The sequence below is a fragment of the Mercenaria mercenaria genome, chromosome 4 (assembly GCF_021730395.1).
Source record: "Mercenaria mercenaria strain notata chromosome 4, MADL_Memer_1, whole genome shotgun sequence".
Lineage (NCBI taxonomy): Eukaryota > Metazoa > Mollusca > Bivalvia > Venerida > Veneridae > Mercenaria > Mercenaria mercenaria.
The window spans coordinates 29014030-29149461 of record NC_069364.1 but is presented as its reverse complement, the minus strand read 5'-3'; the positions used below and the strand labels follow the sequence as shown (position 1 = coordinate 29149461).

Below are 135432 nucleotides of genomic sequence, written 5' to 3'. Positions count from 1 at the left end.
AAGCCACATCACAAAGCCAGGGTTTTACCCTATCACATGGAAAGGTCATGGGAGAGTTATCTAGAGAACCAGATCCAAAATCAGTATTTATAAACATGATTATCGATTTGTTACACAATGAAAAAAATATAGGATGATGTCAAACTGAATGCCACAACATATCCAGTCACTTACACTTTAACCTAATTTCCCTGGCCTCAGTGAGTTAATACCTCAAGCAGGTCTCAAGCAGGCTTCGTAATCTAACCTCATTAGATTTCTATAGAATTTTTCTGGGACTCACAACTTTCATAATCATGGTCCAAATCTCATTGGAGCTGGCCCATCAGCAAATGGTGTTGTGTCATCGGCTGTGAAGAGTTCCTTCTATCCTGAAAATAAGTACAAATTCTGTGGCGTCCATCTATGAAATGTGTAATTTGAAAATATAGCTTTTCAAACGCAACCTTACGGTTAAATATGTTCTGTAAATATTAAGTTGTTGTAAATCCAAAGTCATGCCCTCATCTGTGAAAGCTGAAAGAAATGAACAGCCAGTCCAATATATTTTTTCAAATGCGTTCCCGCGCCCTAACAAGTGAATCCGAATCGGTCGTGTGACCCTAAAAAGGTAGATCAAACCTATTTCCCAGATAATCGTCAATGTAGAGAGGGGCAACACAAAGTACAGCAGCCGGACATTAAAACAGGCTGGTAATGAATTTCTATATTGCTGCGTCGAGTCGTATACGGATGCGTTTGTGGAAAGGTGATAAAGATTTAACAAGCGTTAAATAGCTTTCAACGCAACATACGGTTACATATGCTCTGGAGATATTATTGAATCCAAAGTCATGCCATCATCTGTGAAAGGCTGAAAGAAATGGAACAGCCAGTATCATATATATGTTTTCAAAGCAGCGGATATCTAAAATTAGCTTGTAAATCTTGAATTTCTCCAAATGATACCGGCCCCCTTGCCATAAACAGGTGTGAACCGAATTGGCAGTGTGACCCCTCCAAATGTAGATCACACCATACATTTCACAGAATAAGTCTTCAATGGTTAGAGAGGGGCAAACACGACGCACAGCAGCCGGACATTAAACAGGCTTGTTAATCGATTATTATATAGCTGCGTCGAGTCGTATGACGGAAGATGCGTCTGTGGAAAAGAGTGATAAAAGAATTAACAAGCGTAATTAGCTTTCAACACGCACCTACGGTTACATATGCTCTGTAGATAGTAAGTTTGTAAACTCCCAAAGTCAGCCCTCATCTGTGGAAGCAGTGAAAGAAAATGGAAACGCCAGTATATATAATTTTTCAAATGCAGCGCGTATAGTAACATTAGCTCTGTAAATTGAATTTCCAAATTGTACCGTCCCCCTGCCCGAACCAGTGAAACGAATCGGCAGTGTGACCCCAAAATGTAGTACGACACACCACATTACCATTTCAAGATTATCTCAATGGTAGAGAGGGGCAAACACAAAAAAGTCACAGCAGCGGACATTAAAAACAGGCTTGTAATGCGATTTCTATATTAGCTGCGTCGAGTCGCTATACGGAGTGCGGGTCTTGTGGAAGGTGATAAAAGATTAAACAAGCGTAATTATAGCTTTCAAACGCAACCTACGAGTTACATATGCTTGTAGATATTAATTTGTAACTCCAAAAGTCATTGCCCTCATCTGTGAAAAAAAAGAGGGTTTTGAAAGAAATGGAACGGCCAGTATCATATAATATTTTTTCAAATGCAGGCGTATAGTAACATTAGCTCGTAAATCTTGAATTTTCTCCAAATTGATACCGTCACCCTGCCCTAACCAAGTGAACCGAATCGGCAGTGTGACCCCTCAAAATGTAGATCACACCATACATTTCAAGATATATCTTCAATGGTTAGAGAGGGGCAAACACCAAAAGTCACAGCAGGACGGACATTGAAAAAACAGGCTTGTATGCGATTTCTATATTAGCTGCGTCGAGGTCGTAACGGATGCGTCTTGTGAAAGGGGATAAAAGATTAACAGCGTAATATAGCTTTCAAACGCAACCTACGGTTACAGCGCTCTGTAGCAGATAGTATTTGTAACTCCAAAGGTCATGCCCTATCTGTGAAGCTGAAAGAATGAAGACGGCCAGTATCATATATATTTTTCAAATGCAGCGTATAGTAACATTTAGATCTGTAAATCTTGAATTCTCCAAATTGAGACCGCTCCCTGCCCTAACCAGTGAACCGAATCGGCAGTGGACCCCTCAAAATGTAGATAACACCATACATTTCAAAAGATATATCTTCAATGGTAGAGAGGGCAAAACAAAAAGGCACAGCAGCCGGACATTAAAAACAGGCGTGTAATGCGATTTCTATATTGGTGCGTCGAGGTCGTATACGGATGCGTCTTGGAAAGGTGAAAAAGATTACAAGCCGAATATAGCTTTCAAACGCAACCTACGGTTACATATGCTCTGCGATATTAATTTGTAATCCAAAAGTCAGCCCTCATCTGTGAAAGCTGAGAGAAATTGGAACGGCCAGTATCTATATTTTTTTCAATGCAGCGTATAGTCACATTAGCTCTGTAAATCTGGAATTTTATCCAAATTGATACGTCCCCCTGCCTACCAGTGAACCGAAATCGGCAGGAGTTGACCCCTCAAAATTGTAGATCAACACCATACATTTCAAAGATAGACTTCAATGGTAGAGAGGGGCAAACACAAAAGTACAGCAGCGGGGACATTAAAATAGGCTTGTATAGATTTCTATATAGATCGTTCGAGTCGTATACGGATGGTTATGTGGAAAGGTGATAAAAGATAAACAAGAGTAATATAGCTTTCAAACGCAAAACCTACGGTAATAGCTCTGTAGATATTAATTTGTAACTCAAAAGTAATAGCCCTCATCTGTGAAAGCTGAAAGAAATGGAACGGCCCCGTATCATATATATTTTTTCAAATGCAGCGTATAGTAACAGTAGCTCTGTAATCTTGAATTTTCTCCAAATTGATACGTCCCCCTTGCCCTAACCGTTGAACCGATCGCAGTGTGACCTCAGCCTCAAATGAAGATCACACATACATTTCAAAGATATATTTCAATGGTAGAGCGGGGCAAACACAAAAGTCACAGCAGCCGGATATTTAAAACAGGCTTTAATTGCGATTTTCTATATAGCTGCGTTCGAGTCGTATACGATGCGTCTTGTGGAAAGGTTTGATTAAAGATTAACAAGCCGTAAATAGCTTTCAAAGCAACTACGGTGAAACATATGCTCTGTAGATATATTTAACTCCAAAGGCACGCCCTCTCGGTGAAAGCTGAAAGAAATGGAACGGCCAGTTCATATATATTTTTATCAACTGCAGGTATAGTAACATAGCTCGTAAATCTTGAATTTTCTACAATTGATACCGTCCCCCATGCCATAACCAGTGAAACCGAATCGGCAGTTGTGACCCTCAAAATGTAGATCCACACATACATGTCAAAGATATATTAATGGTTAGAGGGGGCAAACACAAAAGTCACAGCAGCCGGACAGTAAAACAGGCTTGTAATGCGATTTTCGAGATTGAGCTGCGGCGAGTCGTATCCGGATGCGTCTTGTGGGAAAGGGGAATAAAAGATTACAAGCGTAATATAGCTTTCAAAACGCAACCTACGTTAAAGCTCGGTAGATATTATTAATTTGTAACTCCAAAGTCAGCCTCATCTGTGAAAGCTGAAGAAATGGAACGGCCAGTTATCATATATATTTTTTTCAAATGCAGGTATCGTAACTTAGCTCTCGTAAATCTTGAATTTTCTCCAAAGATACCGTCCCCATGCCCTAACCAGTGAAACCGAATCGCAGTGGACCCCTCAAAATTTGATCACACCATACATTCAAGATATATCTTCATGGTAGAGAGTGCAAACACAAAAGTCCAAGCAGCCGGACATTAAAAACAGGCTTTAATGCGATTTCTTATAGCGGAGATGCGTCGAGTAGTATACGGATGGCGTTTGTGGAAAGGTGAAAAAGATTAACAAGCGTAATATAACTTTCAAACGCAACGACGGTTACATCTGCTTGTGGATATAATTTGTTAACTCCAAAGGTCATTGCCCTCATCTGTGACGCTGAAAGAAAATGAACGGCCAGTATCATATATATTTTTCAAAGTGCAAGCGTATAGTAACATTAGCTCTGTATCTTGAAATTTTTCAAATTGATACGTCCCCTGCCCTACAGTTGAACCGAATCGGCAAGTGAACCCTCAAAATGTAGAGACACCTATACATTTCAAAGATATATCTTCAATGGTAGTAGAGAGGGGCAAACACAAAAGTCACGCAAGCCGCGAATTAAAAACAGGATTGTAATTGCGATTCTAATTAGCTGCGTCGATAGTCGTATACGGATGCGTCTGTGAAAGGTGATAAAAGATAACACGCGTTAAATATAGCTTTCAAACGCAACCTACGGTTACCTTGCTCTGTAGATATTAATTTGTAACTCCAAAGTCTGCCCTCTCTGTGAAAGCTGAAAGAAATGGACGGCCAGTCAGTTTCCTATTATTTTTTAAATGCAGCGGTATAGTAAATTAGCTCTGTAAATATTGAATTTTCCTCCAAATGATACCGTCCCCCTGCCCTAACCAGTGAACCGAATCGGCAGTGTGACCCTCAAAATGTAGAGATACACCATCATTTCAAAGATAATCTTCAATGGTTAGAGAGGGGAAACACAAAATCACAGCAGCCGGACATTAAAAAAGGATTGTAATGCGATTTTCTATATTAGCTGCGTCGAGTCGTATACGGATGCGTCTTGTGGAAAGGGATATAAGATTAAAAAAGATAAATAGCTTTCAAACGCAACCTACGGACATATGCTCTGTAGATATTAATTTGTTAACTCCAAAGTCATGCCTCACTGTGAAAGCGAAAGAATGGAAACGGCCCAGTATAATATATATTTTTCAAATGCAAGCGTAGAGTAACATTAGCCTCTGTAAATCTTGAATTTCTCAAATGATACCGTCCCCTGCCCTAACCAGTGAAACCGGAATCGGCAGTGTGGACCCCGAAAAATGTAGATCACACCATACATTTCAAGATATATCTTCAATGGTAGAGAGGGGCAAAACACAAAATAACATCAGCCGGACATTAAAACAGGCTTTGTATGCGATTTTATATTAGCTGAGGTCGAGTCGTAACGGAGCGTCTTGTGGAAAGGTGATAAAAGATTAACAAGCGTAATATAGCTTCAAACGCAAACTACGGTTAATCGGATATGTAGATATAAAGTTGTAACCCAAAGTCATGCCCTCATTGTGAAAGCTTAAAGAAAAGAAATGGAACGGCCAGTATCATATATATTTTTCAAATGCAGGTATAGTAACATTAGCTCTGAATCTTGAATTTTCGCCAAAATTGTACCGTCCCCTGCCCTAACCAGTGAACCGAAATCGGCAGTTGTGACCTCAAAATGTAGATCGCACCATATTTCAAGATATACCTTCAATGGTAGAGATGGGCAAACAACACAAAAAGCACAGCAGCCGGAATAAAACAGGTGTATGCGATTTATATATTGCTGCGTTCGAGTCGTAACGGAGCGTCTTGTGGAAGGTGATTAAAGATAACAAGGTAAGATAGCTTCAAAACGCAAACCTACGGTGCATAATAGCTCTGTAGATATTCATTGTTCACTCCAAAGTCATGCCCTCATCTGTGAAAGCTGAATGAAAGAAATGGGACGGCCAGTATCCATATATATTTTTCAAATGCAGCGTATGTAACATTAGCTCTGTTTAAATCTGAATTTTCTCCAAATGATACCGTCCCCTGCCCAACCAGTGGGACCGAATCGGCGTGTGACCCCTCAAAATGTAGATCACACCATCATTGCAAAGACTAATCTTCAATGTAGAGAGGGGCAAACACAAAAGTCACAGCAGCCGGACATTAAGTAAAACAGGCTGTAAATGCGATTTCTATAGTAGCTGCGTCGAGTCTATATGGGATGCGTCTTGTGGAAAGGTGATTAAACGATTAACAAGCGTATATAGCTTTCAAACGCAACACTACGGTTACATATGCCTGTAGAGATTAATTTGTAACTCCAAAGTCTGCCCTTCATATGTGACAGTGAAAGAAATGGAACGGCCAGTATCATATATAATTTTCAAATGCAGCTTATAGTAACAGAGCTCTGTATAATCTTGAATTTATTTTTCCAAATGATACCGTCCCCCTGCCCTAACCAGTGAACCGATCGGCCAGGGACCCCTCAAAATGTAGATCACACCAACATTTCAAGATATATCTTCAATGGTTTTAGAGAGGGCAAACACAAAAGTCACAGCAGCCGCGACAGTAAAAAAGCTTGTAATGCTATTCTATATTAAGAGCGTCGAGGTCGTATACGGATGGTCTTGTGGAAAGGTTATAAGATTCACAAGCGTAATATAGCTTTCAACGCAACCTACGGTTACATTGCTCTGTAGATATAATTGGTAACCCAAAGTCATGCCCTACTGTGAAGCCTGAAAAGAAATGGAAGCCAGTATCATATATATTTTTCAAATGCAGCGTATAGTAACATTAGCTCTGTAAATCTGGAATTCTCCAATTGTACCCGTCCCCCTGCCCTAAAACATGTGAACCGATCGGCAGTGTGACCCTCAAAATGTAGTAAACCATAAATTCAAAGAATATCTTGATGGTTGAGAGGGCAAACCACAAAAAGTCACAGCCAGCCGGACATTAAAACAGGCTTGTAATGAGATTCTATTATTAGCTGCGTCGAGTCCGTTACGAGCGTCTTGTGTGAAAGGTGATATAAAGATCTAAACCCAGCGTAATATAGCTGTCAAACGCAACTACGGTTACTATGCTCTGTGGGGATATTATTTGTAACTCCAAAGTCATGCCCTCTCTGTGAAAGCATGAAAGAAATGAAAGGCCAGTAGATCTATATATTTTTTCCAATGCAGCCGTATCGTAACATTAGCTCTGTAATCTTGAATTTTCTCCAAATTGATACCGTCCCCGCCCTTAACCAGTTTTGAACGAATCGGCAAGTTGTGACCCCTAAAAATGTAGATAACAACCATACATTTCAAAGATATATATTCAATGGTAAGGAGAGGGCAAAACACAAAATACAGCAGCGACATAAACAGGTTGTAATGCGATTTCTATATTAGTGCGTCGAGATTTTACGGATGCGTCTGGTGGAAAGGTGATAAAAGATTAACAAGGTAATTAGCTTTCAAACGCAACCTACGGAGTTACAGATGCTGTAGATATTAATTTGTAACTCCAAAGTCAGCCCTCATCTGTGCAAGCTGAAAGACATGGAACGGCCAGTATTCATATATTTTTAAATGCAGCGTATAGTAACATTAGCTACTGATAATCTTGTGACTTTTCTCAAATTGATACCGGTCCACATGCCCTAACCAGGGAACGATCGGCAGGTGACCCCTTCAAAATGTAGATCACACCAAATTTCCCCAAAAGATATATCTTCAATGGTAGAGAGGGGGGCAAAACACAAAGTTCACAGCAGCGGACATTAAAACAGGCTGTATGCGATTTCGATATTAGCTGCGTCGAGTCGTCTATACGGATGCGTCTGTGGAAGGTGATAAAAGAGTAACAAGCGAATAATGCTTTCAACGCAACAACGGTGGTACATTATGCTCTGTAGTAGTAGATATTAATTTGTACTCCAGTCATGCCCTCATCTGTGGAAAGCTGAAAGAAATGGACACGGGCCAGTCAGTTCATATATATTTTTTCAAATGCAGCGTATTATAGTAACATTAGCTATGTAAATCTGAATTTCTCCACATGATACCCGTCCCCTGCCCTAACCAGTGAACGAACGCAGTGTGACCCCTTCACAAAGTAGATCACACCATTACATTTCAAGATATATCTTTCAATGCGTAGAGAGGGCAAACACAAAAGTCCAACAGCAGCCGCGACATAAAACAGCTTGTAATGCGATTTCTCTATTACTGCGTCGAGTCGTATACGGATGGTATGTGGAAAAGGTGAGATAAAAGATTACAAGCGTAATATCGCTTTCAAACGCAACTACGGTTACATATGCTCTAGATTATATTAATTTGAACTCCAAAAGGTCATGCCCTCATCTGTGAAAGCTGAAAGAAATGGAGAACAGGCCGTATCATATATATTTGTTCACATGCAGCGGTATAGTAACATTAGCTCTGTAAATCTTGAATTTTTCCAAATTGATACCGTCCCCCTGCCCAACCAGTGAACCGAATCGGGCAGTTGTGGACCCCTCAAAATGTAGATCCACACCATACATTTCAAAGATATATCTTCATGGTAGAGAGGGGGCAACACAAAAAAGTCACAGCAGCCCGGAACATTAAAACAGGCTTGTAATGCGCATTTCTATATTAGCTGCGTCGAGTTCGTATACGGTGCGTCTTGTGGAAAGGTGATATAACGATTAACAAGCGTTAATTTAATAGCTTTCAAAACGCAAACCTACGGTTACATATGCCTGTAGATATTAATTTGTAACTCCAAAGTCATGCCTCTCATCGGTGAAGCGAAAGAAATGGAACGGCCAGTATAATATATATTTTTTCAAATGCAGCGTATCAGTCTAACATTGAGACTCGTTAAATCTTGACTTTTTTTTCTCAAAACTTCGATACCGTCCACCCCCTGCCCTACCCAGTGAATCGAATCGGCAGGTGCCCCCTCAAAATGGGAGAGCAACACAATACTTCATAAGATAATCTTCAATGGTAGAGAGGGGCAAACACAAAAAGTCACGGCAGCCGGCAGGATGGACATTAAACAGCTGTAATGCGTTTATATATGAGCTTGCGTCGAGTCGTATACGATGCGTCGTTGTGGAAGCGTGTGGTATAAAAGATTAACAAGAGTTCAATATAGTGTCTGTGCAACCGCAAAAACTACGGTTACACTATGCCTCTAGATATTAATTGAAAATCAAAAGTCAGCCCTCATCTGTGAAAGCGAAAGAATGGAACGGGCCAGTTCATATATTATTTTTCAAATGCAGCGTATAGTACATTAGCTCTGTAACTCTTGGAAATTTTCTCCAAATTGATAACAGTCCCCCTCCCATGCCCTCCTAAACAGTGAACCCCCGACATCGGCAGTGTGCCCCCTCAAATGTAGATCACACCATAATTTCAAAGATATATCTTCACTGGTAGAGAGGGGCCTCTAAACACAAAAGTCAAAGCAGCCGCGACATAAAACAGGCTTGTAATGCCGATTTTTATATTAGCGCGTCGAGTAGTATACGGATGCGTCTTTGGAAAGGTGATAAAAGATTAACAAGAGTAAATAGCTTCAAACGCAAACTACGGTTTACAATGCTCGGAGATATTATTTGTTGTAACTCCAAAGTCATGCCCTCATCTGTGATGAAAGCTGAAAGAAATGGAACGGACAGTATATAAATTTTCAAATGGCAGCGTATAGTAACTTAGCTCTGTTAAATCTGGATTTTCTCCAAATTGATTACCGTCCCCTGCCCTAGACAGTGAACCGAATAGGCAGTGTGACCCTCAAATGTAGATACACCCTCAATTCAAAGATATATCTTCAATGGTAGGAGAGGGCAATACACAAAAGTCACAGCACGAAGGACATTAAAACAGGCTTGGATGCGATTTCTAATATTAGCTGCGTCGAGTCGCTTAACGGATGCTCTTGTGGAACGGTGATTAAAGATTAACAAGCGTTTAATATGCTTGCCAAACGAAAACTCCCCCCACCACCCCATACGGTTACATCTGGCTCTGTAGATACTAATTTGTAACTCCAAAGTAGTGCCCTAATCTGTGAAAGCTTGAAAGAAATGGAACGGCCAGTATCATATATATTTTTTCAATACTTGCAGCGTTATAGTTCTAGTAACATTAGCTCTTAAATCTTGAATTTTTCTCCAATTGATTACCGTAACCTGCCCTAACCAGTGAACCGATCGGCAGTGTGGACCCCTCAAAAAAGGTAGATAACACCTACATTTCAAAGATATATCTTCAATGGTTAGATGAGGGGCAAACACAAAAAGTCCACAGCAGCCGGAATTAAAAACAGGCTTGTTGTATATTGCTCGATTATTATATTAGCTGCGGTGACGTAGTATACGGATGCGTATTGTGGAAAGGTGAAAAAGATAACAAGGTACTATAGCTTTCAAACGCAAACTACGGGTACATATGCTCTTGATATTAATTTGTAACTCCAAAGTCATGCCCTCATCTGTGAAAGCTGAAAGAAATGGAACGGCCAGTATCATATATAGTTTTCAAATGAAAGAGTAAGTAACATTGCTCTGTAAATCTTGAATTTTCTCCAAAATTGTACCGTCCCCCTGCCCTAACCAGTGAACCGAAATCGGCAGTGTGGACCCTCAAAAGGTAGATCACACCTCCATTTCAAAGATATATCTTCAATGGAGGAGAGGGGGCCAACACAAAAGTCACAGGCAGCCGGACATTAAAAAAGGATTGTAATGCGATTTCATATAGCTGCGTCGAGTCGTATACGGATGAGGACTTGTGGATGGAAGGTGATAAAAGATTAAACAAGCGTAATATAAGCTTTCACGCAACCTACGGTTACATTAGGCCTCTGTAATTTAATTTGTAAACTCCAAAGTCATGCCCTCACTCTGTGGAAGCTGAAAGAAATGGAAACGGCCAGTAGTCATATAGAGTTTTTCAAATGCAGCGTATTAGTAACATTAGCTTCGTAAATCTTGAATTTTCTCCAAATTGATACCGTCACCCTGCCCTAACCACGTGAAACGAATCGGCGTGTGACCCCGCAAAATGTAGATCAACACCATACATTTCAAAGATATATCTTCAATGGTAGGAGAGGGGCAAAAACACAAAAGTCACAGCAGCAGAGACATTAAACAGGTTTGTAATGCGATTCGATATTACTGCGTTGAGTCGTTATTACGGATTGCGTGTTGTGAAGGGGATAAAAGATGAAACAAGCGTTCTATAGCTTAACGCAACCGACGGTTACCTATGCTCTGTAGATTTCATTTGTAAACTCAAAGCATGCCCTCATCTGTGAAAGCTGAAAGAAATGGAACGGCCATATCATATATATTTTTCAATGCAGCGTATAGTAACATTAGCTCTGTAAATCTGAATTTCTCAATTCCGATACCGTCCCCTGCCCCCTAAACAGTGAACCGAATAGCAGGTGACCCCTCAAAAATGTAGATCACACCATACATTTTCAAAGATATATCTTCAATGGTAGTTTGTAGTAGAGAGGGGCAAACACAAAAGTAACAGCAGCCGGACATTTTTAAAAACAGGTGGTAATGCGTTTCTCTATTAGCTGCGTCGAGTCTCTATACGGATGCGTCTGGTGGAAAGGTGAAAGGTGATAAAAGATTAACAAGCGTAATATAGCTTTCAAACACGCAATACGGTTACATATGCTCTGTAGATATTAATTTGTAACTCCAAGTCATGCTCATCTGTGAAAGCTGAAAAGAATGAAGAAATGGAACGGCAGTATCATATATATTTTTTCAAATTGCGCGTATAGTAAACATTAGCTCTGTAAATCTTGAATGTTCTCCAAAATTGTTTAACGTCCCTGCTCTAACCGTGAACCCGAATCGGCAGTGGCCCCTCAAAATGTAGACACACCATACATTTCAACGATATATCTTCAATGGTAGAGAGGGGCAAACACAAAAGTCACAGCAGCCGACATTTAAAACAGGGCTGTAATGCGATGTTATATTAGCTGCGTTTCGCGGTCGTATACGATGCGTCTTGTGGAAGGTGAGATAAAAGATTAACAGCGTAATAATAGCTTTCAAAAGCGCAACCTACGGTTACATATGCTCTGTAGATATTAATTTGTAAACTCCAAAGTATTGCCCTCATCTGTGAAAGCTTGAAAGAAAGGCGAACTTCTTCTTTCCCTTTTGCCAGTATCATATATATTTTTCAAATGCAGCGGTATAGTAACCATTAGCCTTGTAAATCTTGAATTTTATCCAAATGATACCGTCACCCTGCTAACCAGTGAACCGAATCGGCAGTGTGACCCTCAAATGTAGATCCCACACCATACATTTTCAAAGAATATCTTCAATGGTAGAGAGGGGCAAAACACAAAAGTCACAGCAGCCGCGAATTTGAAACACAGGCTTTTGTAATGCGATATTCTAGATTAGCTGCGTCGAGTGTATACGGATGCCGTCTTGTGGAAACGGTTGGATAAAAGATTAACAAGGTTATATTAGCTTTCAAACGCACCTAGGTTAATAGCTCTGTTCTTAGATATTAATTTGTAACTCCAAAGTCATGACTCATCTGTGGAAAGCTGAAAGAGAAATGGAACGGCCAGATCATATAGATTTTTTCAAATGCAGAGTATAGTAACATTAGCTCTTAATTTGAATTTTCTCCAAATGGATACCCGTCCCCTGCCCTAACCAGTGAACCGACGGCAGTGTGACACCCTCAAATGTAGATCACACATACATTTCAAAGATATATCTTCAATGGTAGAGAGGGGCAAAACACAAAGTAACAGCAGCCGGGACATTAAAACAGGCTTGTAATGCGATTTTCATTGCAGTGCGGTCGAGTAGTCTACGGATGCGTCTCTGTGGAAAGGTGATAAAAGATACACAAGCGTAATATAAGCTTCAACGCAACTACCGGTACATAATGCTCTGTAGATATTATTTGTAACTCCAAAGTCATGCCCATCTGTGAAAGCTGAAAAGAAAGGAACGGCCAGTATCATATATATTTTTTCAAATGGAAGAGTATAGTAACATAGCTCTGAAATCTGAATTTTCCCAAATGATACCGTCCCCTGCCTAACCAGTGAACCGAATCGGCAGGCTTTTGTGACCCTCAAAATGTAGATCACACCATACATTTCAAAGGGGATATATATTAATGGTGCGAGGGCAAACACCAAAGTCACAGCAGCGGACATAACAGGTTGTAATGCGATTTCTATTATTAGAGCGTCGAGTGTATTACGGATTGCGTCTTGTGGAAAGGTGATAAAAAGATTAACAAGCGTAATATGCCTTCAAACGCAACCTACGGTTACATATGCTCTGTAGTATTAATTTGTAACTCCAAATCATGCCCTCAATCTGTGAAAGCTGAAAAGAAATGGAACGGCAGTTCATATATATTTTCAATGCAGCGTATAGTAACATTAGTCTGTAAATCTGAATTTTCTCCAAATTGATACCGTCCCCCTGACCTACAAGTGAACCGAATCGGCCGTGTGAACCCTCAAAATTAGAATCATACTTTTCAAAGATATATCTTCAATGGTAGAGGAGGGGCAAACACAAAAGTCACAGCAGCCGGACATTAAAACAGGCTTGTAATGCGATTTCTATATTAGCTGCGTCGAGTCGTATACGGATGCGTCTTGTGGAAAGGTGATAAAAGATTAACAAGCGTAATATAGCTTTCAAACGCAACCTACGGTTACATATGCTCTGTAGATATTAATTTGTAACTCCAAAGTCATGCCCTCATCTGTGAAAGCTGAAAGAAATGGAACGGCCAGTATCATATATATTTTTTCAAATGCAGCGTATAGTAACATTAGCTCTGTAAATCTTGAATTTTCTCCAAATTGATACCGTCCCCCTGCCCTAACCAGTGAACCGAATCGGCAGTGTGACCCCTCAAAATGTAGATCACACCATACATTTCAAAGATATATCTTCAATGGTAGAGAGGGGCAAACACAAAAGTCACAGCAGCCGGACATTAAAACAGGCTTGTAATGCGATTTCTATATTAGCTGCGTCGAGTCGTATACGGATGCGTCTTGTGGAAAGGTGATAAAAGATTAACAAGCGTAATATAGCTTTCAAACGCAACCTACGGTTACATATGCTCTGTAGATATTAATTTGTAACTCCAAAGTCATGCCCTCATCTGTGAAAGCTGAAAGAAATGGAACGGCCAGTATCATATATATTTTTTCAAATGCAGCGTATAGTAACATTAGCTCTGTAAATCTTGAATTTTCTCCAAATTGATACCGTCCCCTGCCCTAACCAGTAAACCGAATTTTCAAGTATTTTCTGTAGAGAGGGCAAACACAAAGTCACAGCAGCCGGACTTAAACAGTGTAATGGATTTCTTTTAGCTGGTCGAGTGTATAGGATGCGTCTTGGGAAGTGATAAAAGATTAACAGCTAATTAGTTTCAACGCAACCTACGTTACATTGCTCTGTAATATTATTTGTAACTCCAATATGCCCATCTGTGAAGCTGAAGAAATGGACGCCGTATCTATATATTTTTCAAATGCAGGTATAGTACTTGCTCTGTAACTGATTTTCTAAATTGTACGTCCCCTGCCTAACAGTGACGATGGCGTGTGACCTCAAAATGTGATCAACCATACTTTCAAGATATATCTTCATGGTAGAGAGGGGCAAACACAAAGTCACAGCAGGCATTAAACAGCTTTAATGCGATTTCTATATTAGCTGGTCGGTCGTATACGATGGTCTTGTGAAGGTGATAAAGATAACAAGCGTAATATGCTTTCAAACGCAACTACGGTTACATTGTCTGAATTTATTTGTAACTCCAAAGTCATGCCTCATCGTGAAGCTGAAGAAATGGAACGCCGTATCATATATATTTTCAAATGCAGGTTAAACATTGCTCTGTACAATTTCAAATTGATACGTCCCCCTGCCCTAACGTGAACGATCGCGTGTGACCTCAAATGTGACAACCTACATTTCAAGATATTTTCATGGTGAGAGGGCAAACAAAAGCACAGCAGCGGACATTAAAACAGCTTGTAATGCGATTTTATATAGTCGTCGGTGTATACGGAGGGGGGGGGGGGGGGGGGGGGGGGGGGGGGGGAACCAAAGTCACACCATTAAAGTTATCTTCAATTTGTGGGGAACAGTCGGAAGGGTTAAAAGTTAAAGGTAATTTGCTTTAACGAAAGGACATTGTTGTAAATTAAGTAATCATTCCCATTGTAAAGCTGGTGAATATTTTTTTTCAATCGCGTAAAAACCCCTTTTAATTTTCCCAAATCCCCCCTTTACCAATGAAAATCGGGCCCTAAAAAGTACCCTTTGTACTCAAGTGGGGGCAACCAATCAAGCCCCCTTTAAACGGGGAACACAAACGCCCCGGATCGCTGGGGAAGTTTTTAAAGATTACAACGTTTTTTCGCCACCGTAATGCCAAAATTAACTCAAACCCTTGTAAAAGAAAGGGACCGACTAATATTTTTCAATGATTTAAGTACTCCTTAAAAATTTAACCTCCTTTTTTTAAAAAAGATCTGCCAATAAATGCTACGAATAGTGAAATTCTGGAAAGTAAACAAAAAAACCCTAAGTGTAAAAAGCTACCTTATTAATAAAACATCAATCTTATTATATCACCCGTATAAAAAAGTTCATAAATCGTTAGAGGCAAGATTTAGTAATTTGTTCATTACTAATAATTGTCTAACAGTATGAGCGCACTGGAATGTTCTTTCTATATAAAATATCAATTACAATGTACTCAAAAAAAGTCTGTTTAACTGGGCTCCTTAACAGAGTAATACAAACAAGCCCCTACACTTACTACAAACAAACAAGTTTATGATCATGTCATTGTAAATTAAAGTAGACATTCACCAGTATATTACATTTGCATTGAATACAGATAATATAGTAAAACCAACAAAATTGATAAAAAAACGAATCAAATTCAGTTAACAAATGTGCAATAATCTTCTTCATATTGAAATCTGAAATATCTAAGCAAGTAACTTGCAAATAACATGTCTACCTGAATATAATCCATTTTGCGTTTTCAAGTAGATTTAAGCGAAATTTTTATGCATTTTATCTTACAAAAGAATAGTAGATTTAGATTACAATAAGTAATGTAAATATCACATAGGATTGAATTAGAGTATATTTATCCTTTAATTTAATAATATAATAACCCTTTTGTATAGCAACACTATGGTTTTTATAAGTGCAATATATGTGATTTGTGTTATATGATATAATCTCTGATAATAAATTATATCCTGATATATAGTCTCAATACTCAATTATGCAGCATTAAATATTTTTAAGATATTATATTAATACAAATATGTACTGTGATTTTATTTGATGTATGCTGATGAGACTTGAATAAATAAAAAATAACTGAACATTTGTACTCAACATAAACTCCCACATTTCCAGTTGCACAATGTTTTACATTACATTCACATTCATAGCATATCCTTCCCAATTAGCCTAACGAAAAACATAATCCTTCTTTATTAAAAGACCAAATATACTTGTTTGAAACATGAAATTCGTAAAGTGTATTAATATCGTTGAAAATCCGTTTCCATACCGTAACGTACTAAAACTTTATCCTCTTGGTCGCCTTTCACCTTCCAATAGCATCAACCTTTTTCACACAAATTCATTTTGAAAAATATTCGAAATCCTAGGTCTGCAGCCTCAAATACGAAAATACTCACAATCCAGCATAAACTTGTAGATAAATTCAATCACGTGTCAAGCGATTATTGCATATACTTTACACTCTTCATTATGTGACATTTTCCAGCCTGCCGATTCTTTTCTTTCTGTGAAGAAAACAGTAAGAAACGCCGGTTTCAGGACACTAAATTTTAGGCAAATGGCAATATGCGCGACTTATACGTATTATCGCAAATAACCGACCTAAAACACATTAAAAGCATCGTGACCAGAACGAAAATAATGTGAGAAATTAAAGTTCTTATAACCTAAACTTTTCCGCAAAGAACTGAATCTGTGATTGATGACCTTTGCATTTTTCTGACTTCCATTAACTCAGGTAAGATTTTAGAGCCGACCGTCTACACGGAGACTAGGAAAAATCGATTCAGTAACATATTTATTTTAACACAATATTACTCGTACGCAGAAATCCCTTAAGTTCTATAAACATCTAAATAACCATTTGAAATATATATGTCTGCCTGTAAAGTACATCTACTTCTTATTAAAACGTACCCGGGCAAATGCGTAACTGCCCCGCCACTGTACACTCAACTACTAAAAGATTACCCTAACCATTCTTTTGGATTGACCAATTGAATCTAAATATTTAGAAATTCTGAGTTAGCGGATACATACGCATTGTAATAGATCAAATGCTTTGAATGTTTAGTTTCCCATATAAAAATACGCGGAAATAATGATATATCCTTATCAATGAAGATAATTACTGTTAATGTGTTATTTCATAATTTTCAGTTGCATTGCTATAGTTTGTGATTTTTGGTGAAAATTGTTTTATTCCTTAAAAATTAAACTTTCAAATATTCAATTAACTTCGCAGTTTTAATTTGTAATATCTGTCCATTTGAAATTATAATGAAATAGAATTTTTTTTGTTTCAGTGAATAAGAAGAACTAGAGCTATATCTCACTATTTAGAAAATTTCAATATATTTTCATACGCTACCGTTGAAAAGTAAAATTTTCTCAACTTTGATAATATTCTATAATCACGAAAAAACAAACAAAATTTTCTTTTATTTATCATAATTACTGAGATATCATTTTCAACAAATTTTTATCCAGAGCGGAAACAAAAGACGCACGTAAACGGACATACTCAGACTTGTTTTTGACGTAGAAAGACGCCACAATCACGCATAAAGTTCCATTGTAGGGAGGGGGGATCATAACTTATAAAATTCTCATTAAGTGAAATAATATTTTAAATCAGAATTATACTATAAAGAACAAGTGCGACTACAATTTTCATCCTTTTAAACAAATAATTTAAAAAATTTACACATGTACAAGTAATCATTTGTCAGTGATGATATGCATGCTACATGATTATATCTCACTGATAAAATCAACGTATTTCATAAATGACATAAATAAATAAGGATATGTATTGTTTTAGTGTATAGCGATATATAATTTCACCGAGTGACATATAATGCAATATTTTCACGATGCATACACGAGTAAAAATGTAAATCATGTGTCACCGTAAATATATTTCGATCTTACACTGAAACAAACAATTTCTATTATTTTATTTTTTAAATGGTTTTAGACAAACATTATCCATTGTCCCCAACGTCACTCATCGCATCAAAAACGACATGATCGTCTCAAAATATCATTGAAGAAAAATTGTAAATAGTTCTATTACGTTTCCTGATTTCTTTTATATTTTATTATGATAGAATGTATATATTTATGATCTTGTTAGTATTTCTATACATCTATATCTTTACTGAAGTATATTTTGCAAGGAATTACCTAATATCTATATAATTCATATTCGTTCGCATTCAAGTGTAGTTTCGTACCAGTGAAAAATAAAAATGATATTTTCACTGTTTGAAACAGTGAAAATATCAATTTTATTTCACTGATAAATTTCAGTATTATTAAGGAAGACTTTTCGGAAATTATTTTTTTGTCAAAAAATGATTACAAATAAGGGGGTTATGCCTTTAGAGCATCAGTAAGTTGATTTCTAACATCACTGGCCATGTTTAAAGCATAAAAAGTGCAGTTTTGCATTTTTTGTTAAAAAGTTGAAAAAAATATTCTCCAAGGCCATAAAAACATTTAGGGTCGGGCCAAAAATTTAGGGTAGGTCGGGATACCGGAAACAAACAATTTTTTTTTTTTACGCCTTACTTAGAATGGAATCCAAATGCTTTTTTGAAGGCATGAATAAAATGAACATATGTGTATGTTTGACTAGCTTTAGTTATTGCATTTTACTTTTTCTTTATTTTACAGTGTCCGGAAAACTTGCTGTTATATCAGATGATGCGTTTATAAGGATTTTCGCAATAGTAACCGAAAATGTGTGCGAGTAGATTTGTTTTTTATGTTGAAATCATTTTTCTTTTACTTTGTAAAAAAATAACGTTCTTCCTTTCCCTTCTGTCATGCAGTTGTCTTCGTAATTTAACATGTACAAGGCGGAGATGGTCTTCCATAAAAAAGACAGACGCACAGTCAACAATAACATTTTACTTTTGTATAGGTTGTCCGGCAGTTATAACAATGTCGGCATACTTTCCCGACCAAACGACAGATGATATCCCTTTTACTGAAGCATTAAAGCGACTAGAGGATCAGGTGCCGCTGTGGTTGGTCTGAATTGCTCACGTGGTCCAGAAACCATGCTGCCTTTACTTAAAGAAGTTAGAAAAGTTTACAAAGTAAGGCGTTTTTTAATTCACTTTAATACCAGTGTTAAAAGCACTACTTTATATAGCCTTGACCGGATACCTACAGTCTGATGCACCTTTTCTGTATCATGTTTTGTTTTTCATTGAATCTTTTTAAGATTATATTAGTTTTTTTTAATTATTTAACTTACGAATAAGATTATATTAGTTTTTTTTTAATTACTTAACTTATGAATAAGTCTTTATAAAACAATGATATCGAAGTACTTAAATTTTGCTTTGGCTTTATTTTTTGCCGGATTGTTAAAAAACTTTTAGGATATCTAAATTAGGATACAAGCAACATTTCTCTGTAAAACATCCGCAAAGTTTCGAGAAATAATATCAAGCACGGCCATTTTACACAGGAAATTTACATTCTTTGTTGTTAAACTGACATTGAAGTGTTTGTATAATTCATTAAAATCATACTTCCGTCCCTGGAGACCATTAGAATGATTTATAACATATCTGGATCCAAAATTGACTAAAAGCTGTTACAGTGGTTCAAACCGCAGACAACTTTTTTAAACAAAAATGTTCAAACATTGAAACTTTCTTCAAAAGCATCTTTGTACCAGGCCAGCGAAAACTAAAATGTCTAAAAATAGCAGTAGAATCTGTGTTAACTAATACTTTAACGTACGTCCTTTCAGTGGCTGTGTATTTTCTGTTGAACAAACAAGCAGCTCAACATAGGTTGTTTTCTTAATAAGTATATAACTTTAAAGCTACAATAATGCTCAATATCAAATTACCATTCACTGCATAATGAATCATTCGTCATTTTTCTTGACAGCTAGGGAAACAATGCTACAAGTCCTAAAGCATGTTCAAATGATTTTGTTACACTCGTAATAGTATTTTGAAACTTTTTATTCAGGGGCCGCTTGCTGCCCTTCCAGTGCCCTAAAGGACAACGGAAAAGGAGAGAACGTTCTATTCTCTAACAGACCCTAAAACAGGTACTCCAAAGATAATGCTCCTAAAACGTAGTTCAATCGAGTTGTCCATTTACGCGGTAGGACAAAAGCATAATGTTTCGTTTTGCTTTGATCACCTTGAGACGAAGTCGCAACATAACAGATAAATGATTGAAATGGTATTTGCGTTGTCCGCAATAAAGTTTGAACAGGACTTCAGAAAAGTTATTGCTGTCATGACTGTGAATACTTGTATATTCAATTCGATAACCCTTATCCTGCTAAATTTCTATAACGAACTTGTCCATTTTTCCATTAGGACAGTACCATCAACTGTTAAAAGGGGTGCTTACATAGATACTGACTGAATGGCGAACAGTGCAGATCGTGATCAGACTGCACGGATGTGCAGGCTGATCATGATCTACACTGGATGCAAAGGCAGAATAAATTGTATCCAGCATGCTAAGGATTAAATATGATGGCTCGAGCTTGTTTGTGCTGTACTGTTGTGTTGGCACTCCCAGAAGACCGACTAAAAGGCCGCACGATATATCATTATTGTCGTGTTCTCTTGTTAGTGCACCCGGCAGCACGACAGACCGACAACAAAATGCTTTTTTGCAGTCATGTCCTTGAGCCCTTGCCAGCTAGGAAAAGATAAAAATCGGGCACCAGTGCGAGAGAAAAAATTGTTTCGCCTTTCTTATTGGGTCTCGATCTGTCCTACTTTTGCCGTGTCCTCGTGTAGTCTTGCTACATAACAAAAAAGAGATTTACTGTGCTGTCATATTGTCGTTCTGTCAGGAGAGCCTTGTCAGCTAAACACGTCCAAGCATGTTTTACTATATGGTTTGTTAACGTTTGGAATACTTCATTCTTTTAGAATCGCGTACACGAGTAACAATTTATAACACATATAATAAGATTTGAATTTGATCATATGTATGTACATGTTATTTCAGGACAGGATGTCTATACGTGGAACCTTGACATCGTAAGGAGTTCACGTGACGAGATACGTCAGTTTGCTGAAGATGCTAAGGCTCTTGGGGTTCAGTATATTGGACTCTGTGGCGGTGGCGGAAGTGTATGGAAAGAACCTACCCGCATCGAAATACGCAATGGACCTTACCAAAGGACCATATACTCTAGTAGGTGAAAACTCTGAAGCCGAAATGTTGAAGATGAGAAAATATAAAACGGGAAGATGAAATCTCGTCTGCTTACACATGCCATAGTACTTAAACTCTCTTGTATTCGCGTTGGCTGGAAGTGACGTTATTTAAGAAATAATATATCTCATCCAGTAATTTGTCGTTGAATAAGTCATTGTTTGGAGTTCAGATGCGAAGGAATTACATCACGAGGGCGCAGCCCGAGATATATAATAATACGCATCTGAACGACAAACAATGATTTATTCAAGAGCAAATCACTAAATGAGATATATTATTTCGATTCTAACACGTTACCAAGGATTTTTAAGTACATCCTTGACGACATTAATCAAATATTTGCCTGTTTTCAATCGGTTTCTTTTCCAGCGCGCCGCTATGCCGTTTGACGCCATGACGTAATAATTGTGACGTCAGAACAGTGATTTGTTGTATAATAATTCACTGTTTTCTGCCTTCTTTGTTTAATAGGAAAATGAATCGGATCGTGTTAGAATGAAGCTTTTACCGTGAGTATGATAATGTCGTTTGTCAAGAAAATGTCAGTGATGTAACAGTCACCGTCACCGTGATCATTTCACGTAAACAGTTTTTTCTGCATTCTGTACTTGTGCAGTACTTGTTGTACTCATAACCCGCCCTGATTCAAACGGAATGGATGCGTTCAAAACATTGCCTTCTGTCAATTCGCCATCGAACTTGCCATAATAATTTTTCATAATGTATGGCTGCATTTTGTCTGAGGTGGTAGATCTAGGAAACATATTGCGATGAAATATATCTTTGAACGGCATTGACTTAAGTTTTCACTTAAATCGTTGGTGTTAGCTTCTGAAAATTCATTGCTCTGGAAAACTTAGGTAAATGGTTCGGACCATGTGCAATGTAGTTCTACAAGGATGAACTAAACTGACTATGTAAATTCCCTATCTAAGTAAATGGGTCAGTTATGTACTTGTGAAAATTACAGCTGCGTTGACTTATTAATACACTCTTGTAATATTAAAGAATCTAAAAATTCTATTTGTTACGTTCATGCTGGTATGGTATAAACCACAGTGGGACTTGAAAATTCATGATTTGTGAGAAGTCCCAATAGTCTAAATGCGCAAAAATATGACTGAATGCTAATTTCCTAAAATTTAATGTCAAAGATTGATTGAAAAAACAGAAATTGACATTGTAAATGCTAGAAGTACTGTGCTTAAAGTGAAACAATAAATACAGAATGTTTTAGTTAGTGCTTACAAAGAGCTGAATATATTTGAGGATGAACACATATATAATATTGAATAGAAATTAATAGCCGATGACCCTTGTCATATGGTTAAAACCCTTTCAAAAACTTCTTCTAAATATTTTAGAAGAAATGGTTTCACCGTTTCAGTCCCATGCTCACATGATAGTAACTGGAGTTTAGACGTTAAGTGAAAAAATATGTGAACATAGCAATGTTTGTAATATCGCAAGAGAGCCATCTTTTAGGCGTTCTTAATTATTTTAGTAGAAAAAAAAAACAATGATATACACAGCATGTAACTATTTTTAAGAAGTAAATTCAAACTATCCACTTAATACTTGCTGATAATGTGACAATGCTTAAACCGATTTTATTCATAATAATTCACATATCTGACCAATCAGGAACAAGTAGAGTGGGCTGTCGACGGAGGAGCGGACTACGTCATTGGAGAGACGTTTGACGCCTATGGCGAGGCTGAGATAGCACTTAAAACTATCCTTGATCATGGGAAAGGTATGTATGGCTCTACCTTCTACTTTGTTACCGTATTTGTTTTTGAAAAAAGTTTATCTAACTTAGTTTAGTTACTTTAATTTGATTTTCCATAATGTAGACATTTATTACACGTGTATTGTATACACTTATTGTATGGCTCGACAATAGTCAAAACTATTGTCCGAAGTATTTCCTGATGACCAAGGGCCAATGGTTTTAAAAACTGATCAGCAAGCTATTATGTCTCTTAAAACATAACATCAGAATTTAATCTTAAGTTTTATAATTATTATTTTTTTTTTACTTATTAGCTCAGGAGACATGTGTTGTTAATAGACTGGTTATGCACAAACTATGGGGACCGGTGATTTATATGAAGAGTCATATAATAAAATACTTTTTTGGTTTCTAAGCCGAGATAATCATTTAGATCAACTCAGCGACAACATTATTCCGGAAGATACGAGGTTTGTCTATAGTTCAGGTATAACAGCGGTTATAGCTCTGGCAGCCCACTTTCCTGATAGAACAACAGACGAGGTGCCGATTCCAGAAGCATGCAAGCGTCTAGAGGATCAAGGAGCGGCTGTGGTCGGTCTAAATTGCTCACGTGGTCCTGATATCATGATGCCTCTGATACGAGAGGTGAAAAATGCTTGCAAAATGAGTAACAGTTTTAATGTTTTAATCGGGACGTACCAGTCTACATTGTCATATGATCGGGACGTACCGGTCTACATTATCATATGACCTAACAATATATGCCCAAAAAAGGTCAATCTTGACAGCAGACATCTTCAAAAGTTGCTGGAGTCAGGGAGGCTACATCTGATCTCAAAGTTAGGGGAGCTGCCCCCACCCCTGCTCCTAAGCCTATGTGTTATAGACAATGTTAACAGAATAATACACTGTCGTCAACAACGGTGTACTCTTATCGGATGGCTTGTCAGTTTGGTCCTAAGACTATAGTTTTGACAAGCCATACAATAGGTGTTTTGTTATATAACACCAATAATAAATTTCAAGGTTATTTTTCTGAACGTATGTCTTTAGTCGAGAAAACCTGTGTTGAACTATTAACCGGTCAATATCTAAAACTCTGGGCTTGACGTGTATATAAAGAGTCATGTAGTAATCACAACAGTCTCCCCTCGTCCATTGAATGACCGAGACCAATAAGGTTTTTTTTTTACATTTTTAATCAAACGACAACATGCATGTTTATTTTAGAATTATCATATTAAATCTATATTTGTTTTAAATGTTCCCATATCAATGCTATTTGAATCATATGGTGATGATCTCTTCATGTTAAGCCCACTTTTATTTTTTTCTTGTCTTAGAATCTAGGATCCAATAGCCGCATTGCCAGTACCTTACAGAACAACTAAAAAGCAGAAAACTTTTTTCTCTGTAAAGGATCCAAAATCAGGTTTGTGTCAAACGCACCCACTTAAATCAGGCAGATGTCTTTTAATCTGTTTTTGTTTAAATGTAGCTCAAACTTGATTATGCAAAAAAGGCGATGATTGTGTAGTTTTAAAATATCATGGCGGTACTCTTTTTTCAAACAGTTCGCTGCGATTCGGACGGACGGTCAAAATCATGTTCTTTTAGAACAATTTTTAAAATTTGTTTTACATCGAATGTGAAACCAGTTCTAGGAACTTAAATCAATCACGCTCAACAGCTACTTTCTGAATTTCTTACCAGTACTGGAGCCAATTTAGGAAAAGAGAAGCAGTGGTAGGAAGTTCGCTTCTGGTAGATCGAAATCATAACCACTGGGTCCATATAACTGTGCTTTCACCCTAGACATTATCACCTCTAAAAAATACATGTATTAAATGATATAATAATCTTTAATCTCATTTAAATTTTACAGTGTGTTACTTCAAAAACACAAAACTTTATCAAAGGACTAACTTAAAAAACTCGTTTGATAGGGACAATAGCGGATAATGCATTGCCAGTTAGCAGGAGTTAAACGTTATTATTAGTTATTTGTGATACAACCTTGTTTGATATATATAAATTATGCACATGTACACCTTTTCATGTCGTTTCAGCATGTTCAGTACACAGCTTTAAGAAAGTAGGTTTACAATATGATTGGGCCATGCACTTCCCCACAGACACCAAAAAGGGACGTTCATAACACTGAAGATTCTTACTTTGAGGATAACGCCTCATGCAATTGAAGGTATGCATGTATTTTTTATCTATTTATTTTGATGACATTAGCATCATCGTTAAAAGCATATTGTTTTAATGCACAATTATGTATATTGTCAGCGATACATACCGCCACGTGTGTGCAATACCAACTTACATTAATTTCATCCATATGATAAATGCTATCATTATGGAAGAAAGAGTACCCTGATGATAAATAGTGAATATATTTAGGACTTGAAGAAAATATACAGGGCGAGGCTATGCCGAGCGTTATGTTGTTGTTTTTTTTTCAAAGACGAGCCCAACAGATCTACACGTAGTCGTCATTTAACATGTAACAGCATGTCAATATGTTTTCAGTGATCATGAACTTGACGACCCAAGGCGGATGCCAAGATGTAATCTGACAGAAACGCTACAGCATGCGATGTGCTAAATCTTAGATGAGTGCACGGCGGGAGAAACAAAAGCAAAATGTTGCCGACAAACAGGATTGGCAGTGACATAACGGAACTCGATTGAATTACGGTGGCCATTTATATTGGCAATGCAGAAACTCCTCAACGGTTGTTCAGAGATTCTGTCAAAATGTCCCCATAACATTCGACATGCATGTCTTTGGTACCTGACACTTTCGACATTCAGAAGTTAGAAAATATAATAATTCATAATTTCCCAGGAAGCTACGAGATCTTTATGTCATAAACACTTTCGATATAGAATTATCAACTACACTTGCTAGTTCTATTATTCAACAAGCTACTAACCAATACTACAAAAATGTGGAAACATTTGTTCACAAAAGTTTAGCCAACAGACCGATTAGCTGTCTTGTATACACCCCCACCATCGAACAAAAAAAAACACTTTGAGAAGCTATAGTCAAGTGGTCTGTCCAGGTCCAATAGCGTTTGGACTTATGATCATTTTGTAGCAAGTTTTACACATGTTCGAACTTCGATGCAGTTCTTATTTTGGTAGAAATAGAACCTTAAAATATATTTAAATTGACATCATCCAATCAGAACTTTTTGTGAAGGTCTCAGCTTTCCTGTCCAATAAATAGAATATCGAGAACAGCCCACTATTCTGGACCAATACATGGAATATCGAACCAGCAGATGCCCATAATTCGGTGTAAACCTGCAAATAAAACATGGAAGTATTTTACTCTAAGTACACAAATTCAATTGTATCAAAAGACAGTAATTACTGTGAGAGTTTTTCGATCAACAGAAATAATTTTAAGTTGAGTATACGCATTTATCTACTTGATCAAACGTCAGCTTATCCTGTGAAAGCTGCAAGTATTTCTGCCGTCAACAGGGATCACCATCCTATATTATATTTTAAGTCAGTACTGTATATGCCCGAAAGCTAAGATCGAGTACTTTAATTACAAGATAAAGGCATACAAAGTCATTCTATGTATTATAACATGAAGCGACAAAACGAAGGACACCAATTCTTTATATTACAGTAACTCTTACATGATTATAATAAAATATATACTACACGGCATACAGTTTACATTATCGTTTTAATCAGGCCAATATAAATAACTTCTCCATTACATAATACTGTCATAAAAACAAATGATTTGTTTGGATTCATCTTCATTTTAACATTCAATTTACTCAAGACATATACACAAATACGATGAATTAGGCACACATTAAACGCTAGTAGCTACTACTGGTGTGAACATGCTGTAAACACTTCATACATGTCCAATAAGAACGTCTAGAACACTGAATATCAAAAACTGGTTAACACAATTATAATAATGAAAAAGTTAAAAAGATGTAAATGAAATGAGCCGTGCCATGAGAAAATCAACATAGTGGGTTTGCGACCAGCATGGATCCAGACCAGCCTGCGCATCCGCGCAGTCTGGTCAGGATCCATGCTGTTCGCTAACAGTTTCTCCAATTCCAAAAGGCTTTAAAAGCGAACAGCATGGAGCCTGACCAGACTGCGCGGATGCGCAGGCTGGTCTGGATCCATGCTGGTCGCACACCTACTATGTTGGTTTTCTCATGGCACGGCTCAAATATATATCTCGTGATTTAACAGAAGTTTGGAGTATCAGATGATGTATTTAAAGTTGTCGTGTAACTTTTTGTTTACCGTAATAAGATTGATGATAGGAGTGGAGTAAAATGGTAGTATAATGATATAATTATGTAATATTCGTGATTTTTAACCATGTTTTATATATTTACCAAATAACTCAAGTACACTTTTCAAATGATTCTGGTTTGGTAAATAATTCTACTAAATCAATCCTAAATTCCGAATTCCTTACCGTATTGGCTTCCATAACAAGCTAAATAGTTTAAGGTGAAAACATGAAAATGATATATAATATAATATCAGAATGGAATGTTGATACATTGACATATTGTATAGCTTCTAATATGGAATGATATTCAGGTAAATATTACACAATGCTTGCTGACTGTTACAATTTACTCACCGACACTCCAATTGTGCTTACTGGTATAGTAATCATGCATGCTGGCACTTTTAACACGCTTGTTGACAATGATACCACGCTTGTTGACAATGATACCATGCTTGCTGGAAATGATACCATGCGTGCTGAAAGTTACAACTTCTTTGCTGCTTAGACCCTGATGTCTATATCATAATTTCATTTGGCAAAATGACAGTGCCGTGTAGCGTATTGGAATATTTCAACATGCCGGGACTGTATATAAGCACCATTGCACAGTTACAATGCTCACAGAAGAAAATACACGATGTGACCACACAATATGAAAGATGCAATCAGCCACCAAGCAAGTTGAAAGTAAGCATAATTCAAAGTGCAACACTGCACGTCACATTTTGATACCAGGGGGCGAATAATAATTGAATAATTGAAACAAAGGGACATAACTGATAGCAAATGGTTTAGCCAAGAGCTAATTAAAATCTGTTATAGGCCGGATATTCCCGTTACCTTTCGTGAAAACTACGAACTTGCACCCCCTGGTATCAAAATGTGACGTGCAATGTTGCACTTTGCATTATGCTTACTTTCAACTTGCTTGGTGGCTGATTGCATCTTTCATATTGTGTGGTCACATCGTGTATTTTCTTCTGTGAGCATTGTAACTGTGCAATGTTGCTTATATACAGTCCCGGCATGTTGAAATATTCCAATACGCTAAACGGCACTGTCATTTTGCCAAATGAAATTATGATATAGACATCAAGGTCTAAGCAGCAAAGAAGTTGTAACTTTCAGCACGCATGGTATCATTGTCAGCAAGCATGGTATCATTGTCCACAAGCGTGGTATCATTGTCAACAAGCGTGTTAAAGGTGCCAGCATGCATGATTACTATACCAGTAAGCACAATGGGAGTGTCGGTGAGTAAATTGTAACAGTCGGCAGGCATTGTGTAATATTTACCTAAATATCATTCCATATTCTAATGGTGGAAAGAGGAAAAGCGATAACAGAAGAAAAGCGATATCTGATAGTCTGTAATAAGCTGGCTACACTATTAAATTTAGTGAATTAATTGACATGCAACAATTTATTTTGCTCATAGTTACCTTTGTACTTTCCAGGAATATTAATTTGACCTTTCTGTAAACTATTTCATAATAATAATAATAATAATAACAATAAACAAACATATGGTCCTTAAACTTTAAAAGCAAATATTTTAAAATCCACGCTTCAATACCTATATGTAATTATAGTAAAATTAAAACAAACGTTATGCCAACCAATCCAAAATGAGATGAAAATAAAGTTTTAAGATCACGTTGAATTTACATAAAAAACTTATGGTCTGGCATTATCGGAAGTAAAACGTGACAAAAATAAAAATTAAAAATGTAAATAATTCACACGATAAAATCATAATAACTATTACTATTACACAATCAGATATTTTCCTGATTATCTATCAATAATGTATTTAAATGTATATGTATTTGTAGTATTCATTTTTAGTGAATACTGACACGTTTTTATATGAGCACATGCATTTTGAAGAGTTTTCTATGATGATTCAGTCATAAAATTCCAGATGGCTTTACTTTGTTTCTACAGCTGCAAATTCTATAAGTAGTTTACTAAAGTATAGGGATATATCTTACACTCATATTTTTAGTGTCTCATTCAAAAACTTAGCAAAACGTATGTTTTCTTGTCGTATACTTTTATCCCGCGAAACAAAATTAAGATATCCGTGCTGCTCTGTAGACATAAACCTTTTGGTAACTTTCACCCCGACTCGTTCAAGTCGTTCGGCAACAATTAGACCATCATCTCTTAGAACGTCGAATTCTACGTTAAATATGTAGGTGGGAGGAAGCAGGCGAAGATCTTCATCGGAAGCCATTAAAGGGGCAAACAGTGGATCTGTAATTTTCTCTATTATTTCCTTTGGTACTTTAATCTCATTGCTGTTTTTATCATTTGTCTTTTCCGATGTTTTATCCTGATTTTCGTTTCTTATACTGGTTGGCAAAAGGTCTTTGCTGACGTAAGCTGCGTATATTGAGTCTTTTAGTTCAGTGTTTACATGTTTATTGTTGTAAAGCATATCGTAATACTCCAGGTGACCAAACCCATAGAGAAGCCAGTAGAAAATCATTACTTGCTTTGTTAGCACGCCGGGTCCAGTTTCGTACTTCTTGTAACAGGGCAGGTCGAAGTCAAATGCTTGAAGGGCTGGATAATCTACGGACATGAATTTAAGACTTGGTAAGTCCTTTTCTTTCGAAAGTTTGAGGGCAACAGCCATAGCAAAATTTCCACCAGCACTGTCGCCTGAAATGAAACGAAAACTTGGTTACGTATAAAATAACTGGAATAAAATTCTACAATAATTATGCAAATATCAACAAGTTTTTGCAACTTACAGACTCGTCAAACACAGAAAAACATATTTCTTCATATATCCTTTCTGAACATATACAAAATATTAGTCTAAGTACCATTAAATGAACTATTGGTTTCTTCAGTTAGTGTAACTACATAGTAAAATGTTTATATCGAGAATTCAAATTATCTTGTTTGACCTTTCATTGTTTTGAATAACGTGATCCGAATGTACCTTTAATGCCGATCAGATTTTCATCTACTCCGTAGTCTCTTGCATGTCTAAGAAAGTATCTGGTCGCAGTCAAGCAGTCTTCCAAAGGAATAGGGTAAAGATGTTCCGGGGCAAGCCTGTAACTGCAAGATATAATAATATTTTCTCAAATTCTATTCTACTTTAATTTTATTCATGTACAATATGAAAATAGTTATAAAAATACAATGAATGACTAAAAGTCATATGAACATAATAAACATTACAATTAAACCCTTTTGCAAATAAAATATGAAGGATAAGTAAAAGGACCTTAATTGCACTGCTGGCGGCAAGTAATTTTGTCTTTGCGACCAGTGCAAACCAAGATCAGCCAGCACATCATGGTCTGCCCTGCCCGCTATTCAGTCAGTTAATTTTCAGTGAACATCCCTTCGAATAATAAATGGTACTGCCCAAACTGAATTATGGACCAGTTCGTTTTAAAAACTTGACAAGGTAAAGGTTAATTAAATGTTGGTGAATACTGCACACTTCCTTAATGTATGTACAACAGAATAATTATCCCATTATGGCCTTGAATACATGAGGTTGCCTAAGTATTAGTACCAAGTTCATCTCCGTTAGAATCCGAACACATTACAACTTATTTTTCTCAGGCTTATACTGCTACCTTGGTGCGGCTAGGAAACTAATGTGTTTATAAAAGCTAGTATCTTATAAGAATTTCAATATTTGAAATGTTTGTTCGTTTCTTTTATCGTTAGTTATCAAAAGTTTTGTCCAGGTCTCGGTAAAGAAATTCCAGAAAACTCGATGGAAAGCTCTATAAAATTCACATGTTTTGATTTCCCCCTGAGGGGTTAACATTTACGAAGTTCTCACGTTTTTCTGTCCGACTCGAGTGGTTAACATGTTTTCTCTTAAACCTGAGTGTCTTACAATCATGAAATTCTCACGTTTTCTGTTCCACTTTAATGTCTTACAATCATGAAATTCTCACTCGAGTGGTTTACATTTATAAAATTCTCGCTTTTTCTCCTCGGTTTGAAAAACTAAGTGGCATTTTTAAAATCTCATACTACGAAGAAGACAATATCGTTCATTAAATCTATATGAGCCGTACCATGAGAAAACCAACATAGTGGCTTTGCGACCAGCATGGATCCAGACCAGCATGGATCCAGACCAGCCTGCGCATCCGCGCAGTCTGATCAGGATCCATGCTGTTCGCTAACGGTTTCTCTAATGGCAATAGGCTCTGAAAGAGACCAGAATGCATCCTGACCAGACTACGCGGATGCGCAGGCTGTTCTGGATCCATGCTGGTCGCAAAGCCACTATGTTGGTTTTCTCATGGCGCGGCTCAATTATGGGCATGAACTAATGACACTTTATTAGAAATTACTGGGAAAAAATATAGAAATCTTTTGAAAGTGTTTTACTTTAATTCTGTCCATACTTACTTTACGGAGACAAGAACGCTTCCAGATTCTTCAACGACCTGCTCGGAGAAAGCGGCATACATATCTGAAATTGTGTACACGTACATATTGTAGATTGATATTTTACTTAGACTATATACATAGAGATGCCTACGAAAAGTAATATGCTAACAAATTACATTAGTGTTGACAAACTGCTTTAAACGTTCTTTTAAAATGGGGGTGGGGGAGGGTACAGGGGCCAGGTAGAGGGACGGTGTTGGTGGTAGGAGGAGGGTTGGGTGAATGGGCGAGGGCTATTTGCTACTGATCGTTCTAAGACGATGCCATACTGTTTTCCTAAGTTTGATTTGTTCTCTTTATATTCATGGGTACTTTGCAGCTAGCACACATTGACGCATTTTTATTTTAAGGCGGTTATTACTTTCGAACCGTGCCGTTGTGTTTCAGTGTGCTTATTGCAAGATATATTATGAATATTTGTAACCTGTGCAAAGACTGGAGTCATGAAATGCAATTTTATTTAGCTTTATTTAAACTATAAACCTGGCGACATAAGGACCCATCCACCACCATGGTAATGAACTATTCCGGGACGGAGGTCATCCGTATGTCCAGCTGGCTTGAATACAATCACCTCTACTCCATCCATTGTCGTTGTATATCTCTACCGATAAAAAAGCAATTGTATGGTCTTATATTCCTCATTCTGTAACTATAGTAATGTAACATTCAAAAATACATCAGTCTTGATTGGGAATCGAACACAGGATCGGGAATCGAACACAGGATCGGGAATCGAACCCAGGACCTCTCACACTTAAAGGGACACTGTACCACGTTGCTACAAAAGCTAGCTCATATAGCAAGGCAGTATCAGTGCACCATTAGACCTAAAAAAATTCTTTGTTTCCGGTAACATGCTAAAAAAATTAGGGTAGGTAGGTCGGAAAAATTTTTTTTTTGGAAATTTTTTTTATGAAGGGAGACTTTTCTGAAATTATTTTTGTGTCAAAAAATTAATACAAATAAGGGGATTATGCCTTTAGAGCATCAGGAAGTTGATTTTTAACATCACTGACCATGTTTAAAGCATAAAAAGTGCAGTTTGGCAACTTTTTGTCAAAAAGTTGAAAAAATTATTCTCCAAGGCCATAAAAACATTTAGGGTCGGGCCAAAAAATTTAGGGTAGGTCGGGATACCGGAAACAAACATATTTTTTTTACGCCTTATACTCTACTATACTACATACATCTCCTACATTATAGAATTCTTAGAATTTGAACCTCTATTGGACGCCCAAAAGTGCCAGTTCATATGTACTCGTCATTTATTTTACGTTGGGCGCCAACATAACTTATTGGAGAGACTTCAGCCCTGACTGCAGGAATCGAACCCGGGACCACTCATACTTCAAGCGGATACAATCTAGCTCATATAGCAAGTCAATATAGTGCACCCTTATACCCTACCCAATCGCAGAAGTATTAACTTTAAATGGGGTTTAAAGTTAACATAATCATTAAATCAAGGTTTGAACGTGTTTAAGCGTTTTAATAGTTTCAATATATAGGACCATGTATTATATCATATTTGCCTACATTTTGTAGCTTGCTTCTCTACAAAGCAAGAGCAAATGGAAATTTGAGCCGCGCCATGAGAAAACCAACACAGTGGCTTTGCGACCAGCATGGGTCCAGACCAGTCTGGTCAGGATCCATACTGTTCGATAACAGTTTCTCTAATTCCAACAGGCTTTGAAAGCGAACAGCATGGATCCTGACCAGACTGCGCGGATACGCAGACTGGCCTGGATCCATGATGGTCACAAAGCCAATATATTGGTTTTCTCATGGCACGGCTCAAATTTGCATTGTGATTTCCTAAACAACGAGATGATAGAAAGTAAACAAAACGAAAAGGACTAGTGTTGTATTGCATCGGAAAAAAAACATATTATGACATTTAGTTTAAATATTTTCATACTGCGTGTTGCGGTTTTAAATATGTAAAATAAAATATGCTGTTTTGAAGTTCCGTGTATATTTACCTCGACGTTGGGCGATTTCTTGTCCATAAAAGTTAAGATGTTCAACATTGATCTCGTGCTGTTAAGAGGCGAAAGTCCAAAATATCCACCAATATGACTCTGAAAGAAGACCAAATATTTTTTTCAAGGTCACCTTAACTCAGGAAACTTCAAAAATATTTTTAATACATTTGAAATAAATTACAGGATAGCAAGTATGCATTTGATGTCTTGTACGTCTTCTTTGCACGAACGTTTTTTTAAGTCATACGTCACTCATTTGGCTATGTGTAAAAATATCCCAAACTATGAAAAAATTTATTACAGTTCACTTTTCAAGTCATTCAATGATTATTATTATACCTGATTTATATAGCGCCCTTTTCGTGATAAACACGTTCAAAGGCACTTTATTGCAACTGCAGCCACACAGGGCGCGAAATCAACCTCTACTAGTACAGACACGGAGCGATCTGACCAGAGGGACATAGTGAGATAAAGCCCCCAGAACAGACAGAGAGAACTTTTCAGATACAGGATGTATCCGGCTAACTTAGCCTAGCTCTTTTCGATAGACAGTCTGGTTCTTTAACGTGCCCGCTGTATAGCACAGATACACGCGATGCCATCTTTCCTGGGAAGAACAAGAACAGCCTCTAGTTAGATGGGAAACACTCAAGAGCATCTCAGAAATTTCAAGTGCCTGGACCGGGATTCGAACCCCGGACCTTTGGATTGACAGTCAAGCGTGTTACCACTAAACCACCGGCCCACCTAAATAAGACATTAGCATGCTAAAATTCCATCTCAGATTCGATCTCAAGGTCGGAGAGTTTCACTTGTTAAACATGTAGCATACTTATTACTATCTTATACATATTTGCGACTCAATCAGAGATCGAGATAAATAAAGATTTTTAATCTACGGGGTATATTATTAAGTCCAGTTTTAGTATGTATCAATTTCATCAGAAAACGGCCTTCAACATCAGTATTAAGACCACAGGGCTAGTTCACAACACATTATAGTGACAATTTACAATATGTTTGAGTAAAATATTTACCAAAACACCGATGAATTTGAAGGCAAGTCCACTGAAAGTCTTCAACCCTCGGTTGCTGGCAGTTTCAGGATAGACTGGTCGTGCATAGAAAGCTGCAAGTGCTACTATGACCCCTATACCAAACAGTGCTTTGTAGATGAATAGCGCCATCTCTGTACTGGGAAATCTAAAAGGCATAAAACCAGTCTTATGTTAGAAAGTGATGCTTATTCTCTGTTTATAAAAAAGCTCGCACTTTGCATTATTTAATTTGCTGTTATGTTATAGTCATAACATTGCAATGGTACAATTTTTGAGCGATAAATAACAATAACAGTCAGTTGTACAAGTTACTTTTTTGATTCTAAATAATGTCCAAAACGTTTCTACTTATTACTCGAAGGAGTACATTAAGACAGCAGAAACATGTACATTTGTCAGGTGCATTCTTTCATTTTACACGTTTACTCTCGTAGGGAACAAAAATGCACCATAGGGCAGTTTCAACCTGTCTATTTCAATAAGTTCTCTATATATGCAGTTATTGCAAAAGTCTTTACCTGCCTAATGCAGGAACATATCCAGGATGGTAAACCCACGTGACTCTTCGGTATCTTACACATGGGGAAATCGCTCAATTCAGGTAACATTCTTTTGCTTAAAATTTCCTTTTTACTTGAAAGACTTTTATAACATAACGGGAGCTGTCGGAGGACAGCAACGCTCGACTATTCAACATCCTTGTCAACTGAATGAATACAAAAGTCGAAAAAGGGGCAAAATTTTGTAAAAATGGGAACAGGGTTATGGAACCTGCATAGTGTTTAATAGCTCATGACAGTGGACAAGTGTGTGAATTTTCAATCCATTCCCATTAGTGGATACTGAGATACCAGCTTACAAACAAAAACTTAACCAAAAAACTGCTAATTCGAAACAGGGGCATAATATTGAAAGAAAAATGCAAAGTAGACTTATGGGACCTGCACAGTGCATGTCAGATCATGACAGTGAACGAGTGTGTGAAGTTTCCATTCCCATTAGTGGATACTGAGATACCAGCTTACATACACAAACTTAACCAAAAACTTCTAAGTGAAAAGGGGGCATAATTTTGAAAAATGCCAATTAGACTTATGGGACCTGAACGATGCATGTCAGATCATGACAGTGAACAAGTGTATGAAGTTTCAATCCATTCCCATTAGCGGATACTGAGATACCAGCTTACATACAAAAACTTAACCAAAAACTTCTAAGTGAAAAGGGGGCACAATTTTGAAAAATGCAAAGTAGACTTATGGGACCTGAACAGTGCATGTCAGATCATGACAGTGAACAAGTGTATGAAGTTTCAATCCATTCCCATTAGCGGATACTGAGATACCAGCTTACACACAAAAACTTAACCAAAAATTTCTAAGTGAAAAGGGGGTATAATTTTAAAAAATCCAAGTAGACTTATGGGACCTGAACAGTGCATGTCAGATCATGACAGTGAACAAGTGTATGAAGTTTCAATCCATTCCCATTAGCGGATACTGAGATACCAGCTTACATACAACATTTTGTCAGTGAAAAACAATTTGAGGAAGTGTTTGATAAGGAGTGTCAAGGATGTCTGAAAGACGCTTTGTGGCAAGAAAAGCCCCCATTTTCCTGTCTCCGACGCTTTTTAGGTCGACTATTCAAAGAATAGTAGAGCTATTGGACTCGCCCATGCGTCGGCATCCACGTCGGCGTCCCGATTTCACATTAGAAGATATTACATGAGTGTCTTGTCATACTAGTTGAATAAGATAACATTATGCGAGGCTCTGCCGAGCATTTTATCAGTTTTAATCAGAACACAAATCATGCCTGGTAAACTACAGAGCTACCTCTTTAAGATGTATACGGTAAACTACTCTGTCGCGACTTCCGAGGTAGTGCATGTGTGACTTTATCAATGTACGAGCACGTTCAAATGCACCTATGAATCTAAAATCTGAAAGTTTTAAACAGTCATGCTGATTTACAAGCTAGATAAACTTTATAGGACAAATTTACGTGGAGGCTAATCATAATGCATTTAGTGTTTTAACAATGTACGCATTTTATTAGCAACCTCAGTTAAACATACAATACTGTGAAATCATTAATATTCGTGGGGGATTAATTTTCGTGGATTTCGTGGTTGGGTTAATCCACGAAATTTAATCCCAACGAATAAGTGGAATTCCCATTCATTTTATGTTCAAAAGTTATAATCCACGAATTAATATCCCCACGAATTTGCCATTCTGACCTAAACCACGAAATTTCATGCCCACGAAATTAAATGATTTTACAGTAACTGACATAATTACTGCAGTGATCGAATTCTAAATTTAAGAACTTTCTTTATATCTGAAATTCTAATATCCTCAGCTATTTTCATTTCTATCAATTTATCATTTATCTGAACCAGTCAAACGCGTTTGTCGAAAGGGTCGTGACTGCAGATTTTGCGTAAAATTATCTTTCTTTAGAATTTGAATTTTGTCATATTATGACGTAAGAGCATTAGCCTCTTTAAATATCTGTGTGAGGTTAGCAGAATAGCAGAATAACTCCAACAGAATAGCAGAACAACAGAATAACTCCAGCAGAATAGCAGAATGACAGAATAACTCCAGCAGACTAGCAGAATGGCAGAATAACTCCAGCAGAATAGCAGAACAGCAGAATAACTCAAGCAGAATAGCAGAATGGCAGAATAACTCCAGCAGAATAGCAGAACAGCAGAATAACTCAAGCAGAATGGCAGAATAACTCCAGCAGAATGACAGAACAGCAGAATAACTCCAGCAGAATAGCAGAACAGCAGAATACCTCCAGCAGAATAGCAGAATAACTCCAGCAGAATAGCAGTATGGCAGAATAACTCCAACAGAATACCAGAATTGCAGAACAGCAGAATAACTCTAGCAGAATAGCAGAATGGCAGAATAACTCCACCAGAATAGCAGAACATCAGAATAAATCCAGCAAAATAACAGAATAGCAGAATGGCAGAATAACTCCAGCAGAATAGCAGAATGACAGAATAACTCCAGCAGAATAGCAGAACAGCACAATAACTCCAGCAGAATAGCAGAATGGCAGAATAACTCCAGCAGAATAGCAGAATGACAGAATAACTCCAGCAGAATAGCAGAACAGCAGAATAACTCCAGCAAAATAGCAGAATGACAGAATAACTCCAGCAGAATAGCAGAATTGCAGAACAGCAGAATAACTCCAGCAGAATAACAGAATAGAAGAATGGCAGAATAACTCCAGCAGAATAGCAGAATGGCAGAACAGCAGAATATCTCCAGCAGAATAACAGAATAGCAGAATAACTCCAGCAAAATAGCAGAATGGTAGAATAACTCCAACAGAGTAGCAGAATGGCAGAACAGCAGAATAACAGAATAGCAGAATATCTCCAGCAGAATAGCAGAATGGCAGAATAACTCCATCAGAATAGCAGAATAACTCCAGCAGAATAACAGAATAGCAGAATAGCTCCAGCAAAATAGCAGAATGGAAGAATAACTCCAACAGAGTAGCAGAATGGCAGAACAGCAGAATAACAGAATAGCAGAATAACTCCAGCAGAATAGCAGAATGGCAGAATAACTCCAGCAGAGTAGCAGAACAGCAGAATAACTCCAGCAGAATAACAGAATAGCATAATGCCTCCAGCAGAATAGCAGAATGGCAGAGCAGCAGAATAACAGAATAGCAGAAGAGCTCCAGCATAATAGCAGAATGGCAGAATAACTCTAGCAGAATAACAGAAAAGCAGAATAGCAGAAAAACTCCAGCAGAATAGCAGAACAGCAGAATAACTCCAGCAGAATAACAGAATAGCAGAATAACTCCAGCAGAATGGCAGAATAACTCCAGCAGAATAGCAGAACAGCGGAATAACTCCAGCAGAATAACAGAATAGCAGAATAACTCCAGCAGAATAGCAGAACAGCAGAATAACTCCAGCAGAATAGCAGAATAACTCCAGCAGAATAGCAGAATAACTCCAGCAGAATAGCAGAATAAATCCAACAGAATAGCAGAATAATTATAGCAGAACAGCAGAATACCTCCAGCAGAATAGCAGAATAACTCAAGCAGAATAGCAGAAAAGCAGAATACTTCCAGCAGAATAGCAGAACAGCTCGAGCAGAATAGCAGAATATCTCCACCAGAATAGCAGAAGAACTTGTTTTCATTTTACCTCGCATCTGTATGACAATTAGAATTAGCCTAAGACTATTTTTGCGGTAAACATGTAACCATAATGTGTTAAAAAACCATTTTTGTCAGTTAAAAGAATATCTTTAAGACTGACTTAAAAACATTATACGTCTCGCATATCACCTCGCACAATTAACATTAGCCTAAGGTAGAAGAATAGCAGAATAGCAGAATAACTCCAACAGAATAGCAGAATAACTCCAGCAGAATAACTTTTTTCATTTTACCTCCGGCAGAATAGGAAAATAACTCTAGCAGAATAGCAGAATAACTCTAGCAGAACAGCAGAATAACTCCAGTAGAATATCAAAACAAAACTCCAGCAGAATAATTTTTTTTTCATTTTACCTCGCATCTGTATGACAATTAAAATTAGCCTAAGACTATTTTTGCAGTAAACATGTTACCATTATAATTCTAAAGTTATTCTGCTGGAGTTGTTCTGCTATCTGTCTGCTGTTCTGCTGAAGTTGTTCTTTCAACAGACTAAAATGATTTACTTACAGTCATTAAAGCAGTAATGGTAACATGTATGTCGCAAAAAGAGTCTTATGCTAATGTTAATTGTGCGAGGTAATATGCGAGACGTATTATGTTTAAAAGTTTTATTATTATTATTATACCAGATTTATATAGCGCCCTTTTCATGATAAACACGTTAAAAAGCGCTTTAGATGTACTGCAGCCACACAGGGCGCGAAATAATCCTCTACTAGTACAGACACAGAGCGATCAGACCAGAGGGACAGAGTGAGATAAAGCCCCCAGAACAGACAGAGAGAACTTTTCAGATACAGACGTGTCCGGCTAACTTAGCCTAGCTCTTTTCGAATAGACAGTCTGGTTCTTTAGCGTACCCGGTGTATAGCACTAATACACGCGAAGCCGTCTTTCCTGGGAAGAACCAGTACAGAACTCTAGTTAGGTGGGAGACACTCAAGAGCATCTCATAAATTTCCAGTGCTTTGACCGGGATTCGAACCCCGGACCTTTGGATTGACAGTCAAGCTAGACCACCGGCCCACTGACAAAAATGTATTTCTGACAAAATATAATAGTAACATGCTTACTGCAAAAATAGTCTTAGGCCAATTTCAATTGTCATACAGATGCGAGCTAAAATGAAAAAAAAAGTTATTCTGCTATTCTGCTGGAGTTAAAAACTAGATGTGTGTCCATAGGACACAGGTGCACCCTTTCCTGCCACTGTAACATGGTTTAATAACTCAGGTTAAACAATTTTAAGATGTTTGCAACACAAACTTTTAAGAACCTTATGTGTATTTTTCACTTAGTTGGCCATAACTCTGACCTAGCTGAGTTAAATCCTAAAGAGAACACTTCATAGGCTATAAAACAATCCTCTAATGTTTTATGATTCTAGGTCAAGAACATCTTAACATACATGTTTCACAAACATTTTGTTTTTGAGTAAGTCTGGACAAGAAGTCTGATTTTGTGTAGTGAAATAATGACTGTAGGTAAAATATTTTCGGAGCTACGCGCGACACAACATTAAAATGACAATGTTTTCCTAGGTCAGGAGGCCATAACTCCTACAATACTGAATGAATCCGGACGCGAAACCCCAGGTGCACAACTGCATATGCTGACCAACATTCCTGTAAACTTTGGTGACTCTAGGTCAAATACTTTTGGAGCTACGCGCGACACAACATTAAAAAATGACCAATGTTTATCTAAGTCAGGGGCCATAACTCCTACAAGACTGAATGAATCCGGACGCAAAACCCCAGGTGCACAACTGCACATGCTGACCAACATTCCTGTAAACTTTGGTGACTCTAGGTCAAATACTTTTGGAGCTACGCGCGACACAACATTAAAATGACCAATTTTTTACTAAGTCAGGGGCCATAACTCCTACACGACTAAATGAATTCGAACGCGAAACCCCAGGTATACAACTGCACATGCTGACCAACATTCCTGTAAAGTTTTGTGCCCGAGCCGGTAATCGCATTTCCTTATTTATGTACTGTGAAATCATTTAAATTCGCTAGCATGAAATTGCGCGCAAAAGGCAAAAAAGGCAGTTTCGCGCGGGCACTAATTCGGATCGCGCATTTTCAATTTAATTTTTTTATCCTAAATAGTCCACATCGCATTTGTCCGGTATAATATACAGTTCCAATTGCAAACACATTTATTCTTTTATTTTTACTAGTGGCCTAGTTTTTTATCCAAGATAATCCATATTAAAAGTTGACCTAGATTTCATCAAGGCAATCATTCTGACAAAATTTCATGAAAATCAGTTGAAAAACATTAGCCTCTATCCCATATTCAAAGCTTTCCTTTGATTTAACCAGGTGACCTAGTTTTTTTTTTATTCCAGTTAACCCATATTCAAATTCATCCTTGATTTTATCCAGACAAACATTCTCATTAAAATTTCATAGAGTGTAAAATGCAGTTCCTACAGCATAGATAAGGTGGTATTTCTTCAACTTAACCTAGTGACCTAGTTTTTGACCCAGAATAATACATTTTCTTACCTGACCTAGATTTAAACAAGACTAAATTTCACGAAGACCGATTGAAACAATACTGCCTCTATTGCATACACAAGCTAAATGTTGACAGAGAGAAAGACAGACAACTGGCGACGGACATCGAGTGATCACAGTAACTCACCTGAGCAAAAAGAAAAAAAAGTAACAGAATGTACAACTATTCAAAATTTATAATTATAACCTCATGAAAAACCTTAATCAAAACAATACTTGGAAAATCCATACATATGTATATCAAATGGAACAGTAACTTTATATTATTTCAAATTAGGACAACCCAAAGTAAATATTAAAACGTTTAAATTATGAACACAGAGCTCTGTTCATGCAACACAGAGCTATCTCCTTAGCGACATGACTATCTCCTTCACAACAGTGCTATCTCTCACAATAAAAAGTGAATAATTTTACTCCCGAACCATTTTCGGCACATATTTTATTTCCAAATGCATTGTATATTTTACAGCTATCTCACGCCTACTAGGTTTGCTTCTTAATATTGGTCAAAATGTAAATATTTGACAATTAAACTGCTTTCATGACGAAATGGCCAAATTTACTGCAAAATCAGCTTGTTGGTAAACATCGCCACGACCACATATTAAAAATGAATTAGCAAACTTAAAGTTCTCTGTAAAGTTTAATCATATCTACATCGCCTACCATTCCCCGATTTTTGATATTCGATACACTGCTTGTAAAAATGCAAAAAATATGATGACACTCACCTTTGTTGATGTTCTTTTATCTCGACGTGCACTACCTCGGAAGTTGCGACAGAGCAGTTTATCGTATACCTCTTAAAGAGGTAGCTCTGTAGTTTACCAGGCGTGCAAATGTAATATCTTTATCACATGTAAGCGTTTCCTGCTAAAACAACCAAATTTCTTCTTTCTTTACCTGAAAGAACAATCCACTCGTCATCAAACTATATAACGAGCTGTTATTACCACGTACATATACATCGGTATTACGAACATTTTCACCGAGTGGGATTTTACGGGGCAGTGGCTAGAGAATCGGAATCGGTTCCCTAGACAGCGAACTTATCCGTCCGGAACCGGTTCTCTAACCATAATACCGTGCATAGGCTAGGGAACCGGAATTTTATAACACTGCCGAAATCCACTCTGTTTCTATAAGTAAGTATCATGCATATTATTGTCTTAATTAATTTTACCATTCCCTTCCATTTATCTGCGTTTACTGTCTCCAAAAGTCTACTCGCCGCATTCCGTGTCTGTCATATTAATTGGAATGATGTAAACTAGTAGGAAATGAATGCGTGAAAACTACTTTGTCTTTTTTAAATGTTATTTTAAAACATGTACAATGTTTAAATTGTTTTTTTTAAAAAGTATTAATTTGTATTTTCGTCATTACATGTTTATAGATGTACAAACAAATTTAATTGCCATTAAAACTTCTTGCAGATTATTTGATCCCTATAAATTATGTACTGGTTTGTAATACCTCGGCATTACACGTTCAAAGATATGTGATCAATACAAATTAACAGAAATTACTTAGTTTGTTTTAATTGTTTCTTTTATTGTATTGTACCTTTTAAGTTTAAATTTCAAGTTTATTTCGGCTTGCTCCAATGCCGACGATTTCCGCATTCATTCGTATAAGTTTATCTTCCAATATGGCGGACAGTATGCGGCGAGTACACTTTTGGAGACATAGTAAACACAGATAAATGAAAGGGCAGTGCTAGCTTGCTGAAATGGTGAAAATAATTAAGATAATAACATGCATGACACTTTCCAAAAGAAACAAAGTGAATTTCGACAGCTTTATGCATAGAAATAAAATTCCGGTTCCCTAGCCTATGCACGGTAATTTGTCTAGAGAACTGGTTCCGGGCGAATAAGTTCGCTGTCTAGGGAACCGATTCCGGTTCTCTAGCCACTGCCTTTTACGGCGAATCGACACAAAGAGGCCATTTATCGCAGAGAAAGAGCTAAATTTGAAAATCCTCACTATTAGCATTGTAAAAACATAAATCAATTGTAAACATAGTAATGCAAAGTATTTCATTGAAGGAACTATACCTAAAATAGGCGTAGAACGTACGAAAGTGCATGTAGTTACGCGGTGAAAATGACCTTGATCCCGCCAGCCTCCGCCGATTTTTGGTTCTGGTTACTGGCCGTCAATATGAGATTTTGCAACTTAGGGCTCACTAAAAGCACTATATATTGTTCATGTAAATGTGTATAATCACGCACGCATTCAAGTACTTGAAAATCGGTTAACAGCTTATACAAACTCATTTGAAAAGAATGTATCTGATTTAAAATCATACCTTTTATTCCATAAAACAGCCAATGTTGCAAAGTATATAATTATCGCATGAATTTCATAAAATGGGACGCCGATATGAACAAATAGATGTGTGTACAAGTCAGTTCGGTACACACTTAACTGTTTAAGCTCGCCAGTTTATCAGTTTTATCATGTATTACAATTTCACAAGATAAAGTAAATATGTTAATGCAACGGGTACGGTTTTGTGTCCAGCATAGTTAGAAGAAATAGTTTCAAATAAGAAACAAGGAGTTTTGTTTTCAAAACGCAAAATCATGACAAAAAAGTTAGGTTTTTTAGGTTTTAAGTTTATTTTAGCATAAAACCGCTGTTCCTGACATTTTCCCCTATCTACTCCACTGTGCATCTTGCATCTTTCTCGATTATTGCTTTCACAGCATCAATGCCTTTGTCAGACACAACAGTCAGAAGGCGCACAGGACAGGCCTCATCTTTGGTGTTGGTTTAGAGATAACCATCGGGCAACAGAACGGTATGGCAGCGCATTGTACCCGTACCCTTTGACCAAGTCGGCTTTAATTTCTGATCCTCCGATGCCAAACAGTCCGCGTATCTTACAATACGCCATCTGCTCTTCGCTTAAATTGCAGCTACATTCAGCCATTTTTAGTCAGGACGGTATACGACATGTACATCAACTGCTAATTAAATGTGCTTTTGCACGTGATTTTAGTGCCATTTCCAGTCAGTTGGACAGAAAAATCAATACTCTTTCCATTTCTGTGTCGATCCAGTTTTGATGTTTACCGCCAGGAAAATTAATTTTAACAATAATTTACTGTTCTTTTTGAAATAATGGTGTCCATTTTGTCTCTTTTTCCGTTTTTTTTCTTTACTTTTTGTAAATGATGTCCAATTGCGCGTGCAATCTAGCGAAAATGGCCATCCTTGATACCATTTATAAGCTTTTTTCTTTCCATACAAATTATGTAGTGAATACTGTGAATATTGTCAAGTACAGTAAGACTTGAATGAAAGTATTCCAGTCAGTTGTTAAAATGTTAGGCAATAGGCGAAGACCGAGTAAAAAACAAGATATAAAAATATGGAAAACCAGACTAATACTAAATCTTTACCACAGTCTGATTGAACTGGTCAAGGTTAGGTAACACTGCGATATTAATAGGAAGTTGGTTCCAAAAGGTGATATTCAGTGCTTTTGATAATATGTTGCAATTTGTAGCTGTCTGATAATGGATGCATATGCTTGGTTAGTCTGAGAGGTATTTGTATGTAAGATAGGAGGCAACTTGCTAACAACATTGTGGCATATTTTGTAGAACATGATGACTCTGATGTATCACCCCCTGTGTTGTGGAGACCGCCGGCCCAGATTTTTTCGCATAATCACGTCTCACCTAGCGTGCGGCACGCATTTGGCCATTTCAGCTTTGTTAATATATGTCTTTGTGTAGGAGCTCCAGACGGTAGAAGCATACTCCAACTGGGGTCCTCTGTGCCAGTTCTTATACTTTTTCATAATTGGTAGTCATGATTTGCTTGATGAGTTGTATTGGCATTTGTTGTAATTCTTGAGATGTGAGTGTTAACTTTAGGTCCGAATAAAGATGTAGTAGAAGATGTTTTGAGTGAGGGACTGACTAACATTTGGTCATGAAGATATTGTTTATTTTCAATGCCCTATTTATTTTTAGTGATGTGTTTAATTTTAAGGGCTGAAATCCATGTCCCACTTTTTCTTTCAGATTTGCATCTTGTCAAGGTCTTGCTGCAAGGATTGGGAATCTGAGTGTGAGTTATTAGTGAGGTAGACGGCAAAAGGTCGAACTTGAGATCCAGAGATCTAGAGACAGCACACGGAAGCTGATAGATAAAAATGAGAAAGAAGAGGGACCCAAGAACAGTGCCTTTGGGACCTAAAAAGTGAAAGGAAATTCTATAGAATGATCACAACCTAAGATGACAGTCTTGCTTCTACCGACCGGGAAGAAGCGTGTCCAGTTTAATGTTTGAGGAGAGGCGCCATCTTCTTGGAGAGTTTGAAGTAATTTGAGATTACTAACCTTGTCAAAAGCCTTACTAACGCAAAAAAGAATATGGTCAGTTTGGTTGCCAGAAGCGCTGATGTTACCAAGGTAGTCTGTGTGTTAAATCAGCTGAGTTTCGGAGGCACGCTTCTGTCTAAAACCAAGTTGAAGATCATACAGACTATTGTGAGAGTTGAAGTGTGGGGATAGATGGAAACAACGATATGATTATGGATTTTACCGAGTATAAAGGTGGGAGAGATTGACATATAGTTTGCTGTGTCATTGGTGTCACCTTTCTTACATACGGTGCATACGTTGACCTTGGTCAAGTTATGCGGGAAGTCACCAGGATAACAGGAATTTCTGAAAAGAACCGTTATGATATCTATAGTTTCAAGCCTCAGTTCCTTTGGCACGCTAGGTCTGATCGGATCCGGTATTGCAGCTTTGTTGGTTTTAAGATTACAAGGAAGTAATATAACACCAGATTTGCTGATGGAATTGTCAGGCATCTTGGGATACTCGCAATGTTGTAGAGGATTTAAGTATCTTAATTAGCGTTTGAATGCATATTTGGTTCAAGGATAGTGGAGATTTGATAGAGAAAATTGACTGAAACTGTTTATTCAGTATGTTGGCCTTGTAGACAGATGTGTTTAGATTTAAGACAGCCTGGTGTTTGGTCTTTGACCAGGAGACACCTTGTGAGGCCTGTTTAGAAGTTTTAGTAAGTGTGTATGATCTTTAGAGGAAAAAGAAGCTCGTGTGTTAATTTCATCAGAATCAGCAATGTCAAGAAATGCGCTGTAAGAGTCTTTTATTTTAGTTTTAATGATATTTTTACTTTTCTTGAGTTTGCACCACTGGTCATGGTTAGATTTGCTTCGCTTCATTTTTTTTTTGTACAGGTGGTCTCTCTTATTGGTTAATTCTATTTCCTTATAGTTACTTGGGGAAATGGTTTTAGAGCCAATTTCCTTGAGTGGTACATGTTTATCTTAGATATTCTGGCTTTAAGTCTGTTTTTGAACCGGGACGACATATCTTCAACTGATCGAGAAAGAGCCAGAATCATTTAATATTTCTTCATGTAGTCCTTATACTCGGGTTAATTTGCTTTATTATTGAGTGATAGTTTCTGGGGTTTTGTTTATAGTTGGTACTGCATTTACAAAAATGCAAAGATAACATCATAAGATATACCTGAACCAATATCAACTTTGTTAACTAGGATGTGGTTTGATGTGAGAGAAAGATCGAAAATAGTTTGGTTTCTGGTATATTAAGTAACCATCTCTGTCAGGCAGTGATCGTCCAAACCATATTTGAGACTCTGAATTCTGAATATTGTTTCATGAGCTACGAATTTATCTATTAGAGTGAATGTGTAAGGCTAGACAATATGTTCTATTACTGAACAGGAAAATCATCCGAAACCGTATGTTCGTGTAACCAAATGTATGGTCAGATACTGTTACTGAAACGTGGCTTTGGATTTGTTGAAAAAAAGTGTATTATAGTAACCCGTAAGAATCTACCTTCCTACCTACCTACGTACCAATCTCCATTACTGTCTAACCCTTTACAGGGACGCATATAGACGCTTTCGTCAATTAGACATAATTTTAAGCTGATTGAATATAAAGATTATAGTTACAATCACAAAATTTGTGTCAAAATCAAGCAATACAATGTTTTCTGTTAAATTTGGAATATTTTACAAGTGTCTGACTTTAACCGTCACTTTAGATTTGTGGGTGTCAGCACTTAGGCATTTGGCCTGTATATGCCCTCTCCAGTCGATGTCCATAGAGCCGTTGGAAAGTACATCGTCGAAGTCGAAGTATAGTCAGTTTAAAAGCTTTTCAGAGCTTATGTTGTAATGTTGCTTTCTGGCCGACTTTAAATAAAACTTAAAAAAAAATGCAATTCAACAAAAGTGGGTGGTTGTGTTTGAGGAGAAATTAAGCCTATACAAATCTGTATCTGTATCTGTTCAGTTATGTAGGAGGACCAATTCTGGTATAACCCTGCGGGGAAAGAGCCTAGTAGCACTGAGGGAAAGTTACCCTGAAGCTCTCGACTGTCTGTGCTAGCACTGCGCTGTCTTCCAGATGGTTCCAATCTACCATGAACTTCACAAAGAATGAGTTTTTATATTGATCTGAATGAGCAAAAGGGACCTTGAATGGTCTAGAGTTCAATATTGCCCTTCTTTCTAATATATTGTTTGTTACGTAGTTTTCATAAGCTTTTGTTCTCATAGCTCTTCCTTTCCGTTTTACTGTCAGGTATTCCTCGGGATCCACTGCCGGCACCATACCCCCTGCTATTTTGTAGAGCATCTCCAGCCTGTTGTAGGTACGGCGGTCTTGCAGTGTATTCAATTTTAGAGTCTTTAGCATGTTTGTAAGTTGTAACCGACCCTTCCTCTCTGCTTCGATAGTCGTTTAGAGTGAATCTTGCTCCTTTTTTCTGAAAACTTTCGATCTTATCAATGTCTTTCTTTAAGGGTGGGTCCCAAACTACTGATCCATATTCACGTTGTGATCGAACCAAGGCAATCAAGCTGTTTTTCGACATTGTGTTTGGCAGTGTTTAAGATTTCTGCGCAGGAAGCCAAGTGATGAGTTCGCCTTTTTGCAAATGTTTGAGATGTGACTAGACCAGTTCAGATCTTGTGAAATTAAAATTCCAAGGTAAGGGTTTGCTCGAGTCCACTTGTTTTAGAATTGTTTTGTCTAGTTCATAAAAGTGTGTCGATTTACTTTTAATACTCAGAATGTAGCACTTTTAGCATTAAATTTCATGCCCCACGTTTTTGCCCATTTTTCAAGTTCTCCCATATATCTTTTTGGAGTGCATTTGATGATCATTGTTGTTTCTTTATCACTCTATAAAGCAAACAATCATCGGCGAAGAGGCGAACAAAAGACTTCACACTCAGTGGTAGATCATTTATATGGCAGAGGAACATCGGAGGCCCCAGGATTGTACCTTGGGGAACACCGGACTCTACTCTGACACTTTTAGAGTTTTCACCTTCGACAATTACATTCATAGACCATGTTTCCAAGAATGAAGACATCCATTTATGAAGATTTCCTCTGATACCATAGTTCGATATTTTGTGGAGTAGGCGATCGTGCGTCACTGTATCGAACACCTTGCTAAAATCCAATATGGCTACGTCAACTTGTTCTTTTTTGTCAAATTTTGATAGGAGATCATGCATTGTTACAAGCAGTTGTGTTTCTGTTGAGTAACCTGATCTAAATCCGTGGTTTAATGTTGTCAATATTTTATGCTGATCGAAGTGTTTCATAAGGTGTGTGCATATAATATGTTCCAGAATTTTCGATGTGTCACTTGTAAGACTGACAGGTCTGTAGTTTTCAGCCAGATGTTTGTCACCTTTCTTAAAAACCGGTGTCACGTTCGCCTTTCTCCAGTCTTCAGGAAGTTCGCCAGTATCTATTGAGAATTGGAATATTTCACTCAAGCCGGCTGAAAAGAACTATAGTTTGCTGTTTGATATGTTACCTTTTTGGAAGAATCACATTTTTATTGTCATATGTGACAGTTATTAGTCTACGGAAAAATCAATAGCAGTGCCTAACCGTATCTCAGTTTAGACGACCTTGACCTCTGTCAAAATGGCGAGTGCGACCGGGGAAAATTTTTTCGAAGGAACCGAGAAATTATTGGAAGTGTGGTTCACTTCGTCGAAAGAAGAAAACAAACCGGATTTGAGAACTATCGATAGGTAATATTTAAGTCGTCATGTCGCGTCATTTTTCAGTTAACGGCAACAGGTTGTATTGTCACATTATTTCGCGAAGGTTCAGTTGACATGTCTTATCTTTCCGTCATTGCACGTATTTATGTATAAATATCGGAGGTACTGTCTCTTCAGACATAAACACAAATTTGATAATTAATATTTACCAAATAAAATGATATGATAAGTTATAATAACCATTATCCTTTCCCAATTTTTTCTCCTTAAAAGTCTTCATGAAATTCAAAACAAAAATTATGGAGGTACAGTAGTTCCCAGGTTTGTGTAACATGTGTATGATGTCATCAATTTTAGCTGATTGCAGATAGAGTACACAGTGTAAAATATATTTACTAAATTATTCAATACAGTGCTTTAGGGTATAGCGGATAGCTAACTAATTTTTCCTGCATTCCAATTCAAAGAAATGAAAATAGTATTTTTTTCAGTATCGTACAGTTACCTGAATCAGTGGGGCACCAGAATCAGTGTATTTTGTTTAAGCATGCTCCTTGTTTGAACAGGGAGTCATATGACATAATAAGGTTTTGCAGTGATTGTGTAAACTTATTAACTACATCACAGCTGTCAAACTTTGCAAAATGTGATTTTAAATAAAAAGTAATGATGATTTGAAATATCCATGTGTAAATTTTCATGAATTTCTTATTACTTTTTTCCACTGTTACAAAATCTCCTCCACTTCCCACACTTTTTAACCATTTGAAACAATATTTTGTATGATGTAGTTTCAAGATCTGTCAAAATTATCAATATATGGTAAAATAATATGCATTATCCAAAATTAGCATACAGGGTATTCCCAAAATTCCATCTTCTTATATATTTTTGTTGTAAAAAGTACTGTTTTACCTCCATTTGTTTCACATGTGAATGTAAATAAATCTTGTTTTTTTTTCTGTCAGAAATGGAAAGATTGCAGTTAAAAAGTTGCATCTCATTTGTATTCACTCAATTTGGAGAATGTAACCATAAAGGATGTCACCATCATCCACCTCTTATACTGCTGCTTGGAAATGGAGGCTAGACTGCATGGTGGTTTTCAGTGCCATTGCTATGGTTAACCTTACTTGATACAAATATTACAAATCCCAGTAGAAATATTCATTTTCATGATAAGAAAGTATTGCTTTTATGATAACTTTAATGTTTTGGACATAATTTTCCATTTTGATATCACTTAATCATATGACTTACGAGTACACTGATTCAGGTGTCAGCATTTTGACATACCGCTTATAGGGGTCATGTTATTAAAATGGCTCTGATTTTAAATTGAAAGCTAGTTTTAAAAAATCTGGATCTCTTTAGGATGCACAAGTAAATAATGTATCAAAATAAGTTCATTTTGTTATATTAATTTAACCCAAGTTTAGACAAATGCATAGGAGATGAATCCTTATCCCCACCAATACTGGTAACTCCAGGCTATATCAGACAGAAAACATCAATTCTTCTTAAAACATTCAGCTTTTAATAGAAATTCATATGTTTTTTCTCTCCAAGTCATAGTTTACATATGCGCTGATTTAGGGTGTACAGGATAGCTTTGGTCATTTTTTCGATTATTAGTTTAAAATCCACATCTTGACAAACTTTCCAAGATTTCTTTACTATAAATCAGAATAATAATGTATTCTCTTTTCAAAAACATTCAGCTTTTTAAATTTCTATTAAATACTTTTCATTCACTGATGTTTTTTACATATACACTGATTTAGTCTATAGGGGATAGCTTTATTTTACATTTGATGGCATATGAAAAATAACACAACAAGCAAATATTTAAAATGCATGTCAGAATGTCTGTTTGCATACCAGTAAAAAAATGATATGAAAATTTATACAATAATTCAAGTCTAAAGATAAAATTTATCAATCTATCCTCTATACCCTAAAATCCGCTATACCCTAAAACACTGTATTGACAATGTGCCTATGGAAACCCTTAGTCAAAATAATTCGACGGTCAGATTGTTTTATATTTGTGTCCGGCAGTCTTGCTGTCAAAACTTGGAAGGACAAAATTAATGCAGTGCTCCAGCTAGCAGTTTTTAGCAGGGCGCATCGCCGGTTCCGAAATTCGTTCCGCCCTGTTGCCCCGCCAGGCACCCTGCCGGTTTTACAACCATTCATTTCCTTTTTAGCCAACCTTCTCTTTTTTGTCTCAGTGGTTATAATAAACTGCTGTATTGCACCTTTTTATCGGTGATACATGCAGGGGGTGGGGAGGGGGGCATTGACACAATTACCTGCTGTAATTGGCCCAATTTAGTCTGCTACACCAGCATTAAAATCACTGAAGCTTAGTGTTAAAACAAGGAACTCAAAAACAATATCTAACCAGTCTGAAAATTATCTTCATTTTTGCGCCGCCTGTCAAACTGTACTTTCGTTTTCGGTCACAGACGTAAATGTCTGTTTATATATATATACACAATTAAAACTTAAGTCCAGACAACAGACATTTTAATCTAATTGATAAAAATCAACCACAATCAAATTTAAATAGGAATTTTTTTTACCTTGATCATTTTAAAAGTTTTTGAAATCAAAAGTACGTAGATTGTCGTCTGCTGTATAAAATTGCCGAGTTTTTCGTGAATATTTCTTTGAAATTACAAAAACTGGGAAATAATAAAAGTGAGGAACAACACGTCAAACACCGAGAAATTAGTTTAATAAGATCTAACGACACTGTAAACTTTAATGTCAGATACTGTAAAATGCTGTTAAACTGTCTTTGCATCATTATAAATTTTTCAAAATATTGTTTAAAAATGAGTTTTAGAAAAGTGTAACCATACCCGGATATAAAATATTGGATATCTATCTATTTATACTGCAACACTCCTCTCTGCGAGTATTATGTGCAGCTGTGCGCCTGTACAAGAAGTTAAACAAGATACAAGAATCTTTATTTTACGTCGGATAAAGTATAACAAAAAACATTAGCTCATGAGCTATTTCCCGACAAACAAAGAAAACAGAAAGTAACAAAAAATAAAATGGCTAAAAAGAAAGATAAGCGAAAGTTAGGCATATTAAAACATAAATTAAATGACAGCGGTTAAGAATGGCATGGTTATATAATTAAAAGAAACTTACATACATAGCACATATAAGCACAAACCTGTAAAAAAAAGTACATAAATAAAAGGGGAATGACATACATATAGTACACTACATAGTGAGTGTATTGCATAGAAGGCGCTAATCTTGGCAGCAGCTATATATAAAGACTATTAAAAGGCAAAAGAAATTTAAAAGCTTTTTAAGATTTGGTGAAAGCTAGTAGCAAATTTACTAAGGTTGATGTAGCCCTTAGCACCTTCCTCTAGATAGTATAAAAGAAAGCACATAAAAGACTAGGTTTAAATTAAAGCACTTAAAAGACTAAGTTAAAGACATATGAACAAACCAGGTTTAGAACATCAACAAAACAAAAGTAGATTGGATAGGAGGATAAAAGTAATACACGGTGTGTATTGCAAGTATGAATACATTTGATAGTGTTAAAAACAAGAAGGATTTACAGATAAAAGCAGTTTAAAAACAGGTCTATCATGTTAAGCATTGTGTACAAGTTTGGTCACACCCTGCTTAAACTGATTCAGGGTGGGGGCTTGCACAAGTTGTACTGGAAGGGAATTCCAAAGCACTATGGTGGCTGGAAAGAAAGAGTACTTATAGTAATTACAGGGAGTGAGGATCTGAGAATAGGAGTGGGGATGCATATGTCTTGTTAGACGGGATGGGGGGCTGACATAGGGGGGAGTGGCACAGCAACCAAACCATTCACTATCTTGTAGAACATAAGAAGGCGTGAATCAGATCTCCTATCTTCAAGGGTACGCCATCTCAGCTGACATAGCATGTTTGTGACACTGCTGTAAGGGGAGTAGTCATGATTAACCCATCTCGCTGCCCTCCGCTGAATCATTTCGATCTGGTGGATGTTTTGTTGGGTGTAAGGGTTCCAAACACAGCTAGCATATTCTAGCTGTGGCCTGACTAGGGCTTTATAAGCTACTTCTCAAACTTTTGGGTTCTTGCATGAGATATTTCGCTTGATGAAGTTTAGTGTTCGGGTAGCTTTGGACGTGACTAAATTGATGTGTTTATTTCAGTTAAGATCTGAGGATATAGTGACCCCAAAGTACTTTGCATCAGGAACTGTTTCCAAGACTTGGACTTGGAGTGTGTACTTTGATTTAAAAGGGTTTTTTGACCTTGTTATGTTCATAAACCTGGAAACTTGGATACCTGGAATACGTTCTATTAGAAGTGCTAAACTTGCATTTAGTCTGTTGTAAGTTAAAAACTTTGCCATAATTCATTTATTTAAGTATATGTTACACATATTTATAAATATCAAGTACATGGAGAAGATGTGTTCTGAAATTTTAACAAGTAAAATGGGCCTAAACAAAAGTTATTAAAATGTTATACTAGCTACAGAAATGATTTCAAGCCTTTATTTCTTTAACACACAAATATTGTTATTAAATAAACAATTACAAAGAACAGGCCCGGATTCAGGGCAGGACCAAGGGTGCCTGTGTCCCCCAGTTGGCTGAGAATTGACCTAAACTCATCTAGTATTTTGACAAAAGAATATTTTTTTCTCAAAATTTAGACCCAGAAATGCACCAGAGGCCACCATTTCATACCTGTATTTCAAAATTTTCCAAGGGGAGAGCCCCCTGACCACCCAATTAAGAGGAGAGTAACATACCCCTGCAATTGATACCTAAAAAATTAGATCTAAAAATGCACCGAGGCCACCATTTCATGCCTGTATTTCAAAAATTTCTGGAAGTGCCAGGTAAAATACGAGCAGCAGCATTCTTAGTATAGTAGAGATGACAAACCTAGCCCATCAAAGCACAAAGTATACCTTTTACCATGCCTAAAGTGTGCCTAATTAAAGAATTATTATAGCTCTTTGGCCTAATATAATGCCAAAAGTATGCAAAATTTCTTGCCTAAAGTATAATGTTAAAATGCACCTAATGCATGCGCCAGTTAGAATTGAGTTAGAATGCCCCCCCCCCCCCCCCCCCCAGAAGTGCCCTTTTAGCTGGAGCACTGTAATGGAGGATAAATCACAGTACACAGTCATGTAAAGTTAAAGCTATTTAGATATGACACAAGGTCCATAACTCTTGCACAAATTTTTCATTAATTATGTACCTTTTTATCCCTCGCCATTGGTGGGGCAATATTAGTTTTGGCGTTGTCTTTCTGTTCATCTGCCCTTCCATCCGTCTGGTGCCATATGAAGGAAGCAGTTTGGAATATATAAATAAAACTTCATATACATGTTCACAAATATAGGGAAATGCGGCCCGTCAAGTTTCAGTCAGACTATGTAGGGTACTATGAATATGGCAATTTCTGCTTCATAACTTGTGACATATATGACCTATAACTATGAAACTTAAATTGAATTCAGATCACCATAATGCACAATTTTGTCAGGATCTATTTAGTAACTTCAGAGTTATTGCCCTTTAATTGTTACAAATCCAGATATTTGTACATAGCAAACTAACCAGTTGGTAGAATTTCATTAGACTTCTTTCTTTTTTTTCCATGAACATTTATTATCAACATGTGAAGTTGTGTACCCACACCCAGTCACCCCCGCCACCCTGGTCACACACCCTCCCCCCTCCCTCACACCCCACAATTTTTTTAGCTCGACTTTTCGAAGAAAAAGTAGAGCTATTGTACTCGCCCCAGCGTCGGCGTTGCCGTTGGTTAAAGTTTTTGATAAAGTCAAATATCTCTGTTACTATCAAAGTTGTTGACTTGAAACTTAAGATAGTTATTTACTATCAAAGTCTACACCAGGAGAAACATTCCCCATAACTCTGATTTGAATTTTGACAGAATTATGCCCCTTTTTAACTTAGAATTTTTGGTTAAAGTTTTTAGCTCATCTGATTTTTTGAAAAAAAATGATGAGTTATTGTCATCACTTGAGCGGTTGTCGGCGTCTGCGTCGGCGTTGCCTGGTTAAGTTTTATGTTTAGGTCAGCTTTTCTCCTAAACTATCAAAGCTATTGCTTTGAAACTTGGAATACTTGTTCACCATCATAAGCTGACCCTGTATAGCAAGAAACATAACTCCATCTTGCTTTTTGCAAGATTTATGGCCCCTTTTGTACTTAGAAAATATCAGATTTCTTGGTTAAGTTTTATGTTTAGGTCAACTTTTCTCCTAAACTATCAAAGCTATTGCTTTGAAACTTGGAATACTTGTTCACCATCATAAGCTGACCCTGTACATCAAGAAACATAACTCCATCTTGCTTTTTGCAGGATTTATTGCCCCTTTTGGACTTAGAAAATCAGTTTTCTTGGTTAAGTTTTATGTTTAGGTCAGCTTTTAACCTAAACTATCAAAGCTATTGCTTTAAAACTTGCAACACTTGTTCACCATCATAAGTTGACCTGTACAGCAAGAAACATAACTCCGTCTGCTTTTTGCAAGATTTATGCCCCTTTGGACTTAGAAAATATCAGATTTCTTGGTTAATTTTAGTTAGGTCAACTTTTTCTCTTAAACTATCAAAGTATTGCTTTGAACTTGCAACACTGTTCACCACATAAGTGACCCTGTACAGCAAGCAACATAACTCCATCCTGCTTTTTGCAATAATTATTGCCCCTTTTGGACTTAGAAAATCATTTCTTGGTTGAGTATTATGTTTAAGTCAACTTTTCCATAAACTATCAAAGCTATTGCTTTAAAACTGCAACGTTTTTCACCTCATAAGTGACAAGTACATCAAGAAACATAACTCTATCGCTTTTTGCAAGAATGATGGCCCTTTTTAGCTCATCTGATTTTTTGAAAAAAATGATGAGTTATTGTCATCACTTGAGCGGTTGTGGCTCGGCGTCTGCGTCGGCGTTGCCTGGTTAAGTTTTATGTTTAGGTCAGCTTTTCTCCTAAACTATCAAAGCTATGCTTTGAAACTTGGAATACTTGTTCACCATCATAAGCTGACCCTGTATAGCAAGAAAATAACTCCATCTTGCTTTTTGCAAGATTTATGGCCCCTTTTGTACTTAGAAAATATCAGATTTCTTGGTTAAGTTTTATGTTTAGGTCAACTTTTCTCCTAAACTATCAAAGCTATTGCTTTGAAACTTGGAATACTTGTTCACCATCATAAGCGACCCTGTACATCAAGAAACATAACTCCATCTTGCTTTTTGCAGATTATTGCCCCTTTTGGACTTAGAAAATCAGTTTTCTTGGTTAAGTTTTATGTTTAGGTCAGCTTTTCCTAAACTTCAAAGCTATTGCTTTAAAACTTGCAACACTTGTTCACCATCATAAGTTGACCCTGTACAGCAAGAAACATAACTCCTCCTGCTTTTTGCAAGATTTATGGCCCTTTTGGACTTAGAAAATATCAGATTTCTTGGTTAAGTTTTATGTTTAGGTCAACTTTTTCTCTTAAACTATCAAAGCTATTGCTTTGAAACTTGCAACACTTGTTCACCATCATAAGCTGACCCTGTACAGCAAGCAACATAACTCCATCCTGCTTTTTGCAATAATTATTGCCCCTTTTGGACTTAGAAAATCATTTTCTTGGTTGAGTATTATGTTTAAGTCAACTTTTCTCATAAACTATCAAAGCTATTGCTTTAAAACTTGCAACAGTTTTTCACCATCATAAGTGGACACTGACATCAAGAAACATAACTCATCCTGCTTTTTGCAAGAATGATGGCCCTTTTTAGACTAGAAAACATGTGGACATATTTTTTAACAAAAAAAATGATGAGTTATTGTCATCACTTGAGCGGTTGTCGGTCGTCGGCGTCTGCGTCGGCGTTGCCTGGTTAAGTTTTATGTTTAGGTCAGCTTTTCTCCTAAACTATCAAAGCTATTGCTTTGAAACTTGGAATACTTGTTCACCATCATAAGCTGACCCTGTATAGCAAGAAAATAACTCCATCTTGATTTTTGCAAGATTTATGGCCCCTTTTGTACTTAGAAAATATCAGATTTCTTGGTTAAGTTTTATGTTTAGGTCAACTTTTCTCCTAAACTATCAAAGCTATTGCTTTGAAACTTGGAATACTTGTTCACCATCATAAGCAGACCCTGTACATCAAGAAACATAACTCCATCTTGCTTTTTGCAAGAATTATTGCCCTTTTGGACTTAGAAAATCAGTTTTCTTGGTTAAGTTTTATGTTTAGGTCAGCTTTTCTCCTAAACTGTCAAAGCTATTGCTTTAAAACTTGCAACACTTGTTCACCATCATAAGTTGACCCTGTACAGCAAGAAACATAACTCCATCCTGCTTTTTGCAAGATTTATGGCCCCTTTTGGACTTAGAAAATATCAGATTTCTTGGTTAAGTTTTATGTTTAGGTCAACTTTTTCTCTTAAACTATCAAAGCTATTGCTTTGAAACTTGCAACACTTGTTCACCATCATAAGCTGACCCTGTACAGCAAGCAACATAACTCCATCTGCTTTTTGCAATAATTATTGCCCTTTTGGACTTAGAAAATCATTTTCTTGGTTGAGTATTATGTTTAAGTCAACTTTTCTCATAAACTATCAAAGCTATTGCTTTAAAACTTGCAACAGTTTTTCACCATCATAAGTGGACACTGAACATCAAGAAACATAACTCCATCCTGCTTTTTGCAAGAATGATGGCCCTTTTTAGACTTAGAAAATCATGGGTAGGACAATATTTCTATTACACAAAAAAAAATCAGATGAGTTATTGTCATCACTTGAGCGGTTGTCGGCGTCGGCGTCGGCGTCTGCGTCGGCGTTGCCTGGTTAAGTTTTATGTTTAGGTCAGCTTTTCTCCTAAACTATCAAAGCTATTGCTTTGAAACTTGGAATACTTGTTCACCATCATAAGCTGACCCTGTATAGCAAGAAACATAACTCCATCTTGATTTTTGCAAGATTTATGGCCCCTTTTGTACTTAGAAAATATCAGATTTCTTGGTTAAGTTTTATGTTTAGGTCAACTTTTCTCCTAAACTATCAAAGCTATTGCTTTGAAACTTGGAATACTTGTTCACCATCATAAGCAGACCCTGTACATCAAGAAACATAACTCCATCTTGCTTTTTGCAAGAATTATTGCCCCTTTTGGACTTAGAAAATCAGTTTTCTTGGTTAAGTTTTATGTTTAGGTCAGCTTTTCTCCTAAACTGTCAAAGCTATTGCTTTAAAACTTGCAACACTTGTTCACCATCATAAGTTGACCCTGTACAGCAAGAAACATAACTCCATCCTGCTTTTTGCAAGATTTATGGCCCTTTTGGACTTAGAAAATATCAGATTTCTTGGTTAAGTTTTATGTTTAGGTCAACTTTTTCTCTTAAACTATCAAAGCTATTGCTTTGAAACTTGCAACACTTGTTCACCATCATAAGCTGACCCTGTACAGCAAGCAACATAACTCCATCCTGCTTTTTGCAATAATTATTGCCCCTTTTGGACTTAGAAAATCATTTTCTTGGTTGAGTATTATGTTTAAGTCAACTTTTCTCATAAACTATCAAAGCTATTGCTTTAAAACTTGCAACAGTTTTTCACCATCATAAGTGGACACTGAACATCAAGAAACATAACTCCATCCTGCTTTTTGCAAGAATGATGGCCCTTTTTAGACTTAGAAAATCATGGGTAGGACAATATTTCTATTACACAAAAAAAAATCAGATGAGCGTCAGCACCCGCAAGGCGGTGCTCTTGTTAGACTTAGAAAATCATCGGTAGGACAATATTTCTATTACACAAAAAAAAATCAGATGAGCGTCAGCACCCGCAAGGCGGTGCTCTTGTTTATAAAGTCAGATATCTCTGTTACTATCAAAGCTATTGACTTGAAACTTAAAATAGTTTTTTACTATCAAAGTCTACACCAGGAGAAATAATCCCCATAACTCTGATTTTTTTTACTGGCAAAGCTCTAATTCAGAGTCAGACACCGAGAAAAGTCGAGCGCGTTGTCTAACGGACAGCTTTTGTTTATATTTTTAGCTCACCTGTCACAAAGTGACAAGGTGAGCTTTTGTGATCGCACAGCGTCCGTGCATAAACTTTTGCTTGTGACCACTCTAGAGGTCACATTTTTCATGGGATCATTATGAAAATTGGTCAGAATGTTCACCTTGATGATATCTAGGCAAATTCGAAACTGGGTCACGTTTGGTCCAAAACTAGGTCAGTAGGTCTTAAAATAGAAAAACCTTGTGACCTCTCTAGAGGCCAAACTTTTCGATGGATCTTCATGAAAGTTAGTCAGAATGTTCAACTTGATGATATCTAGGTCCAGTTCGAAACTGGGTCATGTGCCATCAAAAACTAGGTCTGTAGGTCAAATAAAAAAAAAACCTTGTGACCTCTCTAGAGGCCATATTTTTCATGGGATCTGTATGAAAGTTGGTCTGAATGTTCATATTGATGATATCTAGGTCAGGTTCGAAACTGGGTCACGTGCGGTCCAAAACTAATTCAGTAGGTTTAAAAATAGAAAAACCTTGTGACCTCTCTAGAGAGCATACTTTTCAATGGATCTTCATGAAAGTTAGTCAGAATGTTCACCTTGATGATATCTAAGCTATGTTTGAAACTGGGTCACGTGCCTTCAAAAACTAGGTCAGTAGGTCAAATAATAAAAAAACTTTGTGACCTCTCTAGAGGCCATATTTTTCATGGTATCTGTATGAAAGTTGGTCTGAATGTCCACCTTGATGATATCTAGGGCAAGTTTGAAAATGGGTCAACTGCGATCAAAAACTAGGTCAGGAGGTCTAAAAATAGAAAAACCTTGTGACCTCTCTAGAGGCAATACTTTTCAATGGATCTTCATGAAAATTGGTCAGAATGTTCAACTTGATGATATCTAGGTCAGTTTCAAAACTGGGTCATGTGCCATCAAAAACTAGGTCAGTAGGTCAAATAATAGAAAAAGCTTGTGACCTCTCTAGAGGCCATATTTTACGTGGGATCTGTATGAAAGTTGGTCTGAATGTTCATATTGATGCTATCTAGGTCAGGTTCAAAACTGGGTCAACTGCATTCAAAAACTTGGTCAGTAGATCTAAAAATAGAGGCCATATTTTTCAAGTGATCTTTATGAAAATTGGTCTGAATGATCACCTTGATGATATCTAGGTAAAGTTCAAAACTGGGTCACATGCGCCAAAAACTAGGTCATTAGGTCAAATAGTAGAAAAACGTTGTGACCTCTCTAGAGGCCATATTTTTCATGAGATCTTCATGAAAATTGGTGAGAATGTTCATTATGATGATATCTAGGTCAGGTTCAAAACTGGGTCACGTGCTTCCAAAAACAAGGTCATTAGGTCAAATAATAGAAAAAACCTTGTGACCTCTCTAGAGGCCATATTTTTCAATGGATCTTCATGAAAATTGGTCAGAATTTTTATCTTGATGATATCTAGATAAAGTTCAAAACTGGGTGACATGAGCTCAAAAACTAGGTCATTATGTCAAATAATAGAAAAAACAACGTCATACTCGGTTCAAAACTGGGTCACGCGGGGACAGGTGAGCGATTCAGGACCATCATGGTCCTCTTGTTTTAGGTTACCTGAGCATGAGGTGCTCAAGGTGAGGTATTGTGACCGGTCATTGTGCGTCGTCCGTCAACATTTCCCTTGTGAACACTCAGGCCACAGTTGTGACCCAATCTTTATGAAACTTAGTCCGATTGTTTGTCTTGATGATTTCTAGGTCAAGTTTGAAACTGGGTCATGTGGGGTCAAAAACTAGGTCACTAGGCCAGATCAAAGGAAAGTCTTGCTTACACTAGAGACCACAGTTTAAGTTTGAAACTCATGAGAATTGGTCAGAATGATTGCCTTGATGACCTCAGTAACTCTGCCATTGATGAAGGGATCTTGAAATTACTTAGCATAAATGTTCCCCATAATGAGACGACATGTTTTGCACAAGATCCAGACCTCTAGCTCTGAGGTCAAGGTCACACTTAGAGGTTAAAGGTTTACATGGTCTGTTTCTTGTCCGGTCCATAACTCTGCCAAAAGAATGATGAAGGGATTTTAAAATTATGTAATAGGAGCGGTAAAATGTGCAGCCTGATACAGGACTTGAACCTGCGACCTTCTGCTTGCAAGTGACGTTAGTCAGATGCTCTTCCAACTGAGCTAATTGAAACCGTCGATATCATAGTCCAATTATCATGATTATATACATTATGATAATTATACACATTGCTACACTCCTATCTCCTTTTTTTCAAAGACAAATTCAGATTCTTTTTGACTAACCCAGCCATTGCTTCACCCTAGCTCTAGGATCCCAAGGCTAGTCACCACACTCGTGGCACCAATGTAATAGGAGCGAAAAAAAATGTGCAGCCCCAGGGTTCTAGCCAGGATTTTCTGAAGGCATGTTGCAGAAGGATATTTTCTGACGAGCAAAGGGGTGGGTGCGGGAGGGGTGTCCCCTCCTGCATGGGGGGTATGGGGGTTACCCCAGAAAAATTTGTGTTACTACAACTCATTTTGGTGCATTCTGGTGCATTTCAGAGTGAAAAACATAGTGGTATTTTCAGTGATTAATAAGCATCATTTACATGTACAACAAGAAAAGATATTAGGTCATAAAAATCCTATGGAGTTATTTGCTGAATGACAATTAAAAGTTCATCAATTTTAAGTTGCTAAAAATGTTCATTTACTATTTATTGTACATAAAACAACACAATTTTAGCACTGCACACAGATCTATTTGTATTTTAAAGTTTATGTCTTCTATTTCTGCGGAGTTTATTTGCTGAAAACTTATCCATTTTAAGTTTTTGAAAATGTCAACTGTTTGTTGTACATACATGTAAAACAACACAATCTGAGACTGTCATCCAGGGAAACGCTGGTTTCCATTTTGGATCAATGGCCATTTGGCGTGGCTGGGAGGGATTCTGAAATTGTGACCGGGGCCTCCGTGGCCGAGTGGTTAAGGTCGCTGGCTTCAAATCACTTGCCCCTCATCGATGTGGGTTCGAGCCTCACTCGGGGCGTTGAATTCTTCATGTGAGGAAGCCATCCAGCTGGCTTACGGAAGGTCGGTGGTTCTACCAAAGTGTCCGTTCGTGTTGAAATAATGCACGGAGGGTATTTCAAACTTTTCTCTACAAGTTCTATTTTGAAAGTGACGACAGAAAACATTAATTCTTGCATTGTCTTTTCGATATTCCGCCCGAGAAAACACATTTCATACATGTGAAAAACATTAATATTACGGCGATAATTGTTCAAAAGCATTTTACCGTGTTGCACAATTTTTGACTTAATTCCTTACATTGTCTTTCCTTGATTGCGAAAAACATTCGGACGATAATTGTTGAATCATCTGTCATTATATCTAATGACATGTATAATCTTAAAACTTGCGAAAACAGTTACTTTCATGTACACATCACAAGATGCCGCCTGTCAAAGGATTTAAAGGCGGAGCTACGATGAAATTTACGTCACACGTTCCACATATAGGAAGCTGTCATTGGTTTATCGGTTACCTAAACTATCGGGTAGCACGTGGAAGCTTTTCAAATACACTAGCGAATTAATCGGGGTGTTTATTGGGATGATTTTATGACATGTCGCTTCGGCAATTAAGGGATGACGGGGGAAATAAGGGATGTCGAATATACAACTCAAAGTCGGAAGGCATGTCGCACGCGACAGGCGATAATAGCCTGGCGAGAACCCTGAGCCCGATACAGGACTTGAACCTGCAACATTCTGCTTGCAAGTCAGATGCTCTACCAAATGAGCTAATCGGACAATCAATATCATTGTCCAATTATATGCATTATAATATACACACTGCTACAGTTACTTGGCATAAATGTTCCCTATATTGAGATGACATGTCATGCACAAGACCCAGAGCCCTAGCTCCAAGGTCAAGGTCACACTTAGAAGTCAATGGTGTTTCTTGTCTGGTTCATATCTCTGCCATTTATCAAAGGATTTGAAAACATATTGAGAAGGTATGTCATGCTTATGACCTGGGTCTCTCAGGGCAAGGTCAAGGTCACGAAATGCTGTGATTTTTTTTTTGCGCAGACAACTGTAGCATTCTTGGGCACGCTTCGGGGGCGTTTTTCACCAATAGTGACAGCTCTTGTTTGTAATTGTTTTTTTCATGTGAATGTTTCAGGTCAGAATGGGAGAAGTTGTTGAAGTTAGTTCAGTGTGAGATTATCAGCTGTACACAAAACGAAGACATGGATTCATACGTTCTCAGGTATGCCTATCGCAGTATGGTGGATGTTAAAACATAATGTTAGGCCGAAAAAAATGTCTAGGGTAACCCCAACAAGTTTCTTTTTCCAGTTTTGTATATTAATTTGGAAATCTGCCTCCTTTTATCACTTTAAGAATCAACTTTGTAATAAATTCAATATGAAATTATCATGAATATATTATACGGATGTGCAGGCTATCTTTGTCCATATGGTGGCAAAGCCCTTACATTTGTTTTTGCACACTATGGTACTCAAATAAAGATACTTAGATAGATATGCAAAAATAACCATGATTTTACCAAAAATACTATACATGTATGTGATGTATGTACATGAGTTACCATATTGCTTAACTTTTGCTTATGACAGAGAAGTTTAAAATGCTTACACCAAATGTTCCCATCATTCTATATTATAGCGAGAGTAGCATGTTTGTCACAGAGCGGAGATTTATTCTGAAAACTTGTGGAACCACGACACTGCTGCTTGCTATTGAACCACTGCTGGAACTTGTCAAAGAGAAATGTGGATTTGACAATGTCGCAGTAAGTTAAGTTTAAAACTTGTCTGAATTTCCTGTAACGTATTTACTCTTGACCCATGGCAGCTTTTTGTGAATCTTACCAGCTCCTTCAGAATGATATTTAGTAGGAAGGTGAACAAAGTACAAGGCTCTCCATTTATTTTCAGGGAATTTTGACCATGACCCTCTTAGGTGGGGTACCAGTACAAACCTGTTCTCCGCATGTAACTGCCAACTTCCCCACATGAATCAGAGGTGGAGGACAAATAATGTCAGACACAATATCTCTAATCAAATTGTCACAGAGAAGATATGCCCTGCCCGGGGATCGAACCTATGACCCTGCAGTATATAGATCTGTGCTCTCCCTATTGAGCAGAGCAGGCCGGTTGAAATAAAGTTTATTCCAATATATGTGTGGTATGTTACAGTATTTCTATAGAATACTGCAATTTGGTGAAAAAAAGACATTAACTCAAATGTTGGCTTTTCTTTATCTCTAAGGATTGAATATTCAGTGAAATTGTGCGGGGGTGAATTAATGAAATTTATTCCAGGACAGGGGCTGTGGGTTTGGTTCCAAAAACTGTCAATCATGACCCTGAGGCAAGACAGATAATTTCCAAAACTGAAACAGCTACATTAAGGATCAGAATTAATACAGAATCTAGATCACTTCTTGTTTCAGGATATTTTCTACTCCCGTAAGAACTTTATGCAGCCAGACAAACAACATGGGATACATCGTACCTTCGAAAATGAAGTGGAACATCTGGATACCCTTTTCAAAAGTAAGTCACTAACTTTATACATGTTTTTCTTGTATTAACAATAAGAATTCAAATTGCTTGTTTAATCAAATATAACCAGGTGTTTTTCCGTCAGTAAGTCCTGGCTTTACTGTTGCCACTTGGAAGGGAAGTCACTCAGTTTTTTTTCCTTCATAATAGAGGCTGTTAATAGGCCCCTTCCCCGTCAGAAAATTTCTTTTAAATCACGCAGTTTTCCCCAAATATTGACTTTACATCAGGTGTTTTATTCCCTTTTGCCCAAATACTGAGATATTTTTTCCCCAAATTACAGGCCTGTGCCCCTTCACCTCCTGGTAAAAAAAACAAACCCTGTCACTTTTAGCAGTTAGATTTGCTGAAAGTATTTTACCAGGTATATTGAGAACAGCAAAAAATAAATTTTGACCATAAAACTGATTTCCGTAAAATTCATTAAGTTGCAAGTACTGGTACTATCTAATGAAGCCTGATGTATAACTTAATAGATCTTGTGTGATAAAGCAAAATTCCAGGAAACCCAATTACAGACTATGAATAAACAGTGCTGTTTATACTGACAGACATGATGTACATGTAGATTTGACACTTCTAGGTCAGTCAGCCAGTGCTTTGTTAGGCTGATAAACTGTACAAACTGCATAAAAATGTCCTTTGTCTTTGTGATTTGAACCTTTCTTTTCCATTTTCTGTTGGCCGGGGCTACTGTGTACTACTGTGTACTATTAATTCTTGTGCATTGAATTTATGAAACATTCCAATATAAAATTGATTCAGTAAAATAAAAAAGAATTTTGAGGAAAAGTTCAGACAAACCCTTTGGTAAATGTTAAAGAGAAGTACAAACACGTGTCACACTTTCTTATATGGCTATAGGTTATTTCTGGACTTTGATTACTTTTAATTCAGATTTGAAATCTTTGTGCCTTGAAAAAGATTGCAAAATTAATACTAGACTGGGCCCAAGGCTAGTTTTATTATTGGCAGATTGATACTAAAACCTTAGCAGACTGTAAACCAGACAAATTATTTTGAAAATACATTAAGAGGGGAAAGTCTGAAAACTGGAACACAAGCTGTACTTACAAAAAAGACTTTTAAACATCTGTCAGTTATAGAGATTTATTTTAGCATAATTATAACTGAAGAAAAACAAGATCTAAGTTTATGAATCTGCTCTTTGGAGACCAGTTTCGAAAACTCAAGTGTCTGATTAGTTGTTTCCAAGTTAAGCCTTGAAATTAATCAAAGATTCATTGTTAGACTGGTCTTGGAACTGAGTTTTACAACGTACCCAGTACCAGTCTTAACAACGTACCCTGTACCAGTCTGAACAATATACCCAGTACCAGTCTGAACAACGTACCCAGTACCAGTCTGAACAACGTACCCAGTACCAGTCTGAACAGTGTACCCAGTACCAGTCTGAAGAGGAAGCAATATTAATTTGTGACTCTGGATGTTAAGCTCTTAACAAACTGTTCATGGGTTTTGTAGCTGTTAAAATATGAAAAAGGAAGTACAGATTGATCAAGGATAATTATGTCTCCCCCAGGAGACATATTGTTTTTGCCCTGTCCGTCCGTACGTCACACTTCATTTCCGAGCAATAACTGGAGAATCATTTGACCTAAAACCTTCAAACTTCATAGGGTTGTAGGGCTGCTGGAGTAGACGACCCCTATTGTTTTTGGGATCACTCCGCCAAAGGTCAAGGTCACAGGGGCCTGAACATTGAAAACCATTTCCGATCAATAACTAGAGAACCACTTGACCCAGAATGTTGAAACTTCATAGGATGATTGGCCATGAAGAGTAGATTACCCCTATTGATTTTGGGTCACTCTGTCAAAGGTCAAGGTCACGGGCCTGAACATTGAAAACCATTTCCGATCAATAACTAGAGAACCTCTTGACCCAGAATGTTGAAACTTCATAGGATGATTGATCATGAAGAGTAGATGACCCCTATTGATTTTGGGGTCACTCCGTCAAAGGTCAAGGTCAAAGGGGCCTGAACATGGAAAACCATTTCCGATCAATAACTAGAGAACCACCTGACCCAGAATGTTGAAACTTCATAGGATGATTGTACATGCAAAGTAGATGACCCCTATTGATTTTGGGGTCACTCCATTAAAGGTCAAGGTCACAGGGGCCTGAACATTGAAAACCATTTCCGGTCAGTAACTTGAGAACCACTTGACCCAGAATGTTGAAACTTAATAGGATGATTGGTCATGCAGACTAGATGACCCCTAACGATTTTGGGGTCACTCTGTGAAAGGTCAAGGTCACAGGGGCCTGAACATTGAAAACCATTTCCGGTCAGTAACTTGAGAACCACTTGACCCAGAATGTTGAAACTTCATAGGATGATTGGTCATGCAGAGTAGATGACCCCTAACGATTTTAGGGTCACTCTGTTAAAGGTCAAGGCCACAGGGGCCTGAACATGGAAAACCATTTCCAATCAATAACTTGAGAACCTCTCGACCCAGAATGTTGAAACTTCATAGGATGATTGTTCATGCAGAGTAAATGACCCCTAATGTTTTTGGGGTCACTCTGTTAAAGGTCAAGGTCACAGGGGCCTGAACATTGATAACCAGTTCTGATCAATAACTTGAGAACCACTTGACCCAGAGTGTTGAAACTTTATAGGATGATTGAACATGCAGAGTAGATGACCCCTATTGATTTTGGGGTCAGTCTATTAAAGGTCAGGGTCACAGTGGCCTGTTCATGTAAAATCATTTTTTGGAAATAACTTGAGAACCACTTGATCTACAATGTTGAAACTTAATATGGTGATTGGACATGCAGAGCAGATGGCCCCTATTTATTTTTTGAGGTCATTTGATCAAAGGTCAAGGTCACAGTAGCCTGAACAGTGACTTGAGAACCACTAGGCCAAGAGTGTTGAAATTTAGCGGGATGACTGGACATGCCAAGTAGATGATCCCTATTGCAGCCAACCATCAGTGTCTCTTTGACTTTCGCTCCTGACCCCTATTGACTTCTTGCCTATAGGACTTTGCATTGGGGGAGACATGCGCTTTTTTACAAAAGCATTATCTAGTTTGACATGGTCTTATAAAAATGAGTGATGTCTGCAGCTAATAGTAATTTGGGAGTTTTCGGTGTTATTAAAGTGCTATGAAACTGTGTTACATGGCGGTAGCAAGTATTTGTATAGTCCGAATAAAAGGAGGTTTCGGGACAGCTGGTAACTTTTGACTGTCGCTGTCTCCGTCACGTCCAAACTTATTCTGCATATTTCTGTTAGGAAATTCCCAATGAAATCCATTGGGAACGTTTTCTGGTACATGTACAAAGTATTTTATCATCTCTGATAATAAATTTATGTTGACATTAAAGCATAAACTTGCCTCGCTGACATTTTATGAATGTATATTTTGTGTTTTGTTTCTGCAATTTAGTGTTATCGGCAGTCTGCAGTTTATTGAAACCGGTGTCAGGGTAGATATCTCCTTGCACCTGTCACATAATATTTCGGAAAAATTAAGTCTCTTATTTAAAATTATAAATTAAATTCGACCCATTTGAAGTTTCTACATGAATATTAATGTATAATTTATTAATGCAAGTAAGTCTGACCAGTATATTATGATTTTTCTGGATTTATTAATGTCTTCGTTTAACTAACAGTAAAATGCAGATACGGATAAGGCTTAGAGGGATGACAACTATAAAATATCAGATCATAAAATACGTCATCTCGATAAGTCAAATGAGTAAGGCTTAGGACCTGCAGAAAGATATAGCCTCCTTGTACCAATTATCGAATGCTACCATCTCTCGACTGATTTCAATATATCATTGAATTACCGCTCTTTACAAAGGTACTTTACTAATCTATTGGCATTTTCATTGTTTTCTTTTTTGCCAGTTTTGAGCAAAGTATTGGTAAGTGTTTTATAGAATATTTTATTCATATCCTTTTCTAACTGACAAAGTACACTGACCTCATAAAATTTACAAGAAAATCTAATTATTTATGTTTTGATATGTTTCCCGTCTGTCAGATCTAACACATACATGTGTTCAAATTTTCTCATTTTGATGAGACTACATATAAACTTATCGACTATTTAAATAAATCCATTAAATTTTATTGCTGAAATATTTGTCTGATTTGGGTCATGACACCGTAAAGGCAGTACTGATGAAAGGTCGAGAATTGGTTCTTTGTAGAATGTGATTATGGATCAAACTTACCTACATGTACATACCTGTATTACGTCATGTAGTAGAAGCGAACATCCCAGAATAGAATACACAGCTTTGAAAAGGGTCAGTCTACCCATCAATGTCAATATCTTATATTTGATTTTTTTTAACCTATATAATTACCACAAAATAGTGTAAAACTGGGTCGAGAGATGGTACATGGAGGCTACATTTACTGTAATTGCTACAGGAGTGTTGTTTTTACAGTTTACACATATTTCCTATTCATAAAATGCTTAAAATGTTGTTTGTGTTTACAGCTGTTGCCATTCACTCTAACAACACTGGTATTTTAGACAATATATTTCATTGATCTTAAAGCTTTATTCATTGAATCGATGCACAGATTGCATTCATTAATTATATACATGTACCAGCTTGTGAATTGAAAACTGTATTACTAGAAAATCTTCGTACCACTTCCAAAGATTTGAAGTGGTTTTAACATTTTATATTGGCAATTATAATCAATTTGGTAAGATGTTCACTTGTAGTGTCTGAGTGAATGAAAATTTTAATACTTCTGTTTGAACTTTCGTATTGTTCAAGCTCCAAACAGTTATAAACTTTTGACATTTTCTTTTTATAGACAGACTTATTTAAAAGAAATACCATTAGGACATACTGTAACATTATTTTTGGTGACAGTTTACAGTTTTGTTACGACACTAGTTATAGGCACAGATCATAGAGAATATACAGCTTATGTAAAGTAATGTTTCGTTCTTTTAGATGGAGCCGCATATACCCTGGGTCGTATCAACGGAGATTGCTGGTATCTGTATACATTAGATGAGGTGGGCGTGTCCCAGCCAGACCAGACTGTTGAAATATCCTTTCCATAAAACAGATAAGATTACTTTGTGTTTTAAACCTTAAATATTTTTCTCAGATAAATGCTAAGTTAAAGTACACTGTTTGCTGTGTACTTATCTGTAAAAAGCATGTGGCTGCCTTGAACTACCCACAAAACAAGGGGTCTCTGACCCACTAAGTAGAACTTTGGCATATTATCTAAGATGAACAGCTGTTGTGCTGTTTACTGCTACATCATTCTGCCATTTTTCCCTATTTAGGGCACCATGTTACTTTGAGTTTCATGTTAGAATTTATGCTTCTTAAGTTAAAGTTTACAATAAGACCACAAGTTGTTAGAATTAACCCAGTAATTAACCCTTACCCTGCTAAATTTCTATAATGTACTAGTCCATCTTTCAATTTGGACAGTACTATTAACCGTTAAAAGGGGTGCTTACCAAAAATTACTGACTGAATGGCGAACAGTGCAGACCATGATCAGACTGCACGAAAGTGCAGGCTGATCTTGGTCTGCACTGGTCGCAAAGGCAGAATCACTTGCCGCCAGCAGGCTAAGGGTTAATATAAAATAAGTAAGTTTTGTTTTACATTTTTCAGTGACATACTCTTGCAAAGTAAGTCAGATTCTGGCATAGTGTCATGGTTATACAACAAATTAATGAATCATTATTGAAAAAAGGATAAAAGATATTTATGTAAACAAAACAATAAATTTTTATATTTGTTCGGTGTTTGAATTTTAATTTCCTGAATTGACACAGCCACGGAATCCACTTAATTTGTCCCCCACAAATGTTCATGATATCTCTTTATTTGCTGACCATAAAATCTTGACACTAAATGAGTAGAATGCAGTTACTTTAACAAATCTGCAAGATGCTTGACAAGTGTTACAACAGATATTATGCCAGGAAAGAATACATGTAAGATTGTTTTCCTTAACGTTTATCTATTTGCTTATGTGGGATCTCTGTCCAGAGAAGATGGCAGTTTTCACAAAGGAAACCTGCACTGATGGGAAAGATGCAAGGGAGGTAAGAGAACACTTTATCATTACAACATACATGATTGAAGTTCAGTCTGCAAAGATAATTTGTTAGAAATATATTAAATAAAAAAAAAAGTATTAAAGAAACTAATATTTTACCATTTAAAACTACTTTTGATGCCAGACTTGCGTTGTTTTGTCAGGCTTTTGGTTGGTCTGTTAGTTGGTAGACAGTTTGGTTTCTAATCAGTTACTAGTGAATGCTTGGTTTCACAATGGTCAAACCTCTCAGCATGACTGCCTGTGGTCTACAGGTGACCCTTTCTCTTTTGGGGTCAGTAGGTCAAAGTTCAAGGTTACAGTGATGGTGAAACTGAAAACACTTTCTGCTCAGTAACTAAAGAATGCTTTTACTTACAGTCCTCAAACTTCTTATGATGATTGCCTATAGTAAAATGCCATGCCATGAGAAAACCAACATAGTGGCTTTGCGACCAGCATGGATCTAGACCAGCCTGCGCATCCGCGCAGTCTGGTCAGGATCCATGCTGTTCGCTAAGAGTTTCTATAATTACTATAGGCTTTGAAAGCGAACAGCATGGATCCTGACCAGATTGAGTGGATGCGCAGGCTGGTCTGGATCCATGCTGGTCGCATACCCACTATGTTGGTTTTCTCATGGCACGGCTCAAATGGTTTTGGAGGGAAGTAGGCCAAAGGACATGTTCACAATGACTTTTAGACTGATAACAGTTTGTGCTCAATAATTAAAAGAGTGCTTTGGCTGTCAATCATCGTAGGATCTGTAGATGACCACTATTGTTTTTGAGGCAGTTTTGTCAAAGGTCAAGGTCAGACTGCTGAGAGCATACAACATTACACACCTTGATTCGGACAGGTCGTCATTTAGGGCATATCATATGTGTTTTACAAACAACTTTTGTTTTATTTTAGAAATTTACACACTTGAAAATTAATTAGTAATTTACAATATTGCTTTTTGAAAAAGACAGAATTTTAATTTATTTATTTATTTGGGTTTTACGGCGCACCGACATATATGGCGCCAAACATATAACCTATACTGTGTTGGTACGCCGTAAAACCCAAATAAATAAATAAATTAATTAAAATTCTGTCTTTTTTAAAAAGCAAAATTGTAAATTACAAATTAATTTTCAAGTGTGTAAATTTCTAACATAAAACAAAAGTCGTTTGTAAAACAGAATTTTAAAGTTTGATACAATACACTATCCATACTCCTCAAAAGTGTTGTATATCTTTGTTGATTTTTGTTAATAATAAGAACTTACATGTGTTTAGAAATCAGGCATTGACAAGATCATACCAGGGGCCAAGATTGATGACTTCCTGTTTGAACCGTGTGGTTACTCCATGAATGGTCTGCTGCCAGATGTATGTATACTTGATCCATTTCTTTAATATTGATTTAATGCCATTTTTCAGCATTTCTTACATCATGTAATGATGGCATTTTCAGTAAGTGACCAGTGTTCTTGGATCCTTTTCCAGCACTTACTTGAATACTTGTTGTCCACAGTAATTGGAAATTTCATTTTGTGAAAAAGATGTTAAGGACAAAACAGACTATAGTTGAAGAGTCCTGTTCAACTTGAAACTAGGGGTGTGAATATTTGGTTATTTTAGTAACATTAACTTTTTAATCTTCCAAACTGCTAACTAGTTAAGCAAGTAAAACATGCTTTATAGATTTCTTTGTACATTTAATGACTGTTTTACATCAACACTGGTTAAACTGTTATTGTGTTGAATATTACTATTTGCATGTACATTGGGCAAAGATCAATACAGAGCAGTTGTGCACATGCAGCATCATCAGGATCACCAGTAAATTTAGAGTTACTGCCCTTTGTTTGACAATCCATAAATTCCCACATATCAAAGTAGTCCATTGATCCATGTTCATGAAATTGACATAAAGGTAGATCACTGTAGGGCAATGGTACTTGCTCATCTTTCGTCAGGATCTTTTCAGTGGCTTTTGAGTTATTGCCCTTGAATTGTTAAAAAAATCATTAATTTCCACAAAACAAAGAACCCGTTAATGGATCTTCATTAGGATCACTTCAGTTGCTGCAGAGTTATTGCCCTTTAATTGTTATATTTCAAAATGTAGTCGTCTCATTCACAAAACAATTTTCCTAACAATTTTTGTTTAGACTACATATGCCCTATTGGTAGAATTTTAAATGAAACTTCAAAGGAATGATCGTTATGAAGCCTAGTTGCTCAGTCATATTTTATGGGTTTTTTGGTAGGACCTTCTTCCATTGAGGCTTTTTAACTGAAACTACCTGCTTGAAGAGATATGTACATGTACTTTTTTTCAAAAACAAGATTCTGGTTTTTTTGTTATGGATTTCTTTCTTTCAGGGCCAATACATTACTATCCATGTGACTCCAGAACCTAACTGCTCCTATGTCAGCTTTGAGAGCAATGCTCCACAGGTGTGTGTATTGTGATTTTCTCGTTTCTTTTACTTTGTTAACCTTTAAGTACAGCTTTTTGAATGATGAGTCTTTTTTAAAATTGAATAAACTTACTCTTTAAGGATAACAGTGTTGTATTTCAAAATTGAAGGTCAATATCAGTGGATTGTAACTTGCAAATTTATTTTCACAAGCAGTACATTTGCCTGCAGTTTATAAGGTTTGCTTGCCATTGAGTGTTAGTTTTGTCTAGTCCTTAATTTTATATCTTTGACATGTCTTTGTCCTCTGAAGTGAATTATTAAGAAAAATGGTTAAGATCTGAATACCAGTATATGTAATAAATCCAACTGTACAAAATTAAATGCTTGCAGAAGTATTTAATGTAGTTGCTTGCTACATTTAAATGTACATGGTTTTGTACTGAAAAAAGAAGATTTTTCAAGTGAGCTGCGCCATGAGAAAACCAACATAGTGCGTTTGCGACCAGCATGGATCCAGAACAGCCTGTGCATCCACGCAGTCTGGTCAGGATCCGTGCTGTTTGCTTTCAAATCAAAGACTGTTGCAATTAGAGTAACCATTAGCGAACAGCATGGATCCTGATCAGACTGCAGGTATGCGCAGGCTGATCTGGATCCATGTTGGTCGCAAATGCACTATGTCGGTTTTCTCATGGTACGACTCAAGTGTTTTGTTTTATGAATGTGTAGGTCTAAAATTTACCTAAAATTGCAATGTTCAGGATTTTAATGCCACTTTGAAAAAATGGTCCAAGTCACATAATGTATTTCTGTCTTTAACACATGAAATTTCAACTGCTGTCTTAACATACACGTGTTTCTCTACACGTGTAAAGTCTCATCAACATACGTTGCGTAAATGTAAAATTCTACAAAATTAATGTGTAGTGTCAACCACTTTCATAACATAACTGTGTATCACTACACATGTGAGATCTTAACCATTCTCATAACATACATAATATTATGTGTATTTCTTCTCAAGCAAGGTCTCAACAAATTTCATATGTATATATATCTCTACACATGCGAGGCCTCAATGAACATGTATATTCCTACATATGCAATCTTTTGACCACTGTGGTAACATAGGATAGTATGTAACTACACATGGGAGATCTCAACCAGTCTCTTGAGATATGAATGTGTATCCATACACAAGCAAGGTCTAAACCAGTCTCATATGTCATGTATGCATGTGTTCCTTACACCAACCAATCTTCTGACATATGTATGTGTGCCTTTACATATGCAAAGTCTCAGCCACTCTCGTACTTTGATAACTACTTACTTAATGTTATGAAACAACACTGTAATCAGTAATCATGTCATATAATGGTGTCTTCCATACTTAAGTCTATCTGATCTCAGTCTTTGCTGAAGTTCTGATATAGAGAAAACTCGGCCTCAAAGATCGTTTCTGTATAACCCATGTTAACTTTACATTATTTTAACTAAAAAACAAAATTTAAAATTCTGTTGAACCATTTTTCAGGAGTCATACACAGGGCTAATTAACAAGGTATTGGACACATTTAAGCCAGGCAAGGTTCTCATGACCATATTTGCCAACAAGGTTAGTAAATATCAAAATTAGTACTTTAACTAGTCCAAGCATTTTATGACAGTTTTTGGGGGCCTCCATGGCCGAGTGGTTAGAGTCGTTGACTTCAAACCATTTGCCCCTCATCGATGTAGGTTCGAAACCTCATTTGGGGCGTAGAATTCTTCACGTGAGGAAGCCATCCAGCTGGCTTACGGAAGGTCGGTGGTTCTACCCAGGTGCCCGCTCGTGATGAAATAGTGCACGGAGGGGCACCTGGGGTCTTCCTCCACCATTAAAGCTGGAAAGTCGCCATATGACCTAAAATTGTGTCGGTGCGACGTTAAACCCAACAAAATAAAATAAATAAATTATGACAGTTTTGCATCTGTTTTGTTGGATTACTTGACACCAGATCAGCGAGTCTACGACTGTAAGGTTTGACATTCAGGTTTAGGCATCTCTCTTTGGATTTTTTTTCTTGTTGCTTGGAGAAAATTATGAATATGTCATGAAAATTTGGATTTATGTTTGAGTGGAGTAACGTTTTTTTGATAGATTTCAAGATAAAGTCTTCCTACTAAGTTTGATGTCCTGTTACGTTGATTGAAAATTTGGACTGCTCATTATCTTTGAATTGCATAGCAGTAGTCAGTCTCATTTTGAGGGAAGAGAAACTGGTAATTGAGACCTAACTGGACAAAATTAGCAATATTATGGAAGGATTTACTTGTATGTTACCATAACCTTGATTTTTCAAGATTTTGTACAGTGCACCATTTTGTCTGCAGTTATTTTCATGTACATATACATATTTGAGTCTATTATTTGAGCCGTGCCATGGGAAAACCAACATAGTGGGTGTGCGACCAGCATGGATCCAGACCAGCCTGCGCGGATGCGCAGGCTGGTCTGGATCCATGCTGGTCGCTAACAGTTTCTCCAATTCCAATAGGCTTTAAAAGGGAACAGCATGGAGCCTGACCAGACTGTGCGGATGCACAGGCTGGTCTGGATCCATGCTGGTCGCACACCCGCTATGTTGGATTTCCCATGGCACGGCTCATTTGTCTGTAATTCAGGAGTCTACAGCCAAGGACTGCCACAAGGACATTGACACGTTCCTGGACCAGACCCATTACAATCGTATCGACCATCAGTTCTGTACCTTCAAGAACTACAACCTCACCTACACCTACTTCACCAGCCGTCCCGTTATCTAGGGGTGTTTTAGCAGAGGTGTTCCTATCAGTTGTCATAGCAACAGGTCAAATGTCAAGGTCATCTTTTCAGATGATGGTATTTCTACTAAATCTGAAACAGTGAACTCTTATTCAAAAGAAGCAGATTGTTTTCATGACCTTCAGACTTTCCCAAGGTCATTAAGCAGAAGAATGACCTTGACCCTTGACCTTTGTAATCAGTGCACTGATAGGCCCTCTGTTAGATACTTTAGCAGTTACTTTTTCCCTTATATATTCTTACTTAAATTAGCTTTGGGATCAGGTTTTCACTTCTCTGTCACAGTAGATGTTGTTTTCATCTGGAAATCTGTTAAAATGAGGAGGAAGTTTAGGTTTTCATCTTCTTCAATGACCAGAAAAGTGAGATAATTGGATATTTATTAATTATATTTTTGAAGACATAATAATATTTTTGTTATCCACTGCCTTTTGTTTGAATTTTTATACAGATATTTATTGTCAGCTGTTAGAATATTGAAGTTCGATATTTAAATGCATTTGTTTAATTAAGTTTGGATAAGAGGCATTGTATGAAACGTTTATTGAATATGAAAACAATTGTAACTGAGAGAGATTTTAAGATACAAAGTATTAGATATTTTATAAGTGATCTATTTTTCCACAAGATATCTTTTACTTTTGGTACCATATAAGATGCTTATGCATAGACATGCAGATTGTTATTAAGGTGATCCCACCTGGAAGGTGTAGCGCAAATTCTGAAAATTTTGTAAATGTTTTCTCTTACAGTGCCTCTTTTTCTGATCGTGAATTTAGCTCTTAAAGGGCTTCTATTGTGCAGCTTATTTTTGAAGCAATTTGAAGTTGGAATCAATCCTAATTGTCCGTAATTTTCCGTACAACATATACTTCACTACATTAATAATGCAAGCTTTTATCTTAATGCTATAGTTTGAAAAGAGATGCTGTGGAGTTGCATGACTCGGTGTGTTTAAGATACATTTTTCCATCTCGATTGTAAATAAGAAAATCTGTTGTGAACTAGGTTATAATGAAAGAAATGAGTCATGGCTAACAGTGGAAGTTTAAAAATTCAGTAACACATAATGAATTCTGTTATAAGAAGCTTGCGTTTTAATGTAGTTGGGTCTGTGCAAATTTGTTACAGTATTTAAAATGAACTTTTAATTACAAATTTACATATATGGCTTCTGCACTTGATTGAATAATGAATTAAGAAATTTGAATCGTCCATGAATATGCAGTACTAGTATACCTTTCTTTAAATCCATTTTATAACTGCCTTTGTTTTAAAGGGCTGCTGTGCTTAGTGACTTTTCCGGTCAAATCAAGTATTTGAATCATTTAAAGTATACAGTTTGAAAGACCTTTTTTTTAGCTCACCTGTCACATAGTGACCAGGTGAGCTTTTGTGATCACCCTTCGTCCGTCGTCCATCGTCAGTCCGTGCGTCAAAAATTTCTTGTCTGCACGATAGTGGTTTCATTTATGATTTTATTTTAACCAAACTTGCACACAACTTGTATCACCATAAGATCACGGTTCCTTTCTTGAACTGGCCAGATCCCATTATGGGTTCTAGAGTTATGGCCCCTGAAAGGGCCAAAATTAGCTATTTTGACCTTGTCTGCTCAAAAGCAGCTTTATTTATGATTTGATTTTTACCAAACTAGCATACAACTTGTATCACCATAAGATCTCGGTTCCTTTCTTGAACTGGCCAGATTCCATTATGGGTTCCAGAGTTATGGCCCCTGAAAGGGCCAAAATTAGCTATTTTGACATTGTCTGCACAATATCAGCTTCATTTATGATTTGAATTTAACCAAACTTGCACACAACTTGTATCACCATAAGATCTTGGTTCCTTTCTTGAACTGGCCAGATTCCATTATGGGTTCCAGAGTTATGGCCCCTGAAAGGGCCAGAATTAGCTATTTTGACATTGTCTGCACAATAGCAGCTTCATTTATGATTTGAATTTAATCAAACTTGCACAAAACTTGTGTCCCCATAAGATCTCGGTTCTTTTCTTGAACCGGCCAGATCCCTTAATGGGTTCCAGACTTATGGTCCCTGAAAGGGCCAAAATTAGCTATTTTGACCTTGTCTGCACAATAGCAGCTTCATTTATGAGTTGATTTTAACCAAACTTGCACACAACTTGTATCACCACAAGATCTTGCTTCCTTTGTTGAACTGGCCAGATTCCATCATGGGTTCCAGAGTTATGGCCCCTTAAAGGTCCAAAATTGGCTATTTTGGCTTTTGCAGCCATATAGAGACTTCATTTATGGTTTTATCTGATACAAACTTCCAAAATATCTTCAACAACAATCAATCTTGGATTCCATGACAAATCAGATCCAATCGTAGGTTCCAGAGTTATTTTATATCTGATTACCTCCCCTGATTGTAATCAAAATGGATTTATATCAGTAAGTACTTATAGGACTTATTTGAAATTTCATTATTGTTATGAGTTGGACTGAGACAATCAGGGCAGATAACTATGGACTGATTTTATGTCAAATTACCTCCCTTTATTTCAAATTAAAACGGGTATATCTCGTAACTAATGCAGATACTGATCTGAAATTTCATTTATGTCAGCAGATTTATTTGGCAGATCCTTCTTTTGTTCAATTACAATATATATTTTTTTTATTCCTTCCCTTTTACGTTACCTTAAATAGCTTATTTTTAGTAACTTTTTTATTATTGGCCGTAGGGAAAAACCGAGACCACTTTTCTGTGGTACAACATGGATGATACCTCCAATTTTTAGGTGTATTTTGACATATCTATACCTGGTAAGAATTTTTATTTTCTTTTTGGTTAAATTTCTTCCCTTTGTTGTTCCTGTCCTTTGGACTGAGATATCTTTTCTGAGGACCTTCTTGTCCTCAAGTGCAATGATAACAGGTGAGCGATATAGGGCCATCATGGCCCTCTTGTCCTGAAATTGGGGAAAATGCAGTAGCATTTATAGTTTGGAAGTAGTAATATGAGCCGTGCCATGGGAAAACCAACATAGTGGGTGTGCGACCAGCATGGATCCAGACCAGCCTGCGCATCCGCGCAGTCTGGTCAGGATCCATGCTGTTCGCTTTTAAAGCCTATTGGAATTGGAGAAACTGTTAGCGAACAGCATGGATCCTGACCAGACTGCGCGGATGCGCAGGCTGGTCTGGATCCATGCTGGTCGCACACCCACTATGTTGGTTTTCTCATGGCACGGCTCATATAATGTTTGTCAAATTGGGAATTCCAATTCTGCTGTAGTGCTAGTTATTCTCCAGACAACAATCTTTCTAGTCGACAGCAAATATCTGTTTTGGTCTTTCCTTAAATTTCCTTTACATTTGTATTTTACTGGTACCGTTTATCAAATTAGCTTTCAAGTCCATTATCACTAGCTGAAAGACATACAAGATGTTAAATTTGTCATTTTGGGAATTGGAAAGGTTCTCCGAAAGCTTTAAGCATTTAAATTACTATAATTGTAACTTATATTTTCTGGTATTATGTTAAAATGTCTTTGAGTAACGTCAAAGTTCTTGTGATCACTTCAGATGAACTTATATCTACATATTTTATAAGATATTTGTATGTTTGTAGGAAGCTAATTTTGTGGCTTCCACTGGTAATTTTATATATAACGTGACATATTTGCGGAAAGAAATGAATTTTTAACACCAGTCCTTTAACTGGTGCAATGTCTGCTGTGCACTTTCTGTGAAGATTACTTTTAAGTTTAATATTTTTGCTTAGAAAGATCAGCCTTGTGTATTAAGTTCATTTCAGAATGTGTAATAACAAACAATAAAAACTGAAAATGTTCTTTTGGTGAATCTGTTGATAGTTATTGAGTTCCATCACCATTAGTCTCTGATCATTTTTATTTTACCTTCCTTTATAAGATATATGTTTAGTCTTTGAACACTGAGTTTTTAAGGTTGTTGCAAGTAACTACTAAACATACGTATTTTACGTAATTTCTATAGTATATATCCACTTGGTAAAAGTAAGTGTATTATATTTACTAGGGGAAAGCTAATAAGTGTTCAAAATTGTGTCTCAGTAGTACTTTAATGTGTCCAGAAATATACAACTAACCAGAATTTAAAAGTTAAGAATGTTTTAATTACATACAGAAGTGGAAACCACTTTGTTTCCATAGCAACAAAATAAAAAGGAAGTTTTAGCCTGTATTTGATATTCACTACCGATTTACATTTTTTTCTACATTGTTAAAAGGACTGTCTGCCAGACAAAGACTTTAGTAGAATGTGTATCAAGTTTAATAAATGGCAATAATAACTCTGTTTGAAAGGGCAGAAATAATCAGTAATTTAGGAGTATGACAGTGACATAGTCATTCTCGAAATTGCCAGCCAAAGGACATGCTAGTTTAAAAAGATCTTTTTTTCAATAATGATCGAGTTACATAACATGTCTGTTACTATGGTTTTCAGCTGAATTGCTCAGTTTGATTTGTTTGTCTGCCATGCAAAGGAACTCTTCTTAGCATGCTCATTCAGAGAGTTAACTATTTTAGCGCTTAAGGCACAGAAGTCTTTTATTAGGAAACAAAACTCATTGAATTCAGAGCAGAATAGTTTAAACTTCTTATTTTGCAAGAGTGGGCTCATTTTTGGAAGAAGCAGCTTTCTTTTACATGTAGAGCTATACCAACAAGGACTTACTGGAATGCTTCATTTTCTTTTGTAAAGTTTAGATGTTTTTGTTTCTATTTTGGCAGCTTGTCACCTTTTGGATCAGCTGAAACAGTACCTTATAATGCTTTATTTTGCTGTTTTGGATAGATATTTATACTGAATAGGTCTATATTTTCATGAAAGTTTTATATGCATGAAATTTCATGTATGAACCTACTCACATACTCATCTGTCTCACATAATGTCTGTCTTAATATTGACGGAGAAGGCAAATGTCGCAAATAGTGAATTCAAAAACTCAAAAAAATCAGATATAAAAAAAAAAACATCTCGCAAAATATAAGACTTTTACAGTATACAAGTTCCTCGGTTATATTAAATGTCATAATGTCTCTGCTATGTCTCTTGAATGTTATTTGTTCTGTATTTACATAGGTAAAAGATATTTAGTCTGTTTTGTTCAGATACACATTTATTCCTTTTGCCCTAAAAAGTAAACTGAAATAAATTAGATAAGGGAATGTGAGTTGTTTGTGTTCTTTGTTTCCCTCTTTGTATTTCAGACAGGACTTTATGAATAAATTGCCATGATAAAATGATCATTAGATAGGTTTTGTATAACAGTTTTTATACTTCATGAAACTTTTAAAGTAATTGCCATGATAGATAAATCTATGGGATATTAAAATATAGGATATTTTTTTCTGGTTGGTTGGACACTTAAAACCATAACCATTTATTTTTAGCTCCCCTGTCACATAGTGACAGGGTGAGCTTTTGTGATCGTCCGTCGTCGGTCCACAATTTCTTGTCTGCACGATACCGGTTTCATTTATGATTTTATTTAAACCAAACTTGCACACAACTTGTATCACCATAAGATCTTGGTTCCTTTCTTGAACTGGCCAGATCCCATCATGGGTTCCAGAGTTATGGTCCCTGAAAGGGCCAAAATTAACTATTTAGACCTTGTCTGCACAATAGTAGCTTTATTTATGATTTGATTTTTACCAAACTTACACACGACTTGTATCACCATAAGATCTTGGTTCCTTTCTTTGAATCCCATTATAGGTTCCAGAGTTATGGCCCCTGAAAGGGCCAGAATTAGATATTTTGACATTATCTGCACAATAGCAGCTTCATTATGATTTGAATTTAATCAAACTTGCATAAAACTGGTGTCACTATAAGATCTCGGTTCCTGTTTTTAACCAGCCAGATCCCATAATGGGTTTCAGAGTTATGGCCCCTGAAAGGGCCAAAATTAGCTATTTCGACCTTGTCTGCGCAATAGCAGCCTCATTTATGATTTGATTCTAACCAGACTTGCACACAACTTGTATCATCACAAGATCTTAATTCCTTTCTTCAACTGGCCAGATTCCATTATGGGTTCATGAGTTATGGCCCCTGATAGGGTCGGAATTAGCTATTTTGACATTGTCTGCACAATAGCAGCTTCATTTATGATTTGAATGTTATCAGACTTGCACAAAAACTTGTGTCACTATAAGATCTTGGTTCCTTTCTTGAACTGGCCAGATCCCATAATGGGTTTCAGAGTTATGGCCCCTGAAAGGGCCAAAATTAGCTATTTTGACTTTGTCTGCACAATAGCAGCTTCATTTATGATTTGATTTTAACCAAACTTGCACACAACTTGTATCACTTGTAAGATCTTGATTCCTTTTTATACGCCCTAAGAGACGTATTATGTTATCGCCTCGGTGTCCGTCTGTGTGTCTTTCTGTTGGTTAGCAATTTCCCTTCCGCTCTGTAACTCTTGAACCCCTTGAAGGATTTCAAAGAAACCTGACACAAATGTTCACCTCATCGAAACGATGTGCAGAATGCATGTTTCGGATGGCTCTCTTCAAGGTCAAGGTTACACTAAGGGGTCAAAGGTCATATGACTTTGTTTTGTGTGTATATTGCTCTGCAACTATATTTTCTCATCATTCTTTTGATTGATCTTGATTACGATTTTTTGACCTTCTTGTCCTTAAGTGCAATGATGACAGGTGAACGATATAGGGCCAAAATGGCCCTCTTGTTATGCCTGTCCAGTTTGGTTGAATTGCGTAGTCTATTTGTCAATCTTTACATTCTTGTTCTCTACAGTTTACAGTCAGTACAAAAGAAACTTGATATTATTCATCTTCAACATGGAATGGACCGGTTCACCTGAATTATTTTTAGGGTGAGCTTCTTATATAGGTGGATGGTCCTGTGTCCGTCATCTTGAGTTAACATATTTACTTGAGCATCATGTCTGAAACTATGGAGGCCTAGTGCAAGAACAACAACTCAGTTATTGAATTATGTTTTGAGTGGTGGGGGCATATAGATTTGCTCTTGTCCATGCATCCGTCCGTCCGTCCTTCCGTCTGTGCGTCCATACGAAGTTTGTGGCAATCCTAGCTCAAAAAGTATTTGATATAAATTAATGAAACCTTACATGAGTCTTTATCATGATATGAATTTGCGCACCTTCTATTTTTTGTCTGGCTCCGCCCCCTAATTTTAGAGTTATGGCCCCTGAAATAGTCAAAAATGCACATTTTCACCTTGTGACACGGCCAGTTCAAAAAGTATTTGATATAGATCCATGAAACCTTGCATGAGTCTTAATCATGATATGAACTTGCACACCTCCTACTTTTTATCTGGGGCCGCCTACTATTTCTAGAGTTATGGCCTCTGAAATAGTCAAAAATGCACATTTTCACCTTGTGACACGCCTAGCTTAAAAAGTATTTTATATAAATTGATGAAACCTTGCATGAGTCTTTATCATGGTATGAACTTGCGCACCTCCTATTTTTCGTCTGGCTTCGCCCCCTATTTTTAGAGTTATGGCCCCTGAAATAGTCAAAAATGCACATTTTCACCTTGTGACACCTCTAGCTCAAAAAGTATTTGATATAAATTGATGAAACCTTGCATGAATCTTTATCGTGATATGAACTTGTGCACCTCCTATTTTTCATCTGGGTCCGCCCCCTATTTCTAGAGTTATGGCCCCGGAAACAGTAAAAAATGCACATTTTCACCTAAAGTGCCTCACTCAAAAAGTATTTAATGTAAATTCATGAAACCTTGCTTGAGTCTTTATCATAATGTGACCTTGCATACTTGGCATTCTTCTTGAGAATTTTAGCGCTTATTACAGAGTTATGGCCCTTGAAATAGCCAAAATAGTGGATTTTTTGTTTGTGATGCTCATAGCTCAAAAAATATATGGAATAATGAATCCATTTCAAAAATTTTTTTGAGGCTATACCCCATTAAGACTGCAAACATTTGAATGATTTCCCCTTATTTGTGACAAATGTACCAGTGGGGGGCACACCCTGTGTCCTACAGACACATTCTAGTTATTATCTCGTATATTGTACTTAAAAAGTTCTGCAGATACAAACAAACATGATTGCATTTGCCAAGGATCAATAGATGGTAATTACTTGTGCGAAAACATAAATGAGTCGTGCCATGAGAAAACCACCAGCATGGATCCAGACCAGCCTGTGCATCTGCGCAGTCTGGTCAGGATCCATGCTGTTCACTTACAGTTTCTCTAATTCCAATAGGCTTTGAAAGCGAACAGCATGCATCCTAACCAGTCTGCACTGATGCAATTACACAAGCAACTATGTTGGTTTTCTTATGGCACGGCTCAAATGTAGTTCCCTTCAGTAGTGATTGAACTAATTCCGATATAAAATACAGTTGCAGGCGCGCACTCGGATGGCTATACAGCAGCCGTCAGAAGGCCCAGGGGGTTATAGCTCGCTCTTGGACTCCCCCTGCCGGTTTTATTGTGTGATGTCACTCAGCTACAGATTCTATCAAATTCAATTGAAATTTGGAATACACCATAAGTATCAAGTAGACATTTGCATATTGCTTGCAGTTTCATGTTTATTTCATTTAGGTATGTCCCTTTTTCGCCTCCCAATTTTTTCCGTAAAAAGAGTGACATAGACATGGAATGCATCCTTTAGACCATCCGTCCCTCTGTCCGTCTTTCTGTCCGTTCTTCAGGTCACACTTTGTGTGCACGTGTAGTTTAGAAATGTTGAGTACCATAAAACTGGTGTTTCCAAAAGACTTAATTCATCTCTTCCTTTTTATCCCCCGATGAAAGTCGGAGGGATATAGTTTTGGCGTTGTCCGCCCATCCGTCTTTCTGTCCATCCATCTATCCGGAGCCATATCTAGGAAGTAGTTGGGAATATTTAAGTAATACTTCATATACATGTTCACCGCTATGATGTTATGCGGCCCGTTAAGTTTCAGTCAGATTGCCCAAGTAACAGCAGAGTTATGGCCCTTAGAAAATTCTAGTGTTAACTATATAGCGTAATATAAATAGACAATTTCTGCATCATAACTTTTGATATGAGCCGTGCCATGAGAAAACAGACATAGTGGGTTTGCGACCAGCATAGATCCAGACCAGCTTGAGCATCCGCACAGTCTGCTCAGGATCCATGCTGTTCTCTAACAGGTTCTCTAATTGCAATAGGCTTTGAAGGCAAACAGCATGGATCCTGACCAGACTGCACGGATGCACAGGCTGGTCTGGGTCCATGCTGGTCGCAAAGCCACTATGTTGGTTTTCCCATGGCGCGGCTCATATATTTGACATAGAACTATGAACTTAAACTGAATTTAGATCATGAGATCACCATAATGTGGTTGTGCACACACAGTTGGGTACAGATTTCTTTTGTAACTTCAGAGTTATTGCCCTTTAATTGTATAAAATCCACTTATTTGTACATAACAATTTAAACTTACCATTTGGTAGAATTTCAATAATTTTCTTTCATTCTTTTCCGTGAACATTTATTACAAAAAGGCGAAGTTGTGTGCCCATGCCAGGTCATCCCCTTTCCTTGGTCACCACTCCCTCCTCCCCCCACAACCCCCCCAAAAAAAATTCATTCCATAGTTTAGATTTTTTTTCAAAACCTTCCATGAATATTTATCAAGATGCAAGTTGTACCATTTCACTCCTCCACCCAGTCATGCCCACCACTGATCATGCATCCCTCTCCCCCCTCTATTTTTAGCCCACCATCATCAGATGGTGGGCTATTCAAATCACTCTGTGTCCGTGGTCCATTCGTCGGTAACAATTTCTCGTTATCGCATCTCCTCAGAAACTACTGAGGGGATTTTGATCAAACTTTGTCAGAATGATGTATTGGTACCCTAGTTATGTCCCCCTGAAAATCAGACTGGTTCAACAATTTTTGAGTGAGTTATGGCCCTTTGTTTATTTTTAGCTCACCTGAGCATGAAGTGCTCAAAGGTGAGCTTTTATGATTGCCCTTTGTCCGTCGTCCGTCCTCGTCTGTCAGTTGTCCGTCGTCCGTCCGTCGTCAACAATTTGACTGTTAACACTCTAGAGGTCACAGTTTTGGCCCAATCTTAATGAAACTTGGTCAGAATATTACCCTCAATAAAATCTTGGACGAGTTCGATATTGGGTCATCTGGGGTCAAAAACTAGGTCACCAGGTCAAATAAAAGGAAAAGCTTGGTAACACTCTAGAGGTCACAATTTTGGCCCAATCTTAATGAAACTTGGTCAGAATATTACTCTCAGTTAAATCTTGGACAAGTTCGATATTGGGTCATCTGGGGTCAAAAACTAGGTCACCTGGTCAAATCAAAGGAAAAGCTTGTTCACACTCTAGAGGTCACAATTTTGACCCAATCTTATTGAAACTTGGTCAGAATGTTACTCTCAATTAAATCTTGGACAAGTTCGATATTGGGTCATCTGGGGTCAAAAACTAGGTCACCCGGTCAAATCAAAGGAAAAGCTTGTTAACACTCTAGAGGTCACAATTTTGACCCAATCTTATTGAAACTTGGTCAGAATGTTACTCTTAATTAAATCTTGGACAAGTTTATAGCGGGTCATCTGGGGTCAAAAACTAGGTCACCCGGTCAAATCAAAGGAAAAGCTTATTAACATTCTAGAGTTCACAATTTTGGCCCAATCTTAATGAAACTTGGTCAGAATGTTACTCACAATTCAATCTTGGACGAGTTTAGTTTTGTGTCATCTGGGTTCAAAAACTAGGTCACTAGGTCAAATAAAAGGAAAAGCTTGGTAACACTAGAGGTCACAAGTTTGACCCAATCTGATTGAAACTTGGTCAGAATTTTACCCTCAATAAAATCTTGGAAGAGTTCGAAATCGGGTCATCTGGGTTCAAAAACTAGGTCACCAGGTCAAATCAAAAGAAAAGCTTCTTAACACTGTAGAGGCCACATTTATGACTGTATCTTCATGAACCATGGTCAGAATGTTTATCTTGATGGTCTCAAGGTCCAGTTTGAATCTGGGTCATGTAGGATCAAAAACTAGGTCACCAGGTCAAATCATAGGAAAAGCTAGTTAAAACTGTAGAGGCCACATTTATGACCATATCTAAATGAAACTTGGTCAGAATGTTAATCTTGATGTTCTTTAGGTCAGGTTTTAATCTGAGTCAGGTGAGGTCAAAAACTAGGTTACTAGGTCAAATCAAAGGAAAAGCTTGTTAACACTCTAGAGGCCACATTTAAAGCTTTATCTTCATTAAACTTAGTCAGAATGTTAATCTTGATGATCTTTAAGTCAAGTTCGAATCTGGGTCATGTGTGGTCAAAAACTAGGTCACCGGGTCAAATCAGAGGAAAAGCTAGTTAACACTTTAGAGACAACATTTATGACCATATCTTAATGAAACTTGGTCAGAATGTTAATCTTGATGATCTTTAGGTCAATAGGTCAGGTGAGCGATACAGGGCCTTCATGGCCCTCTTGTTATAATTTACATAAATTTATATACTTTGAAAATCTTCTTGTCCAAAACCACAGAGCCTAGGGCTTTGATATTTGGTATGAAGCATCATCTAGTGGTCCTCTACCAAGTCCTGGGGTCAAATATGGCCCCACCCTGGGGGTCACGTGGTTTAAATAGACTTATATAGGGAAAAACTTTGAAAAACCTCTTGTCCAAAACCACAGGGCCTAGGGCTTTGATATTTTGTATGTGACATCATCTAGTGGTCTCCTACTAAGATTATTCAAATCATCCCCCTAGGGTCAAATATGGCCCCGCCATGGGGGTCACATGGTTTACATAGACTTATATAGGGAAAAACTTTGAAAATCTTCTTGTCCAAACTACAAAGCCTAGGGCTTTGATATTTTTAATGTAGCATCATCTAGTGGTTCTCTCCCAAGTTTGTTCAAATTATCCCCCTAGGGTCAAATATGGCCCCGCCCCCAGGGGTCACATGGTTCATATAGACGTATATAGGGAAAAGCTTTTAAAATCTTTTGTCAATAACCTACAACATTCAAGTTTGGACCACATGTATAGTTCTGAGTGGCAAGATGAACCTTGACATGAGTTGACCTTGATTTTGACCTAGTGACCTACTTTCACATTTCTGTAGCTTCAGCCTTCAAATTTGGACCACATGCATAGTTTTGTGCACTGAAAAAAACTTTGACCTTGATATTGACCTAGTGACCTACTTTCACATTTTTGAAGGTACAGGCTTCAAATTTGGACCACATGCATAGTTTTGTGTTCTGAAATGAAATTTGACCTTGATTTTGACCTAGTGACCTACTTTCACATTTTTGAAGGTACAGGCTTCAGATTTGGACCACATGCGTAGTTTTGTGTTCCGAAATGAAATTTGACCTTGATTTTTACCTAGTGACCTAATTTCACATTTCTCAAGCTATAGCCTTCAAATTTGGACCACATTCATAGTTTTGTGTACTGAAATGAACTTTGATATTGAGATTGACCTAGTGACCTACTTTCACATTTCTGAGGCTACAGGCATTAAATTTGGGCCACATCAAAAGTTTTGTGTTCTGAATTGAAATTTGACGTTGATTTTTATGTAGTACCTACTTTCACTTTTCTCAAACTGCAGCCTCCAAATTTGAAGCACTTGCATAGTTCTGTATACCGAAATGAACTTTGACCTTGAAATTGATCTTGTGACCTATTTTCACATTTCTCAAGCTACAGCTTTCAAATTTGGACCACATGCATGGACCACATGCACAGTGTTGTGTACTGAAATGAAATTTGATCTTTATTTTGACCTTGAGCTAGTCTTGAAATTTGGAACATTCAAAAATGGCTCAATGGTGGGCGCCAAGATCACACTGTGATCTCTTGTTTTTTTTTTTATTATTCTTAATTTTCCATTAATATTTTTAACAAACATGTGAAGTTCTATTACCCCCCCCCCCCCCCCCCCCCCCCCCACACACACACAAAATATATATATACATATATTTATATATACATTTGTATACATATATATATTTCCATTCCTTTTTTTAAACCTGTTCAAACCTTCAAAATGTGAAGTTGTAACCGCACCCACAATGCCCTCAGCTATGTTTAAGATATCTTACTTGATTGTACTCGCTTAAGGACATCTGTTTTTTTTTTTTTTTTAAGTGCAAATGTACATGTTAAACAGCCATACTTGGTGCCAAACCATTCAAAGACCATATTTCGTTCCAGTTAAACTTCAAGCTCACATTTCAAATAACTCCATTTAATTTTATAAGCTAAGCTTATTACAGTAAGCATATTCCATTCAAAATGATTTTAGTCAGGATTAACGTATCATACATTTATTATGTACACTTTAAACAGTTGTTTTCTGTTAACGTGATTTTGGCTAATGAAATTATTTGCTTCTTAGTAACATCCTTAACTTTTGTCGGATATATATAAAAAAAGATTTTGCCATTCCTCACCAGAAACCCTTTCGGCGGGGGATACCAATTCATCGAATTTGCTCTTGTAATTTCTAGGTTTATAGTACGTTCCCATTTTAACAATCGGCCGTTCATTTCTGCCCCAGTACCCACTCCCTGCCCCTCCCCAACACCCATCCCCTCAAGAAAATGCAAACCTTATAATACCTGTTCAGGACGACGATATCGGAAACATTCGAATAAATTACTATAGTGACGGCGTCCGTAGCAACACAAAGATGATCGATTGCAGTACAACCGCGTTACTGACATTGCGTGTTTGATAATTATCTTGCTTTTTACTAATGTCATCAAACCCTAATTTATTTGTTTGACTATACTCGATATTATTCATTAGTGTTTCACTTTTTATCAGCATCAAATCGGCATTCTGACTACTTTATATGTGTAAATATTGACAGTATAGCATAGGAGTATGGTCGTTACCGCCACTTACATAAAGTTTGGGCATGTCAATACTGTATTTGGCTTAGTTTGGTCGCCTATTAGTCAAACAATTTATAAAGTTAGTTCGGGGCCTCCGTGGCCGAGCGGTTTAATAAGGTCACTGACTTCAAATTACTTGCCTCTCATCGATGTGGATTCGAGCCTCACTCGGGGCGTTGAATTTTTCTAAGTGAGGAAGCCATCCAGCTTTACGTTCAGTTGAAATACGTGTAGCCTTACATATTAGTAAATGCAAATATGATTCTTTTATATAAAAAACTGCTACTATTAACGTTTCGAAATCAAAAAGCCCATTAATAATTTGTTACGTAACAATGCTTATATTCCACGTAGCTTTATTGTTCTGTTTTAATTCATTCAGAAAGGAGATACATGTCTGAAACACTAAAACAGACAGGCAAAGCATAAAACATTTTTGTATCAAGCACATATCGCCAGAGGACAATGACAAGATGTACTCATCTTTGGACATATTAAAGAACACGCTGAAATTAAACAAAACTGGACTTGTGCATGGGTACATTACACGATAGAATAAAGTAGAAGAAGTGGAAACTCTACAGGTCGCTCAACACGACAAAAACGAAAATGTTGCAGGCTCGGTTTGATTGAGCCTTTTCATGGACGGTAGTGGAAATTAAAGCTACCGTCCACGCCCTCTAGACCCGGGTTGAGCAGAACTCAACCGTTGATTTACACATGCTACAAGTACAAAAAACAACAACAACAGAAAAAAAACAACAATTTAGAGATGTCCACAGATGTGTTCATACGACGTTGTACATGGAACCTTCATTCTATAATAAAACTGCTGTTCTTGTCACTTTTCGGGGGTGTTTTAACAGGAGAGAAAACGTGTGTTAACAGAGAGATACTCGCGCTCGCGTGCTGTTATAACACGTTTTTATATATGCGCGTTCCGTGGCAAAGCGAAAACGTCATTCGGTCCCAAAATGGATAATTCAAAACGAAATGACGTCAACGTAAAAAACAACTCAGACATTCCCGCGCATTTCATGGAAATAATGACGTTGAGTGACGTTGTATTCTTTTATCAGTTTGTTCGCGTTTTATGCTAGAATAGCGTTAGCGCATGTTCATTTCCTGTTATAACATTTGCAGAATCCCTCGGGATACGTTGGTACCCTCGCCCGTACGAAAAAACATGCGTAATCCCTATAGTGATACACAAGCGTGTAATTCCATAAAAAGCGGCGTATGGTCCCGAGTTTGTACTAAACGAAAAAACAATGGTCAGAACTAGACACACTGGAATTTAAACAGCTTGCATTTACCGTTAGATAGCTCTCATAGCTTATATTATACTACCAAGCACTGAGAATAGTCGAGGGCGCTGTCCACTGACAGCTCTTGTTAAAATACTGTATAAGTGGAAAAGTTCACGACGTAGAAATGTTCGCGAATCTAAAAACTTCGTGAAAATATCCGCCAGCGTAAATTTTCACGTTCACTATGTCAAGTAAAGATAACTTGTGAAATAGACTTTGGCAGTTCAGTTTTCTGTGATTCACGAATATTACTGCTCATAAAACGTATTGAATCGGCTATTCGCGAACTTTTTACCCCGCGAATGTATCCACCTATACAGAAGTACATTACATGTCTATCTTTTTGTGCATCCACTAAAAACTGAAGTTCTTTTAAAAGCAAAACATAGTTATAAATATATTTATATAATTATTTAGTAAAGTTAACTACATTTAATGTGGATTTTCTTAAGTGAATATCCAACTTTGAAATATTAAAATCTATTTCACAAACCGCGTGTCATTAGAGTTACTGTTGATTAAGAAAAAAAAAACCTAGATCCGCGGATCATTAGTGTTACTTTTGACAGAAACAAAACTTATCCATGAAAATGTTCTGATGTGGTGAACAAAATAACTCATGCACTGAAAAGCTTCAAAACTAAATCGACAAACGGGTTAACTCTGTAACAAAAAGTGATCTTGTAATAATAAGAATAATTGTACTTTTCATACCTGTGTTGAATAAAGTTAATACTATCTCTGTATTTAGTAATTCTTTAAACTTTGGGTGACAGTGGTGCCTCTGTTCCTATAAAACAACATACACGTGCAGAATGAAAAGGTTTTATTGAGGTTATCCATTACCAATACGACTGATGACCCGTCCAGCTTTGACAATTCTCCTTACTTTCTGCGCATAAGCAATATTATTTCTTCGAGCACCAGACAATATCTTGACAAATATCTGTGCGTGTAATCTGTTTAGTAATAATAAGACAGGATTCTTAAGGTACCTTTTGCTGTATTTTCAGATACAGTAGTTCACAAAAAAAAAATAGTATCATTTCTTTATTCAAATGCATCCATTACATAATAAAACAGTTCAAGAAACATTTTATAAATTATTGCCGTATCTGTTTATGAATTTCGAGCAAATATTGGTGTTATCAAGTACGCCACCCATCAACAGTGACATTTTGAATACATTTGAATGTTTCTTTTTTTCTGTTTCTGACTTCGAGATACATGTTTCGGTGTTCAACCCATTTAAACTCCAGTGCGTATAAATTTGGTTAGACATTTTATTAAATGTTCTGAATTTTTACATCCCGAAGTTTTTTTAACAAAGCTGATAAAATACTAAACGTGCCTACCAGTACTTGCTAGAAATCTGAAAATACCTTTTTTTCTGATATTCAAAGCAAATATTTATGCTATTGTTTACCAATAACAGAACAGTACAGCATATAGTCTACAGTAACGGCCACAAAATATATTAGACGCTACTTTAGAACACCAACTGCAATAACTTAAAAATGTGCCATAATACGAGTTTTTTCTGTGTTTCATTTCCTTACATACTACTTACTCCACAACAATGTTTATGTTGGAATTAGTTCAACCCTAAAAGTTAAAATAACGATTTTTAGTGTCCAGTTTCGGGCCTTTTCGGGGCGTACATGTATTTATTTAAAGTAGATCAGTGGCTGGTCATCTAGAAACATCCTAGCTTGAATGGCATGCAAATTATCCGGGTCCCAAAAATCACCCCAGAACGCGAAGTTTTCTCAGGAGAAAAAATTAAATAACGTTTTAATGGTCCCTCTCTTGGTCGTCTCGGGGTACAATTTAAGTAGGTCAGTACTTTTCATATAGGCCCATTCTTGCTGAATTGCATACAAAATATCCGGGTCCCGCAAATCTCCCAAAGACTCGAATTGTTCACAGGTCCGGACCCGTGGAGAAATGACGGTTTTATGGGTCATGTTTCAGACAGTTTCGGTGGGTATTATTTAATGCAAAACAGGTCAGTGCTGGACACAAGTGCCGATTTTCAAAGGTGTGTTCCGGGCCGTTTTGGAGCGTATTTTTATGTAGGTCAGTGTTTGTTCATCTAGGACCATCCTAGCATGAATTGCATGCATTCGGGTCAAATATGACTCAAAACTCGAATTTTTCATAGGTCCTGATCTATGGGAAAATGAAGACATTTTAGCGTCTAGTTCCGGGCCGTTTCGATACGTTTCTTTTAACCCTTATCCTGCTAAATTTCTATAATGAACTTTTCCACCTTTCAATTTGGACAGTATCATTAACTGTTAAAAGGGGTATTTACCAAAAAAGATACTGACTGAATGACGAACAGTGCAGATCTTGATCTGACTGCACGGATGTGCAGGTTGATCATGGTCTACACTGGTCGCAAAGGCAGGATCAGTCGTTTCCAGCATGATAAGAGTTAAAGTAGGCCAGTGCTTGGTCATCTTGGACGACCCTAGCTTGAATTGGATACACAATATCCTGGTCCCAAAAATCACCCAAACACTGGTGAGAAGTGAAGATTTTAAAGAGCCACTTTCGGGCCATTTTGGGTGACAGTCGTCGGGATGACATTCAGTGTGAGCGACGTTCTGCGGGGCGACATTTGTCGGAGGCGACATTTGTTGGGGCTACAATCGGCATGGTGACGTTCTGTTGGGCGGGTTTTTGTGATTTTCAGAAATACAAATGAAAGGTATCATATTGTAGCTAGGTACATTCATTTTACAACGACGCTATGCCTTTTAAATGGTGACATTGAACGGGGGAGCAGCAGTCCTAGAAGATCAAGGATTTACTTACATAACGATATAACAACATTAAGCCCATTTCTGTAGTGCTTGGTCTTCTTGGAACATCCTAGCATGAGTTGCATGTAAAATATTCGGGTCCCAAGAATCACCCCAAAAACGCATAACCATTGCGAAGAAAAAAATCGTGTTAAAAGGGGGATATAGAAAAGTGCGTGTTACCAAGTTGTGCCCTGGGCCACTCTTATTCATACGATAAATACACCTGTTAATCTGTAATGTGGAATGGCAGTAAAAAGATCGAGGTTCTGGGGAAAGGAGTGCATTTTCTCCCCTGTCACGCATAATGTGCATACACATAACAAAAATAACAAAAAGAAGAACGATAGTAAATGCGAGGTGCCAGGTTTCTGTACCATTATTGACCGAGTGTTCTTCATACACATGCATATATGGTATGTGTAGATATCGGCTTTAGAAGATTAACACATAACTTGTCTTTACCATACGTTAGTTTGAACTTAAAGTAACCATACCTGTACCTTATATTGACCTAGAGCTACTAAGGTACGTTTTGTAATCCATATTGGATCGGTGTGAGTTTTGCAGAACACCAGTAGCAGCAGTAGGAGCTAGGAAATTCGATTCAATTCAATACTAGCACAGAGCAACCTCTGGTAAATTTTTGTTGTTACATTTTTCTACATGTATTATTACTTAAATTATCATTAAAAATAACTCTTTGAATATAAACCATCCCGTTTTAAAAAAACCTGTTTAGGTGTAATCAAACTGATTCATTCTTTCATTCATATATTTTCTATTTTTTAAATTTTTGTTGTCATGTACAATAAATTTCATTTAAATGCAAAATACCATGCGTAATGCTTTAGTAGAGGCAAGTTTCGCCACTTGTGTCCGTGGATTCCTGGAGTCAGTGTACACAATACAATAGGTTTATTATAACAGTACCTCGATCTGGGATGCTGTATTCGGCTCGAGTGGATTTTGCCAGATTGGATCTCACAAAGCGCGAAAGCGCCGAGTGTGATCCGACCTTGCAAATTCCACGAGAGCCAAATATAAAATCCCAGATCTAGCTACTGTTATTATGACCCTTGATATTATACCTCTACCTACTTTTGTTTGTTGTTTTGTTATCTAACGAAATCTTCAAAGTTTATCGATATAAAAATGGAACTAAGTGAAGTTTTTATGTGCGCTATTTATAGAATTGTGTCAAGTCATGCATATTAATGAAAGTAGTCCGGTAGCATACAATACGAAAGGTACAATACCGTACGTAACGGAATTTAAAATTTTGTTCTGCCTGTTTAAATTTAATTGCGAATTACAGGCCATTTTTTTCACAGAATCTATATAGGTATATAATAAAAAAAATTCTAGTCAAGAATTACATAAAATTTATTTGCACATCGATCGATGCAATATTTTGTACTTTATAAAAAAATACGCAACAGACTTAATATGATTTCATTTGATCTATTATGAACTTACATATCGCTGTGTTAAAGATGAAAATTTATATAGATCAGAATACTAAGTTAAACATTTTAGACTGACGTATATCAAACCCATACCAACAAAGACTGAAATGCTTATACCAACCTGTACTATCACGGCTATTAAAGCGGTACATATTTTGTGTGGCTAAAATTAATTATCATGCTAAACATATCGTTTATATCTATCTTAAAGGCCAAGTTCGCATTTGGAAGCGCTTGTTTTCCTTTCCACTCTTTAACTTTAACGTTCATCAAATATTTTAATATTTATTGGCAAAATGTCTTCCATTGTGAGACGATGTGTCATGCGCAACTTCCAGACCCCTAGTTTAAAGGCGATGATCGCACTTTGTATTTAAAGGGTCGTTTTAGTGTCGAGTCCATAACACTTCAATAAGGGATTATGATATAACATGGCAAAACTATTCCAAATAGTACAAAAATATGCCATGTGCAACCCCCCTGGCCCCTTGCTAAAAGTCAAGGTCAAATGTTTAAGGATTTGTTTTGTGTCCTTTCAATATTGCACATAAAGATTTACAGTATGACGACGCTACTATAAGATGTAAAGAAGTAATAAGCCTACAAATTGTCCAAAGTTTTACCAACAGGCAAGTGAATGTGTAGTATATATCTGCCAACCTGGTCTCCAATATGAGTGTAGGAATACGTAAAACATTAGTAATAACAAATGAACCTATGGAACAAATACACACACAAAAAAAAAAATCAACACACAATTACAACACAGATTCCTTCATTACTCGTGGCAAGACTGTAATGAATGAGCAAAGACATTTCTGTGTGTTTCACTATAGTGTAATTAGTTTGTTAATTACATCTTGGTCCCTTGGCCTTTTTGGCTCGTTTGTCAGGCCATTATTTTTGTAGAAAATACTCTTTTTATCTCTGCTCTAAACAGTTCACGAAGGCAGTCAGCTACTAGTATTATATTTTGCATATTTTTTTTCTTTTCTAAACAAATATTCACTTTACATACTCTCTATAGTTGGATTTGAAAGAAGACCCATTCTTATTCACAGTGAAAAATTTTCTAAAAGAAATCCCACACCATCGCAACCTGATTTAGACCAGTCTGCTGTATCTTTCGACTACCTTTTTTTGTCGCTGGCCTCTTTGCGATGCATGGGTCTCTGACTGTGTTTGGGGTGCTCTGTGCTTCCGGAAAACCTACCTTAACTTTTTGTAGTGATTGTTTTCCTATCTTGACCAATTCACATGTAAGAATCAAGATGTAAAGCATTCATTATCCTTTTAGGTGTGTTTCAGTAACTTCAGTAATATCTCCTTTACGCACTTAATTCGTGGTTCTCTTCAATGCTTAAAATTATGATTGTCTAGGTTTTATTAGTGTAACAGGTATCTGTTAAACTCAAAATCTACAGGAGTTATCTGGTATTTGCTACTGAATCAATCTGATGACAGCTCGTTCGGAATTTCCATTCAAGTTTTATTAGATAGTAGACAGTATTGAGAATAATTGATGTAGAAAATTCAATATTCTGTTGTCACGAGATATAGGTATTTATTCTATTATAATTTTATACAGCGATGTTTTGATCCAGACATTGATTTCTACCATATGGGAATAGTACATTGAACAACAATTAGAAATGTTGATACAGCAATATATCACAGAAAGCATAATCAATCAGATTTAAATGTGATATTAAGAGGCTTTAAAAAAAATCTTTTCTAGTCTGAATTAAGAACTCATGCACCAACCAATCCTTCGCCTTCGGGATTCTGCATGTGTTGTTACACGAAAAAACGTGCGTTAAACCTACAATATAGAATTTCTTAACATGAGAATAAGTTTGACAAAGCCACCTTTTAGAAAGTAGAGTGGCAAAAATTTGAAAACATTTCTATTCCGTTTGTTAACACGACCTTCTTCGGCACTGTTCTCGGAACATGGATTTTATTTATATATTAAGCATGGGTTGTCTATTCGCGATTGTGCATATTGAATAATTTCAAAATCAAATTTTAAGATATAGGCAGTTTGGAAATTTATCTATTGGTTTAGGTCTCAACTTACGGCAAGGACTTTTTATTTGCTCTCTTAACATAGTCACTTTTCCATTGTTACCAATTTACAACATATTCTGCATATTTTCCCCTTGTTTTTACAAAAGACTTAATTTAACCTCAGGCGGAGCTTTCTAAAAATACTGATAATAATCTAAGTTGACACACTTACAGAAGTACATTCCTTGTAAATCAAATTAAACAACAGCGAATTGTATAAAAGTCTATTTCCAGACTCTGCTAAAATGTTAGTGTTCAGCTAATTTTAAACATAAAAGAAATAGAAATCTTATATACATTTGATAAGATACTTTATAAAGGGCGGGTTGGAACACGACGTTTCACGCAAACGACAAAGTATTATCATAACAGTATTTGTAACAGATTGCGATATTTGTCTTCAATACTGCGTAACCGTACACATTCAATGTAATATACTCACTGCCGTGGATGTACAGTGTTTTCTTCAGAAACATTTTGTCTGTTGTCGTTCAACAATAATTGAATTAATAAAAAAAACATAGTAACGGTGTCCGTAGGAGTCAACGTGATTGTAATAAACATGCGGTAAGAAACTGAGCAGTTTCTCTTTGGACTAAGAAATGCAGTCCATAGTGACAATTCAGCTGAACACTGATGCTTCCAGCTTTAATACAGGCATAGCACTGATGTATGCTTCGAACTATGGTTTTTAATAGGATGCAAACACCGAAGGTCACCGCTATTATATATCGATGATTTAATTTGAAATTTCGTTTGATTTTGATATGCATCTAAATTTGCTATGTTAATAGACCGGTCTTTATTTCCAAGAAACATCCTGTCTTTATGATTACTTAGCTCTTTGCTTATGTCAACAAAACTCGTTACTTGTGATCAACTTTGTTTGAACATACCTGGTATTATTAATTGTTGTGTCACCTTTTATCAACACCAACTTATAAATCATTCTGGATACTTCATATGTGCAAATATTGACAATAACAGAAGAACATGACCGTTATCGCCATTTATATAACACAGAACGATAACAATATCAATACCGTGCTTGGCGTGGTTTGTTTGTCCATTAATAAAGTCTGTTAACTGCCAGGCAAGTAAAAGTTGTGCACCAATTCGAATCCGCTATTATATACAAAACAATGAAAACTTCTTTTCTTTTTGTTTTGTGTTAAATCATATGCAAAATAAGGGTACTGATTTTATATGTTAATTCACTATTTACCATCAGTATGAGAGTTGTTGCAGCATGGCCATTACCAGGATGCACATCTTTAGTAATCATCTTCTCAGTCATTGAAAATAGTACTCTTCATAAAAATGTCAATAGGGTTTTTCTAAAAGAGCTGTATAATAATAAATATTGTTTAAACTAAAAAGTGCCATTGTCGGCGATTTGAACAAAAACTTGGACACCATTTAAATGTAAAAAAAGTATAGTCCTAAGCTCATTATTCAAAAGAGTAAACATACAAAGGTGTTTTAAACACTAAACATTAAGACTCACGCTTAAGTAAAACATAATGAATAGCTGCCACTGACCAGAACAGGAAGTTGCAGATAGTGTACTCTCCATCAAATGCAAGAGTAAATTTATTCTAAACATAATGAACTAAAGCAGGAAAAAGACAAGGTTTATTGTTATTACATAATATGACTTTAAATCAGTCAATGATTTTTGCCATTTTGAAGGCAGCAACAACTAGAAATGTTTACACAGCGGAATAAAACAATAAGCTGTATCAAGCTATCAGAAAAAAAAATGTACTGATATCTTTTCTTCGAGGTTCACCCTTTTCGCTCAGTCTATCGGATATTTCCTTTTTGATTTAATGTTTCTTTAAAATGATTCCTTTTTTGTCCTTAAATTTCTTCTTCCTGTTTTTTTTTTTTTCAAGATTTTTTGTATCTAAAACTGTTCATCTGTATTCCTTAGAAAGTTCAAAATCCTCTTAGAAATAATTAGTTCTGTCTTTTCTGATTGATACAGTAAAAATATCTTTGATTGCCACAAATATCAGGAGATTTTTATAGGTCATTCATTCAAATTAAAGTTAAGTGCTGAAAGACACGTCGTATGCTGGTTTCTTTCGCATTTTTTAAATGTTTCATTTTACGCTTGCGAATATACAATATAAATCCACAGCGGAGAAATCATGAAATTTATTCTATTGTAAACCTCCAACATGCGTTTTAGGTTTGTTTAGGTGTAAATCTAACATACCCAAGGTGCAGTTTCAATCCTGTTCAGAAACATCTTCATACAAGGTTAGGTAAAATATTGTGCATTTGCAGCTTCACTGAAGTTTTTACTTCAGTCATTTCTTGATTATAAGCTGTTTGCTTGAATGCATTACACTATAGTGTAACATTACTCTTATATGCAATGCTGTATTTGGCTTCTGTTGACTAAGCCTACCAGACGCTCACAAAGCTCTTGCACCGAATGTGATATGGCAAAGCAAGATCAGAGAGGCGAATGCATCAATGCAGATCAAGATATTGTTAAATGGCGTTTTGTTATATACCTCTACATATTTCGAGTATTATCTTGGCAAAACAAACACACGCTATAATTGTAGTGAGTTAGGTCTAGACTTTGAAACTGAAGACACAAATATGTCACCATTACGTCATTTCTTACGTTTTATTTGGCGTCACCACTAAAGTATGTTATCCCACCATCGCTTTATTTAAGAAATGATTTATAGCAAAAGAGTGTTTTAACACTATTTATGCACGGTGGGCGGTTATACGTCGGCGTAATTATTTCACGAGGGCGCAGCTCGAGTGAAATTATTTGTACGACGTAAAACCGTATATAAAAAGTGTTAAAACACTATTTTGTTATCAATAATTTCAATTCTAATATGCCCTGAATCTAAAACAGTAGATAAAATGTAGTAGCGCTCTTTCATGGTCGCAACTAAAACATTTACTTCGCTGCACGTTAACGTGACGTCATTCTAGCGTAAGAGTGTTTTAACAGAGAAAAGCATATTAGAATATTCCGTAGCGGTATGAGGTTGTTTCATATTCACTTGTTAAACACAAACTACATTTAAGGACGTATGCTAGAATTTGGTGTGAAAATTTTCCCAATAACAGAATTTCTTTAAACTTTGGATATTGAAGGACAATCGTCTAAGAAACAAAAAAATGCAATAAAAATCATGGGTCACCGGATTCAAAAAAGAGTTATCTGCCCTTGAAAACGGCATTTCCCCCAAAAATGACGTTTTCAAGGGCAGATAACTCTTTTTCGAATCCGGTGACCTATGATTTTTATTGCATTTTTTTGTTTCTTAGATGATTGTCCTTCAATATCCAAAGTTTAAAGAAATTCTGTTATTGGGAAAATGTTCGCCCATCTCATATACAAGGAATTCTAGCGTACGCCTTTAAGACAGAGGATTCTTAAGTATATAATAAAAGCCAGCCATTCCGTCAATGATAATTTCTCTAAGTGATAAAAATCTTTCGACAGATATTAAGTGTTGGCTTTGGGGTTCGTGAATTGTCGAAACTTATAAAAACGACTTATAAAATATCAATTGTTTGTGGATTTCTCCTTTTTGCGTGTTATCACTACACATTCCTAGTTTTCTACATAATTATTCTCAATCTGTATATATTTGTTTCTTACTCTCAAAGAAACAACAGTGATGAATGAAAGACCATTGATTTTATTTGCCCGCATGCTGATATTTCTTGAATATTTTTCACTTACACTTTCAAATTGGTTAATATATCCATGTCATTTAAATTAATTAAATTGAATTTAACGACGCTGATAGCAAAAATGTAGGGATAGCGCATGTCTTTTCGTGTTATAACATCTGCAGAATCCCGACGGATTTGTTGGTACCCGAGCCCGTAGGGCGGGGTTATCAACGTATAACATGAAATAAACATGCGCTAACGCTATTCTAGCATAAAATGCGAGAAGAAAAACAAAAAAAAAAAAAAACAAAAAAAACAAAAAAACTAATAAATGATAAATGAATACGTTATCCCCCAACGTCATTAAATTTCCATGAAATACGCTGGAATATCTGAGTTGTTTTTTCACGTTGACGTCATTTCCTGATGAATTTATTTATTCATTTTTGGGCCGTAATACGTTTTTACACTTTGCCTCGGAACGCGCATATTTAAAAGGTGTTTTAACAGCACGAGAGCGCTAGTATCTCTCTGTTAACACGCATTATCTCTCCTATTAAAGTACCCCCGAGGGATTGTTCGGCTTCGGCGATAGATAAAAATCTCTGGAAATCTCAGAAAATGTCTGATTACTCTGATTACTCTAGTAATGTGTTCCGTTCGTACTTTCAGGTGACCCTGGATTTAGGACGTTTTATTCCTGGTGTTTATTTTATATATTTAGGGTATTTTTAACGATAGACTTCTGGAGTCTTATTGATATAATTTCAGACTCCTGTGCTAATATATTCAGTTATACGATGTGCTAATATATTAAGTTATACGAAGCCTGCAGTTCTATAAAACAGCACAATATTATAGTACAAAGTTTCTTCCTAAATTTACTTTGCAGATGGTTTATGTTTATATTTGGCCATAACCTATACAAACGATTGATGGCCTATGTAACAATTTACGACAGTACATATTTTCTACATGAACAATAATATTTCTCCTGGCGCCAGACCATTATTTGACCGATATCTGAGCGTGTAATATATTACATAAACTAACCACTGAAATAAATGGATTAGAGTCTTTAAAGTACCCTCGTATTGTCGCTCCAGATCTAATCATGATAAATGTCAATGAACCGGCAGGGAGACCATGAGACGACATACACGATGACTTTGTAGACCTGACCAAACAAAACAAACATATATTAACGACTTTTCCACGACACATTGCTCTGGTCATTTACACAGATGAATAATTATCTATTCGATCTCTCTCCACGGAGGATACAAATCTGTTAAACTGATTTGACTAGATTCGAATAGATAATTCGGATATTGGTAATCAGAAAATCCATGATTTTCAATGATTTTCTTAAATTACTCGAAAAGGGTAGCATACCACCATCGAGTTTGCTTCATACAACATATAATCTGACTACAAAAATGTCTTTTCAAAAACAGTCATGACATTGTGGTGATGCCAACACAACGCTTATTATCAAGAATGCTTTTGGAATATTATATTTGACAATTATGTATATTAAATGAAATTGCATTATATTGAAGTTAGTTATATATTAAAATAGTATGACGTTACACGGTATAAAAATACATGTATACATTCTGTATAAAATGCGATTGTATTTCTCAAGTGAGTACAAACAGAAATCCAATTTTATTTCATGTGTGTATTCGGATTTCATTCATTATGATTAATATTCTCATATTCATAACCTAGCCCCAACAGTAGTTCTAACTGCAAAACTACGTTTTAAAAACACCTCACAATTCCGATATAACTTTCAAAACTAGAGATAATGACATTTTTTTCTTATTCTTTTTGAATATTTTATTGCGCTTTCTATCATTAAATGAAGCGCGGAATTCCACCGTGCTGAAACAAATATGATGTCATGACGTTCCAAAGGCGTACTAAATGAGTTTCAATTTCAAATGTCACCATTGGCGTTACGGTGTAATTGTATTTTTGAAAAAAAAAAACTTTTACTACATGAAGGTATGTAATAACAGAGTCATTTCAACAGTTGTTTGATATTAACTATACATTTAATGTGAAATTCGACTAGAATTTATCCGACCAGAACACACATGGCATTTGCGCGCCTTGTAAGATCACATTTGGGCAAAACTCGAGATGAAAACAACATACCTGAGCTACTGTTATAATACATGCAATTCTACTGTAGTATGATTTCCAATCAAATAAATGACAAAAAATATGCATCTGTAATTTTGTTTTTGTTTTTGCTTTAACATTTAGCCTGTTGGTGGCAAGTTATTTTGCCTTTGCGACCAGTGCAAGACCAAGATCAGCCTGCACATCCATGTAGGTTGATCATGGTCTGCACTGTACTCTATTCAGTCTGTAAATTTTCAGTGAACTCCCCTTCGAATAATAAATGGTTCAGCCCATTATGACAGACCAGTCCGTTTGAAATATTTAGCATGGTAAAGGTTAAAAAACACGTCTATTTTACGAAAACATAATATTCTAATTCTTCAAATGGACTTCTACTTTTTTATCAGAAAAATCTTACAGACCAGTTTCACAGTTTGAAAGAAATAAAAGACTGATCATAAAAAGATCATAAACAAAACTGACATGGGCTTGATTCTGAACCAACGTACCGAAATATCATGATATTTAGTCAATGAAAGTGAAATATTTGGGTGGCAGTAGTAGGCGCTAACAAGTCTATATACTTATATCTTTCCAAACGCCAGGCACTAAATAGCAGTGTTACATTCTCAATATTAGAAAATAGATATTATGGTCGACATAGTAAATTAATCTTTCCAAAGTACATAAATAATTTATGTATTATTATATAGTAAACAATGCTGTGAGCACACTAAATTGAACAAATGAATTATACACTGTCGTATCAATGAACTGAAGGTGTTGAATATATGAGAACTATCTCATAAATTTATCATTATCATTAAGAATCTAGTGACGCCTCGTGTGGAATTTCCATTAAGGTTTTACTAGATGGTGGAAGTATTGAGTAAATTAAGTACTCTTGTAAAATCAGATACTATTGTCAGAGGTATTTGGTATAATAATTGATTTTTTTGCCGTTTGGGAATGGTTCATTATAATGAAAAGAATAGAAATGTTTATACAGCAAAATACATTAGCGGCTTCAAATAGTTGTTAAAGTGCTTTCATCAAAATGTTACTAGAAGTCTATTTCCATTCATATGTAAATTCTCAGTATGATGTCAAACAGTTCAATAACTTGAAAACTGAATTACTTATCTCTTTTCAAATATATTTGAAAATCTCAGTATATACTTCGAACGAAATACATAAATCAAATAAGGTAGTAACTGAAGTATTAATGAAATATTACTGTTGATATGTGAAACTTACCCAGTATTTGTAACTGACACTTCTATGGAATCTTCAGATTTTATAAGATAGTTGTCAGTACTGAGAATACCTAATACCCATGGAAATTAAAATCACTATTGTCCTCAGAGCACTCTGCCATCAGACCAGAAAAAAATGCCACTGTATACCCTACACCTAGGTATACTGTAAGAACCATGGTTTATAATACTGACCCATTTCAACCTACAACGTGTAGTTCGAAAGATATGTTCTATGCATATTAACCAAGTGGTAGTTCATCAGTTTAAAGGTCTTGTCACAAGTGTTGAGTGTGAGTACGAACTAAATTGGGTCATTATTTGGCCTGTAGGACCAAAAATATTGTTAAATAAGGTTTTAAGTTTGAAGTTTGAAAGTAAGTGAATGTCTTATGAGTGTCAAAGCCACTTATGTTTAGATAAAAACAGTGTGTAGGTCTTGCCACAAGGATTATTAAGAGTGAGTATGAACTAAATCAGGTCATCAGTATGGACTATAAGCAATCTGGTTCATATGGATGAACAAATGACAAAGTCATCTTGGTATTGTCTAGCAGTCATTTATGGTCATTGTGAGTTTGTTGAATATGAGTACGAACTAAAATGGGCCATTTATGAGAGCTGTAGGACCAAATATGTTGTTTATAAAGGTTTTAAGTTTGAAGGTGAATGTAATATGAGGGTAAAGGTTATCTATATATAGGTCAGTTTGTAGGTCTTGCCACAAGAATTGTGAGCATGAACTTATTCGAGTCATTAATGTGGGCTGTAGGCAATATGATCCGTACGAACGGACAAACAGATGTTCCTACATATGGGTATTTATATGGCTACTCGTTTTTCTCTGGCCACGAAAAAGAAAAATAGCCACATAAAAACTTACGGAATGAATGACATCAAAGACAGAATACAGTTACCTATTGTTCATATAGCCACGTAAGCTCGGACGGACGGAAGGAAGAACACTGAAATGGCTATATGACTGCGAGCAAAATCTATTTAAATAATGTATGAAACAAAAGTGCTGAACAACTAAAACGTCTCCACAAGAATTGATTAACATTGCGTGACAGTGGTTTCCAAGAATTGCTGAAATATTTTACAAGACAGCTCTTCAAGAAAGATTGAAGGTTGGGAGATTTGATTTTATGTCGATACAAATCAATTTAAAGAGAGTTTTAGCAGATGCTTTCACAACAAATCCTCTCCCTACGCACGCTGAAAACCTGGTTGATTTAACACGAATATTGTGTTCAGTATATCTAATTATTTTGTGTAGTATTAATATGGAACCCACTTACAATTGATAACTAAAATATCTAACTTGCACTTTTCACAAAAATAGTGTGTACATGCAGACACCAACTTTAAATATAGAAAATGCTAATAAAATTAATTTAATTTACTAAAAATACCGGTATAAACCAATTATGTTTGTAGAGCTACATTCACAGTTAAAGACCATGTTACAGCTCTTTGTAAAAAAAAATCTGGGTAGTACACATTTATAAGTCAAAGATGACATGTAGTATCTTCATGAGAGGGTATTAACGTCTGTGAACTACTTTTCAGGAGGTTTCTATACAATTAAATGTGTGCGCACACTGAAAAAAATCGGATGGAAATTATGTTTACGGACAGCGCATGCGAATGTTTCAAGTTACATTTCATAATTGAACTAATCTGTGCAGAGTTCATCCACATAAATAATTGTCTCTAAAGTGTAACAATAGTGTGCAATAAAGGCGTATGAGTACAGCCTTTGATCTGGAGCCAGGCAATCTAAATAATATATCTCCAACAGTGATTTGCTTTGGAATAAAATCATTGTCCTTCAAATGTGTATTATTATATCACTCGGGCTTCTCACACGTGATAATTGAGCCGTGCCATGGGAAAACCAACATAGTGGTTTTGCGACCAGCATGGATCCAGACCAGCCTGCGCATCCGCGCAGTCTGGTCAGGATCCATGCTGTTCGCTAACAGTTTCTCCAATTCCAATAGGCTTTAAAAGCGAACAGCATGGAGCCTGACCAGACTGCGCGGATGCGCAGGCTGGTCTGGATCCATGCTGGTCGCATACCCACTATGTTGGTTTTCCCATGGCACGGCTCATATTATTCATTCGTATCGGATCCCCGAACAGTGATTTTATTGCGAGACAAATCACATTTTTGGATATATAATGTTTTAATTATATAAACTGAATCAAATTCAAAGCTCTGAAAGTTTTTTTTATCATTTTATAAATTTTTACGATTTCCTACTGAACACAATTTGTATAATAAAAACAAAACAAAACAAAAGAGATATTGTTTATCAATATATTTGTAACATATCAAAATTTTATATATTTAATTCAGTTTAAACTTGCGAAAAAAAAATCAAAGATGACAGGTATCATACCTAAAATGTCTTCATGTAGATATTATATAGAGATAGTGCCCAAAATTTATAATTATGAAAATAGTTTAAAAAATACTATTGTTGAATGTTTAAATATAAATGTAAGACCAAATAGAATACTAAAGTTTTAATTTGAGCAGTAGTAAACATGTTGTTTAAGCTTTTCTGAAACTTTTTATCTGATTTCAATGTAGCTCAATGTAGGACGACTGCGAACAATTTGTCAAATACATGCATATTGTATGACATCAGAATATGTTTTAAATCTAATAAAATAAATGCAGATCCATTGTTCAAGATGAAATTAGAGATAATGTAATTTGTACCATATAACACATCATGTATATAAAAATGCAAGAAAAAACTCTTCAATATTTACCTTGAAAACTGACATTACAATAAAATGACTTATCATCAAGTTTTTAACCATACAGTTAGATAAGCGTTCCTTTAAACTTGTGTCATTCAGTGCATATTAAATAAATGCCTGGTAGGATTATTATCTGTATCAACGTTGATCTCAAGTACTATACATCTATATTATACCACATTTTGTCTAACATTAAACATTAAGCATCATAATTATTCAGAATGAACTTAAAATGATGTTTTTAAACTTACTGTTTTTTAAAGTCTACTTTTGTCGGTCTCAAATGATTAGAAGTAATATGGTTTGTATGTCCGAAATGACATTTAGAATTTTATACATATTATAAGAAATAGAACAAGTATCAAATCTCGTTTTTCTTTATTTTTTCAGTCTGTCAACAATTAGGGTTCCAGGAAAAATCAAAGGTAACTTTATCGCTATGTGCAGTAAATATAATCATCAATGACAGAGGTAAGCAAAATCTGGAAGCACGGTATTCACGCAAAATAACTGTATTTACGCAAGTTTACCATTAATTGTAATTTATAATCTATTTGATAGCTATTATGAATGAATATTACACAAGCTATTCCATTGACAAAATCGGTTTCCTAATTGACAAAATCTCAACGTGACGTTAATGCCTTTTAAAGCTGATGAAATACTTTCACCAGTTTTTGGAAAGCACTGATAAGCCTTTATGATAATTGATACTCGAACAGAAGAAACATTGAAATCACGTCATTTGAAAGGGTTAATTCTAACCCGGGCGATTTATTGACTCAATCTTATTCTTAATATCTTAATCGTTTGACATTCGTTTATAATTAATTGATAGTTAAATTTTTCCCATTCGCCCCATTGAAAGTGATGACGTTCATTATGTATGAAGAGCAAAAGGGAAAACTATGAAGTGACGATATCGTCGCTTAGTGATGGCATGCCCACATGTAGTTCGGAACGATCCTCCTTAGATGACGTCTCAGTTGTTCTCTCAGCAGAAAAAAAATACTTTTCAAACTATTCAATATCAAAAGTTTGAATGCTTCGACAATCTTGGTAATCAATATCAAGTAATCCAAACCCAGATTTTAAATATTACATCCGCGTTCAAAATGTCTATGACAGTAATTGAATCTATACTGATTAAAATATTTAATTCAATTTAATTATCAAATACTGAGCATTCGACAAAACATTTTCTGGAGTAGGAGAATTAGCGAGTACAATTTTTTAGAAATGAAAATAAACCCTCTAAAATTCAATGTAAACACATACTCTCAAATAATAATGAAATCGTAAGAACCAAAATTTAGTTTTGAAAAAAGTTATATTTCCTGTTACTTAAACAAATGCTTCATATATTGAAGCGGGCTTCCGTGGCCGAGTGGTTAAGGTCAGTGAATTCGAATCTCCTGTCCCTCACCGATGTGGGATCGAGTCTCGCTGAGAGCGTTGAATTCTTCATGCCCTCAGGTTGGCTTTCGGAAGGCCGACGTTTTAACCAAGGTACCACACTTGATGTAATAATTCGTGGAGAGACACCTGGTGTCTTACTCTACCATTAAAAGATGTACAGTTACATCATATTACGATTCAATGGTTATCTCTGATGTTTACAGATGCTGTTGCTCTATCTTTCGATAGAATTCTGGTTTGCAAAAGAAATTGAATACTTTAACAATTTTTGCAATACATTCGAGTAAATGAAAATAAAACAAAGAGTAAATGAAAATAAAACAAAAATAGTGGGTTTTTTTGTGTTGACTTGCTAAAAACAAAATCGGATGTATAAAAAGCTGTTAATGCTTTGAGTTATGTTGCTTAACAATTACAAGATAACTGTCCTTGAACTGTTATTTACATGAATTATGTATGGAAGGAAATAGAGTTCTTATATCAATATCAAAGTCTTTATATGATTGTAGCTAGACAAAAACCGGTGATATTTGAACAGTTACAAAACGCAAAACTGTTCTTTTGCGAACCCGTTTGTTGACAAAATGCATTTAATATATAGAAAAAAAAAACTGTACATGTAATATGTTTGATGAAATGTGTGAAGTGACCAAATTTTACATGCCAGTAATATCACCAATGAAATTATGATTCTGCTGTTATTAAAATATATAAACAACAATCAATTTGGACACAGCCAAATTATACCAGTCAAACTTTGTAAAGGCTTATCATACGGACATAAGATACGGACGTATATATAAGAGTAACACAGAAGCAAAACATACTGTAATTACCATTGAACGCATGAAGTCATATAAAATGTTTATTTACCTCTAAAATCTCTAACACAAATAGTACCTTGAAGCAAAAAAGGCAAAACATATTGTTGACCCCGAATAATGTCTGTGTTGCGTTAAACCTGGCATAGATATTGTTACGCTTAAAAAAAGATGATGTACATGTCGGGAAACAGAAGGAAATATATACGTTTACTATTTGTACGTCATACTAATTTGAAACACAAACAATTCACACTCCACAGAACGTAAATTTATGTTGTACATAACCTCAATGAGTCATTTAACCATTTATAATCATTTTTTGTATAAACAACTGATGACCCATCTAACAGTTTCTGACAGCTAAGACAATGCTCTCTATATTTTATAGATAAACAAGATCATTACGTCTGGCGCCATACCATTTCTTGACCGAGATCTGCGTCTGCAATATATTACGTAATTTGATCATTGTAACAAATAGGTTCGTAAAAGTACTTGTACTCTTGGTCCAAATACAAACGCCAGTGAATGATGTTGGTGAACCACTGGTGGACGCACCCGTTGAATTGAAAGAGAGGAGTGAGCAGTGATATTCTATTTTGATGATATTCTGTTTTGGTTAAGAATGCAAACAGGCACGCTTCTATTATTCAGTGTATCTAGGAAAAAGGACAAAGTAGATAATTCAGCTTCTGTATTTTGCATTCCCAGAGCTTGAATTTTTAGCATTGGTGTCGGATAGGTATTTATAACTGAAAAATCTATGATTAACTTTAGATAGTCCGTTATATTATATATAACCAAGTTTGAGATATAAGTGTTTGAATAAATGTTTCATGAGTACAAATACCTAATAATTAAGGACATCTCCTAAGGTAATATCGCATCCATTTTAACATTTAAAAGGATTTATTTGACTGACAACTGAGGTCTTATATTTTTTAATAATTGTTTATAAATAAGTGGTTATGTTGTTGTGTTAATTACATCTAAATCTTTTGTAATATGATTGGCAGAAATATCTCACCATAGATCGCAAATGAAATGTCATTGATCTTACTTATGTCAGAATGACTAGGTTCTTAAATCAAGTATCGTAATGTCTACACAGAAAAAAAGTCATTTAATATAGTATGTCAATTGTTAAAAATCATGAATGATTTAATTACCAAGTACTAATGACTTATTAGGTTGAGCAGATGAATTATTCACTGCCTTATTAATGAACTAAAGATGTCGAATACATCTGTGTGATTAAAATCATACATAACTTAAATGACGTAAAGTAACATGTTTCTGTCTTATGTCGATTATAACTGAGTTACGTCATTGCAGTTTCACTTAAGCTACGAAGTGCTAACGCATGTGAGTGCTAGTGACAATTTGTTATCATTTATCATTGTATTGGAAATGTTCTAACTAAGAAAATAAGTGGTAATGTCAAAAGTATTTATCCAGAAACAAAAAAGTTATTGCAATTTTTCAATCTTATCCACTTGCAAACGTAATAATATGTGACAAATTCTGCACGCTGTTGTTCTTTCCAACGACTTTTTCCCCAATTATCTGAGCAGGTAGGATGAATATAATATTAGATTACTGTCTGAAATGTTTAAATTTATTAGGCTTTTTTCTTCAACTCGCCTAATTTAAATTAACCAGACCATAACCTAAAGTTAATATTCTCTATATCTCAATAAGAATGTTATTATATTTAAATGAGATTTTGGATCAACCGTTATATTTCCTTTCAATGTATATTAGTTGGCTGAAAGTATTGAAGAAATTAATTATCTAGTAAATCAAACTTCGTTGTGATTAGGCAGAGTTATTTCTTATATTGTACTATAAATTGTGGACGTTTGAACCAGCCATTGATTTTTCTGCCGTCTGGGAATAATACGTCAAAATGGTAAAATAGAGATAATTATTAGGCAAAATACTCTAGAGGCTTCACGGATACGTTCTTTTTGCCATCAATATATTCTATAGCGTTTAAGAGTATCCCTTTCTCAACAAGTGAACCATTTAACGGTATAAAATCAAGTTACTATTCCCGTACGGTATATACCCTCGAGTAACCTCAAATCGTGATACCCTTCATTTCGTGATACCGGAAAATTTACATGTAGCTCGCGCACTGTTTTGTTTTCTGACGTCATAACCTGGAAGCCAACTTCAGAAACGTCAAGTCATCTTCTGCACCCAAAAAATGCTCTGTGTAGTGGAGAAAACAGTTTTACTTCCCGTACTAACGTGAAATAGTATAAACATATTAATGCAATAATACACCTTACTGCTTCCATTAAATTATATGTAATACATCGATGTTTCCCTAAATAGCATGTTGAAGCCGATTGTTTACATTTTGTACAAGAAGGTCATGGCGTCGGATGACTGGTTCAAAAGCTTTCATTAATTTAACGAAATGGGGAGAAAAGGTACTACCTTATATGGCTAAAGACTCGAAAAGACTTTTGTACAGTGTAAAAAATCCTGAAGTATTGTTGTTAGTTTATAAGAAGGTCATGCTCATTTGTTTCAATCAAGGCATTTTATCAATACACAGGTAACGGTCATATTCATTGATAGATAAATTGTTCATTGTAAACTTCTTTGTAAAATTGCTGTAGGTTTATAGAAGTCCACCTCTAGCAAAACGATAATACAGGCAGTATTCTCCAACTATCTTTAGCAAGGCCAACGAAAGTGTTAATTTGTGTATGCAAATTAAATTATAACAGTATATTTCTGTCAAAAATGATAGAAAACGAATAAATTGTTTAAAAATGGCAGGGCCCATCAGTTAGCAACATAAAATACGTTTTGAAACTGAGGGGATAAAACGAGGAAAGATTTTCACTTTATATCAAAGTAAACTAGTTTGAGCTTATACAATTATTATTCATGAAATTGCGCGCTGTTTCGTTACCATAACGGAAACAGGTTACTCGAGGGTACAGGTTGTATAGCTCGCATATTAAAAACAATGTTAAGAAACGATTTAACAGAAGATTATAACATTCCATTCTTGTGTACACAAAAATGTCAAATATCAAAAAGAATCTACCATATACTTACAAAGTAGCATTTTATATTTTTACAAAATCATTATGCAAAAAAAAATATTAGCAAACCTCAATGGTAACTCTTACGCCAGATCACTTTTTCATAGTATTGAGTTTTATGTGACTGACGTTTTTTTGCTTGTAGTAATTATCGAAATTCTAAAATGTGTGAAGTGCAAATCGTTTAGTATTGAGCGTTTGGTAGGTAAAATATAGTTTATACTATAGATACACATTAATTAAAAAAAAATTCGTCCTCATTATTGTATTGCGTATGCCGTTATGAACAGTATATGTTTTCAGATTGTCTGGAAAAAAGCAATTACTTGAGCATATAACTATACAGTTTGTGTAGTTATATGTTCAAATACTATCAATTGCTTTTTTTATTATTTGTTTTTCAAAATAAATATGAGTATCAAAATTATAATAGGGAACTCCTTAACTGATTTCAAACTTCTGTTTGCAATGATACAGTTATTCATGGCATTGATTAATTCCTGTTAAAGTTAAGTTCAATTTAGCCAATGTATGTTTAAACTCGCAGATCGAATGAAATTGTTTACAATTTTATAAGGGTTTTACATATATTATTTAAACAAATGTATAAGTAACTGTCGCATTCGAGAAATTCAGGACTCAAATTCAAACTATAAATACTCGTTTAAGAGAATCAGTTATTCATTATTTATCTGTTGAGAGTTTCTTAGGAATTTTCATACACATTATAAAATAGTGAACATAATTGAGAAAAATAAGAAAGCTTTTTTTATTGTCATTGTTACAAGTGTTCTCCGATTTTATTAGAAATGTTGATATAAACGAATGAAACAACAGTCTCAGTTAAATGTGTTCTCATTACAGATTAACTAAAGGTCTTTTTCATCATTTTTATTCATATGCAAAAAACGTACTCATATAATGTTCGAATATACAAAATGTTTAAAGGTTATGGATTTTTTCAAAACTTTTTCATACAGTTATGGTCGTTTACACATATCTATTTTCGTCGAGTCCTAAATGTATGTCAACTTACTGGCGGTAATTCTACAATTTGATTTTTCTACCCTCGTTGGCTAATCAATTAAGAACTATTTTAACATAAGGTATAAACTCACCAGTATACTTGGACTGGGGAATAATGTGACTAAAGGATTATTGTACTACATAATTTGTCAAACATACGCACTGAAAAAATGAGTGAAAAATATTATTTTATAATTAATACCCCTTTTGGCATATTTTGATTGCGCACCAAATATGTTTTACATAGATTAAAAAGACTTGCCATTCGTTTCTGTTGAAATATCACAATCTGTATCAAATGTAAATGTAGAATAAAAAATTACATTCACATTGAAACCAAGAGAAATAGCCAATTTCTTTAATACTTTAGATTTAAAATTGGGACACATTAAGGGGCAGATAAAAGGGTCGGTTGTTTGGGAATCGGGAAAAGGCAAAGATTGATATTCAACAGGGAATATAATGAAGTTTTTATGAAATATAGTTTGTGAGTATAACAATTCGAAATGATTTCTATTAAACAAAATTGCAGAATATTAAATAGAAACTGTTCTCACATAGATTGATAAATTCACACATTTTGTGTCAGTGTTTTTTTTCAAGACATTTGTCCAGCACTTTGCAAGAACCTTACACGCGTGTCGTCATAGTAATTTAAATAGAAAATGACTGACTTTGCTTCCTTTGTATGGCAAGAATTAATTGATATAGAAAAACAAGGTATGAATTGTTAAGAGAGCGACATTATGCTCTCTAAACAATGTTCCCACTAACACACACACACGGAAATCTGCCACTGTCATACCTTTAAGAGATCTGCATTGGAATTGTTCGCGTTATTTTTCAAAAATAAATTGCTGCCGTGTAGTTTTATTTTGGAATCTGACTTACTGCTAATAATGATTTGTCATTTGACGAGGAAAAATATTCGTATTAAGAATGTTTTGTATAGTGCAACCTCGGATCTGGGAGTAAGGGGAAAAGTTTCAGCTAAAAGAAAATTAAGAAAAAAACTAAAAAAAAAAAAAAAACACTAGACATTATAGAAGGTCATGATAACCATATGGCGCACCACCAACAAAAATTGTTCTGCAAAATAACTTGAAAACTGGCCTGAAGATTTAGAGCAGAAGATTTTCAAAATTTTTACGTACAGCAGTAATACTATAGGGAAAACTAGACCCAACCCTGGCAACCATGTTTTCCTGCCACATCAAGATAACTTTAACAATTTAGTAGAGGCTCACCAAATGGACGTTTTTGTCTTAGTTAAAATATTTCCGTGACAAAGTTGTTGACTTTTTGCATCAAAATTTGAACAAAGCTTTAATCGCACGATGCTTGAAATCTTTCATTAAAAATGTATGACACATAAAAGTTTATATTCGGTGAAACATTTACATAACATAGATTGAATATTATTCTTAAACTTGTACTTTCTGATAGCTTTCCTTGTATTTGTACTTGCAATTTTTATAAGTTCAGAGAATTATGAAATGTAAGTAAAAAATGAAACAATTAAAGTCCCGATCAATCGTCATTTCTTTGCCGTTGCATGTTTACTGACGTTTTTTCTTCTTAAACTTTTAAACCACCACTAGCATTTGATAGTGAAAAAACGTGCCATTAATTAAATGTCAATTTTATTGAAAACATTGTTTATGGCCCCCGCTTTGGAGATGAACATAAATTTACGGAAGATAATGATCAAAACTTCAAGATTATCTATTTTTCAAATAAGACTTATGGCTTAACTATAGTAAAGGAGCCATCTGGTCTAGTCGCGTAATGGCGGACAGGTTTTTGAACTCTAATATTTCACTTGGCATGGCCAAAGAGGTCTAAATTAAAGCTAGTTTCGATTTGAATTTCATTTTGAAAGTATTTTTGACATTTTGGTAGAAAAAAAAATGGGAGAGGAGGTTGTATTTGGTGAAGTGAAACTCAATTTTAGTATGAGTAGTACTTCCAGGTCACAGCAGTGTGATTTTGATGTGATTTTACAGAAAGAAAATGTGACAAGAGAAATCTCTCTTAGAAGATACATTACCGCTACTTTTCTCTTCATTTTATATCAGTTACACAATGTTTAATACCACTGGTATTTTTTTCCAAGATCCAGTTATATCTGCCAGTTTATACATTTATAATTATACACCACAACTCGGTTGAGTCAACGAATTTACTTATTCTTGTTCTTTCATGTTAAAAACCAAATTCTTAATAAACAATAAAAGAACAAAAACATATCAAAATTGTTATGGATTTTATATCTTCAGGCATAATTTGCCCTTCGGGAACGATTATATGAGGTCTTACTAAATTAAAGCTTTTATTACAAAGAGGAATAGTAATTAGTAGTTAGTTTTTTTTTTGAATTGATATTACGCAGCATCAATACAATAAAAATGTAATGTGTAATGTTTAGCGAACAATCTCATAGTCTTCGCAATCCCGTAAAAGTCAAAGCACATCAGGTTTTCAGTAGGCGTAGGAGAAAATTTGTTTAGAAAACATTATCAGAAACTTTCTTGAAAATTTTAACATGAATTTTTTTTTTCAAATTCTCGAAACCACTGTCGTCTTCAATTTCAATTACGTTTCCAAAGCGACTACTGCAGAAAGATCTTGCAAAATACAGGGGAAGTCTTTACAAAAACTGCCGGAATCTAAAATTATGTTTTGATAGCTTTTAGATAACATACTTAAAATTACGTGTATACACATTGGTTGAATTTCCAGAATTCGATCATCGGATGCTACATATGTAAGAAAAGAGATTGCCGAAAAGCCATGCCATTTTCCTTTTACTGTCAAAGCTGTATTATGAGAACACAGGTATCATTTGATCATGTAATTTGGAACATTTGATTCAAAGCAACTAACCATTGTTTTATTACAACAAAATTTGAATATATATATATTTCATCGAAACCGTTAAATGTGGCTTTGCCTTATTTTATAATATTGCTATGAAAGAGATGCATGTTTGTATCTGTTCGTTATTTCTATTTTATTATTCGTCTTTTTATCATTGTTATTATCTTTATTGCATTTGTTTATGACACTGTTTTTCTCATTCTCAGTGTACGCGTACGTATTATAATACTTAATATTTGCATAAGGGATGCTGGAATAAGGGATGCTGGACGGACAGCGTTGACTGTGGCTTTTTCTGCTGGACGCTTGCCCTTTATTTCATTTATATCATTACAATTAGAGAAGCACTGTACAGACCCAATTATACCAAAATATCAGAAATAAAAACAACATGAACTGCAGATAAAGGGTGATATTTACTTCGACCAAAGGACACCTCAAAGCACTTCTGTTGTCAGTATTAATTAAAGATATAAGTAGTTTCTATGAAACACATAACCAGCATACCGAATCGCATTGTTAGGCGCCGAAAACATGCCAGAGAAAATGAGTAAAAGGCAACAGACTAAAGACAGCGACTGAACTAAAAAAATACATGCACTATTAAAATACTTTTCCGTGTGATGATGTTGCGATAATGATTGTAGTTACAATACCGACTACGTATCAATCAGAAACAAATTTATTATTTTAAGGCACATATCGTCTACTGGAAAGCCTTTTCCTATCTAATGTCACACTATACAAAATCTTTTATTTCAAATGATTTTTCGCGTAAGAAACAATTTATTATTCGTTTTAATAATAAATGATCAGAAAATAATACTATTGCGTATCCCGTAAAGATAAAATCATACCAGACTTTAAACGTGCGTAGGAAATCTTTTGTTTAGACGCGCATCGTCAGAGTCCCTCTTAATAATTGATGAGGGATTTTATATTAATTAGTTCTTGGTATTCATTGAAAGGCTATAAGTCATCTTCATTTTGTAAAATGTTTCATACGCCCACCTCTACTGCTACGTAGAAATAAGGGACAATGTTTCAACAACTGTCAGGAAATAAATACAAGTTATCAGTGGACCGTTTGTTGAATTTTATTCTATATACGGATTTACAACGCTATTGGTTGTCCCGATGTTTTACCGGCTGTTTTGATTTTAATGCGCTTGCACTGTTTACGTTCGACAAAAGGACTGCAAAAAATAAGTAAACCTACATTAAATCATCAGAAATTATTAGGAATTGTTTTGCACCAATAAAGAAGATTTTGATCACACAATTTAATGTACAGTATGCCCTGATAAAAGATAGGTATGCCGGCTTTATTTTCCTCAGAAAAGAACAAGCAATCCTAAGTCTAGATCCACTAACAAAACAAATATAAAACGTGTTCCTTACATGCGAAAACGTCATATTTTCTTTCATTTTATCTGTCAAACGAGTTTTTTCTTCAAAAAGCTATATGTATATATTTTTCTCCGACTTGAATGACATCTATTACAAATTCTTTGGGGAAACGGCTCTTTGACACTGAAGTTGCTGTTTGAAGTAATATACGGGAAAATATTACGTTACTTTTATGACTTGATAAAACATAGGTCGCATTGGTGATCAAGACCTAAACATTGGACTTGCTTGTAATTTCAAGGATGTCACCTAATTAGACTGGATCATAAAAGTTACTAATTCAAAGCATATGAATTAGATGTCTTTGCTAATGTCTGCCGTATTCTAATATCAAAAGCAACCGAACGCTGAATCAAGAGTTTATTTTTTATCATAAAACTGACTTTTGAGGAACTGAATACAATGCAGAAATGTCGTATTGCTGTTAATAGATAAAACGACATTTGGTAAATTCGTATTGATATGGAACTTAGATATACTTTATACAGCTTATTGTACTATAATGCTGTATTAACATTTATACATTTGTACCTTTTATGATTTATACAAATGTAACATACTATTCCCAGTCATAAATCAATGGCTGGGTTAAGTCCTGCTATCTGACATTTTGATACATGTATTACAAATAATTGTATCTCGTGACAAAGAGAGAATATAGTTTGCAATACTATTAAGTATGTTCAATAACACCCACTACATAAAAATTAAATGGAAGTTCTATATAAGCTGCTACTAAATTGATTCAACAACAAATATCTAATAATTCTCATAGATTTGTAGTTTGCACGCGACACCTGTATTTCATTAGTACGAAGGTTAGTATTTCATTTAATGGCTCGCACGGGATTAACGTCATTCGTCTAGCATCAACATACGCAGGCTGAACAAATCGAATATAAACAAATTAGATGGTCTCCGTTTCGTTTTGGATCAATGTTTATAAATATTTTATTTCGTCCATTTACAAAGTTTTGTGGATGAATGATTTACGGCATTCTGTGATAGCGAGGATAGAAATACAAATAACGACAACGATATATTGGTCATCGGTTTAATTAATATATTGCATTCTAGTTTTTATAAAGAGGCTACAAGCGCGTTAAAACATGATAACTTGCGGATGTTAATATTTTATATTAACCTCTTAAACGTTTTATCTAATAATCATAACTAAAGTACCATTTGAACTCGTCAACTTTATACAACACTAAAATGCTTGTTACAATATATTTTAGGACTGACAATACTAAAATGTATTTTTGCTCTATAGTATCTAAGAATTAAAACACTTTCCTGTGTAAGACAGTAACCAGTCTATGGCTTCATAAAGTTTTCACTGTATGTTACCGTACATTAAGGAATGATTTAAACGATATGGACAGACTGCAAGAATCACACTCTGTACAAACAGAAAATATTGAAAATAACAGACTTCTTTCACACGTTACCAACAGCAATTGAGTCAAGATGGGGTGAAATAATTACAAACAGTTAGGTATTCGTCTACAATGGACCTCGTGCAGAAAGAAAACTGCTTTGATTTAGCAGAGAGGTAGATGTTTACAGTTTTGGCCCTAGTACACAAGATTTGTGAATGTACCTCGTAAAACTGTACTCATTCTACATTCCTTGGAATTCCGTCTTTGTTCGGCGGGTATTCTTCATTTACACTTCTCATTGTAAATATTCACAGCTTTGGCCCTAGTACACAAGATTTGTGAATGTACCTCATAAAGCTGTACTCATTCTACATTCCTTGGAATTCCGTCTTTGTTCGGCGGGTATTCTTCATTTACACTTCTCATTTTCCTATTGCTTTACAACGATAGACCCTTTGTTGTAATGAGAGTGATTTTGAGAGCATGGTTATAGCATGCTATTTCTTGTACTTTGTTTTATAAAAGTGCATATTCTTAAGCTTACGAAAAAATAAAACTGATGTCACATTCTACAGGACTGAGTATTAATACGATCGAAACAATAGACTATTCTAATAGTAGCTTGACTTGAGATACTATGTTCGGCTGTAGTTGAATTTGCCACGCCGGATCACACAAAGCGCTCAATCACCATGACCTAGAGCTGCATATCATTTAGGCCGTATGGACGTGAATAAGTCGTAATATATTGCTTTTAGTTGTGTATTCCGGATCATTATTATGCGGATGAAAACAGTAATTTTGTTAATTTTTCATTGAATGCACAATCAAAACTACATGATGCTACCATTTGTATATTTTGCTGAATTGACATTTTTTTCACTAACGTAAATTCTTAATAACGGCAAAGTCAAATTGCATGGGTAAATTTTTCACAATCTAGCAAAACACTGTATAAGATTTGATATAAGATTTTATCAGATTAAAAGCAATCCTACATGTATATCCATTATCTTTTGAGGTTTGTGAACGACACTTATAATTCATTCATTAATTAGAGTGCTCTAGTTTATTTAATCTTATACGAGTATATGCACATCATTGTTTTAATTAATTAATTATAATGTTTAACAATCCGTTGATGTGAACTAGAAAATTATAAGATGGTGTTTGGTTGTAGACTTTCAAATAGTAACAGTAAGATAAATAAACTGAATGGCAATGCGGTTGGATCATATCTGATTTTGTCAGATAAAATAGTTGACTTACTTTCTACTTCATCGTTAGGCCGTTAATTTTAATATGAAAAATGTTGCATATCTATATCCCAATCCACTTCATATCCCCCATGGGTGGACGCAATAAGGTTTAAGAGGAGTGTGGTAAAGCCAAACATAGACATTTATACATTAATTTGATCCTGCAATTAATTAATGGTCCTTTAAGGCATTTGTCATATTCCGTTGAGGAATAACCCTACTGTTGAATCCTACTTTCAATTACCTCCCTTTATTACTCTGTCTATATAAGTTCATGTGCAATATTTCTAGTCATGTAATTTTCCAAATTCTTTATATGGACAGATGATTTAACCATTACCCTGCTAAAATTCTATAATAAACTTTTTTATTTTTTAATTTGGACAGGACCATTAACTGTTAAAAGAGGTGCTTACCAAAAAGATACTGACTGAATGGCGAACAGTGCAGACCATGATCAGACTGCACGGATGTGCAGGCTGATCTTGGTCTGCACTGGTCGCAAAGGCAGAATAACTTGCCGCCAGCAGGCTAAGGGTTAAATGTTTAGAACATAAAAGTAAAAGTCTTATGGAACTTACAATATCCAACGAATTAGTTTAAATAGAGTTATGTTATTTCCCGCCGGTTGCCTGTTGTATTTGAGTGTTTTGCTTACACACCTGTAACTAAGGCTGCAAACTTCTAGCCATTTACCCTTCCCTAGCGTCACCATTCATCAGAATTTTCATGTGACAAAACCTTCTGGTTAGCTTGGAAAATCCACTTGCTGAACGTACGTTCCTTAAACGAATTGCAATTAATACTATGAATAAGTTGTAAATATATAGAACATATTCATAATAATGTTTGTTTGTGCTTTCGGGTTTAACGTCATTTTTTTTCAACAATTTTCCAGCCATATATATACGCTGGACGGTGTCTAGTAGTTCAAGTTTTCACGTCTTTGCTATGACGCGACCAGGGAGCGAGCGAACCTATGATCTTCCGCACCCGAAGCGGGCGCCTTACCACTAGGCTTCCAAGGCGGAAATGAATATTTGAGAATTAAAATACATTTAGACAATAATAAAGTATGATTAACCTGACTGAAATGATTATTAGCATGTATTTTCTTTATACTTGTTATTTTCTATGAACTATTTAGAATGATAAAGAAAACATGTGTCTTATTAGAGAGGTTCAAATGCCACTCAGTGAATTACCACTGGATCCACAAGCCTTTGCCTTAAATTGCATAAAAATTATATCCATTTTACGTTTGCTATACAGACACACAATCGTTTTTATTAAATGAAATAGTATAGAGAGGAAAACGTGTCTCAGTAATGTTTTTACGAAGTACTGTTTAGCCGATTAGCCTGTAAAAGACCAGGTTCGAGCAACGGGTTGAAACCCTTCTAAATGTCAGTTTCTAGAACTATAATTAGCCCGTACTCGACCGGTTGGGTAAAGTCAACTAAAACCACACTTTAGAGCCAGTTGTTATAAACAATGAAACAATTAACTTTTTGTATGTAAATATTTGGTTTCGTTCTTTCAAGAGGTTTTGATATTACTGAAACAAACATTGGAATTTTAAAACGTTGCGCGATTATCAAAAGCCATTTTATCATTTGATAGCTAAAGTAAAATATATTTAATTGTGTCATCAATCTTAAAAGTAATATTACATAAATTAATAAAATTTATGGAACTGATTCCGAGCGAAGTATTTAATTCCACTATTATTTCAGCATCGTCTCAAATTGAACATGGGTTTATCTTCACTCTTATTCTGCGCCAGATGCTAGAGATTTGGCAGTTTGTTTTAGTTATCATATGATCAGGGCCTTCGATTGGATTATCGCCTGATTTATCACGGTTCAGATTTCAGATGCGTAGGGATTGAACCATGAGGGCTTTAGGCTGAGACACGTTTTTTTTCGAGCGTTATTATTTCATGCGTTAAAAAAAGACTGTGTACCTATAATATCAAAGGTAGAATGGATATAATTTTCTTATGTATTTTCTGGCAAAAGCTTGTTGATCCAGTGGTATTTTCTTGCATTCCATGAGCTTCCCATAATAAGGCACTAGTTTTCTTAATCATTCAAAATTATATTAAGACACTTGTTTTCTTTATCATTCTAAATTTAATCTTAGTAGCTGTAAATTCTTTTTAAAGGGATATATAAACAGTGTATTCAGAAAATCGAACACACGATTTCTCCATCAATATTGTTGTTCTTTATCAACTATGCTATAAAGACTATTACAGTGAACATTTCCAAAAATATCAAATATCTATTTACTGTATATAGTCGAACTTCGATAGATGTTTTTTTTTTATATCCAAAACTGGTATCACCCTGAACAATGGTTGAACATTAATCATCAAAATATTAAGTTTTTGTGTTGGTATATAGATACTAGACCTAAAGATGTTTTATGACCAACATGGCGGATCTAGTACATATAATTTTTCCCGGTGTTATAATATAATCCGTAGGTTCGGAGTATGGCTACCTTTTGCGTTTTCAATTACATTGTTTAATTGATTGTTCTATATTCATTACTATTTTGTTCTATCTTTCTTAATAATTGTCATTGTATTATATTAATGAAGTACAGATGCCGCAAGCAAATTTCGTATCTGTGAGACCTATCGGATTTTTTATGGCGGTAATCAATACTGACACAATCTGGCGACATCTCGTATAAAATTTCCTTTCTCTGCGATAGTTGGCAGTACCGAGCACAAAATCAAGTTTTACACTCCTCGCTACAAGTTAGAAGCAGATGCTTAAGCCGGATACAATAGGGTTATTGTAACAGTACATTGATCTGTAATGTTGTATTTAGCTCGGGTGGAATTTGCTAGGCCTGAACGCACGAGGCGCTTGCACGGAGTGTGATCCGGTCTAGCTAAATCCACGATAGCCGAATGCATTTTTGCAGATCAAGGTGCTGTTGAAAATGGCCCCTTAAATCATATACGTATACCTATTTCTAGTGTTACATAAACAAATTGAGCTATAGTTTTAGATAAATAAGACTGAAAACTCATTTGAAACGGTGAACCATTAGAAGCATGGAACATGGAGACGCTTTCCGGCTGAATATTTTTTCCGTATCCGATTGTATTCGTTTGTAAAATACATGCAGAATTCGTTAAGTATATAACAAATGTAATTATTTCAGGCTGCTCAGGTTTAAATTTAAACCAGCAATTAAATATGAATTCGTTCCTCTGTAAATGTGTGTGTTTGTTTTGGGTTTAATGCCATTTTTCAACGGTATTTCAGTTATGTAACGGGGGGCAGTTAAACTAACTAGTGTTCCAGGATTCTGTACCAGTACAACATGTTCTCCGCAAGTAAATGCCAACTTCTCCAGATAAATCAGAGGTGGAGGACGAATGATTTTATACACAAATGTAATTTATCAAACTGTAATGAACATATGGCCCGCCCGAGGATCGAACTCACGACCCCTCGATCCGTAGGTCGGTGCTCTAACTGGCGGATCTCCTCTTTAAATGTAGAACAAAATGTATACAGTGATCTGTTCCTCTCCACTGAATTGAAACATGTCATAAGAGAATGACGTGTAGAACAAAATCTTCCATATAAGGTTTTCATTTACACTTGGATGAAATGAGCCGCACCATGAGAAAACCAACATAGTGCGTTTGCGACCAACATGGATCCAGACCAGCCTTCGCATCCGCGCAGTCTCGTCAGGATCCATGCTGTTCGCTTTCAAAACCTATTGTAATTAGAGAAACTGTTAGCGAAGAGCAAGGAGCCTGACCAGACTGCGCAGATGCGCAAGCTGGTCTGGATCCATGCTGGTCGCAAACGCACTATGTTGGTTTTCTAATGGTGCGGCTCAAATATAAAATTTATATAGTTGCATCACTTATGCTAGGGTGTCAAGGAGTCTAATTCCGTTCATTGTTTGGCAAAAACGTTCCGAATTTAGTAATCATTATCATGTTTATAATGACCCTGCAATAGTTCCGAGATCTGTCGTTAAGAATTCTTTTCTAGATCGTGAAAACACATGTTTATTGACAATTTTATTACATGAACATTTTTATTGCTTTTTCGGCGCCGCAGTCTAAATTCGTTTTCGTTACCTATGCCACGTGACTTCAGTTTGCAAATCAACTACTTGATAACACATTATAGGTAATTTATCAAAATGGAAGATTTATGCAACACTCAGCCTGATTGGACGAGAGTGTCAATTTCTTTCACTCTGCTGATTGAAATGTAGACAAAGCGTTTATCCTAAACGACGCTGTTCACAGTTTTAAAGCTAACTTTGGCTCAGTATATTTAGCAAGAATATTGATATATCTCAAAATGATAAGTAAGTTTAATAAATATGATAAAAACCTGTTCAAATACCAACATATATCAAATTAAAGAAAGAGCTGAATACGGTCTGCGTATCACATGAATAAGGGTGTAATAAGAGTCTTTTATGTAGAAAAGTGCTTTTTAAAAGATTTTCCTTGTAACAATTGTCGTCTGTATATGAAAAGGTTTCTTGCTTTTGTGACTTATTCAGATTGCATGTTAAAATGAGTACTTGTTTGCTTTGATTTTTTTGTTATAAATTATTTAACTGATTTATTATATATGAATATTTTTCTTTAGTATGGTATGCAAATATTGAACTCAGTTGAAATCTGTTTTATTAAATATATGCTATATAATGACTGAATCTCATTACACTGAAATGAAGGTACGCTGCATACAGTTTATCTATGTGATATGACTACGGTCAAACTTTGCTTATGAAACAGAAATATTGAAATAATTACAATTGTATGTTTTGCTTGACCTTCACTTTTTTATAGGTGTGACGTCATTATCCAAAGATTCATGAATAGCGAATATGCATTTGTTAAAGCGAGATCAGTTAGCCTATTTTAGAAATAAATAAAAATAATAAATAAAAAAATCCTTTAATTGATTTTTTCTCATGTATTCTAATCAAATTTGATTTGTAGCATCTTTATTAGCCCCGCAGCCAACTTTGTTCAGCTGGGACATTTAACCCCTTTTAGGGCTGCTAGAGCTAAAACTAGAAATGCCTTTATACAGCGTGTCATGAACAGCTTGGTGGATCTTTATTATACTTGGTCTGGAGAATCATTAAGGTCCTCTTCCAAATTCATTTATATAGGAACTTGGGCCCTATTAGGGACCACTATAGCTAAAAGTAGATATGCCTTTCTTCGCATTAACCACTAAAATGTAATGGATTTTTATCAAACTCGATGTGTAACAATATCGTAATGTCTCCTGCTATTTTGTTACAAATGGGGATAGGGACTAATTTAGCTAAAAATATAAACACGTTTAATGAACCACTTCATGAATCTTCATCAAACTACTGCTGTAATTATTCGTCCAAGGATAAACGAAACAAAATTGCAACCCTACGAAACCTTTGCGAAAAAATGAAAAGAGAACCATTTAAATTGTTAAAGTGTGGTGTTTAGTTTTGCAATTTGAAAAATTTTAGATGAAAGATGTGTTAGATGAAAAATTCATAAACTTCTTTCCTTATTACAATTCGCCGACCATCATTTTTAAAGATATTTCTTGTTTACATTTAATTATTCTCGCAAGCCTGTAACACATTTCTGTCAAATTAAAAATTACTTGTTTGTCATAAACTGAACACAAAACAACCGGAGAAGGACGTAACACTATTTTATTTAGGTCACAGTCTAACAATCATTGTCACATTTCAGTTCAAGTGGGATTTATGTTCCGCCAAGATTTAATTTTAATAACATTTTATGCTTGTAGAATATGTTGAAACTAATGAAATTGTTGCACAATTTAACTAAAGGAAGAAGATGGTCACAGTTTTATAAAAATTAAAATGTCAGAAGCGTCTGGGTAACCTTCATAGAATCGCTGATGCCCAGACGCCACCGGAGAATTGTGCAAGTAACGTCAAACATGCAAGAGAACAATCTATTCATTGACCGCTGCTTATGACTTAGACGATTGGACAACATTTGCAGGTACGTGCAAAGACGTCATGTTGTAAATTTCACAATGGTTTAGAGGACGGTGCAGCTTGGTCCTGTTTCTCGTGCGCAATGAGGTATCTAATTTGCCTACATATTATGTCGGAAAAGCGGCTGTATTCATCTGCACTATTAGTCTGGCCACCGACTAGATAATCCTTTTGTTTTAGAAAAAATAATTCTGTTATATATTCTTACTTCATCAGTCTTGGCTCGTGTGTTTTGAGAAGACAATGGACATAATTATACAAAATTTGAATAGCCTCAGGGTTTGAAAGCAGACTACTGCAATATTGACGATAACGCTTTCCTAACTATTCAATTATGCAAAACACCTATTTGGACAGCTGTTTTACCTATTTTTAACATAAAATTTAAAGCCTTCTGAGACTTTAAGCGAACATTTACTGGAGTTCAAGTTTCTTCTTAAGTTGCCATGCACATTACAGTCATATCTATTTTATGTCTTTACTATTTAGAGTAAATACTCATTCAGTTATTTTTTTTTCAATCTTCCATTGTTTCTTCCTTTGTTAAAGCTGCCGAACATTTGAACCAAGAATACATGGCTTAAAAACACATGTTCTAAGTTATTTTCAATTCCGCTGTCCCCGGGGGACAGATATCTTTGATTATTTCTCCCGGCAACACTTTCAAATTCTTTAATGATGATTTATTGCTACTTGGAAAGGTTACAAATACTGCTCTGTTCAGTTCTTTTAGGTAGATATTTGACTAAATTTAGGAATGCAACATTATATCATGGCAGCGTAAGTTGTGAAGGGATAGGAGCGGGGGCGGAGGTAGAAAAAGTACTTTTCAAATTTATACTGAGAGTGTGTTCTACACAGGATTTTTTATTGGCAAACATATGAAATTATTGCATTGACATGAAAAATAGTTGTGTTGTGTATAACAATATGACAAAAAGAAAACTAGGAATAAACTTAATGTTACATGTGTACAAATAAGCGTGTACAAATTAAATATGTGCTCTACAGGGCAAAGATGGCGGTTTTTGATGAAAATAAAGCCATTGCAGAAACTATGTATTAACGCATGTATGTTCAATGAACAAAACTGTTTAGTAAGTGCATCGGTTTATATGCCTGTTATCATGATGCATCAGCGATGGTTTCTGTGACCGAGTTCTCTCTTGCGTGATCTTTATGTCTTTTAGCATGCTGAATTGCCGATGTTTTTTTTTTTACCGAGTTTAGCCGTGCATGATCTATTTGTCTTTTAGCATGTTGAATCGACGATACTGTTTTTGACCGAGTTTAGCCGTGCTTGATCTATTTGTCTTTTAGCATGTTGAATCGCTGATGCTTTTTATGACCGGGTTTAGCCGTGCTTGATCCGTTTGTCTTTCAGCATTTTGGATCGGCGATGGTTTCTCTAATCGAGCTTAAACTTAGAGATCAATGCGCCCTTTAGCATGTTGTATCGTCAATGTTTTTGTGACCGAGTTTAGCCGTGTGTGATCTGTGTGTCTTTTATCATGATGAATCAGCGGTAACTCCCACAACCGATTGGAATTGCCAGTATAATACCCTTTTTGGTACAATAGTTTTAATAGTATTCCTAGTGATAGGAATAGGAATACAACTGAATTTTGTTTCTAGTCTGGTTCGTACGTTGGTACAGAGGTGACACAGATGTTTTTTTTTATTTTAATACGTACGCACGTAATAACTAATACGTGCGCATGTACTAGTACAAAAAACATTATCGAACATACTATAAAAAAACATCATCGTACGTATAAAGTAATACGTGCGCACGTACTAGTACAAAAAACATCATCGCACATACTATAAAAAAACATATTCGTACGTATGAAGTAATACGTGCGCACGTACTAGTTTATAAAAAACATCTACCTACGCATAAACTAATACGTGCGCACGTAAAACCCTTTACGTGCGCACGTATTACTTTATACGTACGACGATGTTTTTAATACTAGTACGTGCGCACGTCTTACTTTATACGTACGATGATGTTTTTTGTACTAGTACGATGATGTTTTTTGTACTAGTACGTGCGCACGTATTGCTTTATACGTACGAAGATGGTTTTTTTTATAGTATGTGCGATGATGTTTTTTTGTACTAGTACGTGCGCACGTATTAGTTATTATGTACGCACGTATTAAAATAAAAAAAACATCTATGTCACCTCTGTGCCACCGTAGGTTCGAGTTATTCAGCCGTAAAAGATATATTTCTCTTTTGTCAGGATGCTGCAATGGTGTTAGAAGTGTTGCCCGATTCCCAGAGCTGTTATATATTATGACTAGTAAATATTTCATCGGAAAAAAAACAATTTATTGAAATCAATATCTTAGTGTATGTGTCACTTCATTGCTGTAGGTACTCAAACGTCTGTTATTTATGTAGAGATACACTCCCTGTATAATTGACTTAAATAGACAATTTCACGTACAAGTTCTTATCTTAACATAAAACATCAGTTCATTAAGTAAAATTGAACTTAACGGCAATATTTCACCAAACTTCGAAAATATAAAGAGATGTATTTTCGCTGGAATTTTTCGCCTGACTTTCACACTGCTACTAGTAGAAGAAAATGTCAATGTTACGTTAATATGACCAAACCAACATTAATTGTTTATTAGGTCTAAAACTGCCGTATATAAACGCTTGTTCAAGTGGCACTAATGCTTTCGAAAGGTCAGAAAATATGTGTAATTGTGCGCAGGAAGAATAACAAAGTAAACTAGTTTGATTTATTTGACCACAATGACGCTTTCTCGATATATTAGATATATTAGCAGGAGTAATGAATTATTTAAGTTTGGTTCAATATACTGTTTAACAGGACTAAAACAATCGTATAAAAACGCTTGTTCTACTGACATTAATCCTTTTACAAGGTAAAAAATACATGTCATGAGCGAATAAAGATTTTCAAATTCAAGTAGTTTAGTTTTTTTTTGTCGCAATAAAGCCTTCTCTACGGTGATATGTTTATAACATGCATTTATTTTTTTAGATTAACTTAGCCGAAACAAGGTGTCAAGCGCTCGAGATAGTATGCCGTGCGCACGAGATAAGATGTCGAGAGGTCGAGAAAAGATGTCGGGCGCTCAAGGTACGATGTCGTGCGTACGAGATAAAATGTCTTGCGTTCGAGATAAGATGTCAAACGATAGAGATAAGATGTCTTGCGCTCGAGATAAGATGTCGTGCGCTGGAGATAAGTTAATCTTAAAAAAAACGAATGCATGTCCTTATCACACCACCGTACTTCTCCATATATTGACTGTATTAGGAGGAGTGCGAACAGTTTAGTAATGATTTATTCATGTTTAGTTCAATATACTGCTATGCTGATTCAAGAATAAACGAAACGCCATCAAGTAATGCATATGTTCTAAATATTTGATATGTTAGGGTTAGTACAACAGTACCGGGATTAATCTCGAGTAAATTTTATCAGGAACGGATTGCATAAAGCGTTTGCGTCGAGTGTGATCCGGCCTGGCAAAATTTATAAGAGCCGAAAGCATCACTGTTTCAAGGTATTGTTTTAATGACACTTTTCGTTAATGATGCACATTCTGTATTTGAGAAAGTTTTATGTACACATGCTTTGCCTATAATTGTATATATTACCATTCTATTTATTACAACTGCGTAATTTGATAGAAATATAATTAACATTGTAATTATATATATACTCTACTATCTTCAAAATTAAGGAAATATTCGAAGTCCGCCTTTCGTTCCGTAATTAAGCAATTACGCGTGTATCTTGTCTGCTCTGTGAGAAGCACGTCATAATATGAATTCAACTTGAAATCAACAAATTCCATCACTCGCGATGTTTAAAACAGTTTTGCCTGTGTAAAATGTGCACAGCATTAGGTAGGAAAATTCAACTTTGTATTCTTGAATTTATATATACTATGATATAAACGTACAAAAACCTCATTTACATGTTCAAATAGAAATAGTTTTGCCATCTTTAACTTCATTTTATTGTTAAATTGTACAACAAACCATGTTACATACATAATTCAGTATTTTACGACATTTTACTCCAACATTTCATGCTAAATATTTACCTAGTTGCTCGTAATTAATTAACGACTATTATACTCGTGTTGTACAATTATTGCATTATTTTAGGTACAATAATTCTAAATAGGTAATCAAACTCATGCTTAATGTAAACCAGGTCCTGTTTTTATTTCATTGTTGACCTAAACCTGACATTTTGGTAGCATTTTAAAGGAGATTTTTTTGCATTTAAAGATATGTAAACAAACATTATTACACATGTGTTCTTATCAACCAACATTTTAGCTGTCAGATAATCCATGCTGTTGACCTGTCAGACAAAAATTATCTCTTAAAAGGTACTAACTCCTTCTTTTCTTTGTGTTCTTTTGTGGTTTATATGTTATTTAAGAACGTAAATCTAGTCTATTTTTTTTTAATTGCCTCATTATCTGTTACAGCTCTCAGAAGTGCTAATTTTGAATAGAACATATAGCAAATTTATTTACTGATGTATAGCCTATTACAACAACATTGGCCAAAACTGAAATTTGTCCAGATATACATGTTTAATTGGACTATTTTTGTCAGATTTGATAGAAAACGAACATTTAATAGCAATTTGCTGCAAAAATTGTAAAATAAAAAATCCACAAAAAAAAAAAAAAAATAAAAAAGAATAAGAAAACACTTCCACTGTTTAAAGTGTATTTCTTGAGAATGAAATACACATTACCCATTCATAGCTTTCAGATTTGGAAGTTTGTTGACAGTGTTTATGTGTTATTTGCTTGCAAAGAGTACAAAATAGAACAACAGGGCAAAAATAAGCTCCAAGTAGGAGAAATTGTTAAACGTTATTGCGCGACAATTATTTTTTAGGAAAATTGCCACAGTTACATGTGTTACTGAAAATGCCATAAAACCTTGCAAAAATGATTTAATCATGCTGAAACTTGGTCTTTTCAATGTAATAAAGCTTCTGTTACTACCCAAATAAAACTGACATTATTAAACAAAGTCATGTTTTTCTTACAAATGTACTTAATAGATAATTAAGCAACACTTCCGGGGTAGTTGGATGATGGTCGATAGAAAAAAACTCAATTTTTTACCTGTCAGAGTGATATTTACATGTTTTATGTACGCCATGTCCTGTTTTTATTTCATTGTGGAGATATACCTGACATTTTGGTAGCATTTTCAAGCAAATTTTATCATTCTCAGTGTTTAAAGAAAAGTCTGTTTGTGTAAAATGTGAACGGTATTAGATACAAGGGTTCATACCCATATTTTAGCTATCAGTTTAGAAGATTTTCGATAGTGTCAGACAAAAACACCCCTCTTAGAAAATACTTTTATGGTTTATAGGTCATTCAAGAACAAACGGCTTGTAATCTCTTTTTTAAATGGGCCTGGCTCTGTGTTACAGCTATCAAAAAAATATAATTCTATATAGAACATATAACAAATTTATTTTTTACAGTATAACTTATAATTTAACGCCGGAATAAAATATCATACCAAGGCAGAGGCTTGCATCATGCCATTTATTCCAAGCGTTCAATACAGTATATTTTCAATATCCTTCTACATTACTTTCATAAAAGATGCAACAGTACGGAAAGAAACGCTTCGTGGAACTTAACATTTAGAAAAGACTGAATAATTCAGCAAATAACATATCCAAAACATTATATCAAACAACTTGTTTTTATGAAGACATTGTTTTTCATACGCTTAAATGGGCTTGTACTTGTTTCACAAACAAAAAGGTTAAAATGTGCATAAACAAATGAACAGTACACACACAATAGTAAAGTAAATGAAATCCGGGCAAAAATAACATGCAATTGTTAGAACTGTTAAATTAACAGACAAATTAAAGTTGTATAATTTTCTAAGGACTAGTTCCTTCAAATACTGAAATTATATGTAGATTTTATAATCATGTAAATGTAAAACCACAGGGATTCAGTGCATCTTATGTAGTGTTCGTGTAGAATAGATATCTAAAGTTGTAGTCGTGCATTTAGATGCACGTAAATAGGACATTTTTATACACTTTGGTATATATTAAGTATGAACTGTAATACTGTTAATTTTGTTTTGCTAAAAACTGTTTCTTTTAGTTTGAAAATGATATTTTCGTGTTCATGAAGAAATGTGAAAGACTATAACAAGAATATTTACGAACGAATTGAAATAAGACAAAGTAGAAATTGACCATAGTGGTTTAAGAGGTGATTTAAAACTGGCCGTAGTGATCTTTCTCGCAGTGAAGCACTCTGCTTTATCAGCCAAACTATTATCTTATGTATTATGCTCAAGGGTACTTATTTATTCATCTTTGGCTCGATATAATGCTCTTTTAATTGCAACGACCTGATCCAAAATTAAAGAAAGCTTTCCCTCAACACTAACCATCTTTTCCTCCAGCAATGTCTGTCTACACTTCATCACATAAATTGCGCTTGTAATTTCATTTTGCGACTTTCCAACTTCCACAAGTGTCACAGAATTATCCATCAGCCGTCTCTGAGCAGCCCTAATCTCCCTTATGTTATATACTGCCCGTAATAATTTTCGGTGGTGTGAAACTATTTTTGAACTTCTTTCTTTTGATTTTTTATACTTATAAACAAACCATCCGGCACGCATCACATTTGCAGCATTGTGTTTTAGGCGCTTGTCTAAATCGGCATCTATAACAAAGTCATGGACATACTTTTCCGATCTGGATAGTTCTAGTCGTCTCGCTAAAACGGCGACAACTAGGGCAGTACACCCCGCCCCCATCATACCCGTCAAAACGGCAATGCCACGCCCACAATATGACGTAGGCACAATGTCTCCATAACCAACAGAGAGAAAGGTTACAGCAATAAGCCACATGCAGTTGAGGAAACTAGCATGTACATCGTCTTTGTAGCCATCTTCGCCATACATTTCACAAAGACGTAGAGCCCAACTTGAAGTCAAAAATGAAGCGAACATGATTATTGTCAAAACATATTCAGGGTAAAGAGTCATAAGCGATTTAAATATAAACCGGAAGTTAAAGTGTATGCGATTTAATGCCCCTAATCCCTGTGAGGAAGCGTCTTGGTATAAACGACTATGTAACATAATAGCCCGACAAATGAGGTAAAACCGTAAAAACATCGGAAGTGACAAAATGACGTCGAGAGGAACCGTCATTTTTCGCGCGTTTTGTCCGTCTGCAACAGTAGCTTCCCACGTGATTGTAAACGCACCCGGAATTGGGTGAATACTACAGACAATGAATTCTGCTATAATTTTGATAATCCTTCTCGCAGACATAGCTAGTCTTAAATCATCAACACCATTGCCCACCGCAAAAATCTGTATATCATTGTAGTGATACAAACCTATAAATATCAGTAAAGCCACAGTCAGCGCTGTTATACACATTTTTAATAGGTAAGATACAATCGTGTTTCTGCCGATGATGAAAGCCGAAGTCAATTCTGTTTCCACAATCATAAAAGCCACGCCAAGAACTGCCAAACAGAGCGACACGTCACAATGTCGTTTGCGCTTTTGAAACAGCTCCTTACGCTTGGCCAACATCTTTCCGACGGTTTCGAACCGAAAAGGTCTGGAATTGCCAACAATGTCTCCATTTTGCGGCGATGTGAAGTCGTCGGAATACAGTTTATTTCTTCCGTTCATCCCGACAAGAGGTATTTCAGGGTTTTCGATGATTGTTGACATTGTAAGCAATAATTTTTATAGCACAACTGTTTTAACACCACTGTTACCTATACCTACACGTATGAATCACAAAATAAGTGATGTCCACTAGTTGTTTTCGACCCACAATTCCATAGTATGTTACTTGTTTATCTCATATCCTCCTATATGTAATCTACACGCGACAATTTCTATTAATTC

The 135432-nt window shown here is 35.9% G+C and overlaps 3 protein-coding genes across 5 annotated transcripts in view; 1 reads left to right on the top strand and 2 right to left on the bottom strand.

The window, feature by feature from the left end:
* Positions 1–26710: 26710 nt before the first annotated feature.
* On the bottom strand, positions 26711–50062 carry LOC123551344 (arylacetamide deacetylase-like). 3 transcript variants are annotated; one of them, XM_053540857.1, is made up of 8 exons: positions 49951–50062; positions 42406–42577; positions 34899–35064; positions 33856–33954; positions 32351–32471; positions 31826–31889; positions 30381–30502; positions 26711–30094 (listed from the first exon to the last, which is right to left on the bottom strand). In XM_053540857.1, exons 3-8 carry the CDS (start codon positions 35046–35048, stop codon positions 29421–29423), a joined length of 1230 nt encoding a protein of 409 aa, XP_053396832.1. In that variant the 5' UTR covers positions 35049–35064; positions 42406–42577; positions 49951–50062; the 3' UTR covers positions 26711–29420. The 3 variants fall into 3 exon arrangements, with proteins under 3 accessions (XP_053396832.1, XP_053396833.1, XP_053396831.1); XM_053540858.1 differs by having other exon boundaries at positions 49982–50062; XM_053540856.1 differs by lacking the exon at positions 49951–50062 and adding an exon at positions 43989–44143.
* LOC123551345 (S-adenosylmethionine decarboxylase proenzyme 1-like) lies at positions 49613–81952 on the top strand. The gene is made up of 10 exons (XM_045340205.2): positions 49613–49768; positions 64026–64112; positions 64532–64658; positions 65325–65427; positions 70411–70508; positions 71451–71531; positions 72809–72901; positions 73901–73975; positions 75476–75556; positions 76606–81952. The coding sequence occupies exons 1-10, from the start codon at positions 49659–49661 to the stop codon at positions 76744–76746; spliced, it is 996 nt and encodes a 331-aa protein (XP_045196140.2). The 5' UTR covers positions 49613–49658; the 3' UTR covers positions 76747–81952.
* A 51097-nt stretch (positions 81953–133049) lies between these two features.
* Positions 133050–135432, bottom strand: part of LOC123551343 (small conductance calcium-activated potassium channel protein 2-like) — a 5005-nt gene continuing 2622 nt past the window's right edge. The window contains exon 2 of the mRNA XM_045340203.2: positions 133050–135432. This exon is cut by the window's right edge and continues 649 nt beyond it. Within this exon, the coding sequence (XP_045196138.2) occupies positions 133855–135252 (1398 nt within the window). The 5' untranslated portion in view covers positions 135253–135432 and the 3' untranslated portion in view covers positions 133050–133854.

What these genes read in the sequence shown, in the direction of transcription:
- LOC123551344 (XM_053540857.1), bottom strand. Translation starts at nt 35,048, where the DNA reads ATGGCGCTATTCATCTACAAAGCACTGTTTGGTATAGGGGTCATAGTA. An exon ending in AGAAATCGCCCAACGTCGAG is followed by an intron (nt 32,472 to 33,855) that starts GTAAATATACAC and finishes TTTTATCGGTAG; the next exon opens with AGATATACAACGACAATGGA. An exon ending in AGCGTTCTTGTCTCCGTAAA is followed by an intron (nt 30,503 to 31,825) that starts GTAAGTATGGAC and finishes TATATCTTGCAG; the next exon opens with TTACAGGCTTGCCCCGGAAC.
- LOC123551345 (XM_045340205.2), top strand. Translation starts at nt 49,659, where the DNA reads ATGGCGAGTGCGACCGGGGAAAATTTTTTCGAAGGAACCGAGAAATTA. An exon ending in GATTTGAGAACTATCGATAG is followed by an intron (nt 49,769 to 64,025) that starts GTAATATTTAAG and finishes TGAATGTTTCAG; the next exon opens with GTCAGAATGGGAGAAGTTGT. An exon ending in TGAATGGTCTGCTGCCAGAT is followed by an intron (nt 72,902 to 73,900) that starts GTATGTATACTT and finishes TCTTTCTTTCAG; the next exon opens with GGCCAATACATTACTATCCA.